Below are 116,659 nucleotides of genomic sequence, written 5' to 3'. Positions count from 1 at the left end.
CAGCATATGCTGGATAGGGATGGGGGGGACATGGCCGGGGAATGGGGGGTGGGGTTCAAGGAGTTGGTCCCAGGATGCCTGTGCCTGGCAGCTGCTGGGTTTGCCTGCTGGTACTCACTGCCTTTCTCCTCTGGTACAGTGCCGGGCTCTGCCCTGAGAGCAAGGAGCGCCAGGAGGAGGAAAACCCCTGGCCTCATGGTGCTGCTGGGGATGTCGTGTGTGTCTGGAGCTGAGGCGGGGTTGGGTTTAAAATCTCTGGTGGGGGTGCCTGGGGTGACGGGGCAGCTGAAGCCGGGCTGCTGGCTGTGGCAGGCTGGCCGTGCTGGGGGCAGGAAAAGCAAGAGGAGAGGCAGTTCCCAGAATCTGCTTGCTCCCCACCAGCCATCCTGCTTATCTCCAGCCAAGCCGCGCTTTCGGGTCAGGGTGACTTGCATGGCTGGGGAGGGCTGCTGTCCCCCACAGCACACAGCCCGATCCTTGCTATAGCCAGCTATGACCCCCTGCCTGGGTTTCCCTCCAGCCCTGCTTGCCCCTCACGTCCCTGGGGTGGGGGCCATGGACAGACCCCATGACTTGGCCATGGTGCGGCAGCAGGAGCAGCCAGAGGGGCTCTGCCACCACCACACAGCTGTGGCTTGGCTCAGCTGGGTGTAGACTCCACACATGGGACTGCTCAGGATCCAGCACCACAAGGTGGGAGAGGTGTCCTGGGCCACCCTTGGTGTCCCAGCATGGTGACAGGACTGGGCTGGGACCAGTGAGTGGGTCGTGCCATGGCCCCTGGCATGCGGATGCTGCGCCATGCCTCCTTTCTTGTCTGGGTGCTTCATCTACCCTGACCCATGACTGCTTTTCCAACCAGGTTTTCACACTTTGGGATGCAAATGAGCCCTTCCTTGGTGCAAGGAATCCGAAGGAACTGGTTTCTGTGCTCCAGTCCATGACTGCTGAGGGGACATTGGTGCAGCCCCTGGACCCAGCGGGATGGTCACCATGGGCAATGGTGGCTGGAGGGCTCCCGCATGGAAACGGGAACCTCTCCCTGCCCCAGGGCAGCGCCTGCCTGCAGGAACGGCTGCCGGGCACCTGCTTGCACCTCCCTGCCTGTGTGCAGCCCAGGGCTGCCTGCACCTCCTGGGAACCCGCAGCAGAGCACAGGGATGGTGACCCAGAGCAAAAGGTGGCCATGTGCCTATTTATTCTCTTTTGTTGCTGTGAAGGGGCTGGGCCCAACCGGGGTGCAGGGTTCTGCCTCTGTGCTTGGGCTGCCCGGAGCCTTGCCGTGGCATGGGGCGGTGTGGGTTGTGCGCAGCCCTCAATGGCACAGTTGGGAGGGGCCGGGGGTGCTGGGGACGCCAGCCAGGACACATCAGAGCAATGCCAGTGCCATCTTGCCAGCAGTGCAGAGGGTCCAGCGCAAGGATGGATGCAGGGGCTGGCAGGTGCTGCTGGCAGAAGCACCTCTTTGCTCATCCGCAGTGGTATGATGGCAGTGGGGAGGGGGGACAGCCCTGAAATGGCAGCTCCTGGTGCAGCAGCCCTTCCCGGCCAGGGCTAGGCTGTGCCTGGAAGAGATGGACGAGGCAGTCAGTGCAAGATGGGTGCTCCTGCCCCGAAGGATGGGGGGCCGTGGGGTGCTCCCACCATGGGCCCCTCTCTGTCTCCTCCAGGCTGGACCTGCTGCAGGGGTGAGACCTGTGCGGCCTTGGGCTGCCGGGACCCAGGAGGTGGCAGGCTGGGGAGGGCCTTACCCTGCAGTGGGGGGATGCACGCCCGGCCACAGCCTTGAAGGCAGCACTTCTGACCGGGGGGACAATCCTTGTCCTGCAGGCACAGGAGGAGGCACTCGGCTGCCCGGTCACCATCAGCTGTGGGGGGACAGAGCCCGGGCCGCACTGGCACATGCGGAGAGAGGGAGGGGTGAGGGGCTCCCCTCCTGTGAGCAGGGCACCCCTCTGGGGTGGGGGGGCTGCCCTGACTGCAGGGGGTGAGCACCTCACCCAGCTCCTGCCCCATGGGAACAGCAGCTGGGTCTCCGCACTCCTATCACCCCCTGGGAGCCCTGGGAGGGCCACGGCAAGGGGGTGCCAGCCCTGGCTGGGGGGGTCAGCCTGGGATAGGGCAGGGAGGGGACATGGGGGTCTTGGATCCACAGGGCTCCAGTGGCTTTACCCTTGATGGGTGGTTTGCAGACATGGCCACAGCCTGTGGTGCAGCACTTGGCGGCTCCGGGGCAGTTGCTGTCAGTGTCACACAGCTCCAGGCAGGGTCCCAGGGAGCCCCGCAGCACCATGGGGCACGTGCCAGGCTTCGCTATGGCACGGCGGCTCCCTGGTGACAACAGGGACTATGTCTGTGCCGGGATCCTGCTTCCCCCAGCCCCACTCCTGGCATGGCCTTCATGCTGCCCCCATGCTGCCCTCAGCTGTCACCCCCACACCCATGCCAGTCTGACCCAGTGAGACCAGTCACAGCTCAATATGGAATGCCAGCTGGCAGCTGGAGCGGTGAGGGACAGCCCTGGCTGCAGTCCCCACCAGCACCCAGTCCGAGTGGGGTGCAGGATAGGGCTGCAGGATGGGGGTGTGAGGAGGGGGGGTGCAAGAGGGGGGTGCAACCCCATGCCTGCTTGGGGCCATCACCCACCTGTCATGGAGGAGCTTGGTACCAGGATCCCTTCCCACAGCACCCTGAAGGTCTGCTCCTGCCCAGGGGCTCATGAGGGCTGGGGCTATCCCCAGGGTGGGTGTGCGGCACTGGGAGCCACAGCTGATGGCACACGCTCCCCGGGGCCTGGATGGCTATCACCAGCTGCACACTCAGCCAGGCACAGCTGCTGGGGCTTGTCTGGTGGCGCGGCTGAGCACACACCAAGCTTTGCAGGGGAGGAAGAGCCGTGCTACCATTGGTGTGGCTGTGGGTTGGCATGGGGTGGCTGCGGGGCAGCCATGGACAATCCTGGAGGCATACACGCTTAGATGGCGGGATGCAGGTCTGGTGAGCCCCAGCCCCAAGGGGAGCAGACCCTGTGGGCGACCAGCCCCGGGAAGAGGGATGGTGGGGCTATACCTCTGTCTGGGGGGGCGCAGGCCAGCCCACAGCCGGAGAAGCAGCACTTGCGGTCCCCGGGGCAGTCCCGGTCATCGGTGCAGCGGTTGTGGCAGGCAGCAGTGCTTCTCTGCACACGCTTCCGTGGGCAGAGGCCAGGTTTGGCTGTAGGGCAGGGGAAGCTCAGGGCTCAGCATGCAGCTGACCTGGCCCCACAGCACCCGTGACTGCCCCACAGAGCAATGGGGAGGCTGTGGACCCGTCTGGTACATCCTCAACCCATCATAGGGACACCCAGGCCACCTCACCTGGCTCGGCAGGCACGCAGCGGGCACAGCAGCCAAGGGTGCAGCACTTCTCCCCGCGACTGCACATGGTGTCATTGTGGCAGCTCATCCCACAGCTCGCCCCACTGGCGCTGCCAGCACGGGGGCAGTAGCCTGGACTCTCTGCAGAGGGAGATGCGCTGTGTGCCCAGGGAGTGGGGCTCGCACGAGGAGCACCCGACATGGGCACCAGCCCCCACCCACGTCCCACCCGTCACCCAGTCCCCGCACTGGCATCTCCTGGGGGGAGCCGGCGGTACCTGTGGTGGGGAGGAGGCAGGTCCTGACCTGCTCGTTCTGGCAGCACTTCTCGGCACTGGGGCAGCTGTGGTCGGAGAGGCAGTACAGCCTGGGGGGTCGCGGGGCTCCACTCCCCCCTGCTGGGCACTCACCCGCTTTGCCGGGGGCAGGCAGGGCGATGGGGGGCCAGCGTCCCTGCAGGGCCCGACGCGGTGCTGGGGTGACAGCGGGGGCAGCGCCTTGGTCCCCGGTGCTGTTCTGGTGGGCTGGGGTGGATGGCAGCTCCACAAACAACACCAGAAGCACCAGGAGGACGGTACGCTTGCCCAGCATCATGCTGCTGTCAGGGGGCCGTGCTGCTGGACCTGCTGGCTGGGATTTAAACCCTGCTGGGATGGGGGCTGGCCGAGCTGAGATGCTTCTTCCCACGGCAGCACCGTACTGAGACCGTGGGAGTGCCAGGCACGAACAATCCAGCTCGGGGGAGACTTCTGGGGCAGTGCTGGGCTCACAGCCCACGGCTGATGCATCCTCCACAGCATGCCCTTTCCAGGTCACCAGTGACCCGCAAGCAGCCAGGCTGGGGGGACAGGCAGTGCTCCAGGAGCCCCACTGCCCGCACTCCCCGATGGTGAGCAGGGATGGGACACAGGGAAGCAGTGTCCTGTTCCTGGTCCTCAGCGTCCAACCGGTCCTGGCCGGGGAGTGTTGCCAATTGCCTCCCAGCACACACAGAGCAGGAAGAGCTCCTGCAGAGAGCTGTGGCACTGAGCCGGGGTGTACCAGCCTGCACCTGCACTGCAGAGAGAAGGGGAACTGGCACCAGGCACAGGGCTGTGCCAGGCAAGGTGCAGGGCTGACTCTGCCCCAGGGGACAGCTGTGCTCTGTCCCTGCTAAAGGTGAGGACCCTGGGGGTGCCACTCCCTCAAAGGCACGTGGGACTGCCTGCGCTGGTCCTGGGGTCTGGGAATGGGACTGGGGTGGGTGCGGGAGGGTCAGGGCACCAGGAGCCCTGTGGGGAGCAGGAGGTGCCAGGGAGAGTGGAGCAGGAGTGTGGCCCAGCTCTGAGCAGGCAGGGGAAGGACAGGGCAGGGGCAGGCATGGGGCAGGGGTGTGTGGGCTTCACTGCCCATGGCTCCTTCGGGCTCCTGCCATGGGCAACATGCCACTGGCAGGCTGGGAGCGCATGGGGCAGGAGGCATTTTGGGTGATGCTTGTGCAACAGCACATACCAGTGGCCTTCCCATCCCCCAGCCATTGCAGAGCGAGAGCAGCTTTGCTATGATGGAACATGGACATGGCTATGTAGTGATGGCCCTGCTCTGAGCACGTCTGGGCAAAGGTGGAGAAGGCATGCCAAGGGTGTAGGGCCATGGGGTAGCCTGGGCCGTGGGGCTGTGGGGCAGCCCCAGGCAGGGGCACAGGCTGGGAACCCTTGCAGCCATGATGCAACCAGTTGGTGCTGACACTTCTCATGTGCAGCCCTTCCAGGTGTCCCCAGCACCGGCACCAGTGCTCAGCAGCAGTTGTAGTGGGCTGGATGCGGGCAGGGTGGCTGCCCAGCCAGGAGTGCAGCAGGACGGAGAGGAAGCCATGAGCATGGCAGGGAGAGACTGCTTTATTGGTGAAAGTGCAGGGGGCTACAGCGCACCCCAAGCAGGGAACCCGAGAGGAAGCTGAGGCTGAAGGCTCCGAGCTGGGAGTGCGGCTGGGCCGGTGGGGGTGGGGGGGATGGTGCAGGGCTGGGGCCTGGGCGTGCAGGACTCACGTCGGGCAGCAGCTTCCCTGTGGCTGGGCTGGGCTGGCAGGAGGCGGCTGTGCCTGCAAAGGGAGCAGAGGGCCATGAGTGGGACAGGTGCGTGGGTGCTGTATCAAGGGTGCTGTAGGATCCCCGGGATCAGTGGGCACCCAACTGACCTCAGTGGAGGGGTGTCACGCAGGAGACCTTGCCACAGCCATTCCTGCAGCACTTCTGACTCCCAGAGCAGTTGGAGTCCGTCTTGCACTGGTTAGCGCAGATGCCCAGCATGGGGATCCCCGGACTGACGGGCGGGCAGGTGCCGGGCTTCTCTGCAAAGGCAAAGGGACATGGCCTGAGACCTGTCGGCCCTGGCACAAGGGGCAGGACCAGTCCTGCAGGTCCTGGAGCCGTGGGCATGGCTCTGGACCCTGGCTGCCACGGAGGAAGGACCCCTGGGCCAGCTGGCGGCTCCCGCACCCCACAGCTCTGCCCATTGGCGCTCCCACCAGCCTGACCTGATGGGGACATTTTGGGGAGGCCATGTGGTGTGGTGGTCCCGCACGGTCCCTGTGTTCAGCCTCCCGCTCGGGGGTTCGTGGCTCGCACAGGAAGCAGCCCTGATGGCAGCCTCGGCCCTGCTTTCCCCCACAGCCACTGTGGACAGCCCTGGCTGAGGGCTTGTGGCACGTGGGCTCAACTCAGGACTCAATGGGGGGCACATGCCTCCCAGACAGCCTTTGCCTCAGCTGTGTGGGGACCCTGCCCTGCCATCCCGCTGCCTGCCACCAGCACTGGCGTCCTGGCTCTGCACCATGCCGTCCTCCACTGCAGCGCAGCCAGGCGAGCTCTGTCCTTGCAGGTGACAATGGAGGCACCAGAGCCTCTGTTTCACATCCATGTGTTTGCAGCTGGAGATCCCAAATCCTGTGCCTGTCTACCAGGGCTGCTTTCCAGCAGGACAGGTGTGGTGAGCATACTCAGCCAGATAGCTGCGGCGCCATGTCCAAGCTGGGGATGATGCCGTTGGGAGACTCTTCCCAGGTAGGGGGTTGGGAGGCAGGACAGTGCCCATGTCCTGGGCTGGCAGCTACCCATGGCAGGGCTGAGCAGGCAGCAAGGGCTGTGAGGGGGAGCAGTGCAGGCCCCTGCCCTCTGCTCTGGCCCCAGCGCCATTCAGAGGTGTCTCCTCCTGTGTTGCTGGGAGGAAGAAGGGGTGAGCATGGCCCTGGCAAGCCCAGGTGGAGGGTGGACAGTGCCAGGAGGTTGCCCCACAGCAGCACACCCTGATCCCACCAGGCTCCCCGCGCAGACCCCAATAACCGTGCTGCAGCCAGACATGCAAGGAGCACCCGAGCCCACCGCTGCTACCGCGCCCTGGAGCACCAGTGCTGCTGGCTGGGATGGACTATCGGCTCTGGGCAGCGGGGCTGGGAGCAGGAGGGAGCGTTACCGTCGGGCTTCTGGCAGGCCTTGCCGCAGGCCGCCGGGCAGCACTTGAGGGTGCTCTCGCAGTCGCCATCGGACTGGCACCCCACTGTGCAGTTCACTGCTTCCGTCGCCGGGTCCGGGCACACACCGGCTTTCGCTGCAAGGCAAAGGCGGAGGGCGTGGGTGGGCGCCGGGGCTGCTGGCCCCACAGCAGGGCGAGGGTTGCCATCCTGAGGCAGGAGATGCTGCCACCAGCCCCAGGGCTGGGTCCAGGGATGCTGCTGAGCCCAACCGTGCCAGGTGCCATCTGGCTCTTGGCCCCGGCCCCCACCCCAGCAGGCCCCAGGGCTGGGAGTGATGCTGGTGGCTCGCCTGGGGCGTGCCGAGCCGTGCCGAGCCGTGCGCTCATACTCACTGGTGACATTCTGGGCGGATGCTGGAGGCAGCTCTGCCCAGAGAGCCAGGAGCCCCGCCAGGACGAGCACGCTGCGGGCCTTGGGCATGGTGCGGGAGCCGGTGCTGCGCCTGCGGGGCCGCCCGGCCAGCCTTTAAGCTCCTCTCCAGGTGGGGCCGGCGGGCGGGAGGGCTTGGCCTTCCGGGTGGCTCCCAAGGGCCGGGCAGGGCCAGGCTCCCCCTTCGCGCTTGCACAACCCGAGTATCAGGTATCTGCCGCTGCTGACTGCCAACCAGGAAGGGGGAGCCTCGAGGAGACCGGGCGGCCACACTGAAAACTTGCCTGGCAGGAACAACAGCCAAGCGCCGCCGGCCGCGGCCCCCATGTGTCCTGTGTGCTGCACGTCATCCCCCAGCCCCTGAGGCAGTTGGGGTGCACGGCTGTCATGGTCCCCCACAGGGCTCGGCTGCTGGAGGCCATGGGGATGCGGCTGGTACCAATAGTGGGGAGAGTGGCAAGCAGGGGTATGCCAGGGACAGGGCACGATCCATCCCTACCACTGCCCTGGCCATGGCCGCGAGCTCGAGTGGAGCCCCCAGCCTGGTCCACTGATGCCCAGAGGCCAGGACAGTGCGCCTGGGGGCTGCAGCTTAGCTGTGCTTATTGCTCTCCCGGCTCCTGCTCCAGCCACTTGTTCTCCTCCAGCTTTCTCTCCTTGACTGAAGGGCCCTTCAGGCTGCCTGTGCTTCCAGGCAGGCACCCGCCCTGAGGTTTCCCCACGCCTCCCCTGCAGCCTCAGGAGCTCCTTCTGCGTGGCTGCAGTCTTCTCCCATGGCCCCCGCTGTCCTCACAGTCTCCAACATATCTGGGGATGTGGCCTGGACCGGCCGGCAGCGCCGGTTGGGTGAGTGGTAGGGAGCAAGTCGCCAGCATGCTCTGACTGCACGCCTGGTGCTCTGGGACGTGGAGGTGCTGGAGATTGTATGACCCCAGAACCCGTTGGCCTGGTGGCTGCCCGGGATACCCCTCCTGTGGCACCTCCCTCCAGTGGGACAGGATGCTTCATGGCGCCTGGCAGCACTGAGCTGGGGTTTGTTTGGCTAGTCCCAGCAAGCCAAGTGGCCTAGATCACCTGGCTTGGCTGCCGTGCTCCCGTCGGTGAATGCTGCTCTGTCAGTTCCTGTCTCCTCTGCAGGCGCTGCTGGCAGTGGCTGCAATTCTGGGGCTGCTGACAGAAGGGGAGCAGCCCAGCACTGTGCCAAGGGGCCCCAAGGACCCCATCCCCTTTGCTCACAGCTCCCAGTTTCAGCTCAACACATTGGGTCATTCGGCTACCATCGTGACGTGGGTCCCTGTACATGGTGCCGGTGCTGCCTGGTTGGGGGGCACAGGTTGGACCCCTCTGCAGGGAGGCAATCCCAGAGTATCATGGCTCCCTGGGCTGCATCCTGGCCACAGTTGCAGGCTGAGTCTCTCCTGTGTGGGGAGGAGAGTGAGATCTGCCTCATCTTTGGTGATGATGTGCCCTTGTCACTGGCAGAAGCTCCAGGGGCAGCCCCAGCTCTGGGCTGGAGCATCTCACAGCCCTGTGTGGGCCAGGAGTGTGTGGGGTGGGGGACATGGTCCCTGCCCCAAGTCACGAGCCAGTGTCCGCTCTGCCGGGGTGGGTCTCCAGGTAATTTAACCCCAACAGTCAACAATGCGGCACTGAGTGGCAGTAAATCAGTAACTGTTTGCCTTTGCCTGTGGTCCCCTCCCCGCCACAGGTGTTTATGCAGTAACAGGAGCCGGCACGGACAGCCCCGCTGCCTGCCCAGCTGCTGCTCTGTGCTTCACTGCCGTTGGCAGCAGGAGCTGGTGCGCGGGGACAGGGCATAGGCCTGGGGTGGCGAGGAGAGTGGCAGCTCCGTCCTTGTCCCTGTGCCGTCTGGGCCAGGATGCTCAGCAGCTGGGTGCCAGGGAGCTGCTGGGCAGCAGCACAGCTGCAGCCTGGTGATCCCCGTACCAGGGCCGGGGCCATGATGGGGGTGGTAATGTGGCCGCTGCAGGTGTGAGCGTCGGCTGGGCAGCGTGAGTGCTGCCCTCCATGATGGAGGCGAGGGACCTGCACTGTCCCTGCCTGTGCTGCGCAGGGACAGAACCCTCCCAGATCCAGTGGCAGCTTTCCTGGAGCAGCAGTGCGGCTGCCGGTCCAACGCTGCCCACCCAGTGGTGCTGTCCCCGCTGCCAGGGCAGGGGCTGTCCCAGTGAGTGAGCTGCTGCTTCTGTGCTGGTGCTGCCAGTGGCGCTTGCCTTTGAGAGTTATTGCTCTGGTCTGACCTTGTAATTGCTCTGCCCCAGTGTGTGGGATGTCCTTGGTGCTGGCAGTGAGCAGCGGGAGCTGGGAGGCTGCAAGCATGGATGACAGTAGCTGGGCTGCACCAGAGCAGCTGGATGGGAGCAGATGAGAGTGCAGAAATGGGACCATGGCAGCAGACAAGGAGAAAATTGCAGAGGAAGGCAAGAGCTGCAGGGAGCAGCATGGGTGTTGGTGGGTTTGCCCAAGGTTGTGCCTTGTCTCTGGTGTGCCCGTCTGGCTGCCAAGTGGCTGATCCAGCTGGAGCTGCCCCCAGCCAGCCAGAGCAGCTGGAGAGGGACTGAACGTGCTGGCAGCAGGGCCAACAGCCATGCTGGGCTCTAGCCCATGCAGTCAGCATCGTTTTCCGGGAGACAGAAATACTTTGGCTCCTGTCCCCAGTGTGCGGCATTCAGGATGCTGCTGTCCCTGCCCTGGTTCTGCCAGGTGCTTCCTCGACAGAGACTGAGAATGGCTGTGGGGAGCACAGGGGTCTGCCGGCGCGGCCGCATGCCAAGACATGTCCTGGGGGAGGATCCTGGCTGAGGACGCAGGATCAGCTGCCCTGAGCTGAACCCCAAAGGCTCTTTGCAACATCCCTGGGTGGCAGTGCCCACCACCACTGAGCCCAGTCACGGTGACTGCACCCAAGCTCCGCGGGAGACCACAGGTCCTTCATGGCAGCAGGGAAGGTGCTGGAGTCACGTATCCCTGCCCGCCGAGGGAGGGCAGTCAATGATTAAAAGGGGAGAGTTGCTGGGCCAGGCAAGGTGCCCCGAGGCAGATAGCTGGCCTCCCACTGTTGGCACGGATTGGGGAAAACGCAATAGAGAGGAATGCCCCTTCCTCTGGGAGACATCGAACCCCGGCAGTCAGCAGCTCAGTGCCCCCATGCTTTGTGCATGGGCTGATGCACAGGGAATTATCTGACCCCTTTGGGGCCCAGTCATGCAATCAGCTGGCAGCCAAAGGCCAGTGCACCCTGTGGACAGGAGGGCTCCTGTCGCACTGCTGTGTCCTGCTCCTGCTGCCAAGCCCCCGTTGCCTGCCCGTGCTGCCTGCATGGCGCAGACTTCAGCGGCTCCTCTCGTGCTGCAGAGCTGGAACCTCGTGGCTTGGCAGTGGTACATGGGTTGCCCTAGAGCTGGGGAAGTGCCTAGCTCTGTACCGGTGTGATCGGTCTTACCTGCTCATCCCATTCGGGACCCCTGGCCAGAACCAGCCCCGCAGCACCCTGAAAGCTGGCGCGATGCAGCCGCTCTGTGCACTCACCTATGCCCCCAGCAGCCGTGGTGGCTGGCTGCAGCTGGGCACTCAGGGCGAGGATGCCCATGAGCAAAATGCCAGCAGCCTTCATGGTGCTCCCTGTGGGTGCCAGATGGCCAGTGTGGGTCGGCGGGGGTTTATATCTGCGTGGGACCAGGGAGGGGCCACCGTGCACATAACCTTCGGGTACTGAAACTCTCGCTGTGTTTCACAGTTGTGCCCGAGGCAGCAACAGCCCCACAACGTGTTATTGCCTGAGAAATCATTTACCACGGCTCCGTCCCAGCCCCAGCAGTCAGGCTGCAGCCAGGGTGGGGACATTGGGACCCAACAGCACACTCCCTAGGGGAAAGGGAGACATGGCCATGGGGAGCCCAGAGGAAGGGGCTGGAGGTCTCCAGCTTGGAAAAGAGGAGACAGAGGGGACAGGAGGGAGGCTGGTACATCCAGAGCAGCCCAGAGAGTGTGGATGGGACTTTCTTCCCACGGCTACAGGACCTGGGGGTGCTGGGGGAGAATCACAGGCAAGAGGCAGATGGCAGGCGCTCTCTTCACTGAGCTGTGGGACATGCTGCAGACATCAAGAGCTGCCCAGGTGTGAAAAGTGATTGTATGAGTTTATGGGACAGGGACCCAGCGGGGACTGAGCAGGAGGATGCTCCCCTGGGGGGGTGGTGATCCTGGCGGCGTGGCACAGCACAGGGGCTTTTTGCGATGAAGAGCTGGGGGTCTGTCCCCAGCCATGCCCACCCCAGAGATCCAGTGCCTGCCTGCCCTGGCCCTGGCCTTGTCCCACGTCCCAGTGCATCTGCCTACAGAGCTGTGGGTGACAACTGGCTGGGTCCCAACAGGCAAGTGTGGCCTCTGGGGGAGCGGAGCACGGGAAGCCTGTGCGATGTGCCAGGCTGGGCACACCCACTACCTTGTGCCATGCACCAAGCATCATTCCTCTGCAGGGACAGGCGGGTGGCTGGATGCTGTCACGTCGACTGGCTGCAGGTGCGTCCTGGCAGACAGGTGCTCTGGCAGGGTCAGCATGGGGGCTGCCTTTCACCTTGATGCACACTGGGACTGGAGTGAGGCAACCCTGGATGGGGTGGGGAATCCCAAGGTTAACAGTGCGGGGAGGTCACAGACAGCCCTGCGCAGCCAAGCATGCAAAGCGTGATCGTGACGAGGGTGAGGTGTGCTCCATGCCTGCAGGGACCCCATGGTGTTGCTGCTGCCACACCCTGAGACTCCACAGAGGGGGACCTTTGCTCCCTGCTCACCATCACATGCGATGCAGGGGCACAGCTGGGCTGCACGTGTCCCTGACAGAGGTCCCATGCCAGCACAGCTCGCCGTGCCCCACTGAATGGCAAAAGGCAGAGCAGTGGCAGCCTGGCTTGCTGGGCACAGGTGGGGGCTGGCAGGGCTGCAGCAAGGCGTGGGGGGCAGCCTGTGGCCATGGTGGGCAGAGAGGGGCAGGACCTGGGTTTTCAAGGGGCTGGTGGAAGGGACTGGTCTTCTGCTGGAGCTGGAGATGGGGAGAAAGGCCTCGGCCGGCGTCCCAGTGTGCAGGGGAGGACGCTCCCTGCCCGGGGGTTTGTCGCAAGGCCAGCCTGGCTGGAAGTAGGTGTCTTTCTGCTGAGGCAGACGTGACCTCTGTGGTCTCGCACAGGGTTTTACAGCTCAACGATCGTATTTCCCCACTTGCAAATTCCTGTTTGCGTCATCCTGGCCCTAAGTGGCCAAATGCACTTGTTGCTACAGAAACTCTGGGTCTGAAACGGGGGAACCTTTAGCAAGAAAACCAGGGGCTGTGAAAGCAGTCCTGTCCCCAGTTTATGTGTGTGGCATGTGCTGTGGTGGTGGTGCAGGGAGTCGCCAGCCTCACCTGAGCGCTGCCTGGTCCTTTGGCTGGCACTGGCAGCTCTGCGTTCTGCCAGGCTTCAGCCTCACACCCTTCCTCCCCTGGCTGCCGCATGCCCGTCGCATGTTATGGCATGTAGCTGTGTGCCGTTAATGACAGCGTGTTCGAGCCCTGCCAGCACATGGCAGTGTGAAGCCTCGTGTGTCCTCCTACCACTGTGCCCGGCTGTGCTGAACGGTCCCCGTGGCCTGTGCAGCCCCCTCCCTACCTGCTGCCCTCTTCCTGCCTGCTGCCCCCTCGCTGCCTGCAGCCCCCTGCCTGCTGTGCCACGCCGGTGCGGGGGCTGGGGCTGCGCAGCCCCTCCTGTGACCCCACCCGCTGTGCCTCGCTGCTCCGCGGGCTCCGTGGGCTGCGGGCCCGATCCCCGCGCAGCATCCCGGGCGGCGGCCGGCAGAGGAGGCTGTTGCTCCGTCGGAGCGGGCCGGACCGGGGAGCGGGGCCCGGCTGCCCCCGGGATCCGGGAGCGCCGTCCCCGTCCCCGAAGGCGGAGACCGGTGCGGGGCGCTGCGCCATCCCGGGCCGGGCGCGGGACTCCCAGGCTGTACTTAAGCGGCCGCGGGCGGTGCGGGGGCAGCGCCATGAAATCGGGGCGGTTGCTGCTGCTGCTGCTGCTGGCGGCCCCCTCGGGCCCCCTTGGCCACTGCCGGCCGGCCTCGGGTCGCCGCCTGCAAGGTGAGCCACGGCCCGGGAGTGCTCCCCGCCGCCGCCCCGGTGTCCCCGGAGTCCCCTCGCCCCCTTGGTAGGGGTGCGCTGGGCGAGCCGCGGGCTCCGAGCTGGGACATCCCGCCGGGACACCCTGCCCGGCCCCGCGGTCCCCGCTGCTGCAAAGCCCTCATCCGAGCGGCAGGGCTGGGCCCCTCGCCGGGGGTAGCACGGAGGCCCGGGGAGGTGCCCCCCCGGCCCTTCTCACCGCCGGCAGCTCCCCAGGCGCCGGGCGGCCCCCCCGGGCTCTGGAAGCCGCGGTTCCACCCGTGCTCGGCACCGCGACGTGCACCGCTGCCAGGGCAGAGCGGGTCCTGGTCGTGCCACTCCCGCCAAGGGGGGGGCCCTCCCGCCCCAGGCTGGGGGGCCCCGTCCGCCCACCGTAACCCCCTGCTCGCCCTCCCAGGGAAGTTTGGCGAGTGCCCCCCGCCCAGCAGGATCCCCTCGATGCCCTGCGACAACTTCTGCTCCTCGGACATGGATTGCCCGGGCAGTGAGCGCTGCTGCAGCACCGGCTGTGGACGGGAGTGCCGGCTCCCCATCGGAGGTGAGGAGGTCCCTTCCCTCCAGCAGCCCTGAACAAGCCTGTGCTCTGCCCTCCAAGGTGGTGGTGGGAGGGGGGTGTGTGTGTGACTGCAGCCACAGTGGGTCCTGTATCTCTGCCAGCCCCTGCGCCCCTTCCTGGCACGCGGAGGGATGCGCCAGGTCCGGGGTCTTCCAAGCACAGCTGCTGCCTGTGAGGTGCATCACCCACAAGGGCTGGCATGGGTGGCCCCTGCGCCCAGTCCCTCTGGTGTAGGGGGACGGGGTGCCCGTTGCTCCCTGCCCACAGTACCTGGGGGTGGGCACCCTGGGGGTGGGCTGGGCAGTGGGAGCGGGTGGTGGCTGGTGGGGGTCTGACCCGGATGCACCCCTCCAGCCAAGAGTGGCTTCTGCCCACGGCTGGACCCTGACATGATGAGCATCTGCCTGGTGAAGTGTAGCAGCGACAGCAACTGTCCAGGCAATGCGAAGTGCTGCAGCATGGGCTGTTTCGTCCACTGCGTGAAACCAGTGCCAGGTAAGGGTGGCCAGGGGAGCTCAATGGGAGAGGGGCCGCAGCCAGGACAGACTCTGAGTGTGAGCTGGTCTCCTCTCTAACCCACAGCCAAACCAGGCATCTGCCCCAAGAGAAAGGTGCTGCAGACCTTCGCCCCCTGCAACAACTCCTGCAGCGATGACACTGACTGTCCTCGCAACAAGAAATGCTGCTTCGCGGGCTGTGGCCGCAACTGCCTGCCTCCAGTCAAAAATACTGCAGCCCCTCTCCAGCCCACTGGCTGGGGCCACCAGCTGGGTTCTGCTACCTTCAGCAGCCTCGTGTCCTCGGCTGACATCTGTCACCTCCCGCTTGTCCGTGGCCCGTGCAGGGGACGCTTCCGTCACTATGCCTATGCATCTGCCCTGGGCACCTGCCAGCCGTTCATCTACAGCGGCTGCGGGGGGAACGCCAACAACTTTGGGACGCTGGAGGAGTGCCAGCAAGTCTGCGAGCAACAGGGTAAGAGGAGGGGCTGCACTGGGACAGACTGGGCTGCACTGGGACAGACTGGGCTGCCCCTGCCTGGGCAGGTGTAGGGGCTGGGCAGGGGGTTGGAGCACAGAGCTGTGCTGCCTGCAGCCAGGCAGCCGGACCTGAAGGGTCTGCTGTACCTCCCCACGGAGTGAGGGCGGCCTCCCTCTGGCAGGGAGAGCAGCAGCATCCCACATCGCTCTGGCACACGGTGTGGGGGCCTCCAGGTGTTCACGGTGGGTGATTTTGACCAGCTCGCAGCTCTGTCCTGGGAGCTGGCATCATCTTTGGTCAGAACCAAGCAACAGTGTTAGTAATGATAATTTTGCAGCCTGATTACCAAAGTAGGAAACCTGACCACCAAGGCGCTCAGCCTGCACAGGCAGGGGGAAAAAACCTGCTCTTGCAATTTGCCTTCCCATGTCTCTGCTGAATGTGCCTGGCACAGGATGTGCATTTGGGAGAGCAGGTGGCTGGTGAAGCTGTGGTGGCCCCGGCGGGCGGGAGCAGGGGCCCCAGCACCATGTAGGCAATTGCCTGGTTGTGACACTCGTTTCCAAGTGGAGCTGTGGGCGGTTGGGGCTGTTGGTGGTTGAGCAGCCGCTGCGGTTGCTCAGCTTCCCTGGCACAGTGGTTGTATCGCCATGCAACAATGGAACCACAAGAGCTGCTCCTGGCTGTGCACATCCCTGGGGATGTGGGCCGGGGGGGTAGCCTGTGCCCAGGGCTGGGGGGCAAATGCTGGGGGGCTGCATGCACTGGGGGTGAGTGCAGCAGCCGGTCTGGGGCCAGCTCTGCTCCACACTGCCAGCATCCTGCTGCCTCCCCCCAGTCCCCAGCCCTGCCTGCACCCCGCTCCTCACCATCCCCTTTTGTCCCCCAGGGAGAGCCAAGGAGTGACCCTGAGGAGGAGGCAGCAGCTGGGCTAGGGGCCCTCCACGGAGCCGGCAACCCAGGGGTCAGGGTCTACAGCGATGCTGACCACTGCCCTCTGTCCCATGCAATAAAGCGCCAGGATGACTGGCTTGCAGCAGCCCACTCTCCACCATCTTGCCTGACCCACGCCTCCATGGTGCAGGCAGCTCCACGTGCTGCCCAGCACCTCCCACTTACCTTCCCAGCTTCATGCATATGTGTAGGAGCTGCAAGCCCAGACCCTGACTAAGCCTGGGGATACTGTACCTGACACATGGTGCACAGGCTTGCTTGTGGTGGCAGGTGGCCCCAGCCAGCCCCCTGCTCCTGGCTTTCAGCCTGGACCCCCGCAGGCAGCTGGTGCGGAGGCCCTGGCACCTCGCATGGCTGCACAGAGCTGGGCAGCACTGGCCCTGGTGTGAAATGTCCCTCCTGGACACAGCCCCTTCCCTGCTCCATGGGGGCCCTGTAGGGATGGCCCCCAGTGCTGCCCTGGCTGAACACCCACAGCTACTTGCTCCCAGCTCAGTCCCTGAGGAGAGCACTGCTGGGGGATGCAGGTCACGCTGCGTGCTGGGGGTGAGATGGGGCATGGGTGCCTGTCCCCCCTGCCAGACTCCGATCCTGCCACCACCTGGGCTCTGGATGGGCTGTGGGCTCATGTCCTTCCCTGCTCAGTGCTGTCCTGAGCCTGATGCGCATCCTGGGAGCTGCTGCATTCCCACAGCCACCCTGAGCTTGTCCTGGTCTTGGCATGGGCAGTGGGCACAAGGTACAGCTGGGGCAGGTGCAGGAGCAGCGGCCACAGGGGTGACACTGTGCCCATCAGGCACCACCACCTGCAAGCCAGGGACCTGTCGGTCTTCCCCAGAAGCACCTCCTGTCAGTGCTGACACCTTCTTATTAATTTGCCAGTTAATGAGAACCCAGAGAGGGGAGCGGGCTGTAGATGGGTGCACTGCCTGCAGATGCTGGGGATGTTCTCAGGAAGGCTGAACAAGGGCACAGAGTACCCTGGTGTGCTCTGGGACAGTGGCATCTCCATGGCCATCCCACAGCAGTGACACCCCGTCCTCTGCTTGCCACCGTGGGGACCCTCAGCTGGGCTCGGGGCGTGGGGGGAGCAGGGGGGGAGCACTGGGTCTAAGCTTGGCACTGCCTCCCTCCTCTGCGTTGGGTGCAGCAGCCACCAGGCACAGGGGCAATGAATCACAGAGCGGCCTCACTCTGGGCAGTGCTGGGGAGCTGGTGTCGAACTGGTGGGTGATGCCCACCCACTCTGGCAACACCTCAGTGCCCCCACCCTCTGGGGACAGGTCTGGGGAGCTGGGGGCTGGGGGGCAGGAGTGCCTCAGGAGTGGCATTTGCTCGGTGGGAGTGGGTTTTTGTGTCAAACCTGTGGCAGCCAGATTGTGCTGTGCACACTCCCTCCCCATGTGCTGCTGTCCATGGCCGCTGGCGAGATCTGCAGGCAGAGACAGCAAGGAACTTGAAACAGAAAGGACGAAAACCTCCTGAAAGTGCCAATTTATTTTTCAGCTCCCTCCCCACCTGCTCCTGCTCTGCCCCAAGCTGGTGCTGTGGCTGCTGAGAGTCCTCACGTGGGGCAGGCATGGGGGGGCAGCACCCCATTCCCAGCACCCATCCCTGGAGCCAGTGGGGACTGTGACCGCTGCACAGGGAGCCCATGCAGGGCTGCAGTGTGTGGCCCCAGGGCTGTCCCCTGGCTCAGGGCAAGGAGGGTGCCCAGCCCAGGCAGGGTGCTGCCCGCTCCAGCCCCCTGCTCAGCCCCCTGTCGGGCCATCCCCCATGATCTGGCTCTTGGGGGTTAACGGCACTGGCTGCCTGAACTCCACCGCAGAGGCTGCTGCTCCATAACAGCTCTAATAGCTCCTATCCATAACCGCCAGCCGTCGGCTGTGGGAGACCGAGATGGAGGCACGGGGGGGCCAGGGCTAGGGTGGCGACGGCTGCCCGAAGGCAGGAGGCAGCCCCAGCCCCATGCAGCGGTGCAGCCTGGCCGGCGGCACGGCCACGCATGGCGCGCCGGCTGGCGGCATGGGGAAGGCGGCCTCCCAAAATGAGGTTTTTATTACAGCCATACATCACTGCGGCGGCCTGATGCGGGCAGACGGCGGTGATTTTTCTTCATGGTTTACAGACAAATGAGGGGAAGGAAAATTGATGTGAACTTTGCTATAGTGAGAGGTCGGGTGCGGGCAGGGAGCTGGTTATGGATGAGCTGGGGGCTGCTGGGGCTGCCTGCCCCTGGGGCCCTCCTGGCCCCCTTCTCCAGATTGGATGGATGGGAGCACTGGTGGCGGCAGGACTGGGATCATCGCATCTGGCATGGGGACCCGTGCTGCTGCTTGGGCAGCCAGGGGAGAGGGGCCTCCAGCTTTCTTGGCTCTCCCATCACCCGCAGCACAGCCCCAAGTGGGAAGCTGTGCCCGACCCTCACCAGAGGGGTACTTGGAGGGATGCTCAAGTGCTCAGGGGGGAGGACCATGTCGGCAGGGTTATTAATTCCAGTGATATTCATTAGCGTTGCAAACACGGTTTGGATGTGCAGCATCGGGCGGGCTGCTGTCACCGACTTCTGGTGAGATCCTGACTGCTTTCAACACAATTAAAGTTGCCTCCAAACACCATGGTCCTGCCCCGTATAAGATAACAGTTAATACCCTCAAATAGCGACTATCAGCTTCTCCATAAGGCCCATAAATATTAATACAATTCTAATTAGTTCCTTTAAATACATTGCCTAAATTAAGTGTTTCCTCAGCAATAAATCAGCACCCTGCTCACGCCTGTTAAGCAGATCACGAGCTCTCCCCGCCTGCCCATGGCCAGTCCCTGCCTGGCCGGCGACACCCACAGCAGCCCAGGGCTGTGCCGTGCCATGCCATGCCATGCCATGCCCGTGCAAAGGCTGGTGGTGCCCGGCCAGTGGTGCTCCCGTCTTGGGAGTTTCAAACTTTGGGATGGGGAAGGGCTGGGTTTTGGGCCTGGAGGAGCCACAAGCAGTCCCATGCCAGGAGGGGTGCTGGTGTCCACCGTGGTGATTTCCTGCCTGCATGAGGGCTGCCTCAGCCCATGCCAGGAGCTGCTGCATGATGTGAATGCTCGGCTCCAGTGGCCCCTTCCTCCCACACCAGTGGAGCAGGAGGGTCGAGCTCCATAACCCTCCTGAGGGGACTGCCCAGCAGGTGGGGAACCCACAGAGCCAGTGGCAGCTGTGGCAGAGTCATCTCCACGGCTCCTTCCACAGCACGGCACCTCCAGGCCACTTTCAGGGTAAACCCTGGGGCTCACCGATGCCCCAGTGGTGGGCTCCAGCGCCGTCTATGATCCTGAGTCCTGAGCAGGGTGGCCAGCGCTGCTGGCAGGATCTTGTCAAAAGACCTCAAGAGCATGTTTTGAAAGCGCCTGATAAAACATCTCCTAAGGATCCCACAGTCACAGATATAAAAATAACCCAGCCATTAGATTCAAAAGAGGAAAGGGTGCTTCACTGAACAAGCAGAAAGTGCCCTGCGACCTTAATCAGGAGTAATATTGTTAATACATTTTTCCCCAGGTACACCCAGATTTGCATTCCCAGCAATTTGCACAATAATGAGGTGAGCTAACCATGCCTCACCCCGGCAGCAATCACCTCCAAATCGATGGCACCATGCTGGCGAGCTCATCTGAAGGGTCGTGTACTCCAGCTGCAGCGGTGCTGTGTGTCCCTGGCGCTGCCCTGCCCCAGCACGCCCGCAGCCCCAGTGCTGCAGGATGGGAAGGGCTGGGCGCCTCAGGGGGCTGCACGGCTGCAGGGACCTGCTGGGGGATGCTGGGGGCAGCCAGGGGCTGGTGTGGGCAGAAGCTGTGTGCCCAGGCGAGCCAGCCTACTGCTGCCTCTGTGGAGCCTGGCTGGGTGTTCCTGCCCTGTGCCAGCCTCCTCTGGCCTTCATCCCCAGCTCTGAGTCCTCCTCCTCTTCCTCCTGGGAGGTGGCAGCAGCATCCGACCTGCTCAGATCTCCCCGAGCTGGAGGCCACGGGATCCCTTCAAAGGTACTTGTGTGTGCTGTGCACAGGGGCTGAGCACGCACACGGATGAGCGTGTGCAAGGGTGAGTGTTTGCATGTGGAGGGCACACATGGGGATAGGAAAATGCAGGGGCATGCATGGAGTAAGCAAGCGAAGGGTGAGGGCACAGGCTGCAGGTCTGAGCATCCTCCCTGTATACTGGCAGTGGTGGTAGTGGAAAAGAGCAAATACCAAACTCATTTGCTTGAGGAGAAATTAATACGGTGTGAAGTCTGTAGTGGGTGATTTAAGAAGTGAATTTAAACTCTCAACACAAATAGATTTTTTTATAAGGTCAGAAGAAAGATTAAATGCTACAGACAAGCACAGCACTTGCCATTTCCAGCATCACTTTTAGCAAAAATATTTTGTGCTGGCACTGTGTCCCTGCGCTGCCCATGTGGGTCAGAGCCCACTCGCCCCAGTGGGGCAAGAGCTGCTCCGGGCATGGTGCAGCATGGTGCTGAGTAAGCAGCGACATCTCACTGACCCCATGCTCATGTGGCAGCGCAGCTTTCTGCTGGCACATGGGAGCAGCCAGTGATACCCCTTGGGTGTGGAGAGGAGAGGAGAGGAGAGAAAGAGAGGAGAGGAGAGGAGAGGAGAGGAGAGGAGAGGAGAGGAGAGGAGAGGAGAGGAGAGGAGAGGAGAGGAGAGGAGAGGAGAGGAGAGGAGAGGAGAGGAGAGGAGAGGAGAGGAGAGGAGAGGAGAGGAGAGGAGAGGAGAGGAGAGGAGAGGAGGTGCATGGGGCCACACTGCTGGAAGTGCCAGGGGGACCAGCTATGGCCACCCTGGCCTGGGCAGAATCCAGCCCCAGACCCACTCCAGTGCTGCCACCAGCCACGAAGGTGCCCGTGGTGCTGGAGGAGGCCACTCAGCCCAGGCCGTGGTGCCTGCTTGTCGGGGTGTGTGCCCACCGCTGGCTGCCGGCTCCCCCTCCCGCTGCCTGGCAGGAACCAGGATTGATGGCAAGAGATTTGAAAGGCTCCAAATGTGGAGGTTATATCGCTCAGCCACCCCCATCCATCACAAGACGTTCATTATTAAGTAACACCCTGCACGCTGGGCTGATTTCACACCTTATCTGAACCCAGCAGCTGTGCCCTAAATCCTGAGCGCCACGACTGTCTGGAGGAATTCGGCTGCCTGTGCTTAAAATTAGTGTTAGCATCTATCATTTCCCTACACCAAATGGCTTTTGTGTCGGCACTTGGCAGCACTCATCTGTCACTGGGGCTCTGGGCTGCCCAGTTCCATAGCCTCTCCGTCACTGTCACAGGACCCCTTGTTGGCAAAATGTCACCCAAAGGACAAGTGCAACAGCTTGGCCTCTCCCTTCCGCCTGGGCCAGTGGCACTGCCAGCAGTGAAGGTGTCCTCCATCCCCTTGGGCACTGCGGGCACCAGCTCCACTCCCGGAGGGGCTGTCCCTGTCCCTCCAGCCCCACGACAGCCAGGCACATGGTGCAGTCACAGCCTGCAAACCCCCTCCAGACACAGCAGCCTCTCCCCACCCCTGGCACAGTGGCTCGCTGCCTCCCACGGTGCCAGCCACAGCCACGTGGCTGGGCCCCTCCTGACCACTGCTGCCAGCGGCCCTCCCTGGCGAGGAGCTCCTGCCAGGCAGGTGATGCTGGAGCTGTCGATGTGATGAAAAGCCTCCCGCAGCAATGCAGATAACATACAAGCACAGGTCAGGCAAGGCCCGTGTAGCCCATCCATCAGGCACAGCAGCTACAGGCGCTCCCCGTGCCACCATCTGATGCACGTTATCCGGCACAAATGTATTTCTTCCCCCAAGGTTAAACGGATGAGTGAGGTTCAGGCACTGACAGCTCTGCCTGCCCTGTGGAAGCGATAAATGAGCTAGAAGAACCGGAGGGAAAAAAAAGGTTTGTTTTCTGTCAAATGCTCCTTTTGATGGTGCTGGCACGAGGACAGCAGCAGCACGGAGATGGGCGCAAGGATGGGGATCTGCTCCCAGTGCAGCCACTGGGCAGCCGGCGATGGGCACCGTCACAGCTGCATCGGGTGCCGCTGTGTGGCCGGTGGTGACAGACAGGCAAGAGCGAGGGCTCGGTGAGATTCCAGAGCACCAAGCGGCCCTGGTGGCAGGTGCTCGGTGCAGCCCCGGTGTGCTGCTGAGGCATTCTGGGGCCAGCAGGGATTGGGTGGGATGGCAGCGAGCAAGAACATGCCTCCACCACAGATTCCACAGGCAGCCCCAGGAGTCGTGCCACCGTGGGCTGGCAGAGCCGGTGCTGCAGCCGGGCAGGGGCTGGTGCTGCCAACTGTGCCTCCAGGTCTGTCCCAGCTTGTGGTGCTCAGGGCCTGATCCTGCCTGGGACTGCCTGCCTGCTTTGGGCACTGCCCACCACTGCGGCTGAGCCATGGTGCCTCGGGACATGTGCCGGGCAGGGGTCCACCTCCCTGCATGGTGTCCCCGCCAGGCTGCTGCTGCCCTCGCTCAATGTCACACTTGGAGCCTGTCAACGTGAAAAAGGGTTTGCAGCCGATAAGTGATCGGGCTGTCAGCTGTGGAGTGCCGCTCGCTCGTGATTTACTGCAACGTCGCTAACGGAGCACAGATTTTTCTTAATCTAAATTGAAAACTACTCAAGTAGAAAAATAATTTCATTGCTTCATCTTGAAGGGGTGTGGGGAGAGGAAGGGGAAGAGCTGTGCCAGGGCAGGCAGGTCCAGGGCTGCGTGTGCCCCCCGCGGCTCCGTGCCCCAGCCAGGCAGGGCTGGCCCTGCACCACCATTTCCTGTGGCCTTGGGCAGCTCCTACACAGGGGAGAAGCGGCAGCTTCTCCAGCTCGGGCAGTAAAACCCCATTGCCGTGCCCCATGCCCAAGCCTGGTGGGAGCTGCTGGTACGTGCCTGGGGGCGAGGTGTATGGCAGGAGCTGCATCTGCACCTGTGGGGCATGGGAAAGGCCTCGGGACCTCCCCGTAGGGACAGAGGAGGGTGTCACACCCCTGCAGCATCCTGGAGTAGCACAGAGGTGGTGTGGAGCAGCAGTGCTTTGCTGTGCCCTGGTGCTCACCATGCCCCAGTGCTTTGCTTTGCTGTGCCACAGTGTTCGCCATGCCCCGGTGCTTCACAGTGCCCCAGTGCTTCGCTGTGCCACCGTGCTTTGCTGTGCTGTGGTGCTCACCATGCTGCGGTGAGGCAGGGCAGCACAGGGCAAGGTGGGATGTCTCGGTGTGTGGGTGCCTCCGATCCCAAGAAGGAGGCTTTGATGGTGACGGTCTCAGCTGGTCCTTTGGGTCCAGCGTGCAATCCAGCTGGCAAAGATGTGCACCCGTGGCCCTGTGGATGTGCCAACACACTGTGTCTGCAGAGGCTCCTGGGGCTCCAGGGCAAGCACCTGAGTCAGCCCTCCATTTAGGAAGGGACCATGCTGGCCACCCTGGTGGTTGGGTACATTGTGTGTGGCAGTGTCATGGGGATGCTGGAGCAGCCACCACCCTCACCACATGGCACAGAAGGCCCTGGCAGAGCTGGCACCTGGGCTGGGGCTTTCAGCAGCATTGAATAGCTCGCACTGTGCTCAGAAATAAAATCTTAAAACATCAGGTCTCTCCCCGATGTCCCCAATCCTTGTCAGGGCCAACAGTGCTGGTGGGTATTTAGTGGGTAAGCTGCGGGCAGGCAGACACACATGTGCCCGGTGGTGCCAATATGCCCAGCCCTGATCGATCTGGATTTGCAGCACTGAATACCAGGAGGGGCTGGGAGCAGGGATGGGAATCAGCTGTGCCAGTGTGCGGGTCCTGGAGCACAGCTATGCTGGCTGGGGCTGGGCTTATCCTATGCGGGAGGAGGATCCGGACATTCTCCACTGGCCAGGTGCTGGGACAGGGCACAGGGAGGGGGCACCCACCAGGGCTTGGCTCCAGGGTGGTGGGTTGCAGCCTGGCCCTGGCCTCACTCGCTGCCCGCAGGGCTGTGCCACAGACCCCTGGTGCTGGAGGATGCTGGCGCAGGCAGGGATGCACTGCCCCACAGAGAGATTGGTAATTTGGAGCACGAGTGAATTCTGGGAGCATTTGCTGAGCTGGATAATAACATGCCCAGTGAGCTGCATCCCAAGCACGCCACCAAATTAAAGAATTTTTTTTCCCCTTTAATTTAAAAGTCACCATTGGGAAATCTCTGTCGGCCTCAGCAGTGATTTCCCCCCAGGCTGCCTTTCTGGAGAAATCTTTAATTTTGATTGTCACACTTTGTGGAGTTTAACTTGGGGAAGCAGAGCCATAAATAAGGTGCCGCTCTGGCACCGAGGCTCCAGCTGTGTTGGGACAGTGAGCAGTGCTGGCACAGGCAGGAAGGAGGGAGCCCCACTGGGGCTCATGAACACCAGCCACCCTCTCCCCCTGCACCTCTTTTCCCCCGTCCTCCACTCCACTCCACTCACCCCAGCCCCTCGCACCCTGATTTCATAGGTCAGCTCCTTTTAATTAGCCAGGTCCTGCATCCCGCATCCTGCCTTCTACCTCCCCTCCCCTCCCCTCACCCCCCTCCACCCCCCCCGCCTGCCAAACGAATCAGCAGGTTCATGAAAATCTCATTACCCTTAATGCCACAGCTGCCGGCACCTGCACCTCCTGGCCCCGTGGTGCTGGCTGGCTTGGCGAGCTCTCCCCCAGCTCCCCGCACCCTGGCCAGGAGCTGTGGCAGGCGCTCCACCAAACCCCTTTGGGCTGGGAAGGCAGCACCAGAGAGGGAAGGCAAAGCCTGCAAATTTTGCTCTGTGCTCTGGTCTGTCACTTGAGTGCTCGGCCCCTCGCAGCCCCGGCTCAGCCAGCCGCATTGCCATGGGGCTGGAGCGGGCATCGTGGCCAGCTCGGGGCAGGGGGCAGCTCCTGGGGCCACCCTGGCACCCCCAGTGCCTCCAGCTTGGTGGAACTGGCATGTGGCCCTGGAGAGGGGCCTCTCCTCTCCCTAATGGAGCCTTGGGAGGGAATCGCCTGGCAGCTCTAACATCAGCTAAGAAAAAGGGAAGAAACGCAGGTGCCTCCCTTTCGGTGCGGAGCCGGCGCGGCAGCGCTGGGGTGAGCTCCGGAAAGGTTACAGCCCATTTGCATTTTACTCTTCAGTAATTTCAACACTTACGGGTGCAATTAAGAAGCAAGCCTGGTGAAATGAAGCTATCAGCGCGGAGAGACCTGAATACTAACAAACTCCTGTGCGTGTTCCCATCCTGGGCCATCCGATATATCCATGATAACACCGCAGTAATGCCGGCAGATTTCCACCAGCCGCGGTAATGGGCCCCGACTACATTAAAAGGACATTTTTTAACTTGTCTGATAGCCCAGCCTTCCCCAAGCCATTCAGATGATGGGTTTGGTGCTTACTGCGGGCAGGACACAGATGGCTGCAGAGGGCAGCTGGTGCTGGTGTGGCAGGATGGCGGCTGTGGCAGAACCGGGGCTGGGCAGGTGCCATGCTCAGTGCCCCACACCCCAGCAAAGCAAAGCATGTGATCCGACATTGCCCTCTGGAAGAGGAGCCCCAGGCTTGCTTTGTTTTACAAGCAAACAGCCAATGCGGCAGTGCTGGCTGGACCGAGATGCCCGGCATGGTCCCAGCAACACATCCCTCCCACGGGACAGGGGCTCGTCCACGCTTGGTGGCCCCCTGCCTCCCACGGGGGGACGGGGGCTCTGCGGCCATTCCCCTTCTCCCACTTCGGTGGGACCCCAGGTTTGGAGAACAGCTGTCTTCCCCTTTAAGCTTCATCCCCATTTAATTGGATAGTTTTGAGTCCCGGCTCATGATTTCTGCAGCAATTTGGTCTGAGATTTCTTTCTTTCCCTCCATTATCCACTCTGATTAACTCAGCTGCACCTGTCAGCTTTTATTCGGCGGCACGGGGAGCGCCTGCAAGAACCTGTTAAAATGCATGAGTTTTATCACAGCCACTCTTTCCTGGCCAGCGATGCTGAACTGGGAGGGAAGGGGCTGGCAGGGAAGGGGCTGCAGGGAGCAGGGCTGCCGTGGGAAGTGGGGCTGTGGGGCCCCTGAGGCTGGGGCGTGGGTGCTGTGGGCTGTGGGGGCCCCTGAGGCTGGGGTGGGGGTGCTGTGGGGGTGCTGGTGTCCCCCTCTCCCCACAGGAAGCACGGGGAAGCCCGCTGGGAGCTGGCCCAGGCTGGTGGCAGTGGGGAGCCCACGGGGTGCATGCAGGGCCCAGCTACTGCCAGGGTGCTTAGTGGCTGCAGCTTTACCGCTTTGCAAATGCTCATTTTACATTCCATCTACAACTTGTTCCCTTTTTCTCTTTTTAATAAAAACGAAAGCATCCAGAAACACTGCTGCACCCAAGAAAGAGTGAGATCTGACATAATTAAAAAGTGGCTTCAATCAGGCTGTTTTCCTAATGGTTTGTCATATCAGCTCACACCGCCCTGCACCCCCCCTGCCCCGTGCTCCCAACCCCCTGAGGCATAATTTACATTTCTTAATAACCCCTCATTAATATTCATGACGTGGGGAGGGTAATAATGGCTGAGTGCACACCACTAATTCAATTTCAGCGAGCCTCAGTGTGTTTAGTTAATCACCGGGGGACCTGGGTTACTCAGTACAATTATTTATTCGGAATTAGATCTTGAGGCATCTGGATTGAAACCTGAACTCGGAATAAAATTAAACCGGGATTCTCCTCCTCGCCTCTCTTCCCACCGCCGCTCCCAGTTGTGGTGTTGAGCATCCCCCCACAGCCCTGCCACGCCGAGCCAAGGAACTGTTGTTTCCATACTGGCACTTGTGCTGTGCTGCTGGGACCATCATGGTGTCCGGGCCTTCTCCCCATTGCTGGTGGCTGCCAGCTCCCAGCTCCTCCATTCCTGTCCCCAGGGTCAGAGCCGCAGCTGGGGAGGCCATGGTGCCAGCTGACAGTACCAGGATGCCAGCAGCCTACTGTGCCTGCTTGTGCCGGTGCAGATAGGGGAAAGGGGTTGGGAAAAGTCTGGTTTGGGCTGTCCTGAGACACTCCAGAGCCCTGGGGGAGTCCTGGAGGAAGTGGGGGAAGGTGCTGTAGGTCCCGTCGCCTCTGGCCGGGCAGCCCTGGGGCTGCAGGGATGTGGTCAGCCCCAAGGGCACCAGTAATGCCCCAGCCCCTGTGGAAGGTGGGCGCCTGGGACATGGAGACAGGCTTCCGCTGGGGTCCTTGCTCTCCTGACCAAGCTAAGTCACAGGGTTTGCTCCAGCCTGTCCAGAGCCTCCAGCCACTTCCCCCAGCTTTGCCACTCACTCCACCGCTCCTCAGGAGAGGCCGGCACTGCCCGCACACAGAGCCCACCACCCATGCAGAGCCCACCACCCAGGACAGCTGGCTCGTCCTCATCCTTTCATTTCCTTGAGGGTTTTCTTTTATACTCTGATTTTGCTCCTGGTTTTGCTTTTTAATTCAATATTTTGTCCCTGTGGTCCAACTCCCCTTATTGGATAAAACCTCTCTGTTATTGAATCCTGCCTTGCAGCAGCTTGGTGAGAATTGGGTTTCCCGGGTAGCAATATGGCTGTTTTGGAGCGTGATGAGGCCGGCAGAGCACAGGGATGGGAGGGGGGACGGGAGGAACTGTGGGAGCTGCTGGCTGTTTCAGTGACAACTGCACTGTGCTGTGCTCTGTGGTTCCCCACGCCACCTTCCTCTTACCCAGCACCCCGAGGTCTCACAGCACTGGGCAAAGTCATCACAGCAAAAGGAAAGCCTTTGCAGGTTACTTCTAGATGCTGTTTGCAGATAGAAGGGCTTTAAAGATGGCCTGGAGACCAGGTGCGCATGGGCTGGGACCCCTCCCACAGCAGCACAACAGCTCGGCAGATCCGTGGGGCTGCCACGTGCCCTCCACTGCCACGGGCCTCCCAGTGCTGGCACCTGCCAAGCCCTGCCGCAGCCGCCACTCCGGCTATGTCCCCAGCCGTGTCCCAGAGGCTTCGACTGTCCTCCCCGCATGGCAGAAGGGATAGCGGGTGCTGGCGCCCAGTGTCTGGTTTGCATTCATTCCTTTCAGTGCCGGTGTTCTCACAATTAATGTGATTTTGCAGGCGTGGCTCAGTGGTCTGTGCCTCTGCTGGATTTCCAGCCATCAGTGTGAGAAATGGCACCTGAGCTTTTGTGCCTTTCCCATGAGGTTATAGACTCCTGGCTATCAAGTTTTAAGTCAGTTAATGCAGCAGCTACTTCTCAAATTCGTGACTTTGTTTTTCTTAACATCGCCCCTGGCCTCACAGTCCTCCCAGGGAAGCGAATCGACTGTTTTCTATCCCTCTGTCTAATGAGGAGAAGCTTCAGGCGGGAGCCTGCCTCGCTAGCTGTGTTCAGGTTTCTTTTCTCTAATTTGAAGATTATTCCCTTTGCCCTTCCCCAGCTCCCTCCACCCAGCACTGGGCTAATTTCCCCGTCAGTGTTTGCAGACTGATGCTGTCAGCAAACCCTCGGCATTCCTGGGTCGAGGCCAGCAGCCCCACACAAATCAAAGGCCTGATAAAAGGGTGTTTGCAGCTCGTGAGCTGGCAGCATGGTTGTGCTGTGCCTCAGCCCCTCGTGCCAGCGCTGCATGCCAGGTCCTGCCGCTGCCTCTCCTGGCCCCACCACTGAGGGTCCCATTTATTCCCGAAGCTGCTGGGGTTTGCGGCCGGGCAGCCTGTCCCCTGCGCCGTGCCAGGGCCGCAAGGCTCCCTTCGTTCTGTGCGTTAGCTGCCTCCAGAGCTGGGCAGGTTCAAAGTGCTGGTACGGAGTGAAAGGGAAAACGTGATTTTAGGGAGATAACATCATTCTGCGGGATCAATGGTGAGGGATCAGGGAGGAGAAATCTTGGAGCAGGCAAAGATCGCTACGCCTGGTGTTTCGGCTGCTCTAGGAAGGCTTGTCCACGGGTCAGTTCTTACCTCCCGCCGCACTTCACGTGTTTTACAGCTGCTTGTTGTGTTTATTGCTGTGGCTTCTCAGGCTTCCTCATGCTGTATGGTGTTCACAAGTATGTGTCGGTACTCCTGGAGTGACTGTGAATGTTCTGGTTTCACAGCTGGTGAATTATCTGAACACTCAATAAAGGAAAGCCAGATGATCCAATAATTATCTTCTATTTATCTCATCTTTAACATGCAGATATGTCGAGTTAATTTTGTCATGACTGATATCTCCTGTATTTTATTGAAACAACAGGGGATGCTAAGGACTTCTTTGAAAACATTATATATATTTTTAATTTCGTGTGTGTTCTCAAACCAGACTCCTACTGAGATAACTGCATAATAGCTATGATCATTATGTTATGAAAAATTATATTTAGCTCAAAGCTGTTTTTTAAAGCATAGTTGAAACAAATTCAATAAGATTTTCGCCAAGTTGACTCTCTTCTAATTATTCATATTTGTTAAATTGAAAGATGTGCTCTATCTGTCTGTGGTTCTGCATCTCATTGAATTACAGAGCTATTTGTCACGACCTCAGCAAACAGAGGGACTGTCACATCCCCTCCTGCTGCATTCAGTGCTCAGTTATTGGCCTCTTTTCAAGGTGACAGTGGTTAATGACGCTGTATATAAATAGAAGCGTGTTGTCAATAAACACTGGCAACAGCCTTCTGCATTTCCAAGCCTGCTTCAGCCCCCGGAAGGATTTGCAGAAGGTTACGGAAAACATGTCCAAAAAATGCAGATTTTTGGTGCCTCTGCTTTGCAGCAGTGAGGGTCAGCTCCCGGGTGGCTTTGCCGGGGCACAGCGCTGCTGCCTCGGGCGACGGCAGCCCTGGCCCCACGCAGCACCCGGCTCTGGCGGCACAGCTGCAGACAGGACGAAGATCCCCACTGTCACCCGGGGCAGCAGGTGCTCACGCTGCTCCCTCCGGGGCGGCAGCTCGGGGTAGGGAGGCTCTCTGAGGGCTCGAGGGGACCTGTCTTCTCCCCGTTCCGTGGCAGGCAGCACCACCTGCCGCCCCCGTGCCCCTCGGTACGGGCCAGGCGGGTTTAGGCCCGGCCCAGCGGCCGCCCTGACCAGGCCGCTGCAGCAGGCCAAACCCAGGCGGGACGGGCGGGAGGGCTCGGGGCCGGCCCGAGGCCGTGCAGGGTCCAGCCCCCGGGCCCTCGAGCCGCTGTCCCCAGCCGCGGGACTGTGGGGTGGCCCCGGGGGTCGGCACGGCCCGTGAGCAGCGGCTGCAGCCCACTCCTCACCCGCGCCTCGCAGCCCCCGGGCTAGCCAGCCCTTGGCCTCCTCCCGGCTGCTTTACGGCAATGTGGCACCTCGCTTTCCGGCAGCGGCCCTCCCGCCTCACTTTCCGGCAGAGTGGCGCCCTCCCCCCTCCCTTGCGCTCCTTGCTTTACGGCACGGTGTCGCGCGGCCCCGGTTGTTGGCGACAGTTTCCCGGTGGCGGGGCCCGGTCGGTGCCATGGACGTTGGGGAGCTGCTCAGCTACCAGGTGAGCGGCCCCGCGGTGGCTGCCGGGGAGACGGGGGGGTGCCGAGCGAGGGTGGCGGGCATCGGCTGCTCCCGCGGGGCCTTGCCCTTCCCGGCCCCCCCGCGCCGCCGGTGGGAGCGCTCGGTGCGCGGTGACCGGCCCCGGCCCTTCCGCCGCCCCGCCGGGGAGTGCCGAGGGAGGAAGCTCCCGTCCCGGCGCCGCCCCAGCCCCTGTGCGGGGCAGAGCTCGCCCAGCCGCGCTCCGTGCGCTCTCACCGGGCCCCGTTACGGTGTCGAGGAGTTTTGGGGGCCTCTCATCCCGCCTCCAGAGACGCGGTGCCTCGGTGAGACCCGGTTACCGGGGGCTCCTCGGCAACGTGGCTCTGCTGATGCCCCTTCTTCCGCAGCTGGGCACGGTTCGATACTGTGCGCCTGTTCCCGAAGTACAGCCTGTGCTTGTTCCGTGGCTTGTTCTTCTTTTTTTTCCTACTTGTTTTATGACAAAACCCATTTAATTTGATTTTTACCAGTCTTCTGAAAAAGTTCTCCTTCTTAGGAAAGTCTCCTCTTACCTCGTGAGCATTTGTCTTCTCTTGGCATGTGAACGTTGCTTATTCATTGTTTGGTAGTCAGTTTATAAGCAGATGTGGTAAATCACATATTTATTATATTTTTATTATTATTATTATTATTATTATTATTATTATTATTATTATTATTATTATTATTATTATTATTATTTAACGTGTACCCCTGGATCGGGGAATGAGAGCACCGGTTTGCAATAATGTTTTGCTGCGATTTGTGCATGTGATAGCGTTGGGTTGTACTTTAATTCTTAGACAAACTGCAGTAGTGGCCTTTCCCTGCTGAATCAGTGGGTAAGAAAAGCACTCTAAAACATTATCTACCTTGTAAGGAATTGAGTAGGAGAGTTATGTGGCTTCTTAATTACTATAGGATTACAGGAATACAGGATTCTTTACAGAACTCCTGCCTACATGACATCCTGGTATGTGTTATTCTGTGGGGGCACCGCACATGTTCAGAGCTGAAAAGAGCATCCTGCAGGTCAGGACATCTTAGTACTTTCAGAATGTGTTATTTTGAGGTGCACAGGGAAAGCGGGAAAGTTACCTTTGGGTTTGAGAAACTTATCATCATCTTTTCCCAGCAGTATCAAAATCCTCTGGAGTGTGGCTTTAAGAATAGTCTGTCTTTGAGAACTCCACCGGACTCCTCCCTGATTCAGCTCCAGGACGTTTTCTTCTGTGGATTGCTCTGTCCATTTCCAACATCCTTCCTACTTCATCCAGTTATGCGGTGCTGACAGAGGAGTCCTGCCATTCTGAGATTTGCTCTACTTTTGTGTTTCTCTACCTACTGTTTTTTCTAGTGATTTTTCAATATCAATTTAGAACAATCGTTTCTCATGTTCCGTTAGTTCTTTCGTCTTTTCTGCCTCAGTTATAGTTAATGATGCTGCCCTTTTACTTGTTCTGCCATGCAATTTACACTGAAAGTGCAGAAAGGTACATGTGCGTTGAACTTCTGTGTGTTGTAATTTTTTAACCAGGCTCTAGTTTGGGGCTTTGTTTGCTGTTTTTTTTTCTGTTGTTCTGAAAATGTGAAGTTGCAGGATTCCCTTCTGCTCTGGAGGAAAGTGTGCATCTACTTTACTTGGATTCCTGCACAGCTTTCTGCTGGATGAGCTTTCCGTACTGTGATGAGGCTAGAGGTAAAGAAATGCCACTTAGCTGCTAGGTACTACAATTTTAATTTTTTTTTTCTTGCTGCTGGAATTATTCTTAGCTGTGGGACAAAACATTCTGGAGCTTTCAGCCAACTACTGAAGTTGTTCCTGAAGGTGTTGTCTGGGCTCTGTGCTCTTCTGGTCTCTCACCTGAGTACGGATGGTTCCAGTGGCAGCAGATAATGCTTCAGAGTAAGTGTGTGATTTCAGTGTCGGTGAATTCAGGCCTCCAGAATCAGGTAAAACGGTGAATACAGGTGAAAAGGGTGGAGGGGCAGAAGTCAGATAAATAGCTCTGATTCTGCAAAAATGAGATTCCCTTCTCTGAGGGCACTTCTGGCTGAAAGACAGAAACAAAAGTTGGAAATAACAGGTTTTTCTGCCTTCCATCCTGCATGGTCAGGTATCTGCCATGGCTGTCTCAGAGGCAGGCGAAGCAGGTGCCTTCTGAGTCATTTTTAGAAATGTACATTCTTGTCCACTGAACGTGTAAAATCCAGAATAATCAGACTCCTGTTGTGCCTGTGCCACAGAGAGGATGCTGACTTGTACGTGGCAGATAAATGAAGCGAGTGTTGCTCCAGGCTGCCTGCTGTACCCAGCTGATGGGCTGCTGCTTCTGGGAGGAGGATGGCTCGGTGGCTCATACAGCAGCTCCTGACCTGCTCCAGTCTTCTGTCTGGTGTTGTAAGGTTAACTTGAGCACAGGTCTGGGTGCTTTCCTGCGCTGGGCTGAGGAGCAGGCTGGATCAAGGTCTCCTCATTCATCCTTGGTGCAGGGGTGGCACCAGCTGTCAGACAGGTGGGCTGGATGATGGGTGGTGTGCACCTCCACTGTCTGATTTTAATCTCTAGCTGCAAACGAGTAGGTTTTCTCAGCTACCCTCAGCACAACCAAAAATAATTGCTTTTCTCTTACATTGTTTTGAGTTTGTCTCCTCTAAATGCCTAATCTGTGCCCTTGCTTAATCAAAATGATGTTCTCCCTCAGTGCCAAGCTTGGCATGGAGGATTTCAGGCACTGCGCCATCAATTCAGCACTGAGTGTCTGTCAGAGTGGGGAAAAGGAACCTCTTGCAACAAAAAATACAATTAAGCAGCACCTGGCAGTTTATACAAAGCTCAGGAATCAATAAACTTTATGTGTTGCTGCAAAACAGTTGCAGATGGTCTAAACTGATGATTAAATATTGCTGCTGCTCTGCCCAGAAAGTCTGTGCCCAGATCTCTGTGTCTGGTCTCCGATTACAGAGGGTAATTAAGGGGACAAAGCCAACTCCAGTTCTTTTTAGAGATCTCGTTCAGTTGTCTTGGGAGGGAATAAAGGAGATTATTTTAATTCTCATTAAATTGTAAGTGATCATTACAAATTGCTAATTTTTAATGGAATATTAGTAAAATCAAATAACAAAAGAAGCAGTAAATAATGGGATAAGGTCTGATTTCACTGAGCTGGGCAATCTCCTCGTTGTTTGAATGGGTCAAGTGCAGTTTGTAGTGGGACGGATCTCTGTGTGTCAGCGGAGGCACGTAATAATTTCTGCTGGCGGTATAGATAATTTACTGTAAATTTGCAATGCAATGGATGCATCTGATGGCAGAGGCAGCTCAGCCAAGCAGGTTGTTCACAGTTTACAGCCTTATTATCCTGGTGGCTCGTCTTGTCTGCGGGTTAGAATGAGGAGCCATCACCGGCTCAGCTGCTGGCCCGCAGCGCTCGGCTCGGCCCCGCTCCTGGGGAATACAGGCCCCATGCTACAGAACTTTTGTTCGTACACTGATGGGGTTGAAAGTGAATCTTTAGTTTACTTTTTGATGTGTTATCTTCAGCCACCAAACCAGAGTGTGCATAGAAGTCTGTCAAGGCAGATCCCTGTCCTGATGGCCGTGTTCCTTGGGGCAGTTTGGAGCCTCATGAGCGAGTCTGGAGAGGACAGGGGTTTATTCTCTCTGAAAGTCATGATCTGTGTCCATGTAGATGAAGCGCGCATCTTTCATTTCATTTGCCTCAGTTCGTGTCATTTTGGAGCTCTTGGGACTTCTGGATTTTCCTGGTAGTAGTTCTTCCAGTTTTTAATGCTCAGAACCTGTATCACCTAGAAGTGTCGTGCTTCAGGAAGAAAAAACATGAAAAATAAGATTGATGGTAGCCTGGTTTATCACAAATATTGGAAACAAAATTAAGAAGTTAGTGAAAGTACTTCTGGAGATTTGGGGCTTGCTTTCAGGAGTCCTAAACTGACAGCTAATGTGTAGTTTTCTGCAGTGGATCTTCTGAGCAGGCTGCAGCCAGCTGAGATGTGGTCACAAAAGAAACTGCATCCCTTATAAAGATTTATTTCAGATTTCATTAACAAATAATTTCTGAGCTTCACAGTAACAAGGTTACTTACACAGCAGATGTCTTAGTAATATGAAACTCCATTACTGAGACTTCTCTAAACCTTCCTGATGCTTGGAGAAGACTGGAAGCAATCAGGGGCCTAAGGAATATGTTTTCAGATTCTGTGGGATACTTAACCCTGATATTAATGTGCAGCCACTGATTTGAGGGAGACCAGGCAGGGGCCTTGGGCAGATCACTCTGCTTTAGGACGTAACATCTCTCACCTTCAGTGCACACAAGGTGGGTGCTATTGTTTCTGCTGCCCAGACCAAAGGGCAGGCTCTGTGTTACATGTCTGTGCACAGATGAAGACCTGTGTCCAGTGTGAATTTCTTGAGGAGGTCTGCCACCTGACGCCTCCGACCCAGCTTAGGATATGTCAGTTAACATCCAAAGGCTAGAAGAGAAACAGAAAGATAAAGCTGGTGATTGGTAAAGGGAAAACTTCTTTATTTTTTTGTATTTCATAAATGTCAGCTTTTTTTAAACCCTTTTGTATTTGTTGTTTTATGTGTGGTGATATCAGTGTTAGATTTAAATGAAAATGTCTCCTGAATAAATTACTGTGAATGCACTGCATTCAACAGGAACAAAATTAAGCTTAACTAACAAAACAATTTAAAAATGCTTTTCTTGTGCATTTTCTAATGAATTCCATCTTCTTGCCAAATGCACCTTAGCACAACTGAGTAAAAAACCCCACAATTTATTTATCAAATGATTAACTTTCCCTTTTCTACCAGAAAGCAAAACTTGTGTAGGTGTCTGTGAAGCTATGAAATTATTTAAATAAATGTGTTTAGACACAATATATGTGTTTGCTTAGCAAAATGCAGCAGTCTGAGTGCAACAATGTATGTGCTTAATTCTTGTTGGTTGGTAACAGTCCGTTAGAAAACACAAATGCAAACCAAAGAAGAAAATCAATGAACAGAAGCCAATGCTTGCTTTAAATCAGTTGTTCATGACTGTGCATCTCTCATGAAATGAGCAGAAAGCCAGGTGTTTCACTTATGCTGTGATTTCTTAGTTTTAATAGTGCTGGTTGGAAAACTGCAATATTCTGAGTAAGGTTTTACATAACATCAATAATGAGAGGAAAAACCTTAATGCCCGCTTAATAGCATTTGCCAGGGAATTCAATTACTGTCTATTGCCAATATGTTGGCAGCATTAATAATTGCACGCTGGGCACTTCTATAATTTATCATAATGATTTCTGTTACATATCATAGAAGATTCCTCCCCTCCAACAATGCATAAATACAAAAAAGGATAAAATAATTGAGATTGAAACAGGGTGTAAATTCTGATACTGAGGATTGTGTACTCAGAGGAAATGGGGTTGGTTTCATGATGGAGTTTTAATTTAGATTTTGTTCTGGTGATATAGTCCTTTCCCATGGTACATTACTTTGCATCTGACAAACCACCAGCTCCCTTGGTCCCTCATTACAGCTGCAGTCTCACTGAGGTTTTTGTTCCTTTTTTAATGTTTAGAAATGAGAGTGAGGAATGAGATTCCTACTCCTTAATTTAGGAACATCCAAGGCAGATCTTGTAGGGCTTTTTTTCTGTAAATTTCAGGACTTTTTGTGTCACTAATTTCTATATCTGTGTTTGTAGCATTAATCTGTCAAAGGTGGTTTAGGATGAATTGGGTATTATTGAGGAGTGAGTGGAAGGAAGGACACAGGAAGGACAGAGACCTGTGTGTCATTAGGGGCACTGAGTAAGGAATATGTATTTGCCGAAGCTTTTTCCCTACATGACGTAATTTAGAAGAGCGCTTTTTTCTTTCCTTTATTGGGTTGCTAATTGCTGGGGGGAAGGGTTTGAGTTACTCGTTGTTGATAATGACGGATTTGTTTCCAAATGAATCTATGTGAAATTATATTTTAATGTACCTAGAAGATAAGTAATAGAAATCTGCTTTAAAAAGAAAACCAAACCAAACAAAAAAACAACCCACAAAACCCTCCAAGCAAATAAATTTTTCATTTCAGAGAATCTCCAGGTATGCTTCTGCTTTACAGCTATTGAATTATGAGCTGAGTAACTGCTTTAAAAGTGCATGGGAGCGCTTTAAAAGGGTTTTGTCAGGAATGTACCATCCGTAATGGAAACAGCAGAGAAGATGTGGGCAGAAAAGGAGATAGATAACCGAGTTTGAATAGGTCTACCTGGGAGCAAGCATTTAGAGCTTTGATTTGTGCTAATATGTTGTCTGGGAAACTTGATTCTGCATCTTCCTGAAAGTGGTGACAACATGGTAACCCTGAAAACACAACATGGTCACGGTCAGTCTGCTGTCCAGTTTGCTTTTCATTATAATTAACACTTCAAGTGGTTTTCGGAGGAGGGGTGTGTGTCCTTTTTTTTGTTTGATTTGGGTTCGGGGTTTTTTTTTTACATCTCTCCTGAAAGCAGTTTTCTTAAGAGCAGAGTTTGCATTTGATAATTTTTCCTTTATATTGAAATAAGTACATAAATGCTGTCTGGGTTGTGCAGAGAAGCAGTCGTAGCTGGTCTGCAGCGTGCGCATTGTAATTGAATCACAGCAGGACTGCCTTCTGAGCCTGAAAGATTTATTGCCCTTGGGACCAAAAGTTCCCAACCTGCTGGGGCGCTGGAAATTCCCACCTTGATGCCCACATTCATGCTGGACCTGGTAGGAGAATGACGCTGTCACCTATTCCCTCTGCACCTTTCTTTCTTTGAATCAAAACCGAGGAGAATCCAAATCTGAGTTAAAAAGCAGGTCTCATGTTTGTGAAAGAATGATGTGACTTTTACGATTTTAGACACAGGCTCCCACAAAGCAAAAGAGTGGGGTCTTCCTGCCAGATGTTTTATGAAATAGGCTGGACCTAATGGGGTTATAAAATCATCTACCAAGCAACTTGAGCAGCTGATAGAAAGCAAAAATATATTTCAGTTGTTTTCATTGTTCTTAGTACACAGGCTCCTTTTATATAGTAAAGAATTAAGCTTTGTTTTCCTGCAGTTATAGAGCATGGAGTGCTCCTGTTCCTGTTCCTGGGTGTCCTTCAAAAAAATATGAGACACCAAATTTAATATCCTTGCAGTTTCTGGAGGGAGTTTTTCCTCCTATTGCAAATGCTTTCATCCCTCTTTGCCTAAATTAAAACAAGCAAGTTCGCTGATTATACCAAGCTGGGAGGAGTGGCTGATGCACCAGAAGGCTGTGCTGCCATCCAGGGAGACCTGGACAGGCTGGAGAGCTGGGCCAAGGGGAACGTGATGAAATTCAACAACAGCAAGTGCAAGGTCCTGCATCTGGGGAGGAACAACCCCATGCACCAGTACAGGTTGGGGGTGACCTGCTGGAAAGCGGCTCTGTTGAGAAGGCCCTGGTGGGCAGCAAGCTGACCATGAGCCAGCAATGTGCCCTTGTGGCCAAGAAGGCCAAGGGTATCCTGGGCTGCATTAAAAGGAGTGTGGCCAGCAGGACAAGGGAAGTTATCGTCCCCCTCTACTCTGCCCTAGTGTGGCCTCACCTGGTGTATTGTGTTCAGTTCTGGGCCCCCCCGGTCAAGAAGGACAGGGAACTGCTGGAGAGAGTCCACCAGAGGGCTACGGAGATCATCAGGGGACTGGAGGATCTCTCTTCTGAGGAAAGGCTGAGTGACCTGGGTTTGTTCAGCCTGGAGAAGAGAAGACCAAGGGGGGATCTTATCAACACTTATAAATATCTGAAGGGTGGGTGTCAAGAGGATGGGGCTGGACCTGAATATGAGGAAAAACTTCTTTACTGTGAGGGTGCCAGAGCAGGGGCACAGGCTGCCCAGGGAGGCTGTGGAGTCTCCTTCTCTGGAGACATTCAAACCCTGCCTGGACGTGGCCCTGTGCACCCTGCTGTAGGTGTACCTGGTCAAGCAGGAGGGTTGGGCGAGATGATCTCCAGAGGTGCCTTCCAACCCCTACCATCCTGTGATTCTGTGATGGGATATGGGTTAACGGACTTTTTCTTGTCCCTGGAAAATTACCTTTTACTTTGACGATTGAATAGAAAATGTCAAATAAAATAATAAGTTGTTCCAAGCAAACAAACAGTTTGAACAAATAGTTGTTCAAATCAAATGGTAAAGGTATGGGCCCTGTTTAATCTGGTGCCAAGCCCCTGCAGAATTGCAGCAAACAACAATACTGCTGTCCCGCATACTCTAAATTAGGCTTCGATTCTGCATTCAGGTGTCAGCAAACTAGACAGAAGGATGGGGAAGTCAACGTGAATTAAGAGGCACACAAGAATTCAATATCATTTCATATACCAGGAGGATGAAAATTATCTTTCACTGCTATCTGCGTGAGCATATTAGTGTTCTGTCTGTAGAACATGGGGTTGTATTAGCTGATTCCAGAGCCTTAAGATGATCAGCTTTACAGCCACTGAGCAGTTCAGTTTGGCCACTTCTTGTCTTTGAAATACCAGTCTTGCTGTCTGTGAAGATATTTTCCTATGAATCGTGTTCATAGATCAAACAAGGTAGGATGTTGACATAGCTCTTGGCAGGGCCATTCATCTACCCGTGTGATGTTCCACTTCACTAAATTAATTTCCTTTCCAGTTTTCAGAGTTGTTAAGTGTTGTGTAAGCAAATTTTTAAACAACTTGTAAGAATTTCCTCAGTATGTCATGTAATATTGGTGTTCTGGTTTGCAAGGGTCACAAAAGACTTGTATTCATTCACCTTATTTCTCTGACCTTAGCCTAACAGAGGGACAAAAAGACCCCGTGATGAAGAGGAGGAAGAAATCAAAGCACGTCGGAAACAAGCTAGTGCACGAGAGCATGGTCGTCACAGGGAAGAGGAGTCTGCTGCGCTGGAAGAAACTGATGATGAGAAGAAGAAACTTCTTCAGATAATTGAGAGGGATGGAGAAGAGGAAGAGGAAGAAGTAAATCACTAGTGTCCTTTGGGAAAGGGGATGCAGTGGGAAATAAGCAAACACTAAATCACTTCTCTGTGATTTCCATTTCTTACCATGTAGATGATGAGACTAACTGGTGATTTTCACGTGCCTCATACAGCTTAAGGTTATGGTCTTACTTTCCCGCCCTGCAGGGTATTCATTAATTTCAAACAGGCTTCTCAAAGACGTCCTCTGAAGGTTTAAAGCAGGGGGGCAAAAGGGAGAGGGAATTGAAAGCTTTCAAGCCTAATCTCTGTTTTAGGCTGAGAATACCCAAAGCACCTTCTAAAATATATTTTTAGGAAATAGTTTCTGTATTCTAACCAGTTTCTGACTCTATAATTCTCATCAGTACCCCCAGCCATGCAGCTTCTCCCACTCTGCCCCTCTTTGTAGCTGTGCAGCAGCAGCAGCAAATAAGCAAACATTCTTCTGTACAAGAAAGGTCTTGGGTCAGAGGAGGGGGTAGCAGCTGTCAAGGGTAAATGATTTCAAGCCTTGGAGACAGAAATCCAATGCAGCATTGGCCTTTCTGCCAAGGGCCAGGGAAAAGATCACTTTATAAATGTGACACATGGATTGGTATAAATCTAGAAGATATTTGCTTCCTGCTGCCTGTGTCCTGTTTGATAAAAAAACAAGTGATATTCACCACTGCAGAATCATGTAGGTTTGTAAAATATCATTGTCCTTTGTCTACAGCATTGCTAGCATTCATCTCTGAAAATCTCCCTTGTTTTTTTTTTTATGTTGAGCTATTGCTGTTACAGTTGTTGCTGATAGTGGAGAAAGATAACGCAGGATTTCTGTAGCATTTGAGCTCCAATGAGGATGAATGGACGTAGCCAAAAGTCCTCTTGATTCCTGCAGTGTAGAAGTCCCTCATCTTTGTCAAATGGAGGTCTCCCATCCAGACATTTTAGGGGCTGGAAGTCCAGGGTTTTTTTAGGACCAAAATCTCTTGTTTATTTTCTTGGAACGCAGCTAATGTAAGTGCCATCAAAATGGGCTTTGTACCAGTAAATTTGATGGAAGGAAGCTAATCTGTAGGACACTGTAATACTGAATGCAAATTAAATACAAGATAAAAGCCAATCCTAATGGAGATATTATAGTGATATATTTAAAGAAAGCAAAGAATCAAATAAAATAGAGGGAAACAGTGTCAGCATGTGTGACAGTAGCTTCATGGATTGAAGACCCATTGCAGGAAGAATATGATTTGGGCACTGTAGCATTGATTACCTGAATGGGATGGTGACATGAATGGGATGGTGCTAAGGCAGGTTAGGCCTGAGAACATAGTAGAGACTTGGACTGATGTTATTATTGTAATGGAGTTTGTTGAAGAAATAGACATTTTCTGTGTCATACAAGGTTGCTGCTTAGAGTCGCTAACCAAGAATCCTCAACACCAGAAGCAGCTCTTGATTTAATCCTGAACGGGAGGTGGGACACAACAGTTGGCTTATGATGTGAAGAGGTTTGGTTTGTTTTTTGCTTTGAGAAATTCTCTTTAATAGTGATTGTAACTTAGGCAAATTGAGGGGAGGGCAGAGCTTACACAAGAAAATCTATATCATCAATGTTTTATTAAAAGAAGTGCATTAAAATAATGAAACAAGAAAAACAATTATGTTTGTAGGTGTCAGGGAGGTAGCTGAAGTTATATTACAGTAAATGTATAAAGCCAACTTAGAAACACCTTAGAAAAATTTAAAAAATAAAAAGAAAGTGCTAAAGTAATTTATTGATTTTTGTTTTTCTTATTTAGAAAAAGACTTTAAAATAGAAGTGAAAGCTTATCCAAGTGAGGAAAATACAAAAGAACATAAACTCAGGGCAGTTAAATGTAGACCTACGAAAAGAAATAGCACAATGGACTTCTGAAAAGAAACTATCCCTGGGCGTAAACTGCTAATGTAGATTTACTGTAATATGTCAGAAGCAAAAAGCCTCAGTATGTGCTGGTGGTGCCAGGTAGTACCAGATGTAAAAGAACAGCTCAAGGAAGATGAGCCATTACAAAACTGGTTTGGTTTTTTTCATTGATACTTGGTTTCAGAAGTGTAGAGAAGCTCTTCTGGTTCTTTTCCAAAGAGCCTTCCATTGGTAAACCCTGGTTTATAAAACCCTGACTTACAAGGTTTTGTGCTGGGGAGCTTGCTTAGGACAGAGTTGGAGTAAGTCAATAAATGAATAGCAATGGTGTATGAGTTTTTTGGCAGTGGGTCTTCCAGGGGTTACTGTTTGTTCCTGAAGGGTCTGGGCCCGACTGCAGTCTCACTGTGTCGCTGTGCTCACTCTTCTGCATTTTGCCAGGTAATTATTCCAACCATCCAAAGCTCTATTTTCTGCCCTTTCTTATTTGGTTAGGAGGAACCTTTGGATGAAAGCTCAGTGAAGAAGATGATCCTTACCTTTGAGAAGAGATCTTACAAAAACCAGGAGCTGCGGATCAAGTTTCCTGACAATCCAGAGAAGTAAAATTATGCTCGGCCCCTCTTTATTACCCTTTTTTCCTTTGATTTTAGGTTTTAGCCCTAAATCTATTTCTGATGTTTTCAGTTACATAAAGCTTATGTAACAGCAGTTCTTGCCATGTAGTTCTTCTAAATTGTATTTGAAACTAACTTTGCTAGTTAAAAACGACATTATTGAGACCCTGGTGGTGGCCAATATGTGGCTGGCAGCACAAAAAGAATAATTAGCGTCGAAGGAAAAAGTTCTAGTTTATGAAATTCTTGCGTTTGTTAACGTTTTAGATTGTGAAACTTCAGTACTAAAACTCGAGTTTATATTGGTTTTATTCTGGGAGCACACAAATTCAGTAAGGTTTCGTTGGTTTTGGTTTAGATATCTAAGTAAGTGGCTTGGTTCTCAAGAGGGAGCGCTAACAAGCTCTCCCAACGAGTCCTCTTTGCAGTTGACATCGGAGGGTCATCAGCCATGCTGCAGTTCTCTTGTTTCTCAGGCATTCCTCCTTTGCACTGTTTGGAGCAGTGGTCTCTTCCCCACTGATAGGCAGGTGGTAGGTGTTTGGGGGGTGGGCTGAAAGACTGACCTGGATTGGTGAGTTTTGCTTTCCAAATAATTAAAGACTTAATGCCATCATTTTGTGTGAAGGTGTTGTGCTTGCATATGCAGTCAGCAGGCTGTGTGGGAAGAAAGTAATTTCATGTTATGGAGCTTTCAGTTGTTGTGGTGAGCAAAATGGCTGGATGGGGTCTGATAGCCAGGCTTTCTGTGTGTTTCCATACCCGTGGTTATAGTGAGCTTCTTCCTCTTTCTGTGGAGTTTTGCTATTCGTGTTAAACAAGTTTCTTCCTACACTTGAGTGCCATTATTTTTTGTTCAATTTGCTGTTCTTTCCCTTACCCAAATTCTTTTTATGGACTTTACTTCAGATTTGTACAACCCACATACTAATATGCGGTAGCTAAGGAAGGTGCAGTGCTCTGGAGAATTTATTTTGTATGCAGGGTTTTTTTTCATGTGTAGATACAACCTCTTGATTTATTTTTTTTTTAAGTTCTAGAACTGATTTACAGAGTTGGAACAAATCTGCTTATTTACTCTATGTAAATTATATAGTAGGAAGGCTTATCCTGCTACGTGATTAAACTTCAAGGGGTAGGCATAGGACAGGATGAGTCACAGACTGCCTCTAGGAGTTCTGGGCTCAGTGATGTTGATGTAACCACAGAGGATCAGAAGTGCTGGGGTGGCAAGTCTTACCTGGTATCTCCTGGAAGGTGGTGGTCTCTGTTTTGAAAAGGGCTGTGCATTGAACGCAACTGATGTACTTTTTGCCTTTTTATTAACCATATTTGTCTTGCCTCAGGTTCATGGAGTCTGAACTGGATTTAAATGACATAATTCAAGAAATGCATGTTATTGCAACAATGCCAGACCTGTATCACCTGCTGGTGGAGCTGAACGCTGTGCAGTCTCTCCTTGGGCTGCTGGGACACGACAACACAGATATCCTTCAGTTGTTAAAGCAGCTCTCATGTGAGAGGCTTTCTATGGACTTTTCTGTAATCTCTTATATCCTGCTTTCACAGGCTTCTGTATATGTTTTTCTCTTCTTTCCCACCATACTGAATTTATGGCTGCCCTTTTTTTTTTCTCCCAAGTGAAAGCCTACTTTGTTAAAGTAATATTGATTCTGAATTTTTTTAGTGCTGTTATTCTCCTTTCTTGTTTTATGACCCTTTCATCTAGGTTTGAGTGGCTGCGTTAGAGTATGAGCAGATGAACAATACAGGAAAAGCTAAGGTATGGGCTTAGCACGTATAGGCTTGAACTGTGTGCAAACTTTGTCTGGAATAGCTCCCAGTAAAAATGGAACTGATTTACCCCTTTTTGTTGAGAGCTGAGCTTTCAGCTATTTGCCGTGGACTAGCTCAGCACAGTGCTACACCTTAGTGTGTCCATACCTTTGATTTGGTGTGCTCAGTGATTGAGGTTCTGGGTAACCCCTCTGGTTACGTAAATATCTAGAGGCATTTCCATGCTCAGTGAGTTTTTGTGTACTGAACCTGACCCCTATGTCCACCTGTCTCTTGTTCCTCTGAAGATCTGAGGACATCGTCAGAGAGAGTTTTCTGACTATCCTGTTAAAGATTTTGGTAGTTTTGAACAAAACAGTGTCCTTTTTTTTTAATATCCTGGTGCCTTGATGCTTAGCTGTCAGCTGATAAATAGAACTATGCCTGGGTTACCATTGTGTAGTCTTTAAAAGTAGAGCTCAGCCTGCATTGCTTGTAAAATATTCTACAGTAGATTAAGCTGAAAAATTGTCATGATTTGAGAGATTGTGTGTCTGCGTCCTGAGAAACATTAGCGAATGCAAGGAGCAGTGAAGCCCAGTGGAAAGGACACTGGACTTAGACTTGGGACTACAGCAGACTTTTATTCCTTTTTATTGATTCATGACCTTAGGAAAGTAATTTATTCTTTACTTCTTTTCTTTATGTGTAAAGAGGTAGATAATGCTTGCCAGCTTTTTTGAGGTATTTTGAAATAAGCAATGTTAAAAAGACTGTTAGTGCTAAATGTTGTGGTCTGATGTACAGATCTTGGTTTTCTTTTTACGCACTTTTCCTTATAGTACTGCCTGTTTAGAATTCATAATTCATTCTTTCGAAGTGGGTGCAGTGATCAGAAGATAAAAACAAAACGTAAATATTTTATTGCATACCAGTTTATATTACCCAAACATGTAAGCAGTGTGTTCTATTTTGACTTGTATCTAGCTGACCCTTGATGTGGTGAATGCTGGTCCCTGCAAAACAGCAAACAACGCAGCTTTCCGTATCTGTGATCTGAAATGGAAATTACCCTCAAGTAAATGTTTGTTAACAATTCACTGTTGTACAGTGGGAAACACCTACCATGCATAACTGGTTTCATGGCTACCATAGTTTCATTACTTTTTTTTTTTTGCCAGACACTGCAAACTTTTTGTGTGCATGGCATTAAAAGCTTGTACTGAATTTCTCATTCACAGGGAGAATATTAACTATGGGGATTTTAACTGGGATAGCAGAGCTGATTCATAGCTGGAGAGCACAGGAATACAGCTTCTTTGTCCTTTCAGCCATGAAAAGCTGTGTCCTAGGGTCACTGCTGCTGTCAAAGGCTTGTCAGTATTTCCACTGTGAACCCTTTTTAATTGGTTTGCAACTTGCCTGTCAGTTTATGGGTAGAAATTTTGCCTGTGAATTGCAATTTTGGGAAAAGTATATCTCTTGTTATAAAACAGGTGAAGTGTTTTCAGATCCGTTGGAAGCAGGACAGAGGCTGTAGTAATGCCTTTTCACTGTGCTGCTGGTGCTTATGTACAGGATAAAAACACTGTTAAAGTGAGGCATCTAGACATAAAACTAAATTGATACAGCTCAAGTTTTCTAACGACCTTTTGTTAAAACAAATGGAAAAAGATTTTAAAAAGGAGTTCTTCAAGGAGAGAACTAAACAAATAGCTCTCCAGATGTGATTTAAATGTAGTGTCTTGAGGGACTAATGCAAGGAGACAAAAGCAATGTCCAGGGGAGCAAATAATCTGCTGAATGATTCATGCAGTTTTACACAAAACATGTGAGTGAAAAATGATCACTGACAAGATTTCATTAATGAAAGCCAGGAAAGCTTCAAGTGAGGTTTTGCTTTCCTATCTCCTAAATTTTATAGGACAACTGATATTCTCACTAGAAGCTTCAACAGAAGCTCCTTAGACAGGAATGCTCTGCAAGATGAACTCCTCTGACTGCTAGAGTTCTTTGTTGTGCACTCTCAGAACAATCTGGCTCAGTTGTCTTTATAGCACCCAGTAGGTAGCAGTAGTCTTCAGTTAGTTCCTCTCTTAGCCTTCTTTTCTATGGGTTGATCAAACCCCATCCCCTCAGTCTTTCGTAATACACCATGTGCTAGCCCCCTGACCATCTCACTGGTCCTCCACTCTCCTGAATCCAGCATGTCACGGTCTCTCTTCTATTGGGAGAGCCTACAACTGAGCAAAATATTCTACATATTGCCTCACAAGTGCCAAGCAGCAGGTGAGAATTCCTTCTCTTGACCTGCTGGTTTTGCTCTTGCTGATGCAGTGCAGTCTGTGATTAGCCTTTATCACTGCAGTGGCACGCTGCTGACTCGCCTTCAACTTGTACACCAGAACTTCCAGATTCTCTTCTGCAGAGCTTACCTCTCCAGTCAGATCCAGAACATGGGCTTGTTTCCTCCCAGATAGAGGGCTTCGTGTTTGTTGAACTTCACTAGGTTCCTATTGGCCCGTTTCCACAGCTTTTGTTAAATAATAGTTGATTCCTTGCAGAGTAAATGTAAGGCAGGTTATTTTCTCACAACTTGCTTATTGAGTCGCGCTCCAACTTTCTTTTAAAAATTGTACCCTGGCACTTTTGACCATGTTTTTATATTAGCATGAGTGACTGTCTGCCCAGTGAGGAGTAATCACCCTTATGGTTGGTTTCTGATGGCAGTTGCACCTGGAAATGACATCTACCCATCAAGAAAAGGTACAGGTAGCTTTGGCTTGGTTAAGGAGTGCTGGAGAGTATAAAGTAAGTAGTAGCCTTACTGATACACATCTCCTATGGCACCTGGACATAGGTTAACTTGGGACTGGGACAGGCAGCTCTCTTGCAGTCTTTCCTGAGACTAGATAAGTCACGACTGAAGCCTTGCTAAGAAGAGATATATAAAAATACCTTTCCTACTGCTGCTTGTGTGTCTGAGCAAATGCACAAATAGGAGAACTGGGAGGCTGGATTGTTAGCCTGTGCATTTTAAAGAGATTCATCAAAAGTTGTTATATAGGACATAACAGAAAACTGCATATCCTGTTCTACCCCAGTGGGACTCAGGCAAGATTGATCAGCATGTCTGAGAGAATAGGAAAGTGGGTCTAATGAGGTGGAATACGTCTTGTTGTACAAGAGAGCTGTGTAGCAGTCAGGGGAACCATGTGTTATGCAGCCCAGAGTTAATGAGTGAAAATTGGGCTGGCAGAAGCTATGCTGTTCCTGCGAGGTCCGCGGTTAGAGGAGCATGCTGTCCTAATTGGGCCAGGCAGAAGGGGGTGATCGCTCCTGCTTCCTGCAGTGGCCTTGTTAGGTGTGTGCTGTATCTGGTTAGCAGGGGTATCACTGAGAGCAGAATACCCAAATCAGATTATTGTAACTCATTCCTCTTTGCTTATATACAATCTTGACAATGCAAGATGCTGCCTAATTACACCAACTCTAGCAATTTTTATTTGAAAAAATAAATATAATCAGAAACAATAAGATTGCCTGATACAGTAAGCACACAATCACATTTGTTTTTATAATTTCTAATTGTTAGGATTCCCTGATTTTGGTGCTTATGAGGACTGTCTGCTGAGGTACTGTCTGTGTCCTTGGCTCTGGTGTTCCTGTGCCCCACTGCTGTAATGTATTACCAGTTGCTTTGGATGGTGACATGAGCACACTGGCCTAAGAGCAATCTGCTTTTGATATTAAATGTGTTGGTTGTCCTTAACACCTAACACATGTTTCCATAGCTGTGGTAGACTTGCTTCAAGAACTGACTGATATAGATACTCTCCATGAGAGTGAAGAAGGAGCTGAAGTCCTCATAGACGCTCTAGTAAGTAGTAAACTCCAGATTATTTTAATTCCTGAACCATGTCTGCCTTGTACAGCACAGCAGCGAATACTCCCAACTGCCACGCTTTCTGCAGATGTGGTTATCCATACTGCCAACACCACGAGGAAGTTAGCCAGGTCAGGAGCCTTCTCTCTTGTAGTTGAAATGCTGTATTGAGGATCACGATGGGTGTTTTTAATGGAACGCCAGAGTTTGGGGCGTCAGTTCTTCTTGCACCTTGTCTACCATTTCTTTTTTGGAAGGATCATGGCCACATTGCAAACTTTGTGTGGGCTGGGAGATTTTTTCGTGCATGGAGGGAGAATGAAGTAATATTTGTGGCTTGGACAGTGTCCTATTGAAAATAGGAGCTTGATTTGCATTTTTCTTCCTTCTTGCGGAAAAGGGTGACCTCTGTTCACCCATGAAAAATTAAAGTTTGTGGCAGGCCTCAGATTGTTATCTGAAGGACAGTGGGACCGTTGTGATCTTTCAGTCTAACCTCTTGCATGGGAGACTAGTAGTTTTCTACCCAGTAACTCTTGCTTCAAACCTGAAAATCTGTGCTTGGACTGGGACATCTGTTGTTATAGTGAGGGTACATGTTTTTCTTAATGAGAATTAAAAAAGTGAAAGTTTTTGTATAACAGAGCTAATGCATTTTAAGAGTGGAAGAGGGTTTAGAGGTAATGATCTTTTTTGGAATGGAAATTCAACAACCCCAGAAAATTATCTACATGCAGTAGAAGATGCATTGCTCAGTCTTAAGTGCTCCCTGCCTGGTTAACTGTCTTGAGTGCTTCTTGGCCTCTGTAGTGGTGGACTTCCCCTTTCCCTGGCACTTGTGCTGGATGTCTTCTGCTCCTTGGCTGCGGGAGGAGGGTGCTGAACCAAGCAGAAGCCCTCCAGAGAACAGATGCCCAGCAAAACTTGAGACTCTCATGTCTGTACTACCTTTGGGCAGCTTCTGCTGGTGAATTGCTGCATCTGTGAATCACTGTGGCTGTGTCTGGTTCTGTAACTATTATGTTGGAACTGAAGGATGGGGAATTACAGGTTTTCTTTTGTTTGCTTTGTTTGGCTGCTCTGTTTTCTCCTACAATCCTTCTTGTCCAGTCACTATAATGTTACCTTCCAAAGGTTAATGACAGTGTCCTGGAGCTGAGTTCCTCCAGCTGGCCTCTGGGCTGTTCTTAATTACTCTGCCTTGGTAGAGAGATTGCTGGAAGAATGAAGTGGTAGAGAGGAACTGCTAGAAAAGTCGTTTTCTATAAAATGTGCAGAGAGGTAGTAAATCAAGCAAAGTTCTTTCTCAGTTTTCCTTGTCACTGGCCTGCTGATAATAGCCAAGTTTTAGAGGTTTTATTATCCTCTTTGAAAGAAACAGGTCAGGCATGTCGTGGGAGAAAGGTTTAGATATCTGCTTTCTAGATTACTTTTTTTTTTTTTTTAAAGAAAGTAGGTATAATGAGCCTGTCTGTGAAGATTGTTGCACTACCTTCCACAGCAGCTGATACTTGTATCTTTTCCACCTGCCCAAGGCTAGTTAACAGTGTTTGAATTGGAAATGTTATTTTGTTTAACTTCTCCAAGCTCGTGTCCACAATGGAAAGTTAGCCAAAGTCAAACTGGACTCTGTCCAACTGCAGCTTTAAAAGCATGCTTCGTGTGTTAGCTTTTTGATTAGGAGGCTCCACCTGCAGATGTGGGTTCCTGCTCGTGCTGTTGATTTAGTCAACTCGGTATATTCATCTTGCTAGGATTTAAATGCAGGGCTTCAACTGGTGATAATTCAGCTTTTGGATTTGAATCTGCATGTGTGAACATTGTTCCTTCAGCTTTTTGTACCTATTAAGGTGGAAGATATAACAAAAATGTAGGCAGACCAGCAGTAAACAGTTGAAAGTGGAGCTGCTAGCGGAGCTGACAGCTAGCCCATCCGTGGAGACTTGTGGTGCCTCACACTTAAGAATTCTAAGGGATTATAAATCAATCAGGCTGGTTCAGGAAATAAGACTGTGACAAGGTGCATGTTTTCCTCCAGATGTTTTTGTGTTTAATCTGAAACACAAAAGTTGTTTAATTAATTAGGACAAACATAGTGGCAAATTTACTTGGTGAATCCTTCACTTCCTCTGAGATTTTAGAGCAAAACTGTTAACATCCTGCCAGACATGATCAGAAGACATTTCGGTAGGGCTTATTGATTTTTATTATTCCTTAACACCCACCCCCCACCCCGTTCTTTCTCCTTCATCTTCCTTATTTCAGTCGTCTTTCTTATCTTTTTATCTTTCCCATGACCCTGATGGCATAGGTGGAGGGCCAGGTCGTGGCCTTGTTGGTCCAGAATTTAGAGCGCCTGGATGAAAGCGTGAAGGAGGAAGCTGATGGTGTCCACAACACACTGGGTAAGTGGCTGTTGCACAGCCTCTTGCTGCGTTCTGTATTTTGTACAAAGGGGCGGTGGGTTATCCCCTTCCTCTCCTCCATACCTCCTTTCCCCTTGAACTGCCAACACTAGGGCAGAGGACCTAGTGCCACTTTTGTTCAAGCGCAACTTTAACTCACAGTAAAGCCTAGACCCTTCAGCCAGCATTTGTTGCATGACTGCTGATAAGGTGCCTCTTCCCAAAGCGGTCCTGTAGGGAGGTGCTGGTACGCAGACGAAACTGTGCACTGTTCCAGAGGGTGTGCTCTACTGCCTGTGTATTTACTATGTACTTATCTGTGAGCTCCACTTACTCCGTTATGAGAGCTGTTTATGTCTTAGCAATATATTTAACTTTCAGGTAGTAAAACATTTGTATTTCACATAAGTACATCATTACCTCTCTGTTCCGCAGTCTTTGCACAGCACAGTAACTGCTTTGCAGTGTGTCCCTGTTAGCATTTAGATCATCATCCATTCCTTTCAGTCATTTAGGATTGTAATCTCCTGAGGACTGGAAGAATGAGAGAGACTGGAAACAAGAGTTTTGGAATTTTTACTGTCACTGCTGCTATTTAGTTTTGTGCAGTGAGAATTGCTGCTGGAGTAAAGGGAAGGTATTTTAGGCTTCTTCCAGCAGGAGCTGGTGTCATGCTGAGGATTGACTGTGTGGGCAATGTGAAAACTAAGAGAGTATCATAGACCTAAGCTTAAGTCTCACTCAGAAAAAAAGATAGCTTTGTGAATAAGGTGTAATTTGAGCAGAACAGTGCAGCTCTAGGAAGGATCTAGCAAAGCAGTGTTGACACAGGCCTGAGCTGAACTGCAGATGGGGAGAAATTACCATTTTTCTGTGCCTTTCTTCTCAGCAATCGTTGAGAACATGGCAGAGTTCCGACCTGAGATGTGCACGGAAGCTGCGCAGCAGGGCCTCATGCAGTGGTTGCTCAAGAGGCTGAAGGTGAGCTTGTTTACCTGTTGTCATTTGGGAGATGTCACAAAAAAAATCAGGCAGGCCACTGGTCTGGAAGTTGGTGTGCTTGAGATGGTGTTTGACACCATATTAAAGGCCCAAGGCTACTTATTATTGGCTGTTTCCATTTGCATAGGTACCTTTGTCACAAGTTCTAACATTTGTGAATGCAGTGAATTCAAAACCTGCCTCAAACTGGGAATTACATCCCTTTTAACTTCTTACAAACTAGCAAAATTGAAGGAGTTGGCTTTATCTGTACGAAGTGCTGCACAACATTATGCAAATCTGTGAGTAAAAGTACTCTCATTTTCCTAGTGTTTGCCTGGAAAAGTATCTGTAATATCGAGTGTTCTTGAATGTCTTTGGGTTTCACTTGTTTCTGTGGGAGTTCTTTTTGGTAACATGTCCCTGATCCTGCCATGAGAACTATGGTCTTTCCTGCAGAGTTGGCCCTTCACAGCGCTACAAAACAGCACTTGGGCTCCAACCACTAATGCAGTTGTCCCTGGTAGCTGCAATACCACTGCGTTCCTAGCTCAAGCATTGGTAGTGCTAGAGCTCTGCTAGCGCCTGCCTTCCTTCTAGAGACCAGTTCGTGTGAACTTAAAACATCATTTAAAATAAGCCAGGTGTGCGTGTGTGTGTGTGTGTGTCGGAGCAGCGAAGTTAATGACAAAAAGTTAGAATTAAGGGTTTATATCCTCTGTGGTTTTAGTTTAAATAGACATACTTCTGTCTTATCTTTATATTATAAACATCTTAGAGTAGAAGGTAGGTTTTTTTTCTGATTGTATGCTTCCTGTATGGTTGACTTCTTGTCCATTGCTGAGACCTGTAGCAATATAAAAGCTGACCAGTGAGTGGGGAAACTAATAAAGACCATTTTATGCCATTGGTTCCTACATTTCTAATGCTCTTTTGAGTTTCAAGTGGTGTCTTTGTTTAATTGTTCCTGGTGGTGGCTTTTTCTTTGAACTCATCTAATTGCCTTTTGAATTCAAAATTACTTTCTGATACTCTTAGCATCCTGTGGCCAGTGAGTTACACAGTTTAACTCTGTCTTGTGTGAAAAGATGCCTAAACATCCCCTGGAAAATACTGTAGGAAAGGAACGGATAGTTCAGTTCTCTTACAGAGCTAGTGAAGGAAATTTAGCAAACAGATTCTGGCTTTTTCCTAACCCTATTCATAAGGCATTAGCACTTCCCTACTTAATCGTCTTTATGGCTAGAAGGCCTCTGAATCACAGAAATTCTCTATCAGCTTTGTAAGTGGGCAGATCCCCCTCTGTGCCCTTCATATACTTGTTAGCAGAAGTAACCTATAATTTCTCACTACAGGTAGTAACATAATTATATTACTTTTGCTTAAAAACAAAAAATGAAGTTAATTTTATTCAGGGCAAGTATGTACTGCTGGCTGCCTTGTAATTACTGTGGCAGCTGAAAGACTTAGAAACTTGGGAAAGCAGAATAATCACAACTTGGATTCCCCTTGCTTGGTGCCACAGAAAATGAATGTTCAAGGCATTCAAAACTTGGTGTTGACTGTGTCTTTTCTGTGCTATGGCATGTTAATTTTGTCTGGTTTTGGGGATGTGTGATCAGGCAGTGCTTTTTCTCGCTTACATATTGTCATTGTGGGAGCCACACGCTAATGAAACCCGTGCCCAGGCGACTTTGCTATTGGCAGTGCTTGGTCTTGAATCTCTCACCCTGACAGATGTGGTTAGAATTAAACCAGGATCTCAGCATCTGTGTAGAGTGTTGTGCTGCTGAAGAATGTCTATGTGATTAGTTTTAAAATGAGGGTTTTGTCTAGGCATCGGTAAGGACATCTGGCACACAGCACAGGGTGTGAATTTCTGTTTTCTGACTACGTTTCAGGTTGCATAATTGTATTCTGACTGTCAGAACTGCCTTGGAAGGCTCAGATGGAGAGCTTAATAGCTCAATTCTTGAAACATAAGCAGGGTTTGACGATGTGTGTGCAGCCTTGAGAGAACAGAGCGTTGTTTCCTAACGCCTGCCATAGGACAGCGGTTGGTATGCACCGTGATAGGAGCCAGCAAAGCCATACAGCACTGAGCGCCTGCCACCTTCCTCCTTTCGTGCCGCTGATTCCTTGGAAGAGTTATGTGGTTGCTATAAATACCATCATCTACAGAGTGGTTGGGGATCGTTTGGAATGAAAAGCTGTATTTAAAGTCAATACTTTGTGGCATTTGGGATCTTTCTGCTTTTCATGTTTTTGTGTTGCATGGTGCTTGTGTATTGTGACCTTTTCTTTGGTGGCAGGTCGGGGTAATTGGCCCGCGCATAGCCTTGCACAGGCAGGTTCACTCACTCAAGCTGCAGGTAGTCGTGCAGTTGGGGAAAAGATTGTGGGTGACAAATGGTATGTTTTGAGCCTAGTACTTATTGCTTGCCTTTTTTTCCCCTCCTCTTGAACAGTGGAACACAAATAGCTGGTAACTGATGAATTTTAAAATTGTTTTGTTTATTTTATGAATTCCTTCAGCAAACCAGTTTGCATTATTATCTAATGGGTTGATGTTTAGTCTGTTTCTGTAGATGAAGCAGCTTCGGTGGCATGCAAAAACATTGGATCCAGTTCAGAATCCCCCTTCAGGGATATATTTTTTTTCTTCTGAGGGTAAAAAAAGAAATCAGCATTTTGGTTTTGTTATAATTTTTTAACATGTTCGAATAGGGAGGGAATGTATAAAATGCAAGTTTTGTGACTGCAGGCTAAACCATCTCACATCCTTCTGATTGTGACATTGTGATCCTCATACAAAACTCTAGTAGTTACTCTTTACTGTTACTGTGTTACTGTGATGTGTTTTCTGAAATTCTGTTTTTGGTGCCAGGTTCAGACTTTCAGAATAGGGATATGCCCATGCAGTCATATAACTTCATGCAAAAATTTATCATAGGGAAGATATTCCATGTTGCAAACAACTGGAGGCTGTTCTTGGGGGTTTTGAGCCAACTTGGTCAAATCTACTTATGTAGGAATGTGAAGGATCAGAACTGAGTCTCTACACATGCTTGTGTTAGCGCGCACACACGCACACAGACACAAACACACACCCTACCCTCACCCCATCACCCCTGAATCAGAGAGAATTATTACCATTTTGTCACGGAGGCATACTGCAAAATTACCACTGTTGTATTTTTGTTTAAGTGTTCGGCGATTTGATTAATGTGTTCTTCAAATCAGTGAAAAACAGGGAGCCATGCCCTGATGAGCCTCTTGTTCCTTCTTCACCAACAGGCTAAGATGCCTTTTGATGCCAACAAGCTGTACTGCAGTGAGGTGCTGGCTATTTTGCTCCAGAATAATGACGGTGAGACATGCCTCTGGTATCGATATTCTGTTAGGGTAGGATCTAGGCTTCTTTCAGATCACAACAACACTTCTGCTTTCAGCTTCCCTTTGCTTGTGCGCTCTCTCCCACGCGTGTGCTCCCTTGCATACGTGTGCGCCCTCTCTTTCTCTGCAGCTTTTGTACTCTGTCAAGCCATATTGATTTTGTTCGCTGATGTATCAGTGTTAGATGGCTGTAAAATCTGACAGTTAGCTTCATTTTTCTCTCTCTTTTTTCCCTTCCCCCACCGCCGTCTAGACAACAGAGAATTGCTTGGGGAGCTGGATGGGATCGATGTGCTGCTTCAGCAGTTATCTGTGAGTAATTCACATACACCCTCTCTACCGTCAGGGGTCTTGCAGGCTGAGTGTGAGGAGGTGGAACAGATTCTGGGTGCAGCGCTGTCCTAGCAATCTGTAGATACTGAAGCACAGCAGTGCTTTATGTTTAGTGGTACTATAGTGCCTGAATAACTTCCATGCAAGTGTATCATCCATAGTAAGTGAGGTTTTAAAGACATTGCGATACACAAAAGTTATATTATTTTGTTATAATTGCATGGCAAGTTGGAGATAGGCAAGGTTGGAATCTGGCCATCTTCAGCATTCTCCACTCCAAGCACTGGGCTGCATTGTGCCTACGTTTAAGCTAGCTGAAGGTAATGTGTTCATAGCTCACCTCATTTCTTGAGGTGGTACTGTCTGCAGCACCCTCAGGTGCTTTGTGCCTAGGAGCTCTCTGGTAAGAAGCTTATCCACATAATTCTGTGAGTTGCGCAGTTGGTGAATTTGCCTTTCCCTCTATTGTCTTTAAGTCATGCATTAGACTGCTGCACATTTGTTGGTATACAGCCAGGGCAGTAAAAAGGGCAGCAGAGTTAAGAGAGAATGCGTCAGTGATCTGTGTGATTGCTGGCTTGTGCATATCAGATGCTGAAGCCTTGTGACATAAAATATTCATGTATACTCTATAACAGTGCGGGCCAAATTGGGCCCTGCATTTTGGGGTAATTGTGCTTCCTTTGTCATGCAGGTGTTTAAACGACACAACCCTAGTACAGCAGAAGAACAGGAAATGATGGAGAACCTGTTTGACTCCCTTTGCTCCTGCCTAATGCTCAGTTCCAATCGTGATCGTTTCCTGAAAGGAGAGGGTCTACAGCTGATGAATCTGATGCTTAGGTACCTAGATACCTTTTTGATTTTCTTGCCTGCTTTTGATGTACCAACACACCTTCTGGCTAGATATTTATGTTTTCCATTTATAAACAATTTCTGTGTTAACATATTTGTCCATCTTCTGTTTCTTTTTTCCCAGCGTGTAAGTTGGACCTTCTCAGATATACAAGCTCCGTTCTTTTCTTTGTCTTTAGCTTTGTTTCCTAAGAACTGGGGTTACTACAATAGCTGCTGGAAAGTAACAGTGCAGATCTGTGTGACAGACACCCAGATGAAAGAATGCTGTTGGTCAGGCCACTAATCTTCTAAGGATTTAAAAGACCCCTGTGAGGGCAAGAGAGAAACTTTGGATGTTTTTCCTTTTGTTCCCCAGTTCAAGCTTCACTGTGTTGTGTATCCTCTGAGCTGGTGGATTTTTATAGATGTTGATACAAAAATTGCTTCTGTGAAATGAACATAAGTATGTATTTCTTCTTGTGACATGTTTGTCACATGGTGAATTTCCAGGGCTTTTCTGCTCTCTCTTCACTTTTACTTCCTAGCCTGGTACTGAATTGCATCTTCTGCACTGACTGGCTTCCTCTAGACCTCAGGACTGGGCGCAGCGGGGGTCTGTCTGGCTTTCCCTGGCGCGCTAGGCTGCGCGCAGTGGCTGGTTGGCAAATGCCAACAAGAAATGATGTGTTCCCGCAGCGCATGGCTGGGTAACGTACAGCAGCAGGGAACTGAATAAATAACCAAACGTGGATTATTCAAATAGGAACACTGGGTTTTCTTGAGGCTAATTAAAGAAAAGCTCCAAAACTAAGAACGAGAGGGAAGCCTCCCTCTGCCTCAAGTACTAAGCTGCTAAGTTAGCCTTGCAGAACTAATTACTTGGAATTCTTGTGCCATGTGGGTGGGACTCAATATTTGGATTTGTAATAGCTTTTCCCTCATTTTTGGACTCTACTGTTTACCACTCTCTGTACCAGGATTCCTGCTGGAAAATTATGACAAGAGGAAAATTCCTCCCTGGATGCAATCCCCATCCCCCCGCCCTGCAGTTGTGAAGGGGTTAGGAGGGACAAAGCATGACTTCACTGCCAGCAGAAGCTATGTCTAATGGATGGAGTTTCTGAGACCTCAGTCCTTTGATGCTTAGGAACCTAACTTATTCTGTGGTCTGAATGGGATTGGTAAAGCGACAATGGGAAAAAAAGTAACAGTTTATAGAATATTTTCTAGAAGCTTATATCACTACTGTCCATAAGCACGGACTATACTGAGAGTAGTTGTTTTTTTTTTTAAACTTTTCTAATCTACTTCAGATTAGTAGAAAAGTTGAAGTTGTTCTTACCTGGCTGTTTGAGCAAATAATGTGAGTTGATAGTTGACTGAGTCTTATCCTGAAACCAGCTCCCTTCTGGCCTGGACTTGTCCTATACTGCAAATCTCATTTAGGGTGAGCAGCACCTAGCTGGACAGAGAGAGTAAACTTCTTGCTTCTAATAATGTCTTTAGACTGGACTTGAAAGTGTTAAGCTGGTACTTTTATTGCTGATTCATGTTTTTCCTTTTGAAGAGCTGCCAACTGCTTTTCTTAGTATTTCAAACTGTGTTGTTGACATGTCATTCCTATACACAATTTTTTTTTTGTCTTAATACTCCTAATGAATGAAACTTCAGGATTCTGACACAGGTAATCATGCATGTAACCTAAAACATGTGAAATCAGTGATAATCAGCATATGCCTAAAACTACTTCCATACTTCAGGCTGACTGGCTGGGCCAGAGCCGCAATGCTGTCCTGAAGCTTTTACTTTTGGTAGGTGTGGTATTTCCTTACCGGTGTTGTAAGCTTGCTTCTGGTAGGCATGACACAGACGTGACTGTATATGTATTATTTAAGTAGTTAACTCAGACCTTCAGAACTGCAGGAACGCGGTGCTAAGCTCTGCTATCTCTCAGCATCTCTTGAAAAACCAGCTCTCTGGGTTCTGAGTTTTGGTGCTTTGTCAGTAGTAAGAGAATGAATGATGGTAGTCAAATGCTCTGTGGAGAGCATAGGAGATGATTAAGGTAAAAGGAGTGGTTTGCGGTGATGAAAATTAGGGAATGGATGCTGAGAGGAGGTGGCTATGTTAGGAGAAGCAGCTTTGGGCATGCTCAGCTGCTGCCATGGCAGGGTACTTGCTTTTGCAGGTCATGGTGTGATTGAAGGCAGAAAGCTCTGCTGGACATAGGTGAGGAAAACAGAGCATGTTTCTGTAGCTTTCCACCAAACAAAGCAAACTGTTTAAGAATTGTATCCTGCAAGGTTTTGGTGTTTGCTTGTGGGTTTTTTACATATTTTGATATCCAGAGGATATTAAATGGCTGTTAATTCTGTTCACGTCTGTTGTCATTGGGACTTCTCGTGGTGTATGCTTAAAGGCTCTTACAGGTGCTCAGTTTTTCTTGTGCAGTACTGCTTTGGTAGCTGCAGGCTAGCATTTTAAATAGGGAGTGAACCTTGATAGTTGTGATCTACAGAGCTGCATAGAAGTATTACACTTCTGTATCTTCTTGATACCTTCATGATGAACAACGAAGAATAGAAATGCCATTCAGTCGTGATTGACCACCTTGCCCACAAACGAGGCAGAATATTTTTCTCTCCTGTCGGTGTCCTCTGAAGACTGGGGGGAGAGATCTGTTATTTTTTGTTTTCACTTTGAAGGCGGTTAATCATTGTACCATGGTCTGTGCAGATGAAAGAACAAATAAGCAAAGTTGAAAGCTTATTGACATGATGTGAGATAGATAAGCTGTGTGAGAATAAAGATATCAGGCTTGAATCTCTATTACTGTCTTAGAGAACATAGCATTCTGTATCTAGTGCTGCCCAATACATCTAGCCAAGTTGTTCTGTTAATAATGGTCATGCACACAGACCTGCAGAGAAGTACAGCATCTTTCAGCTGAGCATTTAACATGCTCGAGAGATTCCTATAGACAGGAATGAAAACAAGACCACTTTCTATAACGCTGAGCCTTAAAATGTATGGCCAACAGCAAAAGATGATATTGTATTGTGTGAACTTCTCATAGCTTATGGGGAGACAGTGGTAACACCTGAAAAATGAGCACAGTGTGGCTGATGCACTTTATGTGCATGTCCATGGCAAGCCGTGCCCTGGACTTGGTGTTGTGGTCTCAGACTTGCAGTGTTATGGGGGACTTGCAGTTGGCCACTGGGAGCGGGGCTTCACCGGGCAGGTATGTGGGAGATGAGCAGAGGGGTCTAGGAGAAGACCAGATTGAGAAGGATGGGGCCTGTGACAGCAGAAATGAAGTAGGAAGTTTTGAAGTAGGATGAGAGCGGAGGTATATATAATTATTTGATTTGCATCTCTGCAGCAATGGAGGCTCGTTTATTTTATGGAGTGTCTTTATCAAAAGTAAGATGGCTTATCAAGGTGGTAACCAGCAGTGGAAAGTTTATAAATGTCACATAGAATTAAATTCAGTTTTATTTTTTTTAGGTCAGGAAGCACTTTTTAGTACACAGTCCCTCAGCCTTGCCTTGGTAACCTAAATGCAGTTTACCTTACAAAGCCAAAAAAGAGAAAAGCAGGCTTGTAATGTCAGTTTCCTTGCGCACACTGACAGGAAGCTTATTGCTTTTGCTGTAAAATTGTGTTAAGGTTTGGAGGAGATGCCGCCACTCAGTTCCCAGGGGATGTGTCACAAAGATTCTCTGTTGCACAGGAAAAATGACGTGTGGCTTTCCCAGTTATTAGCCAAAGGCACATAGACAAATGCAGCAAAGGGAGCGTATGGAAATGTGCATTGCTTGGGCAACACAATTTTCTATTCTGCAGCTATTCAGTGGCTTTTCTTGCCCCTCAAAAAAGCGTTTGCTCCTGTACAACAAAAACAAGGTGAAAATGGGCAACTCTCTACAGCTCCCCAAAGCTTGACTATAGCTATTTCAGGGTGTATTTTTTATGACTATTAAAATCCTTTTATGTTTTCTTGTCCTGCTGTTCCTAATGACCCCATGGAAACTTAGACTGTCTCTTTACTAAATCTTCTGGTTAATTACATGGAACCATTTTATGTAGCACTTCTCCAGGAAATCCAGTATTCTGCTTTTGCTAGTATTTTGGAAAATGAGAGCTTGTGTTATGCTGATGTGGAAAGTCCAAATAATGTTAGCACATCTTCTTTTTGAAATAATAAATGTACCAAAAGAGTTTTCACAGATGTAAAGGTATTAAGAGGAGGAAAACAATGTTTAACAAATAAAGTTGTAATTCAGAGTTCCCTATGAAGACTGAGGTCATTCCCTATTTGGTGATACTTACATATGCTTGTATTTGAATTAGTGTTCAGCAAAAAGTTACCTCAATAAGCACAGATGAGACTAAGATAAACTGCTTGTCCTCCAGCAGAATAAATATTTCAAATAAAATCAACTCTAGACAGTCCAGTCAAGCAGCTATTGATCTCTAAAAGCCTGAACTTAAACCCAATGAATATTCCAGAGATCAGCTCTGTGCAACCTTCCTAAATGCTGATCAATATGCAATTACTTCCCCTGAAAACATTTCTTATATTGTCTGGCCTAAGTAGTACTTTATTTTTAGCTCCCTGTAGAGAGGAGGTGGGGGTGTTGAGCCACCCTCCTGCACTGCTGCTTTGCTCCTGGGCAGAACCTGCTGCTGCACCAGATCCCAGCTGCGTGTGGTGCTTTCAACAACTGCTTTGTGCCCATCAGAAGCACCAGTGGCTGCACTGGGCAAAGTAATTTTCTTTAAGGCTAGGGTGTTAACATATGGTTTTTCAGTTTGCATGTTGTTAGGGGTTCACAAAGGTAGAACTCTAAAGAGAAAGTGTTTTCCACGCTCTCTGGAGCTTGGGCTTCAGGAAGCCCCGGACGAGAAGACCCTGCTGATGGATGTGAGGTCTGGGTGGCCAGCTGCTGAGCAGCTCCGTGTGCACTGTTTGCAGGTGGGCAGGCTGGTCCTGCACTGCTGGGTTTGGCAGGTGTGTGCAAGGGCAGCCTGGGTGCTGCCACCTCCACGGGGGGGAAAGAGGAGGGGGCTGAACTGCATGAGTGGTTTGCTCTTTATAAACCCTTAATCCAGGTCCATGATAATATCTGAGCACCTTAGAGTAGTGCAGAGCAACTAGTGTGTGTCCAAGGAGAATTGTTCTCTTGTCGTCTCCCCTGAGGAAGAGCACAGCTTGTTTCTGGGGGGATTTATTTTTATATGTACATGTAGCTATGTATTTGTTAGAGAACAAACCCTCTTAAAGAAGAGAAAATCAGAGGAGATTGCCATGCGCTTGAGGTAGAAGGTGGTGGAGCTTGTGACCGTCCTGACCTGGGGAGAATGTCCGCCTGGCCTGGCCTTTGGGGACCCTGGGGGCCTCTTGTTCTTCAGCTCACATTAGCCCCTGCTGACGTTTACCTGGTGTGTTGGTTTTATGGACTGTATTTGCAACTACTTTTTCTGTTCATGATTCACAAGACATTTTAAATTTTCCTCTGTTTTCTGGGTTGAGAGGTACAGGGCTTTTGGAGATCGTTTCCCATTTGTGTGTTATTGGTGTCAGTTACCAGCATCAGCATTCTGAACTTGCATTAAAACAGAATAGCCCAGAATGTTTCTGCTCTCTTCCAAATGTGATTTCTGGAGATGGGGTTTTCTTCATTACAACTGACCACCAACCAATGCTTACCAAACTTACTCCTTTATTAGATCTAAATCCTGATCTTTTTGGGGTGGCAGTATTTGCCTGGTGTACCCAACGCAGTCTCCCCTGCTGTTTTGTGCTAGTGTTTTTAAGGTGGTGAAGAAATAACTTCTTCAACAGCCAAGAAATAAAAAATAAGAAACCGGAACAATAAAACATATAATATGAAGTAAAAAGAACTAGAAAATAAAAAGAAATAAAAGGCATTAAAAAAGAAATAACCAAGAGAATATTCTCAGCCACAGTTTTGAAAAGAGTATTTGTTAATATAATGGTTTGGTTTCTTGAGGAATACCTTGCTTAGAGCCTGTACTCAGACTCTTCATACTTCCCTTTTCATATTCCTTTCCCTTTTCATGCTGTCTCTTTAAAGTAGTGTGGTGCAAAGCTCCTCATGTCCCTGAAAAGTTTAACTTGCAGCTTTCTTTTCACAGGGAGAAGAAGATTTCCCGCAGCAGTGCCCTGAAGGTACTGGACCATGCCATGATTGGACCGGAGGGCACCGACAACTGTCACAAGTTTGTTGACATTCTTGGTCTGCGGACCATCTTTCCACTCTTCATGAAATCACCCAAAAAGATAAAGAAAGTTGGGACAACTGAAAAAGAACATGAAGGTAAGCATGCTTCCAGATCCTTGTTATTGTCATGGAGGAAGTGAACGGAAGGCAACTGTCTGAAAAGTACCTGCAACAAGGAGCAAATGGCACATCACCAGCCTTTTCAGGGCTCCTCCTGCAGCTTTCAGGTCCAGGCAGCCTGCCTGCTCCCTGTCGCAGGCTACCTGTTGATGACACACTTGCCCTGCTTGTTTTGGTATCAGCAGTTCCTGGCGATTCCATTTCATGTGCTGTTAATAAGTTATTTTACTCCTGTAGGGTCTGTTGTTTGAAGCTCTGACTCTTTGATGCAAAACTCTTTTGAAAAGAGTAATGAGGCAACTACAAATGTCACCTCAAAAGCAGTGTTTTCATGGCTCTGAGCACTGAAGTGTGACTCGATGAACATCAGGCATTGCAGAAATAAACTGCATGCTTTTGAAGTTGTGTGTTTTTTTTTTTTTCTTTCTTTTTCCTTCTCTCCCCTGGAAAACTCTGCTTTAACAGAAATCTGCTATGGAGTAATACTGCAGGACCTTATGCTGAACTGAATCTAGGGTCAGTCCCTCCTGCTTCTGGTAGCATTACCTTTTCCATTTTGTTGATAATTGACTATGCCTTGGAAGAAACTTTAAATACTGCCAGTGATGCTTGAGGTTTTGTGCCAGTTCATTACTCATCTCAGTTCTATGAAGAGTGAATATTGTCAAAAGCTGAAGAGGTGTGAGTGAGTCTCAGGCTTGCCTAGCATCTATCCTTAACTCTTGCAGCAGACCAAGGGAAAATGGAAGGAAACAGCAACAAAATGGGAGGTCTAAACCCAAAAACCTTGCTTTGGTACTGTCCTCCCAACTCAGGTGGAACCGGATGTCCTGATGTTCTCCAAAGCAAAGGCAAGGGGGTGCTGCCTCCTGCAGACCTTGCCAGGCGCTGGGCCGAGGCACTGGCTGGGACTGAGCAGCCCCTTTCTCTGGAAAAGCTGCAGAGCTGGGGGCAGCTTGGTGGGCAGCTGGATGTTCTTGCCCTTCCTGAGGCCAGGGAGATGAGGAAGAGGAGGGCCAAATTCAGCAAGCGGCTCTTTTCTTCTTGAAAACTGTGCCAGCAATGAGCTGTTAACTACATTTGTTCTAGAGCACCAACATTAAAAGATGATGACACTCTGTTAATGAAGGTAGCAGCTTGGCGAGTCATGTTTAGACTGTGATAGCTTCAGAGGTGGGCTCTGCACCTGGGAGGTGGTGGGGCTGAAGCACGATGGTAGGTCGAAGCAGGAATTGGCAGTGCCATGGGCTCTGCGTGCATGCGTGGTGGCGGCTGCTTTGCTGGTGTGGCTGGAGAGAAGGGGCTTACCTGCAGCCCAGCACGAGCTGTAGGAATGATCACACACAGGCTGCCAATTCTGGCTGCCTTATCTGTCTTGTATTGTGTTGCTTGTCTTGGATAGATAATGGTGAGGAAGAAATGCTGTCGTGTGTTCTGGGGTTTATGTAATAAAATTGCAGAGAGTGCAGTTGTGCTTAGATGATGGATGTAGGGGACGTTTTGAAATCTTCATTTGCAGTATGAAAATAAGGTTATTTAATTCTTCTTACTGAGAGAAAGCTCCAGCTAGAATACGAGCTTCTGAGTAGAGATCTGGATCTATGGCTCATGTCATTGACTTAACTTTTCAGTTTGGGAAAGTGAGTTAATCTCTGTCTCATCTGCTTTGTCGTGAGACTGCAGATGACATCTGTGTGCAATCTTGGCTTCTGTGAGGATTAGGTAGCAGTCTGGAAAGCCCTAACAGGGTCAGTTCCTAACTGTTTCTGTGATAGGAAGGAAAGCAAATCTGCCCTCAGGAGAATGGAGTGATCCTTGCAAACAGTCTGTGTATCATACCTCCATCTCATTAATATTCAGAACAAATGGAGGGCATTAAGATGAGTCCAGAGATCAGTTTTATTAAAACAAACTCTCCCTAAAACGCTGTGGTAGTAAGTCCAATTTTCTTTGTTTTGCATCGCTGGCCAGGTGAGTTTCTGAATTTCTAACGATGGGAGTTAATTGAGATGTTTAACAGGGTTCCCCTGGAGCTTGTCACTGCCATTGTCCTGACATATGTATAAGCAGCATAGTATATGTTTTTACTTTGCCAAATGTTGCACCAGCAATACAGTAATTACTCTGTGCTCAGGGGCACTGCTGGTTGATGGTTGGTGCCTGTGAGCCACTGGCTGAACAGGAATACTGCAAAGACTCCTTGGTGCCTGCTTGTTTTAAAGGAAACAGCGCAGGTCTAGTGTGATTGAGAATTGATGCCCTCTGTGCTGTGTTGATCCTAGGAACACGCTTCTTTCTGCATATGTCTTTGTTTATTTATCAAAAAGAATGCTAGTATTCAGTCTTCTCTTGTCATCTTTTCATGTAAAAACTTTATCCTCTGTTCAAACTATTGGAAAAAAAATTAAAAATTAATTAGAATGATCCTCTTCTGCTAGGGGAAGGTTCATGTGTATGTCAGATGGAGGAACATATTCCTTTAAAGGATTAACTAGAATGACTTTGTAGCAGAGGCATCAGTATTTGTTAAAAAGCAGTTCTAAGGAGATGCACTGTGAATGCATTTACTGTAATGCCATTGAGACTGTATCTGGACAGACACTCATGGTTATACAGCAAATAGGCTATTAACCCTGGAGTCTAATTACAACTGCTTAAAGGACAACACAGTTAAAATGTTTCAGCACTGGGTGGGGTACCAAACAGCCAGAAGGGTTTCTCCACTGAGACTCTACCTCCCGTGCCTGTCCTGGGCATCCCTTTGCCTGCAGCTGCAGAATTGTTGCCAGGCTGCAGGTACCAGCAGCAGCTGGGGCTCGAGGATGCTTTAGCTGTAGTTAGTGACAGAGACACTCTTCTCATCGGGCATCCAATGCTCCATCTTTAGAGCACAAGATCTTTTGTATGTGTCGTGTGGTGGTAGGAAAATAGTCCTCTTGTCTCTATAGTATTGTTGCTTTGTACATAAGAGCTAGTCTATAAAATAATCTTTATTTTATTGTCTTTAAGGCAGTGTTCTGAATGTGACAAAATAATGAATACCCTGGTGAAAAAAATCTCAGTGTGACTGACTTGTTGAGCTTTAATTTATTACAGAAATTTATAATCCAAATTAATTTTTATAAAAATAACTTTTCAGTAACGTATTTCTCTTTTTTAAAAACTAGCATAAAGGTGCCAGTGCTGGTTAGCTGCATTTTAAACACTGTCAGTGTTTAAAAATTATTTTACCCTAGGGAGCCTGTGAACAATTTAAATCCGAACTGCACATATTTATGCTTTATATACACTAGCTAATTAGGAAAAAAGGAAGGGAAAATTTCTTAACCATCTTTATGGATGATCTGAGCCTGAAGATTTGGCTGGTGGTGTCTAACTGACTACACATTATCTACAACTGAATTTTGCCTGACTTTGAACAGATCATGATATACTTCTGAGGGTATTAAGTTTGGGAGAAAAACCTCACTCAAAGCAACTTCCCTTTTTCTGAGGCAGTGAAGCAACTCAAAGCAGAAATATTTTGCAGTTGAAGATAGAAATGGTTTAGAAGTTTCTTATGTCTGTGGGCTCAAAATACTTGTGAGTATCCAGCCGAGTTGGCCAGCTTTAAAGAGAAATAGCCCGTCGTTGTAGACGGTAGTGTGTCTTGGACAGGGTTTTGTTGTGAGTTTGTTGAACGGTGTTAGTGGGGTCCCCCTGGGATGCTGCTTGGCTTTGTGTGGAGTGAATGGAAAGGCAGATGAGGCAGGTTATAGGAGGTGGAGAATTAATGGCAAGTATTACTGCAGAAATGCATTTAATTCCACTAGATGCTTAGTGTTTGTTTTTGTGATTGACCGCTCCCTGCAGTCTTCCTGATTAAGGACTGTCATCCCTCTGGTAGCATCATCCAGATGGGTTTCGAGTCTCAGGACTGAGCATCATGTACAAGGTGCAATACGGCATAGCTTGGCCCTAGCCTTTTGTTGTGCCTTAAGATATGGTAAGTAGCACATGGTAGAATAATATAGCCTACCTATAGTGAGCGCTGGTAAAAAGGGAACGGTCAAATTGTGGAGAAAATGTGCTTTTGGTCAGTCTGAGACCGGGGCCTGCATTGTACATATAAAATGGTGAGACCTGCCGCGTTACAGGAGTTTGTGCATTCTGATGGGCCACCCTGAAAGGAGCCGGGATGCCTCGTGGCTTCAGTGGCGCTGAGCTGGGAGGGCAGAGAGGCAAGCGTGTACTGTGTGTGGTTGCAGGGAGTGAACAGGAATTTGGCTCTGGGTGGTTCTTGGCATAAGTATGGGGTAAGATATGAAATCATGCTTCTGTATTGTGAACTTTGAAAGGTGGGGGATGTATGAATGTCTGTGTTCTGAAAACTCTTCTGCTGCAGAGCCAAGGGTCAGCTTATCTTTGCTGTCCATAAGGGTGCAAAATCTCTTGGTACTGGACTTCCCGCAGCAGCAGTTGAATCGAAGCGTTGAGTGATAACTTGAAATTCTTGAACAGTCTCATTGAGCTAAAAATGGAGAAAATACAAATTCGTTCTGAATTATAGAGCCTGTAGTGAAGCAATCATAATTTGTTTCATAGGTTGTATATTCTCCTGCTCTTTCTCAGGATAGTTATTTGCAGTCTAGTTTTGCTCACTCGGAGAGTCTAATGAACTATAAAAGGATGTTTGTCCAATTCATCTTCATTTAAATGCATTCTCTTGACTTAGATGTCAGTTTTATTTAGGAATCCTTAATTTGATAACCTGAGAATTAGTTCAGCCAATTTAAAAATGAGAATTCCTGTCACTGTTTTTTTTTTTTTTTGCCCTCTAACAATAAGGAAGCCTCTTCTGGAGATACTCAGCTATACACTTCCTTTAGAAAACAACAACAGCAAAACCTATTTCTTGGTAAATATGCTCTTACTCCTTTGTAACATACACTGAAAGGCAGCAAAACCCTTGGAATGAATTCCTGCTGCAGAACTAAGTTCCCTGGGCATGGGAAAGTGAAAAGGCAGCAACAGAAAAATGGCCTGATAAAAAGTATCTTTATTAACTGAACGCCCTTTGCCAGCCAGCAGAAAATATTTTTCATGTGGTGGTCTTCTGAAGTGAATACCTGGGGAAGGTGTCAATCTGTTGAAGCAGAACTTTATTATGTCAATTTTTTATTTTACCATCAACCCTCCAGCATACGACAGGAATCTGTTACTTGAATGAGCCATGATGCTGAGTACAGAGTTAAATTTACCTCAATTAGAGTTAGCATTCTCTGTTACAAGAATGTCACAAAAATAAACTATCCCAGCTGATAGAAATAATTTTGTTTTACATTCGGTGTGATGCTTGGATTCCAGCTCAGCAGGACCATTGTGTGCAGCTTTTTCGATCTTACTAGGCTCCACTTTACCCATCAGTAAAATCAGTATTTCTTACTGGTGTCAGTGTTTAAAGATAAGATTTTTCTTGCCAAAAAGTTTTGAGGTACTTGAGTGGGTTACTCTTTAAAAGTGCAGAGTAACAATGCATGTGAAAACAGGTAAGCTTATTAGAAGCTACAGCATTGGAATAGCATGTCCCTGGTTCCACCTGTAATTCTGTAATGAACCAAAACACTAGTGGAGTGCAGGAGTGGTCAGTCTTCCATGACTTTACAAGCTGCATTGCAAAACCTCTGTCTGAATGCTTTTCATTTGCATCCGAAAGCTGTGCAGAGGAGAAACCAGAAGTCACCTCTTGGCACTCTTCTTCTGCTGTGGATTTAGGCTGGGTCAGATGCACACCTGGTCCTGGGGTGTTTTGGCAGCGTGGCCTCAGCACTCGGTGCGAGCATCCTCCCTCCCAGAGCTGGGGAGCTGCTGGTCCTCAGGGTATGGCAGGGGCTTCATCCAGGTTTCCCAGCAAACAGACCTGAAGCCACAGTTTTGTGCACAGAAAGGGTAGAAGTTTCTGAAAGAGGTGGCTTTTCTTTTTCCTTCTGGTATTTTCCTGCTCCTAATTAGAAATGACACTTTAACTTAAGAGTTCTTTACAAGGCAGAAGGCTCTTAAGAGTATTGTACTGGCTTCACCAGAATACCTTACTTGTCCACCTCATGGCTGCCGTCCCCACCCTGTGCCCAGAAGCACACGCCTTCCCCTTCCTCTGGGAGGATGCTTGCCTCATCTGCATCAGTATTGCAAGGGAACGTGCTTGAACTTTCTCCCCTGCAAGGCAGATGTCCGTTACAATGAAATATATTTTAAAAAGGGGGGGGGATAATAATGGCAGAGGAGTGTAATGTTACGGCTTGATTTGACAGGACCTCCTGCTGTTGCAGCTGCCAGCACCAGCCATGGAATAGATTAATCTGTATTCCAACACGCCACAGCTGAAGTCAAGATCGATCTAATTAGGGTGTTTTAAACACTGCTTGCATTCTGAAGCCTTCGTGCCTGTCTGGGGAGGGAAAGACTCCCAAGAGCTGGAGGTGATCCTGGTCTAAGCAGGACTCGGGCACAGCTGGGTGAGCACATGTGATGTGACCTGCCTAGAACCAGGGATGTGGCTGGCACGGCGCGCTGCGCTGCAGCGTTGCCATTGCAGAGAGTAACCAGTATGTGCAGGTGAACCAGCCGATGAGGCAGAAAACAGGGTTCTCTGCTAATTAGAAGGAAGCCTCTGTCTTCCCATATCCATGAATTTGTGAGATTTTGGCATGTTTATGTGAAAAAAGTTGTTCTTGATGCGTGCTAGCTGCCAGCTGATAACTGTTACTCCTTTAAAGGAATCGGTGGTGGTGCTGAGTGTGGCTCATTTTGGTGTTTGCTTTTCAAAGGAAATACGTTTAGTTGTTCTTAGAAATGGGGGCTAGGCAGCAACTTCTGCCTCTGGCCTTGCCTGTTGCCCTGCTTGAAAAGAACTCTTTTTGTGCAGGTGATGTGGACTTTGGCTGAGCATTGGCATGATTATTTAGAAGTTCCCAAAATACTCAGAGGCAGGCAGGCTGCCCAAGGCATCGCCCGAGGGCAATGTGCAGCTTGTGGCCTCTGTCCGTCAGCTGAGATCAAAGCTGGGCAGCTGCAGGTTTTGCTTTCTGAGGACTCAGAATAGCACCAGCTAATAATTATTTTCAAAAGAAGATCCATCCCAGAGCAAATATGGTGATTATGGACTTCTAAAATTTTACATGTGTGAGATATATATTGTTGCAGTCTGTGGGGAAAATGGTGAGACCCCCATGTCCGCAGAAACCTTTCACTCCCAGGTTGACACCTCTCACTTCTGATCGCATGTGTAAACGCTTTAATTCACTGAATAAGGGATTCAGCCACTTATCCCATAGCACTTCTCTTAGCCCAGGTTTTGTCCTGATTTTAGCTGGTGTCCTTGCACATGGATATTGGTGTTTATTGGGTCAGGAGTTGTATTATGGCATAATTGTGATATTTTGGGGCGGGGAGCAGGGAGTGTGAAACACAGTAGTGCATTTTTCAGGACCTGAAAAAAAAAAAGGGGGTTTAGATAGTTCAGAAATATTTCTGTAGAATTTTTTTTTAACATTTTGACCAGGCAGCTAAATATTTCCTGGATTTTCTGGAGTGGTATGTTGAAAGAATAACCTCATTCTTAAAAAACCTGTGTCAGCTTCTTTACAATTCTCAGTAGTTCTAAAGATTTTATTGATAAAATGGATAAGTATCTGCATATGAGCACCAAAGCAAAAACGATGGCTAAAATACATTTCCTAGTAAAGGAGTATTGAAAAAAAGCAATGAAGATATATCATTGGTGAGAATATTACTACTAAAATACTGTCAACACTTCTAAACACTTCCAAAAAAAGAAGGTTGGGGGAAAAATGGTGTGAAATACAGAATGCTGGCTTCTTTCTAAATCAGCAGAGAATCTGTTGGGATGTATTTGAAAAAAAAAAAAAGTCTTTGTTGTATTTTTTTCACCTTAAGAAAACAGGATCTTGCAAGGACTTTGGAGGCTTTTACAATATTTTTAATGTAGACACTTAATCTGGTGTCATGTTTTGTGGAATAACTGTTTCTCTGCAGCAAGAGCGTGCACTGACATACCCAGAGCCATCCTTCACCCCCATGTTATCCTGTCGAAATGACAGAGCAGCCGCATGGTGCTGGCCACCCGATAAACCTGTTATCTCTTCTGCTCCTCCTGCCAGCAGCTCTCCCAATCTCTTTGGTACATGAAAAATTGACACCACCTCAGGCAGAAATCTGTTTCTAAGGAAGCTACATTTATAAGTAGCTAATGAAATGGGGGGGGTGTGTGCATGTGTACAGCCTCTTCTGTTTGCTGCCCTTATGTAGTATGCAGATAATCTGTGCTACAGAGAAGGCTGACACAACTTGGAGAAGCAGCCTGTGTGACTTTGCCTTTCTGCAAAAGTGTCAGCTGGCAGTTAGTGCAGAAGCTCCCTGCAAACACGTTGGTGTCGCTTGTTCTTTGTACGCTGGTGCAATAGATCAAGGCTTCTCGTGGCTCCAGGCTAGGCAGCGCCATGGAAGTGCATGTTAAAATGGTTTGACAGCAATAAGATTATGATCCCTTTCCTCTGCACATTGCATTTTCCTCTCTGAAAATAACAAATCTTGAGACTCCTTTTCCTCTCCCCCACCTCTGTGGGTGAGGAAATGTTTATGGCCATGATTTTCATCAGTCTTAATCAGCAAGATTAAAGTGAGGACATGTTGGAGAAGTCACGGTTTTGAACACATTGAGATGTCTAAAACATCAGCTCTGTGCTTAATGCAGACCTGTAGGCAGGAAGCAACACCAGATGATTTGGCAAGGGAGAGAAACTTGTGCCTCTCTCATTTGCTTTGCGCCTTTGTGCTTGGTTTTATTTCCTCATATTAAAACCATATACTCTTTGATATTGCCAACGTAATTTCTCATGTTGGCATACATTTTGCAAATGATTTTCATCTCTGCATCTCCTGTGGTACCAGGGGTGCAGAAGCGCAGTGTGTGGCCGCCCTGCTTCCCTTTCACAAGAAAAGGAAGGCATGCGCCTTCCCAGGGCTCCTTCCCTCACCTCGGACTGGCTCCCGGGGGTGAGTCAGTTCTTCTGCCCTAGAAAGTGTTCATGGCAAAATAAGAAAGAGCCAGATCATGGGAGTTGCAGCGAGAGCTTGACTTGAAATTTTTCAAACTGGGGGTTTGAGGCACTTGGTTCAGTCACCTTTCAGAGTGAAGCTGCGGTTGGTCATTAACACAGATGCTGTCTCTTGTGTGCTTGCAGCGTTGACTTTTTACTTTGCTTCAAGGTTTGTGCTGTAAAATATGACCCCTGAGTGTGACTGAGAAGACCATAGAACACATTTATTTGGTCGTTTCTGGTTTGTTGTGGCACATTCATATTCAGTCCATGGGATTTTCTGTAAATAAAAGTGGTTTGTTTGAGGATTTTTGCCTCTAGCTAATACCAGTGAAGTCTACAGGAGCTGCATGCTTGCACAGTTATTCCTTTCTCAAGCTCTCCTGTTTCAGTAACTGTCCCGTCTTTGGTAATCCAAGGGTCATTTGAGTGACAGTGCCAGCTCAGGCTGCTTTGGGGCCAGGATTCCTTTTAGCCCCACGGGAGGAGGCAGTGTGCTGTGCCTTTAGCTGTGATGGAGGGTGCCAAAAAGAGTGTGCTTCTAGGCTGGTGTGTCAGCCTGGGGAGGTAAACTGGAGCAGAATTTGTGCTTTACGTAAGGTGCTTTTTTCAGGTCACTGAGGAAAAGCAGTGTCAGTGTTAGCAGGAGCAGTGCAGCAGAGACAGAGGAGACCTCACTAGCTGGGCTGTGATGGGCAAGGAGCTGTCTGTGCCCCCTGCAAACACAGCTAGCTGCTCTTGCCACCTCTCTGCCTCTGCTCACCGGTGATGGGAAGGAGCCAAGGTTCCACTTATCAGCAGCTACATGTGGGAGTGCTAGTAGTAAATTTAATGGTGTGTTATAGAGAAAATAAGCTCCTGTTCTTGATCTCAGCATGCAATTTTCATTTTGTATCTCCAGAACATGTCTGTTCCATCCTGGCTTCCCTTCTGCGAAACCTGAGAGGGCAGCAGAGGACACGGTTACTGAATAAATTCACAGAGAATGACAGTGAGAAGGTGAGTGCTGAATATGTGCCTGCAGTCCCTGGGTTACCAGGCTGGGAGGATACTTGATAATGGCAGGGTGCCTGTGTACCCTTGCTAAGTTACTGAATAGCCATTACTGGACTTGTGCTCTCACGGGCCATCGTTCTCTCATTCAGGTTGTTATCTACAAACTGGAGAACTGGAAATACCTTTAGTGCTCGGCCTCCCACATCACATGTGCTCTTGTTTTCTGGCGCTCTTGCACATGGTAGTAGCAATTCTCAGTCCTCAGTTGTGTCTCTGCTGAAGCCTGATCATATAACAAGTGTGGTGTGCTATTGCATTGTGCTGGCTCTGTAAGACCCAGGCAGTGTGGAAAAGTGCCAGTCTTCTCTAGCGAAGCTCTTCTGCAGAGAGTTTGGGAATTGCTATAGTACACATTTAACATTCCCCATTCCTCTCCTAGAATGTGTCACTTTAGTGGTGTTTACTCTGGGAAATTCTTTCCAAAATATTTACATGGTAGTGGATAGATCAAACAGCTGCGAAATAGAAACAGCAGGTTTTGCAAACCAGTAATTCCCAAGGGATTTGTAAATTTCACCACTGGGGAAATACTCGTTCCTTAGTATTCCTCATTAGTGTGTTTTAAAGGTGTTTTTCATAACCTGTTCTTCCAATTGCAGAAAATTTCCCAGTACTAGATAGGCTTTCAGTTGCCTAATAACAGTTCAGAGGAGAGCAGGAGAGCCGTAACATGTCTGATACATTTAACATAAGCTTGGCTGCATACAGTATAGGCAGAAAGGTCCATTGAAGAAACCAGAAGTGGAGAACCACAGCACAGGAGAGCAAGTGAGCCAGGGACATGTGTCTATTTGCTGACTTTTAGCTGGAGCTGACAAGACCATATTGTGATACAGGATTACATTCAGATGCCTGCAGACTCAGTGTGCTCATCTGACCGACACTTGTACCACCCTTCTGTAGTGTGTTTCTTCCTGTGAGTGACAGAATTGCCTGTTACTTCGTGAAGACTGCAGCTGGGAGGAAAACAGCATCGCATGAAGGATTATAGATTATTGCATTGTTCTTTTTTGTTGCTTAGGTGTCTCTCTTCTGTCCTTGCAGGTTGATAGGCTGATGGAACTGTATTTTAAGTACCTGGATGCAATGCAGGCAGCTGATAAGAAGATCGATGGAGAGAAACATGTATGTATTGTTTAAGTTTTGCCAGCTCATGTCTACGATACCTTTGCACAGGCACGTTGTCTGCACAGAACTTCTGGATCAGCCGGGTCACTCTTCTGAGCCATGCCCTCACGCCTGTTTTCTTACTTCTTAATTCCTGTTGTCCTGCTCTCCAGTTTCCCATTAACCTCAGATAAAATGAGCTGAGGACTTCTCTACAGCAAGTGCTTCTGGCCTTTTCTTAGTGTGAATTTTAGTAGAAGGGCCTAAGTCTGTGTTTCAGTTTGCCTTTGCTTTTCTTGGTTGAAATTTTGCTTAGTTTGGTGGGTGGAGAAACTGAAATGCAGAGAGGCAATTACATGATAATGTGCAAGGCCTCCTACCCTGGTCTTTAGGGTTCTGATCAGCTGCAAGAAAGTGTCTATTTTGATTAGTTAGGTGAGGCTGCAGCCAAAAGCTGGTGTGCTCTCTGCACACCAGCAGTGAATCGTTTTGAATGACATGAGCCTTGGTACCACGCAGTACTTTCTTGGAACTGAAGCTAGAACAGACTTTTTGAAAGAGAATGAGCTGTTGGAGTCAGGAAGCAGCTTGCAGAGCTGTTAGCAAGCTTGGCCAGCTTCCCACAAGATTATCTGTATCAGCACTGAAGAGGGTGTGAGATTGATTAGCACTGACGGAGAGTAATCACTGCAGCCGCCATCCCTGCACGCAGGCGAGCGCAACGTGCCATGGCTGCAGCCCCCCACCAGGCTCCAACAAACAGCTGTCTGCCCACAGCCAAGGCCACTTCTCTGGGCACTGGCAAACATTTCGAGGGCATCGGTGCTCAGCAGTGCTTCTGCTGCTCAAAAAGGCACGGGGGTGAGTGATGAATGGAGTTGCTTTTGCTGCCAGCATTCAGGCTCCATATGGACAGCTGCAGCTTCACAAATGAACGGTGGCCTGAAGAAAAACAGCCTTTACCCTTTCGTGCTGTCCCTCTGCACTCCATTCATCCTCCTCAGAACAGAGCAAGAAATTATTTATTCTTTACATTTCAGTGTTGGTGTGTGGGTTTTAGAACTCAAAAAACAGAATGGATTTTTCTGGCTGGAGTCTTGTGGTGTATGGGCAGCTGCTATACAGAGCCCATAAACGCAACATGCAGAGCTAGTGCATGTGCCCTTTATCCAAAAAGATCCTGAAGCAGTCTGCAAATGTTAACACCTGTAGCAAGCAGCCAGCATAAAGCAGGAGTGAAGGGAATTTGAGTGGGAATAGAAGCTTCTGTAGAAGCTCTTTAATTAATATTAACCCATTCATGTTTACCGATATACAAGAGAAGGGAAACCAAAGAAACTCAGGTTTTCCTCCTGTATCCAGAAGGCCACTGTGCTTTTGCCCCACTGTAGGGCTCTGTAGGCTGGAATGGCTAGAATAAATGGATCTCAATTCTTCACTCCTGTTAGAGCTAAAAATAGGATTTGGCAGAAACGTCTCATATGTGCAATATATTGGGCACAATGTGTATGAAATGCGATGTTGAGGTTCATTCCTAGCTCGGAACACTCTCGGAATTACCATTTGCTTTGTTTTGTAGCATCCTCAAATGGCCATTGGGAAACGGTCTGCTGAGATTGGAAGTGGCTCAAGCAGTTTCCCCACAGAGAAGTAGGCAAAAGCCATCATTCTGTCTGTCAAATCACAGCATTGTCTGGCTGTGACAGGATTTATGGAGCACTTTGATGTTTCTTGTTGTGGCACATGAATCATTGAGGTGGAGGGTATGAACAATTGGTCCTTTAGAAACTTTGCTATGTTACTTGGGAGCTTTTGACCTTCCTCGTGCAGTAGAGGACATAGTACCCCAAAAATCCAGAATATAGATCATCACCTCTCTCCCTGCCCCAAAGAAAAATGATACCTGATGAGATTTTACAGGTTCAGCCTATACTGATGAGAGCAAAATCCAAGTCTGATAGACAGAGTATCCTGGTGTAACTCTTGCATTACAAGAAGTTAAAACCTGATTATACAAGGAATGACTGAAGGTATCGTACCTGACGTTTTATCTTTAGTACTACAGCTGGCATAAGAAGCTCCTGCTCTTGCAGTTCTCTTCCTTTTTCTTTTTTTAACTTGGCTTATTTTAGTGATCTGGTTTATAGCCCAGCTCTTCACCCTGTGGTGGTGAAGGTGTGGGGTAGTTGAGGGTAGAAGGGAGCGGAGGAATTTCTGATGCCAGTCATTTCTGAGAAAGAACAGTTGTAATGAAACTGCACCCTTAATCTGGACAATGAAATAGGATGAGGTCCAGAGCGAGACCTTCCCTTCTCAGTGTTACCCACTTGTTTGCTTCTGTGGAATCTATTTAGAAGTGATCAGAGATGATAACTTAGTGATTACCCTGTCTTAGCACTTTTCTCAGAGTTTTTAGTTAACGAAGCCTAGAAAATACCTTGTTCCCCTTTCAAATTCTTTAATTCTTTCTGTAGGAAATGGTGCAAAATCCTATGGCTTTTAACTGCCTCTAAAATGAGGCATAATTACAAGTGGCAGCAATAGCCTTAGTGGTCTCTCAGAATGGTAGGAAAAGACAGGAGATGGTTTAATATTTTTATAGTTCCACAGAAAATTATGCTCAGCAGGTTTATTTGATAAAATATTCTCACCAGACACTTTGTGCTATAATGACTTACAAATTGCATGCTAATTGTGTTACAGTTAAGTCATTCCATCCTTGAAAGGGCGAGGTGGAAGGCCTAGCATGAGAGCAATGTCCACTGTTTGGGATAACTGAAGTAGGACTTTGTATTAGCCCATCATTTCAGTTTCGTTTAGAAAGCCTGAATTGCCTGGAGTTGTATGGAGGGCAGGACATAGCGTCCTGGCAGGGGCTGTGCTGCTGCAAGTGAAGAGAGCACAGGATGGCGTGCGTGTTACGGAGTGTGGCTGAATTTGCACTGTCTGTACTGTGAGCTTTTCCAGCAAATGGCCAGCAAGCTGAGGTCAGCTTTGAACTTTCTTGCTGAGACTGGTGGGTCTTTAGATGTCACGACTGCCCTAACATGGTTCGTGTTTCTTGCTGCTGAAGTTGAGCTCACGCTTTTGCAGGAGCTGCTGCTCTGTTTCTCTCGACTCGGAAGTGATGGTATGCTTTGTAGCAATCACAAAGAGCTTTTCAGCGCATGCAGATTGGTGGTGCCATTTACAGAAATTCAAGCGTGTTTCTGCTTGTAAGGCAGAAATGAAGAAAGTCCTTCCCACAGCAGGGGGCTCTGATGGTTTCTTGTGTGGTTCTGAGAGCTTCTTGGTTGCCTTGGTGTGACCTGGGTGCCTGCAGTAGAGTCCATGACCTGACTAGGGCTCAGTCCTAACCATTCTGTATTTCAAGGAAAATGGTGTGCTGAGGAGACCCTGTGGTCTGCAGCCTTTACATGTGAAAGTGGCTCCTGGGGAAATAATTGTCACAGCTGTGAGTTGAAAGCAGATCGTCCTGGGCAGTCCTTGTTATGATGGTCTAATTTCACCTGAGGCTTCTGCTTGCTCCTCCCTTGTTGCAAGTGTTGGTCCTTGTCTCCTGCATGTCCTTTTTGACCAAGAGCTTAGCGATGACCTTGAGTTTAGCTATTAGCCTGTGGTCTGAAAGCACCTCCTGTGAATGGCTCGCATCACTTGCCCCTGTAGGTAATACAGACAGAAAGCAGTAAAAGAGCGAGAGAATCTGTACTTGGTGTAGGAGACAAGCAATGATAGTTGTTTTCATGCACAGCCCTTTGGAGCCTTCTTGTGTCCCACACAAGAAGTGGAGTGGCCTTGCTGTCCCACCCTGTGAGCAAGTAAAACCAGGATCCTGGAGGTTGTCTTTGTTCTCGATCAGTGCCTATCCCTTCTGCTCTGCCCAGCCTTGCTGTGTGTGCCGGGGAAGGTGAATGGTAGGTAAGGAAGGAGGAAGATGTGCAGAATCTTTTGGGCCCTGCTCCAGTGACCGTGTGGAGCAGATGTGACCTTTTGTATAGCATTGGCAGATTCACTGTATCTTTAGGTTTTGAGTCTCTAGTTGACACCTCGAGGCCTGTCAGTCCTGCCTCATTAGTGTGAGAGAAGCTCATTTTAGCTTCACAGAAGCCCATCTTATTGCTGTCTTCTCCCATCAGCAAGGGGCACCTCAGTACATATTGTTGGCAGATTAGAAATGGCATCTGAGTGCTCATTTGGAGGTTAGTGACTTGACAGCTTTGAAAGAGAGATAAAGTGGAAAGATGGCTACTTGGTACTGTACTGGGAGGCAGATTAGCATTTAAGGGGTGGTTGTGGTTTTTTTTAAAAAAAAGACTGTGAAAAGACACCTTAAAAATGTACTTGTCTTCTAATTCATATCTGCTTAATTTACTGGCACAAAATAATCTTGCTTCTCTGTCGAGAAGGGCTGTTATAACTGCTGCCTTCTCTCTGTAATCAAGACAGCAGTTGCCTGGATTCGGCTCCTGTGATCGCTGTGCTTGGATCAGAATACAGAACAGACACGGTCTTTGTTTCCTGCTCTGGAGATTCAAAATCCTGGCCTGTTGATGTTTTGCTGTTCAAGAATTTAGCACTGTTGAGAAGAGTAGCCAATAAGCCTGTATGCAGTGAGGAGGAGGGTAAGCAGTAGTTCAGGAATTGTCATCTTTCCGGAATGGTGTTTTTTGATATTTCAGTCGGTGGCTTCCGATCTCTTGCTAGCCAGACTCAACATTGTTTAGCTTTAGAGACCAGATTTGATCAGATTCAGGCAATTTGGCATGGATGTAGGGTCAGGAAAGTTACTCCTTGCACAAAATTGGGTATTGGCAAGAGGTTGCATGCAAGTCTTGCCCAGCCATGCCTGTGCCTATGATTTTGAGAACCTGGAGTAATTTACAGTTGTACAAATCCTAAAGCCTACCGATCTAATGCTAAAGCATCCTGTAGCGTAGCCAAAGCAGTTGACTTTATGGCATTGGTAACTAGGCATTGTTTTTTAAACTTAGCTTGTTCTTTCACTGGCAAGCTAGGTTTCCATGAGGAGAGGAAAAGTGTTTTGTTACCTGTGTTTTCCACCCTCACTTTTCGGAGGCAGTGGTAAACAGCTGCGCTTTGAAGTCAGTCAGATTTCTGTATGGTGAGCATCCATTGCACTCTCTCCAGTGAGAAGAGCACAGGGTTAATTTTCCTTCTTGTGCTAAAAGATACTTCCTGCAATGAGATGCAAGGACTTGGCTTGACAAAACAGGAAAATTTGGTAGCCTAAATCAGCTTTGGTGCTGGTGACCTTGTGTGTGTTTACCTGGAGCGTGTGCACCCCAAGGAAACACTTCTTGTTGAGCATTACAGGTACAGTGCTCTTGCTGGTGATGGCTCTAATGAGAAAATATTGCTCCGCTGGTGTGTGCCCACCTGCCAGCCAGCTGCATAATAAATCACACAAGCTGCAGCGAGCTAGCAGGGTCTGACAAGCTGCTTCCTTTATTTAAGAACAAAACCAAAAAACAAACCCCAAAATGCAAAAGGTCACACATGACATCAGTTATTTTGGCCTGTCAGTCTCCATGAAAATGGTTGTCAGGTTCAGGTGGTGGATGTGGCCGGCCTTTCTCGGGGGGGAAGTTGCTCTGAGCTTATCACCAGGCTGCTTTTGCCAGTGTTTTGAAGATGTTCTGCCTGAACAAGATGAATGGAATGGCCTCTTGCCTCCTGCCTTTGGCCTCCGTTTGGGCAGGTCTCGCTAGTGAAACGCTGATGTGCAAAGGAAGAACAAACTGTTGGCATTCCCGTGGAAGCCAGTGGTCTTCTGCTAACAGACCCTGGCTGGGGTTTGGTCCTGTCAGTATTGCTAACAAATGAAGCTGGAAGAGCAAGGCTGGGCATGGTAAAGCTGTACTTGTGCAGAATTTTTGGACCTGTTTTCTCATTCATCAGTCGATAATGAAGTTAGAAACCTGATAGGTCTTTGAGTCTGCTGGAGTCATGTTCTGCACTGCTTAACAGCACCCTCAAATGGCCAGTAAAAGAGCAGGTTTTTTGTTCCATTTTGACAAAGAACTTATAAATAATAGATATGCTGGTTTGTTCCATATTCACAACCTCTAATCACTCAATTTAGAAATGTAATTTGTATGTTTAAATTAAAATTTAATTTGCAGATGGACACACTTCACAACCAACAAAGGCAAAACCTTGTTCAAAACTGAATGACATTTTGTGAATTTAAATGAATTATTAAAAGTACTACTTTGGTGAGAAATATATGGATGTTAATGCTTTGGGCAACAAAGCGTCTTAAGAAACTGCAAATATCACCAACATTTTGCCAGTGCTAATGGGAAGTACTTTGAGAGATGGTGATCATGCCTTTTCTTTGTGTTGCTTTACAGGACATGGTGCGTCGGGGAGAGATAATAGACGATGACATGGAAGATGAATTCTATCTCCGTCGCCTGGATGCCGGTCTCTTTGTTCTACAGCTCATTTGTTACATCATGGCAGAGATCTGTAATGCCAATGTTCCCCAGGTAAAGCAATATACAAGGTTGGCAGATCATCTGTGTTTCCATCCGTGATACAAACAAGACTCTAAATCCTTGCGAATACTGCCTCATTGAATAATCTTCTCTTTAAGATGTTTTCTGGGAGGAAACCTCCTGCTTATTGCACTTGTGTCCATACAGCTTCATTGGGTTATAGCAGTTAGGAGGGCATTAGTGGGTACAGAAGCTGATCACGGTCAGTGAATTCATATGGTCTGCCATGAGCGAGGTCACAGTTTGAAATGGAAAGGCCCTATTTATACCACTGCTGAGAGGGTAGTGGAAGGGGGCATTCTCTCAGAAGATCTCACAAAGGCACAGACTACAGCAGGTGACTTTTCTTGATCTGTGCAAAATACTGCTTCTCTGTTGGTGTGAATATGTTGGGGTTTGTGAATATGCTATGTGGCTACTTGTACCTGTGCCACATGCCTTCCTGAATATTTCTGAGTAGGTGCTCTGGGACTGTGCACTAGCTAGTAAGGCTGGGTTGGGTTTTGTGGGGCTCTTCCCTAAAAGTGGGGTTGTGCATGGGTTTGTGTTGTGTTGCAGGTTACTTTCTTTTCTTTCCTATCCCCCATCAGATTCGTCAGAGAGTCCATCAGATTCTGAACATGAGAGGCAGCTCCATTAAAATTGTTCGACACATCCTAAAGGGTGAGTTGAGATATCCCTATGCATGTGTCTTATCTCTACCAGGGATGGCTTGGTCATGACTTTGTAGGATGAGCCTACATGTAATGATGAGCCTACACATGTAATTCTCCTTGACTTCATGAGCATCTTCAGGCAACAGCTGAGTAGTGTTCTGAGATCTGGGCAGGGCTGGAATCACCCTGATAAGAGGCATGCTTTACCTTGGACTTAGGACACTTGCTGTCATCTGCTGTCATGGAACAGCACATCACTTCATGCTGCCATCAGCTACAAACTGGCTGGAACTCGCTGCTGACATTAACACTAGAGTAAATATTTAAGGGAAGTGTATATGCATGCTAGAGGGAAGAATAGTGGAGTCTCATCCTTCATTAACATGGCCCTGCACTTTACCATCTGCACCATATTAGTATCCATGGTGTATTTGTCTTGTTCTTAGTGTCAGATTAATATGGATTATAGCATTAAAGTATCCTCTGTAGCTTTAAAATGTAGCTGTTGTGATTTGCAATCCCAGTTTTAAAGTACTGCTTGTTATTTTTAATGCTTATGTTGAATTAGAGCAATGCTTATTTGAGCTGTCACTCTCATCTGTAGCCTGCTGTCCTTCAGCAGAAGCAGCCAGCTGAACTGGGGGAGAAGAGGACAGGACTGAGACTCTCCCCACAGCCCAGTCCAAGCTGCGAGGCTTAGCTAGAGCAGCTGGTAATCTGCTGCCGGCAGGAGGTGCCTCCTTATTTAGCAGAAGGTTGTGCGGGACGTGTCTGCTCCAGAGGGGCTGTGTTGTTTTCAGTGAGGGGTGAGAAGTCTCTCTCTCTTTCTCTTCTGGAGAGAAAGGAAGGTTGGCAGCATCTCCAGGGGTACTGGGCTGTGCATTGTGTTGTTTTGATGTCTCAGCTTTCTTTGGGAATAACAGTGACGTTCTCCTGGCCTTTTCTGCCTGCCCCTGTCAACACTGGCCAGTGCATGCAGCTTTTTTTTGTAGATCCTGTTGTCTTTCTCCTTTCCCATACGCAGGAAAGAAGAGGATCAGAAGGATGGCTGGTGTACAAAATTAGGAGTGATTTTCTGACAGTGTGAGATTACCTGCAGCTATAGGCAATCTCTTTGGCCTTTGTTGTTTGCCAGCAAGTGCAAGTTAATGCCTGCTGATGAACAGGGGGGACTGGATAGAATGTCTTTTCTGCTTTTAATTGTGGTACTTGACAAATCCTGCCTCCAGACTGTCCATTTCCAACTTAGGGCATGGCTCACTTCTGCTTTCAGATTCCGACACTTGACCTGGGCCACAGGTGCCCGAGGGATTTGTCTGCACATCTCACTGTATTTACACACCTCACGTTCATGTCTTTGGTTTGTTGATTTACTTACGAAGCTGAACTGGAGGGAAGCTGCATTAAAATTTCATTTATTTTTGTCTTCCACAATCAGGGACTTGCATTGTAAACTTTTTCAGTGGTTTTTGTCATGTCTTGCAAGCTGCGGATTGTACAGCAGGTTCAGTACTCGGCGTGTTCTCTGCCTGAAGAGGCCACACATGGCATGTTAATAATACAGATGATGGATACAGTATTTTGGGCTCTGTATTCTGCTCTCCCCAACTCATATGCTGGCCAGTTTTAGAGACTTTTGCCATCACAGTTGTCAATGACCTTAGAAATAAATTTGTTTGTAGGCCCTTGTGAAATACTGCAGTGGGGCCCAGAAGTTTCCTGCCAGGAAGGAGCAGCACTGAGCTTATCTGCAGTCTGTGCTGATGAAATTTAAGTTTTTCAGTGGTTACACACTGATATCCAAATATGTGGTCAGTGCAGATTCACTGTCTTTTAACAGAAGTGACACCACGGACAGGTACCTGCCTCTCCACAGGAGCTGGCTTGTAGAACACAGCTTGCCCGTTGGAGTAGTGGGTTTGGTTGTAGACCCTGGAAGCATTTCTAAGGGTCGGGGGGCCAGTGGGGGATTTCCGAAATTTAATTGTTGTCTGAACTGTAGGACCCTCTAATCCCAAATGACTGAGAGGTTGGTAGCCTTGAGCCTTGTCTGAAACGTTTCCAGGCTACTTTCCAACTTGCTCTCAGGACAGATGAGGGCTGGTTTATTTTTACTTTTCGTTCAGTGTTTTGCTCTTGTTCAGTTTTTATTTTCTGTTTTTGCATACTAATTAGGTGCTTGGTTTTTAGTTTGATTTTTATGGCCTACATATTCTCCATGTTTCTCTGGCAACCTGACAGCTGATGGATCCCTTGGGGTTGCTCAGAGTTACTTATGATGCAAGCGAGGAAGCAAGACCGTTTTCTTATGGTAGGGCCTTCAAGGGGGAGGAGTGGGCAGGGGATAACTGAAGGCTCATTAAATGCATTTCTGCAGGCTGACCAGTCCTCCCACAGTTCCTTCGTTTTTCTTGAAGATCAAGCATTACTTGCAGTAGTTTATCCTTTGGAAGAGAACAACTGAATGGTGTGTGCCTTGGCTGGGAGGATGTTTTGGGATGGAGACTGATCTTAATGATAGCAAGTGGTGTCTGTATCTTGGGCAATTCTTGGTCTCCATCTCTTTCATCAGCAATAGAGTGAGGCACAGACCTCTCTAAATAGCGATACTCAGCCCTGGAAGGCATGCTGTTCCTTACCGATCCAGGGAGACCAGCCTTTGGTACCTGCTCCCTTTGCTGGGGAGCTGCTGTCAGAGGAGCCCTGCAGGAACTGAGGTGCAGAGGTCCCTCCCCAGAGAGTTGGTGATCCACACTAGTTCAGACCTACCTGTAAGTGATCACACTAACAGGTGACGCCTGGTTAGACATCTGGTTTCAGTGAAGGTAATGGGCACATCAGGGAGCCGTGAAGGTGGAATGCCTATTGAATGTTACAAACCAAACCTGTTAGCATGGGTAATCAAAAAGAAAATGTAGGTATGTTATGAGGACTGTGCTAAATTTGGCCTGTGGTCCCTCAGTATGTGCAGGGTTTATAGCTTCCAATATCCATTACAAGCTTCAATATTTCCCTATTGATTTTTACTGTTCTGTAACCATTGTATTTTGTCTAATGAAGCAGAAACCAATCTTAGGTTCTTTCCCTTTGTGTAGCTACGGCGATGTGTAAGCTCTGTTTAACTGTTGGCAGGGGGAGCTTACATTTGAAATTTTTTTTCTGTCTCACTGAAGTGGTGGGATTTTAAATAAGAAAGTAAATACATAAAACCTCAGTGGGAGATTTTTTTTGTTGTCTTTTTTTTTTTTTAAGCCTGGTTCTGGGGTTTTTATCTGGTCTCTTCAACTTAGCATTAGCAACTCTTGGTAACCCAGTAAACAGTCTGCCTTCAGAGTCCCTGAGATTTTAGTCTTACGAAGCCTAAATATTTAGAAGGAAAAATGCTGAGCTTTTGGACAAGATTAGAGGAATTTGTGGCTTGCTTTTATCTGAGTGACCTCACTGGGACAATAGAAGGGCAGTGTCATTAGTGGCACTCGGTAGTTTCCCTGCTTGAGTTGTATGTTCAAGTATTCTGGCAGTCCTTAAAGCTAAACCCAGAGCTGGGCCATGAGCCCGCTGCCTGCGGTGCAGATGCTTTGAGCGCAGAGCTCTGCCTGCAGCCGGGGCCGACCCGGGCTGCCCCAGCGCTGTGCCAGGCTCAGAGACCGTGTCTGACCCTCACGTGGGTGTCCTGAGCTGTGGAGAGGTAGCAGCAGGCAAGGAAGCGTTGCCCTTGGGCTGCAATAAACACAGGCAATTGCAGTTGCCGCATCTGTTTCGGAGGCGCTTACTCTGACAGAGCACGGAAAGGGCTCACTGGGGAGAGCGCCTGCTCCTCCACGAGCTCCCCGCGGGGGCACAGCTGTTGACAGAAAGCTCTGGTACTGCCTGAAGAGGACAGGAAAACCTATGCTAAGCGCTGGCCTCAGCTGGCGCTTTCTCCTGGGAAGGTAACTCCGTCTCTGCTGCAGTGGGATTTATCCCCTGCCAGAAGCGGGTGGCAGGTTTTGATCCCCAGACTCTGTGGGTGCAGCCCTTTGCTAAAGCGTGCAAACCACAGCAGAGCTGACGCCAGGCTGCTGGAGCCTTGCGCTTATGCGATTAGCCAATACACTGAGAGCTACAGCAAATCTGTTAGCTTGCTGCTGTCTTCATTAAGTGCGGTGGAGAGTTTCTCCTCCATCTGAGGGAAGAGTTCCCTGTGCTGGTCCCCTTTCTCCGGGACAGCAAGGAGGTCAGGTTCACTTGCAGCAAACCTCAGTGTTACCCGCCTGCTCTTGTTACAGGTACTGTAGTAGTTTATAAATATTAAAAGGATTTCTCCCAGAGGCCCTGGCAAAGAACTCTGCTTCTTGTACATGGAGAGAGAGCACGCACACAGGAGGGAAGACTTCCACATCAGCTAACTTCTCCCTGTCCTCGCTCTTTTCAGTGCTCTTATAATAAAGGCTTTGATGGAGCTCAGAAGCATGTAGGAGTGCTGAGCGTATAAATATTAAAGGAAACTTTCTACAGCAACTTACCATTCAGATGCTGAATACAAGCTGTTCTGTTTGTTTAGGAAGACGGGAAAGAATGCAAGAAGGTAGAGGCTGGAAAACACTGTCTAACCAGGCAGTCTGCTCCTGATTTACTAAGATTTGTTCAGCTCCTTGCTTTCTCAGCTCAAAACCTGCTTTTCATTTTTTATTTTTAAACCATGTTTGAATATGCAGGTTCTGGTGGGAGGGAGGAGGGAGCTGGTACAGGGATGAGAGCTGCAGAGGAAGTTTTTGGTTGCGTGGTGTTTGGCTGTGTGCGTGGCTGGGCAAGACCTTGATCAGGGTCTGGTATCCTCTGCCTGAAGATGAAGAGTTCGTTTGTAGTTGAATCTGAAGTAGCGTGTTCTCTTCTGTATGGGTTAAAAGCACTTGTAGATTGGGGAATTGGTCTCCCCTTGACAAAAATCCTCATTCAGGATGCTTGGATGACAGGTTAAATCCAGGGTTAGGAATGTTTAACAATTGTGTAAGAGCCCTTGCCTGACCTTCCCTGGTGATACTCAGTGTTAAAAGGGACCTGGAAAGCCAGTGTTGTCCAGGACTGTTTTGAATTTCTTGGGCTGAGAGAGGCCAGTGGTACGACTGCCCAGTTCAAACAGCTGCCAGTGGGCTGCTCCGTTGGGATAACAGAGGAGTTGGGAGGAACACCTGGACTGTCACCTTTCTAGATGGTTAGATGCCAGGGAATGGGTACTGCCTCTGGGTCCTAGTGTCTGCTTGGGCTTGTGCCGCTTAGTGCTGAGAGCAGGATGTTCCTGCTATGGTCTCTGTTTGCTACACAGTTTTTAATGAGGGGTCAGTAGATGTCTTATGCAAAGCTTTAACCCTGGGGATGGGGAGAAAAACCATCAATGCTCCTTGCATAAATTCCCATTCACTTGTTTGCAGTGGAGGCAGATTTAGATTCTGCTATGGTATATGCAAGAGAAGTTGTGCGTTGTTCATTAGTATCTCACTCAAAGCTCATCTGTCTGCTTTCTCCCCCATAGAGTATGCGGAGAACATCGGGGATGGGAAGAACCAGGAGTTTCGGGAGAGTGAGCAGAAGCGGATCCTGGATCTGCTGGAGAATTTCTGAGGACTTGGGCCGAATTCCATGTCTGCCCACAGGACATGGCATCTGTTTCTTCCTCCTTCTGCTGCCCACCTCCAGCCTTGATTGCACGATAAAAGTGATGTTTCTATGAAACTGCTTCTAAGTGGGATTTTGGAGATATTAAAGATAGTTTGCTTTTTTTTTTTTAATTCTGTGTTTGTTATTTAAGTAGCCTGCTGTGAGTGGGATTGTAGCCGCACACCTTGCAGTAGGGCAGCTCAAGATTTTTCCTTTTTCCACCCTCCCCCCAAGTCAAACTGCAGTGATCAGTGTGAAACAATACACCAGTATAGGCATTAAAGGGAGGGTAAAGAGGAAGCCCAGACAGCTCAGGAGATTGTTAGCAAGTTACTCCAGCCTGATACATTAATGAAAATGTACAACCCACTGTACTGACCTAAACTGGGGAGGCTGAGGCGTTGGTATGTGTCCAGTTCGACTGTTCTTTGGTGGCAGAGGGAAACTAGGAATCGGCCACATTAGCCATTCCTGCTAAATCTCCCCAAAGGCAAGGCAGAATCAAAGGCAAGTTTTGGCACGGGCCAGTTGGCTGTCACCCCTCCTGGGAGGGGTGTTGAAGTGAGCCTGCCCAGTTTATACTCAAAACTAGGAGGGAAGGTAAATACCCAATAAAATGCCCAAATTCCATTGACTTCCTTTCACAGTCGGCTTTAGGTCTTGGCTGTGCTTGTTCTGTAGAAAATCAGTATTCTGATTCTTGAACTGGGAGCCTGGCTTTTTATAGCAGCAATAAGTTCACCAATAGAAGAAGAAAAACCCCACTCCACCAGCCTTTTGCAGGTGCGCTCTGGGAGCTGCAGAAAGACCAAGTGATTTGCCTCTGACCGACTTACTGATTGCAGCGGAACAGACCGCAGCTCATTTTTCTGTTACCCTTCTGCACTTGCAGTGTAATTTCAGATGTCAGCGTGCCAAACCCTGCCGCTTCCCCGAGCAGTGACTCCCAACTGGGACAAGAAGTAGCTGAGAATATTTTTCCGCATCCTGTTTTCTTCTCCTAAAGTTAATGACTGTCATCACAAAACATCGCAGCTCCAGCAAGCTGGGCCTTGCCTAATTTAGAGAGATTTGCATGCTGGCAGCATTCATTTTTTATCTCCAAGAAAAATGCATTGTCAGGGAAGCTTAAAGGCTTCCTTCAATCATGACTGCGTAGGCACTGCTGGCCTGGGTGCTATCAAACACTGTTATTCAGGGGATCAACATGGAAGTCATGGTTTCAGCTGCCACAAAAAGCTGCAAAAAATACATTTTTGGTGCAGAACTTGTTTGAATCCCTCATTTCTTTCTTCTATTTTCAACCCACTTCCTCAAAGGTGTTTTTTCCTTATTCTTTCAGATGTGTTTAGTTTTCTACTTTGTTGAGTCTGGGAATTGTTCCCTTTCCACGCCACAGGGGATTTGTGGTCAAAGCTGGTCTCTGGTTTTCCTCCTGGAAGATGATCTGTTGTTCCCTGTTTGAAAAGCTAAGGAGAAAGGGAGGGGGTGTGAGGAAGGTTTAAGGCAGAACGGAAGGGGAACTTAATGTGAAACAGCTTTAAGTGAAAAGTAGGGGCCAAGAATCGGGGGGGAAAAAGGGCAGGGATGATCTTGAAATAGTGCGATAAACTGCTCGAGTATGAGGTAAATTGTTCTTTTTAAAAATCTAAATGTACCATCCTTAATCTGACTTTACTTGATTTGCTGCACATGTGCACATACGTGTGATCATTTCAGTGCACGGTTAGAGAGCTAGTGCAGGTGTGCGGTGCCCAGTCGCTGCACAAGGAGCTGGCTCAGGCTCCTCACGGGGAAAACCTCCAGTGGCGTCTGGTGGGAGTGAAAACCCTTCTCCCGTGTTGCTGCTTTGGCTGGACTTGCGCTTTCAGAAAGTAAATTTCTCCTCCTTTACCATTTCCATTCTGGATGCGTTAGCTGGGTTACTAAATATGGAGACTCTGGGCTGAAAATCATTCCCTGCTCTAATGGCTGACCGGCTCGCTTTCCGGGAGCGGTGCTGCTGGAGGGAGCTCAGGCTGCTCGTAATGAATGTTCCTCTTGTATAAGACAGCTTTTCTTTGATTGTTTTTTTTTTTTTGCCTTTTGTAATTTGTTAGCTCTTCAAAGCGCTTCACCAAATCCTTTAAGTCTCTGGATAGTTCACTGTGAAAGAATTGGTATTGAAGCAGTGGTGATTTAACATGGTGTGTACCCTGCGATTACGTGGGGTACTGCTGCTTCTGCTAGGATGAGAGTTGCTCTTAGAGCAGTTACTTGTTCTAGAAATGAGCCCGAGCTTTAATGACTCTCACTGGGTTGTTTCGGGGTAGTTTACTTCTGGGGTGTTTTTTTTTTTAATTTGCTCAATGTCAGTGGCTGCCAAAGCAGTTGTGCCAGTGAACGCTTGCTGTGAGTGTTCATGTCAAGGCACAGCGGGTGAAGGAACCAGAGGCTTTGTGCCACGGGATGCGGGTTGGCTGGACTCCCAGGGCAGCAGCAGGGAAAGGCCCCAGTGTTGCTCCAGGGGCCGGTGGTCAGTGCTGGCCCAGCTTGGGAGAAGGGTCATTACTTCCCCACCTGGAATGGGGACAAATGGTGAGGGGGACTGGGGCTCAGCATCGTCCTGCGAGCTGGTGTTCTCTGTGCCTGGCAGTACGGGCTGCAAAGGGGCAGCTGGGGCGCAGGACAGCTGCTACCAGAGCTGCTGCCTGCTCCCTAGTCTGGGCAGCCCTGGGAGGACCCGGTGCCCACACCGTGGCGTGAGTCAGAGGCAGCACTGGGAGAGCACAGCCACCCTCTGCCCTGCCCCTCCCAGTTCCAGTGGCTGGCAGGCCCTGCCGCGATGCTGCACTGCGCCGTGCCACGGCCACAGCCGCCGCAGGGGACGGACGGCACAGGGACCCACCACTGCGCGGCCTAACGGCAGCGGCAGCTCCTGTGCCGCTGGGACGAGCCGGCTTCAGGAGAAGGAACACCTTGGAGAAGTGTTTTCACTTTTTTCTTCCTAAGCTGAAGGAGATATTTGTGGGGATTAAAAAAAAGCCAAAATGCCTGCGCCTACCTGAGCACAACCCAACCGTTGCGTCTCTCTCTGATAGATAAGGATGCTCCAGATGTTGCTGAGGAATTAGCACAGAGCTTGTTATTGCAAGTCAGGCTTTTACAAGATGGATGATTAATTATTCTCTCCTCCTAATTTCTGAACTCATGCAGAGGGAGGAACCCCACTGCACAAAAGTCAGGATCCTCTGCCTGGCAGTCCCAGTGTACCAGAGGGACTGAAAGCAGCGCCCTGCCCTGTCTGGGATGTATGAAACCCGTTACCTCGTACAAAACCCTGGTAAAGCACAAAAAAACCCTTTAGTGTCTCCAAGGCCTGATGGGTGTTGGTGAGCTGGGGTGCTGCATTAAGGTCTGGCTCTCCAACATCTCAGTACCGCCCTGGTACGGACAGGAGAGCAGAGCTCCCCGCTCCTGCCTGCACTCCCCCTGCTCCTGGGGCCGTCCCTATCCATGGCTCAGACTCTGGGCTTGCATTGCTGCTCCTAATGCTTGTGCCTGCAAAAACCCCTGCTCCATAAGTACTTTTCAGCAGATAAGTAATGAAATTTGGTGAGGAGAGGGAGAATCACTGAAATGGGGTGGGGGACACGGGATCCTCTGCCTTGGTCCTTGGGATGGGCTGGATGCCCACCTGGGCCTGCTGTTATTAATTAATGTAATTATTCAGCTTAATGTGCTGCTGCAGGCCAGCTCATTTTTGCTGTAATGCTGAGCAGTACAGAAAAGCCTTGGAGGTACGAGGATGGGCGCCATGAGTCTTAGCAGCTGTGGAGAATGTCGTTATTGTAATTGGGGGAGGATTAAAGGGTTGAGCTAATAACAATGTATTTTCTTAATGAAGCATTTGTAGGTTGTTGACAGTGGGGTTTGTTCCCTGGTTTAACCCCTTCTGATTTTTTTTGGTCCTGGGTTAAAGTTCAGGGGCTGCAGCATCACTGTTTGCTATTGGGCGGAGTGGGGCGAGGGAGCGGCGCAGACCCCAGGCAGCACCCATTGGGCTTCAAGCTTCTGGAGGCAGCGGTGAGCGCATCTCACGAGGTGACAGGAGCCAGGTGGCTTTGTCTGGTTCATCTGTGAGCCCTCGGCACATCAAGGCACGTGCTCATTCCCCTGCCCGCCCCGAGCCGCGTGGGGCATGCAGCATCCCTGAGGGCTCAGGGGTGGTGGGACATCTCGTGTACGGGGAGATGCTAAAACCTTCCCAAGGCAGGGATGGCCAGAGCAGCGCTGTGATGGGGAGCAGGAGCACAGGCTGGAGTGCAGCTGGGAAAAGCCCCGATGTGGGTTTTGGGCAGGACACGGGGCTCGTGCACCCACTGCTGCTCTGCCCACTCAGCGGGGACAGGCAGGGCTGCCTGGGCTCTGGGCGCCGGGCTGGCTGCGGCACGGAGGCAGCGGAGCATGCAGGGAGAGAGACCAATCCTCATTGCACCTCTCGTTGGGTCATGTTTTCTTGTCTCTGATTGTAAACACATTTGACTAAAGAGGTAAATTAGAAGTTAATTAGAGGGAACATGATTGATGAGGCACTCTGCTGATGGGGAGGTAGGAAACTTGCACTCTGAAAGAAAGGAGAGGGGAGGGTGTTCTGCAGCAGGAGTGCCGCCCTTCACCCCCATGCTCCCCCACACTCCCCCTTCCCTCTGCAGCAGGGCCCTGGGATGCAGTACTGGGGGTTCTGTTTTCCCCAGGGAAGCCCAAGGCTGCCCCAGGCCGAGGCTGACTGTGGGCAGCAGCTGCTGCAGAAGGGGATGTGAGCCCATCACCTGGGCACCTGGGCTCTGTGAGGGCACCGATCGTGTTGGATACCAGGTGCATGAGGCTGCTGAGAGCTAGCAGAGGATTTGGAAAGCAGGAGAGGAGCAAGGGGTGGGGAAGATGCTGTCCTCAGTTTGCAGGCCATTGGCTGCCCCAGTGCTCTGAGCAGGCTCTCACCCCAGCAGGGTTTTTCTGGTCTTTTCCAGGACAGTCTGGGCTCTGCCAGGGCTGGGGTGAGTCCTGAGGAAGCCAGTGCAGGAAGAAGGAGGCAGACAGACGGTTACACCAGCCCTGTGGTGGGTAATGGGGTGTGAGCCCTGGTGCAGGTGGCTGATGGCACCAGGGAAGGCATCAGATCCCAGCCGCAGCAGTGCTGGTTTCCTCCCACCGGGAGCGGCAGGAGCTGGCAGCACTTCCCCGTGGCCGCAGGAGACCAGCATCGTCCTCGCTGAGTGTCTGAATCCATCGTCACCTCCGCTCCCAGCTGAGCATCTCTAAATGGGGAGAAATGAGTGCAAATCATGACTGAGGAATATCTCTTGGCATCCCAGTAGAGAGACCCAGGCTGCACTAAATACAAAGAGACACTGTCAAAATTGGGAAATAAACCTTCAGCAGCACAAATAAGTTACTTAACCTATTGATTTTTTTTTTAATATATTTTTTTCTTTTAAGACCTGGGTTTCAGGGAAGGCTTTTCTCATGTGGCAATAAATACTCTGGAGGAGGAAGGAGTGGTCTGTTTGGGTTTTTGTGGTTGGGTGGGTTTTTTTTACATTTGATTTTTTTGGTCCTTAAAACAATGGTTTGGAAAGAAGGAATTGTTGCTGAAATGACTGACACCTGTGACTGCTTCTCTCTATCAGGAACTAGGTGGTGGGTTCTGCAGAGGAAGGAGGAGTTAATGGACTGGAAATGGGCATGAATTGTTCTTTGAAGAAATAATTCATTTCAAGCAATTTTCTTCTGAATGTTATGCTTTGAATTACCTTGCCCTGCACAGGGGCTGCTCTGGGCAGAGACCTGTGATTCCCAAAGCCCTTTTGTGGTGGGTGGAGGTTCCCACCACCTACCCCATTCTGTGCTGGTACCCCTGGGGCTTCCCCAGAGCAGGAGGCTGGGGGCACGGGGCTGTGGCCATCCCCGAGCCAGGCAGGGGGACAGGGCCACTCTGTTTCCATGCTCCAGGGATGCTCTCCCTGCCCATGGGGCCCTGGTGCTCTCCCAGCTGGGTCGTGCCACGGGGAAGGGCTGTGCTGGTGTCAGCACGAGGAGCCCACATCAGCACTAGAGTCTGAACCCAGCGGCTGGTGTGCCCGGGCCAGTGTTCCCCCCACAACCAAAACCCTCTCCCAGGCCCGCCTCCCTGCTTGGTTTAATTTTTTAAGTTATTCTTTTGTTGTTATGGTGTGGTTTGGTTGTGTTCACTCACCTGAGCTCCCAGCCTACCTCCTCCCCTGGCTGTTCCTCTACATCAGGGGTTTTCAAATGGGTGCTGTCTCCATGGCTTGTTGTGCCTGGGATGATTTGTGGAGGAGAAGGTTGTAGCGTTCGATGTCGGTAGTGTTGTTTTCCTGCAGCGCACGCAGACCTTTGCAAATAATCTAATAATGCAGGAATGTCAAACTTCAGCTGTGGAAGGAAATCCTTTTATACAGGGATTGTCAAGTCTCTAAACAAGTATCAGAAATGAGCTCATATCAATGTGGAGCGTGTTTATTCTCTCCGTCAGAGAGATGAACAACCCAATCCACTCTCCCAGGCAGCTGTGGATTCAAGTGTTGGCTCGTGGACCTCAGGAGAGCTCCGTGCCCGGCCCTGCAGCTCGTGGGGCTGTGGGTTTGCAGGACTGACCGCCCTTGGGGGAGCATCGGGGGTGAGAGCAGCTGCAGGCACAGCAGGCAGGCAGTGGGGACCAGAGAGCAACCATCCCACAGTGCCCCAGAGCGGGGGATGGTGAGCCTCAGGGTGCCCCCACACGAACCCTTAAAAAGGCAAATTTCAAAATGATGCATGAGGCAACCCCCCGCACTTCAGTAGCTGTGGGGTTTTTTTATTTGGTTGGTTGAGTTTTCTGTTTGTTTTTTTTTTTTAATTTCTTCCCTGGATGCCTTAAGCTGAAGATGCAGTTGCTGGGTAGCTCTGCTATCGAAAAAAAACACAGGGTTTGGATTGCGTCAGAACGAACAGGAGCAGCACTTGGTTGCCAGCAGGAAGGACTGACCCCATCTCGGTTTGGTTCTGGGAATCCTTGGGGAGTGCTAGGCTGGGGCTGTGTCACCAGGGGCCATCCCTGTGCCCGGGCAGGTGGGTCCTCTCAGGGTGATCCTCCCAGGGCCCCGGTCAGGGCAATCCCCTAGGAGCTGCTGCTGATGTGGTTGGGACCCCCACCCCCTCCCAACCTCTTATCCAGCTATTCAGAGCTTCGCTGCAACCTCCAGCTCTGCAGGCTCACCTTTGCCACCTTCTAGATGGGCATCCCAGGGAAAACATGCATGCGAACCTCACGGGCGTGTGAGCTGTGATGGCAGTGGACACAGTGCCCCCGGGGTCTTTGTGGTGTCACCACGTGGGAACAGCCACTGCATTCCCCCACCTTGCAGATGCTCACCCTGAGCAGAACCAATGGCACATGCAAAATTAAGCAGTAGGCAGAAAACCTGGCATTAATGGAGATAAGGAACATTTCATCCTTCAGAGCGAGTCCCTGGGCACATTCGGCTGGAACAGGAGCCCTGCAAGGGAGGCACCAGCTATTTCAGAGCAATAGCGAGTGTGCAGATTAGGGACCTTGTTAGGCAGCGAGTGCCAACATCTGTCTGGTCTGGGAGCTGCCGGCTCTGCTCTCACTTCTCTGTGTGAGCAACCTTTTCTCCTATCCCTGTCAGATACACAGGGGTTCATCAGGGCTGCGTGGCTGCAACAGCAGACAGCATCTGCTCTGGGCCTTCTCACTGGTGAATTAAAATTGAGAAGGAAAATTAAACCATGCAAGTGTACCCAAGACGTGCAGATGCTTGGCTCTTCCCCTTCCCTGTCCTGGTGTGTCCATTTGTTGTCCTGCTGTGGTGGCAGAAAATCAGCTGGAAATGGGTCTTAATTCAGGCTCTACATCTGGAGGTGTTCCCATCCCTGAGAGGAATTTATGCTCTTTTTGCTTCCTCGCAGCATGATTAAAACATCTTTGATGACACACTGGAAGATCCTGGCAGGTTTCAGCCCATGAGGTGCAGTCACACAGGCTGAGCACCCGCCATCCTGGCTGGCTGGTGGGGGCCGTGCCACCCCTTGTACCAGGGCCGTGGGAGCTGGGCCTGGGGTGGGGACCGGTGCCCAGGACAGATGGTCCCTGCTGGGTGATGTCTCCAGCTCCTGCTCTGGCTGCACCTGTGGGTGGGTGCTTTGCAAAGAAGGGATGTCAGGTCTGAGAGGGCACTGTTTGTAGGCCCTGTTCAGCGTGGGTTCATTCAGGTCCCCTTGCTGGCTGGTGGCAGAGAAGGGTCCCCTGGCCACACAGCAGCCACAAGACTGGACTGCCTGAACCGCGGGGCTTGCTTGCGCTTGGCCTTTGGTGCTTTTTCCTGCTGCACTTGACCCTGTACATGAACCCCATACTTTGGTGGGTGGGTGTTTTGCCTCCACACGTGACTCTGGGCGATCTGATGCTTTTGCTTTGCTCAGGATCCAGCCCAGAGCCCCTCTCCAGAGGCAGCCGTAGTTGCTTGCCAGCTCCTGGCCGAGGGGGGCCGTGCTCCACCATTCTGGGAGGCGGGGCGGGGGGGGGAGTGGCTGGAGCCTGCTGTGGTCCATGGAAAAGGTCTCTCTGCTCTGAGCAGAGTCCGTCCCTGGGTCCTCACTGTGATGTTTGGGCACGGGGGCTGTTTCCCCTGGGAGCAGCAGCTGGTGACTCCCGAGCTCCTCCAGCATCCTCCCCCTGCTCCTTCCCAGTGCTGCGTGGTTGCCGCCGGCTCCCAGGAGCTTTCCTTCGGGAAGCTGGAGCCCTTCACTGCTGCTGCTTCTCTCTCGATGTCCCAAAGCAGGACCCTCTGAAGCCAACCAGCCACAGCTGCCAGGCGCCTGGCTCATCCAGTACTGCTGCTCCCTCCTTCCCCCAGCTTTTAACTCTAGAGGGAGTAATGAACGTGGGCAGAGATCAATGCTCTGCTCTGCTCTGGGCTTTATTCTGTCATGCAGAAAACACTGCAGCAGGTAGAACTTTTTTAAAACTATTGATTTGTAACGCAGGTACGAGACAGTGCAGCTCCCGCAGTTGTGTGCTGGGCTCTTCCCAGCCGGGCTGGGGGCCCCTGCCTCGCAGGGCGGTAATGTGAAAAATACTCCTGCTCTTTCTGCTGGAGGAACCCTGCTGAGGAAAGGGTGAAGAAACACAGTTTGCATTTTCAAGTCCCAGTTAAATAATCTATTTGTAGCAAGCATCTGTCATCTCATAGCAGAAAACACCTGAAATAATCTGATTTTTACTGTCTATCTAGAGAGCAAATATCCTTCAGATTGCTATGTAGCACACAGATAATATCATGTGAGTGAAGTCTGCATCTGTGCCTTCCCTTCAGCAATGAAGCTTCGTGTTCAGGGTGGAGATATACTGCCTTCGGGCTCCTTTTTACATTTTTCAAATTTTCAAAATAGGTGTATAAATTGTATAGGTCATGGTGTCATGGTTCTGATCTGCTGCAAGGCACAGATTTGGGGAAACACTGGTGATGTCACTGGATTTGCTTTCTAGATTTGTACAGCTACAGGAAGATCAGGATCTTGACCCTTATATAAAATGCTTTTTGTAGCAGGAGCAGGTTTGCCATTCCCAGCCTGGCAGGGTGGTTGTATGGAACAGCCTTTCTCCTGCTGTGACCAGCAACACCCTGGCCGGGCCAGGAGGGCAGCTTTGCGCCCACACCTACCCACGCTCTGTGTTTTTAATTTTGAGAGGAATGTTGTGTGGTCTGGAGTGGTGATCCCTGACACACACAGGGTATTGTGCCTTTGCTCTTCCCTTAATGTTTAAAACAGAAACAAAAACAAAAGGAGCAAACCACCCCTGGATATGCCATTTTACTCATCTGGGGGAGGCGGGTGAACACCAGCACCTGTCCCTGCTCCTGGGGCTGCAGCAGGGAGCAGGCCAAAGCTGGAGGAGCCCGAGTGCAGCTCCCTAATTACCCCATCATCATCTTTCCCTATGAATCATTTATTTTCCCTGGCAGAAGGGGTGAGGCGCATCCGTCAGCCTTGCTTCCCGTGCAGTTTTTAACGGGGAGGGGTGGGCATGGCACCCCTGGTATCGCTCCCTGCAAGTGCTCGGGCTGGGCTGTACCAGACCAGGCTGTACCGAGCTGTACTGGGCCCCGCCATACTGAGCTGGGCTGGGCTGTACTGAGCTGTACTGAGCCATAATGAGCTGGGTCAGGCAGTACCGAACCGTACCGAGCTGTACTGGGCTGGGCTGTTCCGGGCCGTACCAAAGCATACTGAGCTGTACTGGTCCGGGCTGTACGGGGCTGTACCGAGCCATACCGGGCCGCACCGGGCTGTGCTGAGCCGTACCAGGCTGGGCTGGGCCGGGCCCATCCGGGCGGGGCCGCGCGCGGCGGCGGGCGCTGTCCCGGGTGCTGAAGCCGCCCCCGCCGGGACCGGCGGCTCCCGCGGGCCGGGGCGGGCCGGGACCCCGGCGGAGATGCCTTCCCTCGCGTGGGCCCTGCGGAGCCGGGCAGGTCGGTGCGTGGGACCCTGCGTGGGCGCGGGGGTCCCGGCGGGGCGGCGCGTGGGGTCTCGCGCGGGCGCGGCGGGCCCGGCCCCGCCCCGCGCAGTTTAAGAATGAACCGTGGGAAAAAACTTTGGGGGGTGTGCGCGCGGGGCCGGGATCCCTCCGCCGGGCGGGGGAGGCTCCGGGCGAGCCGTGGCACCGCCTCGGCGCGCGGCGCCCTCCGCGCGAGGGAAGAGCTCCGCAGCGCGGCGGCGCCGGGACCGCGGCGCAGCCCCGGGGACAGGGCTCGGCCCGGCGGCGCCGCCGCCCCCGGGACAGACGCGCCCGCGGCAAGATGGGCGCCCTGGCCCTGGCCCTGGGGATTTTCCACTACCTGGGGCTCTACCTGCAGCTCGGCGCCGCCTCCCGGCACCCCCAGTGGGACGCCCCGGCGGCGGGCAGCGGTGAGCGCGGGCAGCGGAGCGGGCGGCGGCCGGAGCGGCGGTGCGGGATCCGGGGCTCCGGCGGCGGCTGCGGCCCCGGCGGGGAGCGGGGCGGGGGGCGGCTGCGCTCGGACCGCTCCCGAGGATCGGGCCCCCGCGGTGCCGGTCTACGACGCTGCCGGTCCGCGTCCGTCTCGGCCGCGCGGGGCTGGCGGCGGGTCGGGGCGGTCCCTGCCCGGGCAGCGGGACGGGTGGCTGGGGGCGGGTGCCCGGTGTCCGCCGCGGCGCTGGGCTCCTCCGCCGCGGGCAGCACCGCGTCGCGGTCCGTCGCGCCGGCGGCTCCGGGGGAAGGGGCGGCTCGGCCGAACCGGGGCTGGGCTCCGCCGCTGCCGTCCTGGGGCCCGGGGGGCGGCCTCTGGCTCCGCCGCTGGGCTGCCGAGCCCGAGCGGGGGGGCGGTGGGGGGGACTTTGCACGGTGCGTCCCCGTCTGCACCCCCGTGCAAGCAAGCGTGCACCCCCGTGCAAACGCGCACCCCCGTGCACGGCGCCGCGATCGCTGCGCGCTGCCACACACCACTGGCAGCGGGAGCGACGCTCCCAGCGGGTGCAGCAAGGCTCCGCTCCCGGCTCCTGCTCCCCGCCTGCCGCGGCTGCTCCGCCGCTCCGGTGCGCGGCGAGTCGGCGGTGCCGCCAAGCCCGGCGTGGGTCCGGCCGGGGGGTCCTGCCGGGGGCTGCGGGAGGGGAACCTCTTTCTGCAAACCCCTGCGAAAAAGTCTGTCCAGGCGTGGGGGGCAGTTCCCGCCCGTGGGGTGCCGAGCAGGTGACGGGAGACGGAGTCCCCTCAGAGGAGGGCACCGAAACCCTCCTTGTCTCTGCGGGGTGACATGGGCGGGTCTGAATCGGAGCCCAAGGAGTGACCGCAGGGTGCGTGCTGGGTACCTGGAACGCAACCATCCCCCTCACATGGCGACGGAGCTCCGGGCGCGCGGAGGGGAGCTGCTCTCTGCCCCGAGGAGCCTCCAGGCACGGGGAGCCTCGGGGCCGGGGCCGTGCTGGGGCGGCGGGCAGCATCCCGCAGCGACGCGGTGCGTGGGCCGGTGGGCACCTACCTGCGCGGGGAAGGGATGATCTACCTTTGCGCTGGGGGGATACAGGCAGGAGGGTTTCTGGACCTGCCAGCCTGGTGTGCCGGAAGGAGATGTGGGCGAAAAGCCTCCATTAGCCGCTGCTGCTCCCCTCAGAAATTCAGCAATAGGCAAATAAATAGTGAAATGGTCGCTGCGAAGGAGCAGGGAGCCAAGGAGAAGAAATATTTTGGGAGGGCGAGTGCACTTTGGAGCCACATTACAGCTTGCTACTACGAGCAGTTCTGCAGCAACTCACTTAATCACAACAGAAACCTTTATTAACGATACTGAAAAGCAGTGAATAAGTGGGTCATGTATAATAAGCCATTTGTGTTCAGTAGGTGAATACCAATTTGATAAAAGCTGTGTGTGCTGAAAACCTGTATAAATTGCTGTTTAGCAGATCGGAGATTGATCATTTCATTACTCGCTGGTACAGCTTTCCCTCTGCACTGTGAGAGCCTGGCGGGTTGGGCGTGTGGAGCAGGAGAGGGGCCAGAGCCGATGGGATGGATTTGGCCGTGGCCGGCGGGGTGGGCAGGTCCTGCCAGGCTCTGGCCACAGCAGGCAGTGTCCGGAGCTCGCCGCCATCTCTGCCCAGTGCAGGCGGCCTGGAGGAGCCTTTGCTGCGCTGTGAGGGTCTGGCACAGCTCGGGAGTGTGTTTGCTGTTGTCTTTAACTTCTCTGTGGTGGATGCAGTGAGAGAGTTGAATGGGAGCAGGGTGTGCTCCACAGGCGTCGGCGGGTGGCTGCGAACGCCTCTCGGGGTGAGGATGGCTCCCCCACCCTGCCTCCCTGCAGGCGTGAGCAATGTGCCTTCACTCACATGGCAGCCAGGGCTGCTGGGGAGAGGAAAAGTCTCAGTCAAAGAAAGTCCTTTCCCTGCCCCTACAGCAAAGGCTCTGTCTCCAGCAGGGATGGAGCGAAGATCACCTCTGTCTGCCCCACTGCCCCCAGGAGAGTGCCCGAGCCACAGGATCCCTCCTCACCATCCCTCCCCTACCCACAGTGCTGCCTCTCGCCTCTCCCCTCCTCTCTTCTCCTCTCCTCAGGCTGGCGCCTTCAATTATTCATGCCCCCCCGTTGCAGACAGCCTGTGCATGCTGGGCTGGTGCCATGGGCTTTCAAACCAGCGCTAGCTGGGAAGCTCCAGCCACCTTCCCAGCCTGCCGGCTCCTGGAGCAGAGCAGGGAGAGCTGTTCGGTGAGCAGCTTGCATTCCCAAGGAGGAGAAGCCTGGCTCCTTCCTTGCATCGTTTGCAAGCGTTAGTGTTTCACCATCAATAAAGCTGCTGTTGAAGGGCTGAAGGCTGGAAGGAGCGGTGCCCTGGCTCCCTGGGGTGCTGCCCTTCTCCTTTCTCACACACCCTGATGATTATTCTATCAATTACTTTCATAAACACTTTGCATTCTGCCAGATTTTTTCATGCTTCCTGATGGGAATTCTCCACCCGATGTGTTTTTCCTGCTGGTGTTCGTGCAGTCATTCAACGCAATTACTTCTGACACCTCTCCTCATCAAATGTCTGTGCTTTCTTTTCCCTTGAAGAAGCTGACAGACGATGGGCCAGACACTGGGAATTATTACGTTAGGACAGTGACAGCTAATTTTAATCATAACGTTCCCTTTGAGCGAGGCAGCAAATCAAACGAACAGCCGGTGCGGCTGCGCAGGGTCTGGGAGCCATGGGCAGCGCGGCGGTGCCGGGGCGGGGAACGGGCACCCAGAGAAGGCCAGGGAGCTGGCGGCTCCGCTTCACTCCCTGCTTCGGGAGGTGCCAGGGCTGGGGCCAGGAGGATGCCCATGCAGGGAGCTGGTTGGGTGCTCTCCCCATCGTGGGTGCTCTGGGATTTTGGCTCCCAGTGTGAGGACTCGTGCGCCTCAGGATGGACAGCCCTTCCCAGCCCCATCCACTGACGACTGCCTGTGTCTGGGGTCCTCTTCTCCATAGCTGTTTCCCCTGGCTGAGGGTTTACCTCCTGCTTGGCTGCCCCCTCAGTGCATCGCCAGGCACTGGGGCCATCTGGGGCTTGGCTGTGCCGGATGCGTTGGTGCCTTGCACCACGTGCTCCACACAGAGCTGCTCTGGGACAAGCCCACCGGCTGCGGGGCAGGCAGAGCTGAGCAGGAGGGCACTGTGCTCGTGAGCACTGGGTGCTGACGGCTCTGCGGGACAGGTACTGGCAGCAGCCGCTGGTGCCAATCGCTCATTTTGGGTGCTAGGTATGAGACTGGGGGGCTGATCTCCAGTGAGCGGAGTTCCTGTCTGCCTCATCCTGCTTCCTGCCTGCTGCCAGGTGCCCTGCCTGCTGGGAATCATCCCCTGGCAGACATCAGCACCAAAGTGCGTGGTGGCTGAATGACGGTGCACAGCACTGCTAAGGGTCCTGTTGGGAGACGTCGTAACAGGCCATTTTAGGTTTTCACTACTTTCACTATCAGATAACTGCTCTTCCTCATTCCCCCTGGGAGGGAATTGTCTGAGAACCACCACTCCCTGGGAGCCGGCTGGGAGCAGCGCGTCCCCTTGCCTGCAGAAAACTCCTCAAAGCTGGGGCTGGGCTGGGGAGGATACTCACCACTGGCGTCTCTTCTGCGGTGGTAGTAAAACCTGGGCAGCGGGGAGGCTGCTGGGAGGGCAGGTGCTGGGGGGGCAGCCCAGCCATAATGGTTCACTGTTAGAAATACTCACAGGTTTCAAGGTTAATTCCAGCTCCCTGGCAAGGTGAGCTCTGGCCTGATCACAATCACCAAATTAGCTGGATTTTTTTTTGTTTTTAATTTATGCTGCAAATTTGAGCTAATTCTGCTGCTAATATGACAGTAAATAGGGGCAGAGAAATAGTGCTCCCATCCCCAGTGTGCCAGTAGGAGACCTTCCATCCTGGCTGGCATTTGTGGCACTCCAGTGTGGAGCTTCCCTTGGAAAGGGCAATTGCAGGATTGCTGGTGGAGAGCAGAGCTCCCACAGCACCAGGGCCAGGCTGCGAGTGCCTTGGCACTGGCCGGGTGCTCACCGGGATGGCACCCACCAGCAGAGCCGGGAGCTGCCTGAGTGCGTCTGTGGCCTGATCTGTCCTGGGCTCCAGCCCCGGCCCTCGTCTCGTCCCTGCTGGCCGCTTGCTGCCGAAGCCCTTTGCTGGAGTCGGAGCTGCCTGCCCTGCCCGCGCTGGTGGCGCCGGCCGTTACACCACTGTGTTTATGCATTGGTTTGTGGCCGTGATGTGTTTTTGGTGACCCAGGGTCAGCATCCCTGCTCACAGGAGGAGATTCATTCGCAGATGTTAATGGGCAGATGGGAAGAGGAGGGGGGTTTTAGCCCAACCTGCAGAGCAGATGCCAGCAACCCTGATGTCCCTGCTGCAGGGACAGAGTGGGCCCAGCACAGCCAGTGCGCTGGAGCAGTGCCGGGGCTTCTCCTCCCAGGCCCATCCAGGGGGACGCCCCCTGTGCCTTCTGATCTCCTGGGGTGACTCCTGCATGGGCAGCCCACACTGAGGGGCGTAGGGGCCCTGTGGCACCAAGGCGGGTCCATCCCTCCCCGGGTTACTGCCTGGTGCATGTGCCGGCATGTGCCGTAGGTGCTGTTGCTGCTGGCTGGACATCGGTGCCTCTGCAGCTGAGACTGTCCCTCTCCATCAGCTGAAGGTGGACGTGGGTACCTCAGGAGGGGAAGGTGTCGTTGGCTGTGGTTGCTGTCAGACATGTTTGCTTTTCCTGCAATGGTGCAGGCACGTGGGGCGGCGCAAACCCAATGGGTTGGGCAGACAGCCCCATGCTGGGGATGCAGGGCAGGGTTTGCGCACACTCACCAGTGGGCAGGAGCAGGAACAGGCCCTTGACATCCATCCGCAGGAAGGGCTGAGCACTGTCATCAGCCCTGGCACTGAGCTGGAGAGTGTGGGGACAGGGGAGATGGTGTTGGACGGCTATCTCGGCGGCTCTACAGGGACTCCTCAGTGGCATCTCCACACACATGCGCCACAGCCGGCAGGGAGAGAGTGGTTTGGCTCTCCTGGGAGCGCCAGCTGCCTTCTCCTGCCTCTCATTTTGCCCCATGGTGGTGGTGGGGCCCTGGCAGCATCTGCACTGGGAACTGCTGGTGGAGGGGAGCCGGTGTGAGAGCAGTGTAGTCCTCAGGGCAGGAGGGTGGTGATAGCAGCACCCACCTGCCGGTACCCTTGGCAGGTCTGGGTGCTGGTGGGGACTAGAACAGCTGGACGCAGCTTGGGGGGCTGAGGGGTTGGCAGGATGCAGCTGCTGATGCTGCTTGGGGCCAGGCTCCATTGTAGATGCCGGGGACATGCCTTTGGCCAGGGTTGGGGTACCCTTTGCCCCAGCACGGACCCAGGGCTGCAGTTGCCCTGTCCAGAGCCGTTTCCCTTCCTACCATGTCTAACGGTGCACTCCTGCTGCTGGGGTGCAGGGAGGGGGCCACTAAGGGAGTGGATGACAGGAGTGCGAGGCTGAGCCAGCGATTAGTCCTCAGAGTGTCTTGACTCATCGAACCATAATAAATCATGAATTATGACTGGGAGCTTTGTGGAGGGAAGAATAAGCCACACTTGATTGCAGCCCAAGGCATAACAGTGGCAGCTGGAGGGAGGGACAAGGGCAACAGAGGCTGCTCCAGCAGCACGGTCCTGCACCCACCTGCCCCACAGCCTCCTGCTCCCCTGGGGGGAAGCTGGAAAGCCCCCAGCCCCTGTCCCTCCCCAGTGCAGGATGGAGCCAGCCCCTGTCACTGCTGGCCACCCAGCATGTGCTGTCCCTCCAGCCTGACTGTGGCTCTGGCAAGGGGCTCCTACTCGGTTAGGCAGAGAAAGAAGTGTCTGGTTGACCAGTGCTGTAATGGTTCAGTGGGATAAATAACTCACAGAGCAAGTGCAAGCACTAACTAGGTGATTAACATGCATTTGCAAATGTCCAATACATATTTAATCACCCTCCAATCCATGTTTACACAAATACCAACCTGTCTGCGTGCCCACATCACCGTTTAAGCTGTGGCCACCCCAGCAACTGGTGGTTGGTGCCTTGTGTGGGCTGTGGCAGTGGGGGCCCTGGAAAGCCAACACGGCTCCTTGCAGGGCTCCACCAAAACTGTGGGCAGCAGGCAGGGTCCTGGCCAGGATCCTGGGAGCTGCGTGGCCTTGTATGCTCCACAGGACAGGGACAGGGTGGGGGTGCTAGGGGACAGGGCAGGGGGACGGGGCAGGGGTCCGGTGGGTCATTTCCAGGTGCTCCAGGCAATGTACGACCTGGCCTTTCCTGTCATGGGGTGGGGGGCGCCCCCCTTCCCTCCTGCCCGCTGGCTGCCAGCAGCCCTCCTGCCCGTGCCGAGCGGGGGCTGTGGTAATGAATCCTGCCCGCCGTGGGGAGGGAGCGCAGCAGCCTGTATATCTCCGGTTTATGAGAGCACCAAGCTGTCCCAGCAGGCGTTTTCAATTCCGTTTATCTGTGTTTCCCCATTGAGTTCATTTTATTTCCCCTGATTTTTGTTTCCTGGAAGATTTATTGATCCTGATTTTCTCAGTTTATGACAGGTAGCAGGCCATAAAGCATGTGGAGCCGCCAGCCCGTCACCGGCCCCCTCCCTTCTGCTGGGAGGACGCGGCACCAATGTCAGTGGCCGGGAGAGGGATGGTGCTGGGTGATGGGGGGGCAGGGGTGGGCAGGGGACCAGGGCTCTGGTGGCTCTGGCAGTTCGGCTGTCCCTTGTCCCTGCCAGCGGTGCCGGTGGGAACAGTGTCTGGGCAGCTCAGCTGCCTTTGGTGGGGTCCTTGGTGCAGGGGCCATGCCTGGCCATGGGGCTGCTTGTGGCTGGGGGTTGCCTGAGGGGGCTCGGATCTCCTCTGCCTGGGCCCCTGAGGAAGGACAGGGCTGGGGCTGGGGCTGGGGTGCAGCAAGGCCCATCCCTGCCACATCGCCTCTGCCTGGGTGGCCAGGGTCTACGCATCCACTGGGGAGGGTGTGTGGTGCTGCTGCAGGGATGGGGACTGGCCCCTCGGTCCCTCCCCAAAGGTGTCCCCTCCCGGCAGCCCCATGGTGGCAGTGGGCTGGGGACTGTGCGTCTGTGGACACACACTGCCATTCAGTCCTACCGCCATGGCCCCCTTCCACCTGGCCTCCAGAGGGTCCCTAAATTGCCCATCACTTCCAGAGGCCCAAGCAGAGGCAGGGCCATAACAGTCCTCATTAAAGCAATTCTTTACTTCACCTCTGCCAGCAGCTGCAGGTCTGATGCTCCTGGCCTTTGCTTTGGCGTCTGCCACCACTCGAGGAGGGGGGGTCAGGCCAGCTGCCACTCGATCACGGACCAGTGCACGGGAGGCAGGGTGCCCAGCAGATGTGGCTGTGCCGGGGCTCCAGCTACAGCCTGCACGGGGCTGAGCCGGCCACAGGGCTGCGTGTCCGCTCAGCGCAAGGGTGATTTTTAGCACACCCTGCAAAAGCACAGTTAAATCCTCCTGCTGGGGTTCAGCAGCTCTGCAAACATCTGAGGTCTCAGGTTCCCAGGTGGGGACTGGCTCCACAGCCCACCCAATACTGACCATGTACAGTCCTGTGCAAAGGCTGTGCAGGTGAGTGCGGGCCAGAAACACCAAGAAAGGTCTGCTCCCAGCAAAGGAGTGACTTGGTGGCAGTGTCCTGCAAACACCAAGCCCTGAGATGCCTCTGCCTCCTCCTCACCTCACCAATGCGCTCCTTTCCCGATGGCTCAGCCCTGGCTCTTCCAGGTAGCACTGCCGGTGGGAGGACTTCACTGCCCCCAGGGGCTGCCGACCCCCTCCGTCACACCCTGCTCGTTTTTTGGTGGGGGTGGGAGAGATGGCCTGTCCCCCAGGTATCTTTCTGTCACTGACCCATTACCCAGAGTTTCTCCATCCGTCCGACTCTCATCTCACACCAGCTCTGCTGTGCCGCTTTCTCCTTCACAGATGCATCCGCCCCTACCTCGCTGCTTTCTTCCCAAGCTCCAGGTGCTCTGTCCAGGACATGGTGCCATGCAGTTATTATGAGCTTTTGTTGCTTTTCTCTGTAACATACTAAATCACCTTTCCCAGCTGAAGATCAGGAAGGAGGTGACCTGTGTGTTTCTAGCCACAGGCTGCCCTGTTTGCTCAGTCTTGGTCACCCAAACCTCATCTGTACTCAGGAAGCCGAAATCCCCCAGGAGCTGGGGGATGAGCTGTCCTCACCTGAGCCTGCTCTCCTGGCACCTCTCCTTGGCCATCCACAGCATCCCACTCTCGTGGTGCCATGTGGGACTGTCCTGTTGTGATTCTGGGGCTGGGGACTGCACTGGCAGTGGCTGCTCCTTGGCTGGGGTGTCCTGGGGTGACTGCTGGGGCCAGGGGGGGCCCACCACAGCCCAGCACCCTGCAGACACAAGCTGCATGGGCATCCCCTGGCACTGGGGTCCTGGAGCCCACTCCCCACACAGGGACCAGGGGTGGGAAGCTGGGATGGAGGGGAGGGCAGTGAGGCAGAGGAGGGGATGAAGGGCTGGGATGTGTGTGGTGGGATGTGGGGGGATCCATTGTGGTCTGTGGTCCCCACAGAGGCCATGGGAGGGAGGTCCCAGGGCAGGGGCTGCCTCGTGCGGGAGCCAGACGCTGTGGGGCTGGATCTGCCCTCCTTTGGATGCACTTTGAGGAGGTTGAGCCCTGGGGTTAATGAATACACACGCTTCCCAATTAAAATCTGAAAGAAAGAAGGCGCTTGACTCAATCAAGCCTTTTCTCCACTCATCTGCCAAATTCCCTTCTGTGGGAGCAGATTTTAATTGTGTTGGGAGTAATTTGGACATGGCTGGAGCCCTCAGGCCGTCCCCCCTGCCTCTGCTCCACACCCCAGCCAGGACTGCATGGTTCTGGGGGGCTGGTGTGGGGTCTGCCGGGACCTTCTGGCTTCAGCCATCACTCCTGCCGTTGGGAATCCTGCAGAGCAAAAGCCTGATCCTGGGCCACGGTCAGAGAATGGGTGGGTGAGTGTTGGTTAATGGCTGGACTTAATGGCCCTGGCACTGCTACAGCAGGAGCACAGATGAGCCCTTTGCCCGGTGTGAGGAGCAGCCGGCACTGGGCAGCATCGGACACTCCTGCTCTTCCCCCAACCTTCAACCGCTGGAACTGTTCCCTGGCCTGGAATTCCCTCTGCTTTCCAGCGTGGAGCCCACACGCTGCCAGTGCCGGGGTTCCAGGTGAATGTGGGTGCAGGAGCCATGCTGGGAACCCCACCAGCAGAGCAGGGCTTGTTCAACTCCTTGTGCTGGGTATTTCCCTCAGTTCCCCTGCTAAAATGGATTAAAGGGAAGTGATAAGTATATGGGATTTCTGTGCATCCAGAGGGACAGGAAGATATTAAAGGTATTAACTTTTCCATCTGGGCTGGTAATTGTTCATTTTCAGAGGGGATCAGGGCTCGGTGACAAGCCCCGGGGAGCTGCACGCTGTTCCCAATGGGACGCGTGTCCCAGGGGACTCCAGTGGCACCGGAGGGACCCACATGGTGGCTTTGGGCGGGCAGTGCCAGCAGCATGAGGTGACCAGCAAAGACAGGAGGGCACAGGGCACCTGGTGCAGACCCTGATCCAGCCTCTGTGACCCGCCCGGGCTGGGCACCAGGTGCCGTGGCTCATGGCAGGGGTGGGACGGGCAGGGACAGGCAGGGCTGGCCAGCCCCACACTGGAGCAGACTCCAGATGGACTGGGTTCAGCCCAGTGCTGTGGCCAGCCCCAAAGCGATGCTCCTCGGGCAGTGGGAGCAGGGCAGGCGGCCCACACACCCCACAGCCCCTGCCTCTGCCTGCAGCCCATGCCCACCACAGTGACAGGGGAGTGTGGGGGGGCTGGCAGCCCCTGGCCCAGCCGTGCTGGCATGGAGGGGACTCAGCCCCCCATCCCCGTGCTGTGCCAGGGAGAAGCCAGCGCAGAGTGTGACAATAACATTTGCTAGTGACCTGCACGCCGGGGCTGTCTTTACAGAGGAACAATAATCTCTCCAGAGGAGATGAAAAGAATTCTAATTACATCTCTGAACAATATTTGTTTTGAGCGAGGAAAGCAAACCATATGGCATGTGGGAGACTGTTTGGGGGCCGCATTAAACAAGGATTTGTTTTTCATTTATGCTCTGATCTAAACGGAGGTGCGATCATGCTTTATGTATTTATTATATTTTGGAGGCATGTGGGGGTCCCATGCCCACTCTGGGGCAGGGGGTCCCGGGGAGAAGCATGGGAGCAGGGGATCAAAGACTCCTGTTGCCTGCCTTTCCTCCTGCTGCTCTTTGCAAAGTGCCAGGAGGGTGAGGTGGCTCTGCTGGGCTGGGGAGGGGGCACTGGGGTGGGTGGGCGGGCGGGCGGGTGGGGATGGGAGGTGTACACCTGTGCCGCAGGGACCTGTGCCCTCTGCCAAGGGTGCCAGGTCTATTTGGCCAGGGAAGGGGCCAGGCGCTCCTGGTGACCCTGCCCACGTGGCCAGCGGCCTCGGCCGGGGTGGCGGCCCATCCCTGCAGGCGCCCGCAGCCCTCGCCCTGTCTCCTGCAGCCCTCTTCACTGAGACCCCCCATGACATGACGGCCCAGGCGGGTGAGGACGTGGAGATGGCGTGCTCCTTTCGAGGCAGTGGCTCCCCCTCCTACTCCCTTGAGATACAGTGGTGGTACGTCCGCAACCACAAGGACTGGACGGACAAACAGGCGTGGGCTTCCAACCAGGTAAAGCCCCTTGTCATCCCCTGCTGCAGCGTGGTGCCGGGCACAGTGCTGTCAGACAGAGCCTTTCCCTGCACTTGCCCTGGGGGTTTCACTTGCAGTCGCTGTTGGGGCTCAGAGGGGACACTGTCCTGCAGCAATGTCCCCAGCACTGACCCAACCTGCAAACAGCAGGGTCTCACCTCACTCTGCTTCTTGCTCATGGGCAGAGGGGCGCCTGGGGTCCCACAGCGCTTGACCACGTGTGGGGTGCACGGCGAGGATGTTCCGGGGTGTGGGGCCAGAGAGGCTGGGCTGTCTTAGCTGCCCTTCCCAATTAGCTGAGGGGCCACGTGGCCCATCCCCTGGGACTGACCCCAGGCAGACGCTTTGTCTTTGTGCTTGTGCCTTCTTCCATCTCACCATGAACTCATCCCCTTGCATCAGTCCCCTCCATCCCCCCCGGCCCTCCCTTGTTTTCCCCATTTCCGTGTGTATCGGTCTTGGCAAACAGCTGTCTCTTTATTTCTCTTTCTGTTCACACAGAGATAAGGGCCAAATAATGGGAAGGCAGCTTTAGGTATTTTAATGAGCCTTTATTATTGTGCCTTTGGCAGAGCTGCTACTGGTATTACCATAAATTGAGAGAAGCCTTGGGGAAGTGCTGCCACTCGGGGAGCACTGCTGGGGAGAGAAAGGGGTTGTGTGGTGAGGGGTGGCAGGGCAAGGGGTGGTGGGGATGCCCGGTGTGGGGAGCAGGCATGGGAGCAGGCTGCATGGTGCAGAGAGGACCCCGGCCACCTGGGCTGTGGTGCTGCTGGTGGCTGCCAAAGGGGACCCAGGGTGCTGCCTGGCTCTCTGGCCAGTTCGGGAATTTTTATGGTAATTGGGGCAGGCACTGGCTGTGAATGGGCTGAGGTTGCTGGGGACAGGGATCACTGCCGCAGTGGCAATGCTACCGTGAGCAGGTCTCCATCCCCAGCTCTGGGTCATGGGGAGTACCCACTGACGGAGCTGAGCTGCAGCTGGGACACACAGGCGAGCATCCCATCCTCCCTGGTGCTCTGGTGCTGCCCTTCCCTCCCCTTCCCAGCTGCGCCACATGGCTCCCATCTGCCCTAGATGCCTGGGTTTACTGGGGCTGAGCAGCCCCTTCCTCCCTCCTCCTCCTCACTTTAGGCAGCCATCCTGCTTGGGGCAGCCATCCTGGGGGAGGGCAGGGGTCCGGTGGGCTCCTGCTTCCTCCCAGCTGAGCTAACGGTTCCTCTTCCCTCTCTGGTCTCTCTCCCCATCCCGCTCTTCCCAACAGCTTAAAGCATTGCCACAGGAGGAGCCTGCGAAGGATGCAACAAAAATAAGCGTGAGTTTGGCTAATGGTTTTTGCAGGCGCTCTGGTCAAAGGCTTGGCTGGAACAAACCCTGTGATGCCGGTGCACAGAGCTGGGGGGGTGGGAGGGTGTCCTGGGGTTTGTGGCTCTGTGCAAGGCTGGGTGCTCCAGACAAGGTGTCCCAGAAGGTAGGAGGGTGCGCTGGTCCCACCGGTGCTGTGGGCTGGCGATGCTGTGGTGGGTGGGCTAGATCTGCCCCAGCCTTGGTGCTGGGAGCAGCCAGGGTGAGGGGTGGCTCCCCCATTCCCCTCCAGTCCAGCAGTGAGGGTTTGAGCCCCTGGACTGTGAGACCCGTCTGGCTCCTGTTGGCATCTGAGGGACACATTTACACTGAAGAGAAAATAATCTAATTTACTCACATGATTAGCATCCCAAAGCCATTTAGGCTCATGTGAACAGAATGAGGAGACACTAATCAGTTAAATAAAATAAATGCTCTTGGCCTCCTGCTGTCAGATACATGCCCCCCACCCTCTTCTGCCTTCTGGCCCTCCCCACCTTGGAGGGCTCCGCCTTTGGGGGTACCACAGAAATGGAGCAATATTGGAAAGCACTTCCCACCATCACCCCTGCCTTGGCAGCCTCTTCTGGCTCTTCTGCTTTTCCCTCGCTGAGTGAGTGAAGTGGGACGGGGCTTGCCATGCACCCATGGCTCCTCGGGCCAGGGGTCTCCCATGCCCAGGATCAGTCCCTCTGCCCAGCTCTCGTCCCTAGGAAATCAGTCATGCAGCAGGTGAAATGCCAAAAAGCTTCCTGATGGAGGTCGTTGCATCTCATCTCCCGTCTGTTGGGATCAGCGCATGTAAATTCTCTTGCTGGTAATGAATCCCCCATGGGGACCGTAACCCTTTGATCTGGTTGCATCATGGGTCCCCCAGGTTTCAGCCCTGTTTGTCACCATTCCTGTGATGGGCACTGTGATATGCCCACAATCCATGTCCAAATCCCAGCAGGTGCGTTCAGGATCTGTCCCTCGCCGGGGTGCCACGGCTCACTGCCCTGCAAGCAGCAAAGCGCTGGGACTGCTGCAGGAGCGGCCAGAGCCCAGGGTGCTGCCAGCCCTTGGGGATGATCCTGCCCACCGTGGGCAGCAGGAGCTGGCACGATACTTTGCAAAACACTGCTTGGACAGCTTGGGACTCCCCATATCTCCCCAGCCCTGCTCGCAGGGCACGGTGCTTTGCTCTCCCTGGTGAGGATGTTGGGGTCCCAGTGCCCGATGCAGATCAGGGGCCATGGGCACTTTGCAGCTGGGGGTCGAATCCTGTGCTGGGCAGGGACAGGTGGCCAGGAGCTGGTGCCATGTTAGAACCAAGGGAAGGCAGGTCCCATGGTGTGGCCAGTGCAGCTGCACGGAGCCCAGCTGGGGCGGCAGGAGGGGCCGAAGCAGGTGCCAGGGCTGCGGAGCCGTCCCAGGGCCAGCGCTCCTGCTCAGGCTGGCCATTGCATTTTTCAGCATAATTAGGCGGTTAATTGCACACCGGAATGTAATCAATGCGTGTGCATATGTAACCAGGATTTATTTTGAAACACTTGGGGTGTGACGCTTCTGCCATCTCCTCCAGATCAAGCCAGCAGGGAGAGGCTTGGGTTTTAAACCTTTTTTTTTTTATTTTATTTTAAATGTCCTTGATTATTAAGTGTTTACAGAATGGAGGAGATAAATGAACATGGGTAAGACACCACCATGAGTGGTTCTGATAAAATTTGTGTTACAACCACGGCAGCAATTGACTGAGAACAAACAGCAGCGTCAAACAATGTGAGGTGATGTAAATCATACATAGAAATCACTGCATCAAGCACCCCCTTGGCTATTTTTTATCCACCAAAACACACTTGGTGCTGGAGGCACCAGTACTGGCTCTGCCTGGAGCCGCTGTACTTTGCGGAGATGTGGAGAGGGAAGACGCTGCCACCCTTTGCTGTGTGATAGCAAATATGATGGATCTGCATTTATTTTCCCCCTCTTGAATTCTTTAAACCTGCTCTTTTGCCACCAAGCAGCAGCACTTTGCAGTACTGAGCTGGGGCTGGGCACGGCTGTAGCTGTCTGTCTGTCCCAGCCTGTGCAGGCATCTCTCCCCCTGTTCCTGCAGGGCAGTGCAGGCCATCACTTCAGACACCAGGGGTATTTTTTTTAAGCTCCTTTCCCCTAACGGCCTCGGCACCCTGGCACACACGCACCGGAGCCCAGCAGCTCACCTCCCCCAGTGCACAGCCCCCACCGCACCTGCCTGCACCCTGCCCTGTCTTGGCCACAGCTTGGAGCCTGCCTTGACCCATCCTTGGACAAACAGTCCTGCCGTGGGACCAGGCGCCCTGGGACCCCATCCCTGGTGCTGCAGGATCAGTGCTCACAGCTGCCTATAGGCTCCGAGCAGCCCCAGAGCTGCCCCTTGGGGCGGCCCCGGCCACGGTGTGTGGCACTGGCCGCCTCTCAGCAGCCCACAGTGTGTGGGGCGGCCGGAGGCAGCTGCTCGCGTGTGCTCATGTGTGCTCACATGTGCTTACAGGTGCAGGCACTGGCTACCCTGGCAGCTGCGACGGCTCAGCCTGTTGGTGGGGCTGGTGGTGGGGCCCCCATCCCTGCACTGCCGCCCGCATTTCGGTGCTGTCTCCTTTGCCTTTTGGGCCAGCAGCTTGCAGCTTTTTGGTTGCAGCTCCCAGCCCCATTTCTAAACACCATAAAATCTTCAACTAACAAATGCAGCAGCAAGTAGAAAAATGGCCTTTGCCATCCAGTGTGATTATAGGGAACAGAGCCAGGGGCCTCGGGGCGGGTTATAAATCTGATTTATTGACCCAGCCCAACAGCAGCCGCCGCTCTGGCTAGTGAGTAAGTCTTAAATTTCATTGGGTGATAAATACTGAGAGCGAATCAATTTAGTAGAAAAGCTAATTAGCCAGCGTGGTTCTGCATCGATCTCTGAGCCCCACGCGGCCAGGGAGTCCATCATACCGTGGTCCTGGGCTGGGGCTGGGGTCCCCCTGCACCTACTGCCTGGCTCCGCCCTCCTCTGCCACATCCTCCCCAGCACGTGGCTGGGGTGCAGCATGGCGGGCATGTGGGCAGGGGTGGCACTGACCTGAGTGTCTGGGGCCATGGGGGTCCCAGGGGCTGCCTGAATCCCTGTCTGCTCCGCTGCAGGTGGTGAAGGTGGTCGGCAGCAACATCTCCCACAAGCTGCGGCTGTCACAGGTGAAGCCGGCGGACGAGGGGACATATGAGTGCCGGGTGATCGACTCCAGCGATGGCAAGGCGCGGCACCACAAGGTGAAGGCATATCTGCGGGTAGAGGCGGCGGGGGGCGTGGGGCACCCCCAGGACACCCAGCTGCGGGGCGCCCCACTGCTGGACCCCGCCGCGCCGGGCTCAGCCCATGCGCACCACCACCACCATCACCACAAAGCCGGGAAGGAGCTGAAGAAGCGCTCGGTGGACGCCTCCTGTGTGCTGTAGGCAGGCAGTGCCGGGGGGATGCCGGAGCCCCCCACCACCCTGGACTCAGTGGAGCTGGCGAGGGTCCACGCCCCCTGCCAGAGACTGGTCCCACCACCCTTTCTCACCCACTGCTCCCTCCTCCCACTGGCCGCTGCTGGCTCAGTTTCTTCCCCAGCCCTGTGGTGCAGGGGTGCCAGGGCTCGGTGTGGGAGCAGGACCGAGTCCGCGCCAGGGGTCACATCGCTGGGACCATGCCTGGGCCATACACCCACACATGGTGGTCCCCATCCCCACTGGCCCTGTGTGGGCAGGTACCCCACTGCTTGCTGCCACCCACGGTGCCATGGGCCGCGTTGTGCCCCAGCTTTATGTGCCCGGCGGAGGCACCCCCTGCCCGCAGGACCCTCCCTGCCTTCCCTAGTGCTTTGCAGAACCAACAGTCCGTTCCCGTAGGAGGCCCAGTTTAGTTGCTCTGTTCCAGCCCCGCAGTGCGTATATAAGTTCTAGCATCCATCTTACAGACCGTGTATATTGCCCCTCCCTGCCCCTGCCTTCCCCAAAGCCGCCCCAGCATGTCAAGGCCTGAGCTCAGTGGCGGAAGGACGGCACGGCATGGCATGCTCCCGGCACACTCCGGCACACTCCCCAGCACAGCTGTGGTGCTGCGCGTTGTGCTGCGGCTTCACCCAGCCAGGCAGCTGCCTGTGGCCCATGTGTGCCCGGGGAGCCGTGCTGTTGGGCCTGGCTTGCTTTCACCCATTGGTCCTCCTGGCCCTTTGCATTTCATGGAGGACAGAAGGCTCGGCTGTCAGCCCCAGCTGCCCTCTCTCCACCCCGGCCGCCCGTGCCAGCGCAGCTCTCGGCCCCCACTCGTGGCCAAGCTCCCCTTCCTCCACGGCACCGCGCTGCCCTGGACAGGGTCCGGCTCATGGGCTCCTGCATCACAGTGCAAATGGCAGAGCCCATCCCCAATGCCCCCAGGGGTAAACACCGCTGCTGGGGACAGGGCCACAGGGAGGGAGAGGGGGGTCCCAGGCCTCCCCATCCGGGTGCCAGGCGCTGCTCCCCTGCCGCCGCTCACCCACGCCGCCAAGCCTGCCGCCACCAGACCTGCTGCAGCTAATAAAGCTCTTTAAACGAAGCCTCTGCGAGCATGTGGTCTTTGTCCCTGGCACATGAGGGGATGTAGTTTTGGCGCTCTCTTGGCTAAAAAGGGGCACAGCTGGAGTTGCCCCTGGGGGCTGCTTTGTGCTGGGCTGGGGCTGGGTCAGGAGGGTTGGGATGGGGATGGGCATCGTCACCAACAGCTGAAGGCTCAGACTCTTTAAAAGCTGCAGCTGGGGACCTGGGTCTGCTTGTGAGCTGGGTGATGTTGCCCTGGGGGTGCAGGGTATGGCTGAGTCCCAGGTGAGCAGGGGCTGCTCTACACTTTGGCTACAGGTTGCTGGGGGCCGCAGGGAGGCTGGGTGGGCTGCTGGGGCTCTGGCCTCTCTCTGTGCTGCTGGGTATCAGCTCTGATCACTGCCTGGGCTCCTGGATCACAGGCCTTGCCTCTGGCCAGGTGGAGGGTTTGGGTCCCCAAAGCAGGGGTGCTGGCTGTCCCCTGGACAAGGCTACGCCCAACATGTAGGAGAGGAGCTCCCAGCATTAGCAGCACCTGGCTTGGCCCTAGCTGCTAGGAGTCCCCAGGCTGCTTTGCAGCTTATTAATCCCTGGAGCTCCATAGCACTCACCTCTCACCTTGCTGATATGAAACAATTTGTCATGTGTTAGAGTAACAAAAGCAAAAGCTGTTGGCCTGGTGTCAGCCAGTGTGGGTTGCAGAGGAAGGGCACAGTGTGGCTGGTGTCCTTCTGCAGTGTGGGATGTGGTAAGAGCTGTGCTTCTCTTTGCCACCTGCTGTGGGTCTCACCTGCAGAGCCACGGTCTCAGGGGAGCAAATGGCACAGGAGCCTGTAAACACACAGGGTGCTTTGTCAGGAGGAAAATATTAGGCAGCTTCAGGGAAAGGGGGCTGTTTTTGGAAATTCTGCTTTGGCACAAGCAATAATAGCTACTGCACCGTGGCTCTCCCTGGTGGAGCTGTGGGAGCTTGTGCTGCACTCAGATGCTCCTTGTCAGGGAACTGTATCATGGGGGGGAGGAGAGGGAGCAGAAGGCATCGGCCACCAGCACGGTAAAAAACAGTCTACAAAGGAGGAAAATGAAGAGCCGGAGCTGTTCTGGAGAGGGTAAAAGGCTGCAAATCACCTCAAATGGAGAGTAAACAAATTGCTATGTGGTATAGTAGTTTGCAAGACCTAGAGGCGAGTTTTAAAAATAACAGGTTTTATTAGAAGACATTAATTTTGCTGAGTTTATATGAAATCTTGGGAATGGGAGTTGGAGACAACCCCACTGGATCTGTGTGCAGGACCCAGCAGCTGTGTGGCAGCACCCAACCCTGGGGGCTGCATGTGGGGCTGTGTCCCTGATGCTGAGTGTGGGGGTCTCCCCATGCTCCTGGCTGGGTTTGTGCATGGAGGAGGTGGCTGGAAATGGGTTTCTTGCTCCCTGTCCCTGGGGAGGGTGGTTGGAACAGGGTGAGCCGACTGGCAGCCCTGCTTGCTGTGCCCCCTATGCAGCCCCTCTGGCTTTGCGGAGCAGGGGGCAGCTGCCTGCTGCGGTCAGGTCTCCTCTGGGACGGTGAGGGTGCTTGACACACTGGAGCTGGGCACCCTACCTGCATGCTGGGGTGCTGCCCCTGGCTCAGTCCTGGACCCTGGTGGGTTTGGGGACTGTTCAGGTGCCTGCCTGGGGAGGAGGCAGTAGAGAAGCCCCTGGGCTCGCTTTCAAACGGGCTGAGCTTAATATGCAAGTCACTGCTGGGGAGGAACCAGTCTCATGAAAATGCCATTTCCACGCAGTCACTCTTCTGGCCATTATCCTGCTTCAGACAAAAGCAATTTACTCTGCCTGTAATAAAGCAGGGGTGATAACGAAGCTGAGAAGAGCCGTGACAGGCGGCCGTGTGACTGAGACAGCCCAGCCTCTCTCCACTGCCTGCACCGAACTGCTGGCTGGGGATGGCAGCTGCAGGGAAAAATCTCTGGGAGAGCTGAGAAGCCTGAAGAGCACTGGGAGACACCAGTGCTGGGACTCGGCAGGTCTCTCTGTGCACTCAGTTGTGCCAGAGGCCCAGCTGGAGGGATGTGGCTGGTTCCTGGGCACCGGGGCATGCACTGGTGCAGTGACCAACACAATGACCTGCTCACCAGGCAAGGCAGGAGGGTGGCCTGGGGGCGTAGGCATCAGCCCCCCCTGCCTGCAGCGCTCTGCCCTGCCCGGTAAATAACACCCAGCAAGAGAAGGGGCTGCATGGGAAGGTGCATTTGCCTCCATGGACACTGCAACTCTGTCCTGGGAAGGGGTGTCACGGGGGGACAGATTGGTGGGTCCTGCCCTGTCCCTGAGTGGCATGGCAGGAGTGTGCCCTCACTGTCGTAAGGACTGGAGAACCCTGGTCCCTGCTGTGCCAGGGCAGTGACCTGCTGTCTCTGTGTGACATCTCCTGTCAGCCGCAGGGTGAAGCGTAGCAGCAGCCCCTGCACCCCATCAGCATCTCTCTGGGAGCGTGGCTTAGCACAGCTGGTGCTGCTGCCTGGCTCAGTGGTGAGGGCTCCATCAGACCCAAAACCAGACTATAGGGTCAACAGGAAGCCCGTGCTAGAGTGGCAGCCCAAGACCCCCTTCCTGATGGATGCAGCTGGTTCCAGTTCTCTCCCCACCCTCCCTCCAGCTCCATTACATAGGGAAGATGGTAATTAAGAGAACTTTTCTAACTCCTCTCCTGTTGTCACAGCCCTCCTGCTGTCTGTACTGTCCTGCCCAGAAACAGAAGCCACCTCCCTTGTGCCTTCCAGCCCTGTCTGCAGGAGCCGTGGCTGTGTAGTCCCCACCAGGATCCTGGGAATGGGAGCTAGTGTGGACATGATCAGAGGGGGATGTGTATGGATCAGCAGGGGTTGGAGTAAGGACTCTGATGCAACAGTGCTGCCCTTGACCCTCATGCCTGTCCTCCTGTGGGGT

The 116,659-nt window shown here is 52.2% G+C and overlaps 5 protein-coding genes across 5 annotated transcripts in view; 3 read left to right on the top strand and 2 right to left on the bottom strand.

The window, feature by feature from the left end:
• Nucleotides 1-3,459, bottom strand: part of LOC135315702 (WAP four-disulfide core domain protein 3-like) — a 5,605-nt gene extending 2,146 nt beyond the window's left edge. The window contains 6 exon segments of the mRNA XM_064465335.1: nt 119-322; nt 1,752-1,868; nt 2,112-2,160; nt 2,162-2,331; nt 3,070-3,213; nt 3,357-3,459. Of these exon segments, the coding sequence (XP_064321405.1) occupies nt 119-322; nt 1,752-1,868; nt 2,112-2,160; nt 2,162-2,331; nt 3,070-3,213; nt 3,357-3,444 (772 nt within the window). The 5' untranslated portion in view covers nt 3,445-3,459.
• Nucleotides 3,460-5,215: 1,756 nt separating this feature from the next.
• Nucleotides 5,216-9,177, bottom strand: LOC135315729 (WAP four-disulfide core domain protein 2-like). Its single transcript, XM_064465602.1, has 4 exons — nt 7,200-9,177; nt 6,807-6,941; nt 5,533-5,685; nt 5,216-5,436 (listed from the first exon to the last, which is right to left on the bottom strand). Exons 1-3 carry the CDS (start codon nt 7,285-7,287, stop codon nt 5,534-5,536), a joined length of 375 nt encoding a protein of 124 aa, XP_064321672.1. The 5' UTR covers nt 7,288-9,177; the 3' UTR covers nt 5,216-5,436; nt 5,533.
• A 3,971-nt stretch (nt 9,178-13,148) lies between these two features.
• LOC135315671 (WAP four-disulfide core domain protein 8-like) lies at nt 13,149-15,981 on the top strand. The gene is made up of 5 exons (XM_064465148.1): nt 13,149-13,366; nt 13,803-13,943; nt 14,316-14,456; nt 14,544-14,936; nt 15,832-15,981. Exons 1-5 carry the CDS (start codon nt 13,273-13,275, stop codon nt 15,846-15,848), a joined length of 786 nt encoding a protein of 261 aa, XP_064321218.1. The 5' UTR covers nt 13,149-13,272; the 3' UTR covers nt 15,849-15,981.
• Nucleotides 15,982-30,259: 14,278 nt separating this feature from the next.
• Nucleotides 30,260-86,113, top strand: CTNNBL1 (catenin beta like 1). Its single transcript, XM_064465601.1, has 16 exons — nt 30,260-30,369; nt 39,221-39,409; nt 41,801-41,907; nt 43,269-43,410; nt 47,483-47,578; nt 49,896-49,989; nt 50,879-50,970; nt 54,268-54,340; nt 54,620-54,678; nt 55,394-55,542; nt 61,702-61,883; nt 71,907-72,004; nt 73,106-73,186; nt 79,543-79,680; nt 80,280-80,352; nt 85,858-86,113. The coding sequence occupies exons 1-16, from the start codon at nt 30,340-30,342 to the stop codon at nt 85,944-85,946; spliced, it is 1,692 nt and encodes a 563-aa protein (XP_064321671.1). The 5' UTR covers nt 30,260-30,339; the 3' UTR covers nt 85,947-86,113.
• Nucleotides 86,114-96,744: 10,631 nt separating this feature from the next.
• On the top strand, nt 96,745-113,725 carry VSTM2L (V-set and transmembrane domain containing 2 like). Its single transcript, XM_064465147.1, has 4 exons — nt 96,745-96,953; nt 107,613-107,782; nt 109,068-109,118; nt 112,298-113,725. Exons 1-4 carry the CDS (start codon nt 96,845-96,847, stop codon nt 112,607-112,609), a joined length of 642 nt encoding a protein of 213 aa, XP_064321217.1. The 5' UTR covers nt 96,745-96,844; the 3' UTR covers nt 112,610-113,725.
• Nucleotides 113,726-116,659: the final 2,934 nt, after the last annotated feature.

This window comes from Phalacrocorax carbo, chromosome 14 (assembly GCF_963921805.1).
Source record: "Phalacrocorax carbo chromosome 14, bPhaCar2.1, whole genome shotgun sequence".
Taxonomy (NCBI): domain Eukaryota; kingdom Metazoa; phylum Chordata; class Aves; order Suliformes; family Phalacrocoracidae; genus Phalacrocorax; species Phalacrocorax carbo.
Note: the sequence above shows the minus strand (reverse complement) of the source record. Positions and strands in the feature narration are given on the sequence as shown.

What these genes read in the sequence shown, in the direction of transcription:
- VSTM2L (XM_064465147.1), top strand. Translation starts at nt 96,845, where the DNA reads ATGGGCGCCCTGGCCCTGGCCCTGGGGATTTTCCACTACCTGGGGCTC. An exon ending in AGGCGTGGGCTTCCAACCAG is followed by an intron (nt 107,783 to 109,067) that starts GTAAAGCCCCTT and finishes TCTTCCCAACAG; the next exon opens with CTTAAAGCATTGCCACAGGA. An exon ending in AGGATGCAACAAAAATAAGC is followed by an intron (nt 109,119 to 112,297) that starts GTGAGTTTGGCT and finishes GCTCCGCTGCAG; the next exon opens with GTGGTGAAGGTGGTCGGCAG.
- LOC135315671 (XM_064465148.1), top strand. Translation starts at nt 13,273, where the DNA reads ATGAAATCGGGGCGGTTGCTGCTGCTGCTGCTGCTGGCGGCCCCCTCG. An exon ending in CTCGGGTCGCCGCCTGCAAG is followed by an intron (nt 13,367 to 13,802) that starts GTGAGCCACGGC and finishes TCGCCCTCCCAG; the next exon opens with GGAAGTTTGGCGAGTGCCCC. An exon ending in CTGCGTGAAACCAGTGCCAG is followed by an intron (nt 14,457 to 14,543) that starts GTAAGGGTGGCC and finishes TCTAACCCACAG; the next exon opens with CCAAACCAGGCATCTGCCCC.
- CTNNBL1 (XM_064465601.1), top strand. Translation starts at nt 30,340, where the DNA reads ATGGACGTTGGGGAGCTGCTCAGCTACCAG. An exon ending in TTTGCTCCAGAATAATGACG is followed by an intron (nt 54,341 to 54,619) that starts GTGAGACATGCC and finishes ACCGCCGTCTAG; the next exon opens with ACAACAGAGAATTGCTTGGG. An exon ending in CTGATGAATCTGATGCTTAG is followed by an intron (nt 55,543 to 61,701) that starts GTACCTAGATAC and finishes TTCTTTTCACAG; the next exon opens with GGAGAAGAAGATTTCCCGCA.
- LOC135315729 (XM_064465602.1), bottom strand. Translation starts at nt 7,287, where the DNA reads ATGCCCAAGGCCCGCAGCGTGCTCGTCCTGGCGGGGCTCCTGGCTCTC. An exon ending in ATCCGCCCAGAATGTCACCA is followed by an intron (nt 6,942 to 7,199) that starts GTGAGTATGAGC and finishes TTTGCCTTGCAG; the next exon opens with CGAAAGCCGGTGTGTGCCCG. An exon ending in GGCCTGCCAGAAGCCCGACG is followed by an intron (nt 5,686 to 6,806) that starts GTAACGCTCCCT and finishes TTGCCTTTGCAG; the next exon opens with AGAAGCCCGGCACCTGCCCG.